The following is a 144,179-nucleotide window of genomic DNA, read 5'->3' on the forward strand; positions in this document are numbered from 1 at the left end:
CTATGATATAATATTGTAAATCTATTTTTTCTGCAACTTAATTTGAACATCAGTAACTGATGTTTAATCATTTTCATTTATATTTTTTTAAATTTATTTACATCCTAGGAGGGAATCGTAATTTCTTCATAGAGCATTGTTGGGTGAAATGCATAATATCGATGTCCTTATGCTGTAATTCATTTGTCAACAAACAAGTTATGTTATGTTAAATATCTTAATAAAAGAGAAAATTATATAATCAATGAAAGTCAATTTCTTTCCTAGCAGTCGGAGGTTGGTTTCATTCGTTTGCGTTAGATGCCTACCATGTAAAACAATTTTTTTTAGCCTGTTTTAAGTCATCGCCAACTGTTGAGTCTTCCTGTTTCTCAAAAAAAAATAAAAAAAATAAAACAAGGTTACAAAAGACTGTTTGTGTGGAAACACAAACTCAAAATCGGCCCCCGAAGTGGTCCACCCAGGCAGGCATCAATATTTTAACAAAGAACATCCGAATGAAATTAGGCTATATCAAAGACAAATGAGAGATAAGAATGGAGAAAGAAGGTTAACAGATCTTGTGTAGTGCCCCAACTGTCCAGCAGATCAAAGGAGAGGTGAAAGTGAATGTAAAGTTAGATGTGAACCTGGCCTAACTAGTTCCCCTTTCAGACCTTGTGGTCTATAGGGCAGATGATGTAAAGTTCATCTGTTTTTGTGGCCTACGGTTAAAGAGGGTGTCATGTAGCCAGCACAACGACCAACCGCCTTTACTTTTCCCCAACTAATGTCAGGTACCCATTAGAGCTGAGTGGACTCAGAGGCGCCCAAAGATTCCAAAGTTAAAAATCCCAATCTTTACCAGGATTCGAACCCTGGCCCCCGGTTCGGAAGCCAAGCGCTTTACCGCTCAGCCACCGCGCCTAACTGATGTCTTATAATTGATCTAATTTTTTTTGAAAAGGCTCAATCACTTATTCGAATCCTCAAAAAAAAAAAAATAAAAAAAAAAAAAATAAAAATTCCGCAATATAAGGAAATATTTCGTAAAATGAAGTTTATAAGATTGCTATTCGTTTTTAATTTGGTCTATGTTATAATACATACTAATTAGCTTTTTCTCTTTAAAAAAAAAACTTGCATAACTGATTTTAAAAATTAGATTTTTCGCTTTCAGAAAAAAAAAGTAGCCGTTGCATCAGAACTTTCAATGGTCTAAAATATTGTGATATCCGATTTTCAATACCTTTTCTAGTTTACGAGATCTAAACGGGACAGACGGACAGACATTTCACACAAAACTAATAGCGTCTTTTCCCCTTTCGGGGGCCGCTAAAAATTAACAAAACTAGCAATACAACTCCTTTTCGAAATCCAGCGAACTTCAGTTTACAACAAGAGTTTAACATGTTGCTCATCATTTGTTTCACAAAGCTGTTGCGCTTCATGGGTTTGTATTTTATTTACCATATTTATAATTAGATTCAAATAGAAATGTAATTGCGGTCTAAATTTTAATAAGATGTTGCCTGTCATCATAACTCACAAGGTGAATAGTGGATAAATCTGTTCTTTATTCTATATTACTTATGAAGCCATTGCAGCGTCCAACCACTGATGGTTCCCTATATGTCTTCATAACGAGACAATTTTGAAATACTATTTCATTACTAACAAAAAAAGAAGTCTTTTTGTGTCACAGATATGTTCTAAAAAATTTTAATTTTATTTTTAATCAATTTTCAAACAATGTCATCAAAGCTTTTTTAAAGAAAGCTATTCATTTTCTAAGATAACTCTAACTCTTTTTTTTTTAATATTGTTTAAATAGTAGATTTTTATAATTGTTCATGAATAATCTTAAATTATTTTTGGATATTGCTATATGTTCGTGAAGCCGACTTGATTTCATAACCTTATTTGAAAATGCCATCATTCAAAGTAGAACATTGGAATACATTTTATCTTTTGGCAATTCATTAAAACTAGTATTTATCATGTTACATTTTAGTGAGTTTTCGTTACATTTTGTGAAGTTTTTTTAGTTAAAAAAAGGTAAAATATTCTATTTGAATGTTAGGTTGGACGTTTTTTTTTAAATTAACATTTACATATCAATATATTAAAATATGTAGATAAAATAAACTATAATCTAAAAGTCGTATTACCTTGTTTATTTAATCATGAACGTTTACGCGAGAAAGATCTAAGGACAATAGAAACCCTCCGATTACAGCAACGGTGTAAGAATTTAAAAATAGAAAATGGGATTCTCGAACTCAATTTCTAACGTTGTTTCTGTTCTTAAATTAGAAGCAAGCTAACTCTAATTTATCTAAATTTAGTTGCCAGCTTTAATTTTGAAGTTTTTTTTTAATTTCTTTTGTTTCAGTGCACCTTTAGTTTCTTCTTTCCCCCTTTAAACCTAGCGCCTCCTTACCGCCCCCTATCGCCCCTTTGGTTCCCAGCATCCCCCCAGAGGGCTCTAGCATCCCCGTTACAGACGACTGTTATACATCTACAAAAAAAAAAAAAAACAACAACATTTAATATGTTTTCATTTCAACAATTCAGAAAAATACATCATCGTACCTATGTCACTTAATTAACATTTGAAGCGCGAAAGTGGTTGTCGCCTTATAACGATAGAGAGGTTTCAATTAGCTCGAGGGACACACACATTGGATACCCAAAGAAAATCCATTTTAGGAGACAGGCCTAGAAAACGTTAAGAAAACTGAAGTAGCCCCTAGGTGGACAACGGCCATCTCTGCATATGATGTCAAAGAAAATATGCAGGTCGCAAGTTGTCGCAACTGGGCTAGCGTGGTCATTCGTCCTATTTATTTTTTCTATAGGTAACTTAACTATTTCAACCACGTTGGGTGCGCCTGGGTCACAACCAACGACCCCCCCCCCCTCTCTTAATAGTTTACGATTTACACTGAAAGCGAAGGCAAGCCAACATGGTGTGACCTACTTTCCATTGTCCAGCTAATCAAAACAACTCTTATTGGTTAGTAACTTTTCAAAACAATGGGCGTGGCTTAAGTTTGACAACAATGGCCGTGAGGACTTGATTCTTCCGAACCGTCTTTGCAAAAAACAAAACAAAACAAAAATGGTTCTGAGGCATAAAAATCTGGATCTCTATAAAATCTAAATCATCTGCTTCTCGTTTGTCATTCTGTGCAAGTAGCCAAGTGAGAGTGTAACTAGATCTAGGATTAAAAAAAAAAAGGATTATTTCATTACTTCAATCAGAAATGGCATCTTCACCCATGCCCATGGATTCCTTGACCATTGATGAAATCTGGAAAGACTTTCGTAACAACGGTGTCACCGTAGAGATGGACGAGTTCGATTGGATACAATTTAACTCTCGTCGGAGATTTATCAATTCGAGCGAGGAACCCATCACAGAGGAGGATATAGAATTCCAAGAGGAGTTGGACAAGGTAGGTGACACCTCTGCTTTTGATAGTGTTTTTTTTTTTTTTTGTAGATACGTTCTCTTAGATTTATTTATTAAAATGTTATAGGTGTACTAGACCTAGATTCTACATGTCATGTATTTAGGGCTTACAACTCGCTTTTAGATTGTCTTGATTTCCTAGATACTACTTAATACTAGTAACTAGATATAAGTATCAGTATGTTCTAGAATCTAGATGATCTAGAATGACTAGAATCTAGATGATCTAGAATCTAGATCTTGTTGGCTAGAAGACCTCAAGCTTCTTCTTATTCTATACTAGATATATATAAACTATATTATTTTAAATATAAAAACGGTTGACTTGATAAGCTAGTGACCTAGTGTCTTTCACTTCTCTAACTTACTTTCAAAACTTTAAACCGATGGTATTGATCTGCTCTAGATTCAGATCTTTAAATAAATTTATTTCTAATATATTCTTTTTATAATTTAGTTTAATTATCTAGAATCTAGACCGAGATTTGGATCTAGAATATCTAGATCTAGACGTTAGATATAATCTAGATCTCAGTGAGAGTGTCTTGTTTTTTGTTGGTAGACTAAATTTAAATATAAAATCTTCAGTTCACGTTATTTTAAAATAATGATAATATTTAATTTTACTAATTGGATTGCAAAGAAAAAAAAGTCTCTCCAGACGTAAAATGCTTGATTCCTTTGATAGGCTACATATATAAAATCGAATTTGTTTTTCTTTTAATAATTAAAAAAAAAATCCTTTTCGAGAACCAGATGTACATCTATATTTTCTAAGTGAATCTGTGTGTGTGTGTGGTAATACTAGTTTTAGTAGTGTAATACTTTATAATATAAAATCTCTCTCTCTCTCTCTTGCTATTTTCCTTTTGGTCTTCATCTGCGTCTTCTATCTTATAGATATCAGACGTTACTTGAAGATAATTACGTCCTACGCATTTCACATTAATGAAATTTAATGTGACTTGTCAATCTTGTCATGCTTGTTAATGATTAGTGATATTGAACTCTGCTTTTTTTTTTCCGGCTCTCTAATGTCTTTAAAGGGAAGAAGGAGCACTTGTAGTTCGAATGTGTCCTAGCATATGGAATAAGAAATGTGCCTCTACTTTTTATCTCTCTGAGTATTTAGTTAGGTTTTATTTTTATTTGTAAATTATGGTTTAGTTAGTCTTTTGCGTATTATTGCTACTTTATTTTTTAGTCTTATTTCCCAAAGTCTCTAAATTTAGTGATTTTACTAATGGTACTCTAATGAAATGTGAATATTTGCTTGTCACTTTGTTATAAATCTCACTTTTCTATTTTGCGTTTCCTTATTTAGTTGTTTTTTTTTTTGTTTAATTAAGGGGTCCCAAAAAGGAAAAAGAAAAATATTCTAATATTGGCCTAGCTAAATAAATTATTAGCATTTTAGTTTTATGTTCTTGTTTAATTTATAACAAAAAATATTTTAATCAACCACAATGTTTTGTTTGATGTTTTAATAATTTCATCAATATGGGTATTACATGATAATTTTCATTTATTATTTTCTTTTTTTTTTTTGTTACTCCTAATAACTGGCATTTTTGTCTTAACGAAAGACATGCATCCGTTTGATTCCCATTTCTGTTATTCTTCTAATTCTTGAGCCCTAGGGGTTTGAAGTCCTGTCTAGATCTTTTAAGAGTTCAGTAGGGTTTGGGGGTCAACATACTTAACAAGGTTTTTGTGGCGATCCAGATATCAAAATCTTTGGTAGAATTTAGGTCATTGGTTAATATGCATGACGCGTAGGACCTAATCATCTTCTTTTTTGAAGTAACGTCTGTATTATTTAAGTTAAGAAGATAATATATCGTTGTTACCACTGGATATTTTCTGTCTATAGGTTCTTTAATAATTTTTTTGTTTCCGCCAATGAGAATTCTATCCTAAATGCAAAACTTGGCTACATAATTCTTTATCCTTCCGTCAGTAATTACTGTTTTCTAAATCCATATTTACTCGTTACATTCTATTTAAATACTAGCTTTCTACACCTGGAATAAAAAAAAAAAGTGTAGTCTAAAAAAAAAACGTTGTGCGCATGCACATATTAAACAGGAAATCGAGACTTTACAGTTTTTTTAATGTGATGTTTTATTTTCTTCTATTCAGATTCGATTGTCACTGAGACGCCGGAAACCTCTGGGAAACAAAAAGCATTGCGTCTTCTGCAAAAACAACAAGGAAGACGTGAAGGTATATGCGACCCACCTTCTGAAACACGCCAACGGAGATGTCATTTGTCCGATCCTGAAAAAGTGAGTTTCCTACATTTTATTTCTTTTGCAAACCATACCCCACCCCCTCTTTTTCTGTGTCTCCTTTTCTATTATATGCCTTCATCTTAGCACTGCATTGAAGAAAAAGCAAAGGAATAAATCGATGTTGATTACAAGGGTCTCCATATCTCATAGCTCAGGGCCCTGTCAAGTGTAAATCCATCCAGATTTACGTACAAAAATAAAATGTCATTGAGTGCTCATAAGATTGTCATTGTTGATAGTTTGTATTTCATAGTTTCTGATATTTGTGTTGAAGATATTTCAACCCGTCTGGGTGGATCCCTTTAGGGTAAACATCTTAAATTGTATGAAAACACAAACTTACATTGTAAGGTTATTTTTGTTTTATTTTTTCTAAAGTTGTAACAGCCTGAATGTAAATGTTTTCATCTTTTTTTTTAGATACACCTGCCCAATGTGCTCTGCGACAGGGACCAAAGCCCACACGGTCAAGTACTGCCCTCTCAACGATGGTCTTGGCACAGTGGACTACATTGTGAAAACTCCCATTGGGAGAAAAAGATTCTAATGCAACCTAACAGTGTAAATTGGCCACTGTCAGTCATTAAGTGATATTATTTGTTTAAATGTATAGGATCAAATTGTATATACAATATAGACTGATTTGATAGTCTGCCTTGATATATTATTTATACATTACCTCAAAGCATTTAAAAAAAATGTTCTCAAATTGTTTTAAATATACACTTGAACCAACTTATGTAGACATAAATTATAAATGTTATTTAAATCTTTTTATTTAAGGTAGATTTTACTATTTTCTTCCCCATTCAATTAAAAAAATTGCTAATTAAAACTTTATTCATTGCACATCATTAATTCTCCCCTGCTAATAATAGTGTAATTGATCTCATGATTTACTGATACAACTACATAGATCTATCTATGGTACTTTCTAATAAATATTTTCTTAAAATAAAAAGAACTTGTCTTTCTTTTTTAAATAGCTGTCTTGTACCTATTTTATTATGTGTTATATATTTTATTACATGTTTTATATGATGAAATGACTTCTCTGAACAATGGGATATAATTGGTATTTACATCTGGTCTGTGAACATAAAAACAAATCAAATAAAACCCCAGAAGGGTGCTAGCAGTGTGACCAAACCAAGGTTTATGGAGGAGATGGACATCAAGGGGATAAAAAAAAAAGTACAAATTAATGACAGGTTTAATTGGGAATATTTAACAAAAATTTGAGTAGAGATTAGGGTCGGGGGGGGGGATACACCATGTGACATCACATGCACCATTGTAACGCCTCTGCAAAAATACACTTTCTACAATTACCGGTACATCGGGACATTATTAGTAACAACCGTATGGTACTGGTATGTTAAGACAATTATAAAAACAACTGTAATGATAGAATTTCATTAAGAAATTTTGTCTAAGTACCGATACCTGTACTTTTAACCTACTAAACTTGCAAGAACAAGAAATATAGGCCAGCTGGTATATTAACAACTTTATCAAAAGAAACTACAATACCGGTATTCACAAATTCCATTAAGAAACCGGTACTTTTAACTTTTTAACTAGCAAGAAAAAGAAACATAGGCCTATCAGTATATTAACAACTCTAACGTATTAAAATAAACTACAATACCGGTACGGTATACGCAAGGTAGAGTAAATGACTAAATGAAATGCCACAGGAGAGAAGATTTAATTAGCAATTACAATAACACACGAAATTGTTAACTTACTAAATATAGTTGCCGGTACGTAGCTTATTAAAACACTCAGAAAAACACAAAGATAAAGTATGTTTCTTCTTCCCTGGTACCGGTAACCGCAGTTTGAATAATATACCTGTATATATTTTAAAGACCAACTGAAGAGGCTTTGGGGTCTGCCTTATTGATCATTATGGCAATTCGTTGTGATCACAACAGAAACATTCATATAAAAAGAACAGACACAACAGAAAGAGTTCATTGAGTGACTACAGACGTCTTGATTATTTTCATGTTTCCTAGTCAAAGAGTAGCGCTGATATAGTCGGACCGAATACCATGAACGAATAAGGTTTTGTACCGCTACCGGTACCGTTCTTTCGTAGCCTTGATTGATAAGAAGTCGCCCACTTCGCGATGACTTGAGGTAGTTATGACGTAGTAATGTTGTTTTTCAAGATTTTTTTCCGATTTAGTTGAGGCTTCTTTTGTTTAAAAAGTTCGTTTAAATATGGTAGTGTAGTGCGTGTGGTTTTTGATGCTCTTTTTATAAGCGGCGCAACACCTTATTACAACAAGTTATTACATATGATAGCAAATGTTGCATCGTCGAACAGTCAAAATTATTCAAGATCTTCTTATTCAGTTTAAGATGTTAGGTTTGCATATGAAAAAAGCTGATAAGCTATTTTCTTTGCCAGAGTTTTGAGGCGGACTTTCCATGAAAGCTTGTTGTCAACAATGACGCCTAGATGTTTGTATGACTCCACTTGTTGTATGGGTAAGTTATTTATCTGCAGTTACCTTAAGCCTATTTGATTATCTTTTTTTTGATTGTTTGTTTTGTACCGGTAGCTGATGAAGTCCTTTTGGCCCAAACGTCCTTTGTTTTACTTGGTCCCGCAGGGTCACATACATAGATACTGTACCGGGTACTTATAAAGCTGGCCCAAAATCAATAGAAATTCTCTTCATGGCTCAAGAGTTTGGACAAGAAGTAAAAGAAAGATCACTTTTTTATTTCTGCAAATGGGACTAGAGATACCTACGAAAAAAAGGGGGTGAAATTAAATTAATCTTTTGCGCAAATGTTATTGGAATATAGGCTACCTGGTACACCCTCCCTTGGGTTTTACAATTAATAGTTAATTGTACTGTAGTTGAAACATGTAAAATATTAATACTTTAAAAAAAGCCTATCTAAGAGGAAGAATTGTACATTTATAGCCATATCTATCAATACTGTAAGATTTATTTCCCTTAATCAATATAATTGTTATAATATAATTAATTGTTTAATATTTCTATTGATTCATGTTTTGTAATGGACAAAGTTTCAACTTGATCCAAGAATAGGAAGTGGGAGAAATATCGTATACAAAATTTGTATTAGACAGACAGACAGAGTTGATACAAGCTTTGAAACATGTGTATTTTTATGTAAAAAAATGTCTTATATATTTAGCTTTAAGACAAACGGTTAGCTTTCAGATTATATAAAGCAGCCTCTGCACCAAAACTTTGCGAGCTACAATATATCGTGAAATCAGATTTTCAATATCTTTTCTAGTTTTTGATATCTAAACAGACGGACGAAAGGACAGACACAATACACACAGCTAATAATGACCTTTCCCCTTTCAGGGGCTGCTTCAAAGCGAAAAAAAAAAAAAAAAGAGAGTACCGAACGTCATTTCACGATACGATACGCAAGAGAGACCAATGGCGTTTCTGTTATATTCAATAACATTTCGGTTAGTGCTAAGAGCCCAATACCCTAGATGTGGACGCCGCTGTAGAGTGTGCCTTCTACTACCGTAGTTTGCATAGAAAACTGACGACTGTATTATAAACGATAGAATGCTGATCAGGGAGAGGCCGAATCGTATCACAGTGGCTCGTGCAGATTGGCTCGTGCTCAACTCGTCTGCCCCGCCTACCTGTCAAGTAGTTATCGAGAGAAGACTTAAACTTGCACAGGTTCTGTTGCTTTAGAGCCAAGTCAGTAGCGAAATCGAATAGCGCGAGCGGTGAGTAGCTGGTAAAGGGTGAGGGTGGTCAGAAGCTGTTTTTTTTTCTTATGTGGGTATTAGGTCTAGTAAAATAAGTTGGAATTGCAACATAAAACAAAAGATCAAGCTTCTACTTACAATGGTAAATTTAAACGTGAGTCTTTCGAAAACAGTCAGAATGAGACGATTTGTGGAGTAACTTTCATGTTGCGGACATTACCAAATTGAGAACACCCACCCCAAGTTTTACTGTTAATCTTAGTATATATAGCAAAATACCACTGACTGATTAAGAGATCTCATCAACTGACCTACGGATTCACGTGAAATTTCGTACATAGGCTCCTTTCATATCATAGGCGCTCACTAAGAACAGGTTTTGACAGATTCGCAACCTGACCACCGCAATTCGCGAAAAAAATGCAAGCTTTTAATATATTTTCGGTTTTACCTAAAGGCAGCAGTATATATATATATATATATATATATATATATATATACATCATGGGCGTAGCCAGGGGGGGGTTTTTGGGGTTCAAACCCCCCCCGAAATGAAATCCCCCCCCCGAAGGGGGAGGAGTCGGAATTTAGTGACTGATTTTTTGCTTTGATTTTGTTTATTTTAGTTGAGATTTTAATACTAAACCATCACTTGCCCCAGCACAACCAAAGGGGTTTTGAGTTTAAAACCCCCTACTAGGGGGGTTCGAGTTTAAAAACCCCTACCAGGGGGGTTCGAGTTTAAAACCCCTACCAGAGGGTTTCGAGTTTAAAAAACCCTACCAGGGGTTTTGACTTTTAAACCCTCTACGTTGGGTTTTTGCAGTTAACTAACCCTCTACTACAAAAGAAAACAAAAAAAAAATGCAAAAGAAAATCCCCTAATTCCAAGAGCACAGTTAAGGAAGATTTTGATTTTAAAACCCCATCTAAAATTTACGATAAACCCCCTCTTCAATATAAAAAAAGCTAATTACGCACTCAAAATGTTATGAGCGTAGCTAAATGGGTTTTGACTCAGTTTTGAGTTTAAACCCCACTTCAGCGGGGTTTGAAGGTAAAAAATACCTCTTTAATAATAAAAAAAAAGCAAATTATACACTCAAAATGTTATGAGTGTAGTCAAAGGGGTTTTGAGTTTAAACTCCCCTCCAGTGGAGTTTGAAGCTAAAAAGTACCTCTACAATATAAATAAAAGCAAATTACTCTCTCTAAAATCTATGAGCGTAGCCAAAGGGGTTTTGAGTTTAACACCCCGCCAGGGGGGTTTGAAGCTAAAAAATACATCTTCATTGTAAGAAAAAAAGTAAATTACGCACTCAAAATGCTATGAGCGTTGCCAAAAGGGGTTTTGGGTTTAAGCCCCCATTCAGAGGGGTTAGATGCTAAAAATACCTCTTCAATATAAAAAAAAAGCAAATTACACACTAAAATTATTTGAGCGTAGCCAATCCAATCGGGGATTTTGAGTTTAAACCCCTCTTCTACAGATGGCCTTTTTTAAAAGTTTAAAACCCCTCCAGATGGTTTCGAGTTTAAGATCCCCCTACAGAGCATTTTGAAATGGAAAACCCCCAACAGATTATTTTGAAGATAAAACTTCTCTTTTCGATATAAAATCTAAAGCAAAATACAGTCACTTAATTCCAAGAGCGTATTCAAGAGAGGTTACACATTTTTACCAGTGGCCGGGCTCCATTAATAAAGTGCAGTGAAAAGCCATCTGCCGAAATTGAAAAACACTAAATATGGCTCAACAAAGATGGCTAAGACAGATTTTAGGAGTCAGTTATAGAGATCGGGTCTAAATCAAGGAAATCCTATGCCGAACTGGGAGTTGACCCCTTAGTAAGATTGTGAGAGAGCGACGCATGAGGTTTGCGGGACATGTTCTCCAACAAAATGAATTACGCATAAGAAGAGTTGCAATGATATCCTAGTACAACTTGACGCCACTCATTCATGGAGGTCCTCATGGCAGGTGGGAAGAGGCTTCAGACATTACCAGTGACAGATTTTTATGGAAACAGCTGGACGTCAAATGCTCCGAACGGCGCGGGAGGATCTAAGTCAGTAAGAATATCACATTAGGTTTTTGAAATAAAACTTTTTAATAGCAGGAAAAAAATCCCCCCCAACCCCCCCCCCCCGAAAAAAAGTCCTGGCTACGCCCATGATACACATCATAAATAGAAACAGCATACAAATTCCGTATTTTTTAAAGCACTTCCTTTCATTTTTCCCAAGTCAACTTATTTTTATACGCCTTACGTCACTTCCTCTTCCTTTTAAATGTGGTCTAAACATGGAACTATACTAATGGAACAACAGCTCCTAGTTTTTACTAGGGGAGTGCCGTCGCGCATCATTTTCACGCATGGTGCAATATGGAGAAATTCAGGAGGATGCAAAAGAAGAAATTTACTCCTCCAGTCACTTGGACTGACCTTCAATGAGAGTAAAACTTTCCTACGCTTTATTTTATTAGATCTCTAAAAACTTCATCCATTTTCTCACAATGTTTTGTGATTTATAAAATTTTCCTGAATAAGGGATCGTCACAAAAGTTATTTTTTTAAGGCCACCCCATTAAAATAGCTGTTTTCAGTACTTTCACATTTGGGTATTTTACAGAAAATCTGGATTTTTTTTTATGTCCATTAAATCATTATCATCTGTCCCGCGTAACTAAATCCTCCACTTTTCCCGGTCACCAATGTTCTTAACAAGAGAGAGAGGCTGGTCCATTATTTGCGTAGTCCAGCCAGCTTTTCTTCTGACAAACCTTTTTTCGTTTATTCTCTTAAAGGATATTTTTTTTAAAGTTAGTCTTACAAAATACAATTCCAAACCAACTCATGCAGTTATCGTCTTTTCACAGTATTGAGGAGTCATCCTTTTTGCCAGCCAGAGTGTTAATTGGCAAAAGTAAAAAATTCATTATTTTATTTTTTTTAGTAAATATTCACAACTATATCTTTTATATAATAATATATTTTTTTAATAATAATATCTTTTATATAGACATGCTTTAATAGATCTAATAAATGATTAACGCGGCCCTACCAATATGGGTATATTAATACTTAAATCTGGGTATTTTAAATTTCGAATGCGCATTTTTGAAAAACCGAACTTATCTATAGATCTCTTATATCTAGAATAATCTACATCTACAACACCCAGACAACACCCAGACTTAGACTATATGGTTAACGCGGCCCTACCAATATGGGTATATTAATACTTAAATCTGGGTATTTTAAATTTCGAATGCGCATTTTTAAAAAACCGAACTTATCTATAGATCTCTTATATCTAGAATAATCTACATCTACAACACCCAGACTTAGACTATATGGTTCTAGATCTATTTAAAAGATATTTTTAAAAAAATAACTCAACAGATCTAATAAAGTCATGATTTCCACTCTATTTTCTCTAGATCTAGACCATACATGAGGTCAATATGAATGTTTATAGATCTAGTCTACGTCTAGATCTATCGATCATGACTATAGTTGACTATAGACTATAGTCTATAGACTGTATTATACTGTAACTGTATTACTAGTATTATATTAGTGTATAGTGACGGTAATTATAGTCACTATAATCAATAGTGTATTGCCTGTAGATCTAGTACCTGTACTAATATTAGTAGATGTAGATTTATAATAATAATACTTTTTAATAGTAGAAAGTAGATTTATAATCTATCAATTCTATCTAATCTAGATCTAAATCTAGACTTCACTTTCACATCACATGATTATTGATACAGACAGTGAATGAAACGAATGCAGTGATTATATTATAGTTTATACTGACTTATAGCTCTACCAGTTGATTATCATCATCTGAGGTCATCTCGAATAATAATCTAGACTAGTATGTCAATGTCTCTATTAAAATAATTAATATCATCAGCCATATATCATTTTAAATATTAAAATAGTAGACATAGATTTCTATATTATAAATAGATAGATTAGATCTATAAAATATAATTTTACAAACTTAGAAATGATTGATTTTATTTTTAATTGATCAGCCTTCTAGACTAGATCTAGCATCTCTAGCTAGACTCTAACCTGTAGTTTGTAGATCTTGGAATTGGATCGAAATTCACCTTCCTAAATTGTCTCTAAAGTCTGTAGCTGATTTGAGAGGCCCAACGAGGCAAGAGTCTATTACTATTAGTACTCTGTCTCTTGATCTATCTAGTAGGCCTACTTGGCTAGTGCATTAGCCTTAGCCATAGTGTAGTCAAATCTTGACAACTAGTCTTCTAGATCTAAGCTTCTAGAATAATTAGATCTAGATCCAGTTTAGATTTAGAATATAAAAGTATTTTACTAGCTAAAATACTAAATCTACTGATCTAAATTCTAGATAGATATATTGATCCAGTTTAGATTTGGAATATAAAAATATTTACTAGCTAAAATTCTAAATCTACTGATCTATACTTAATATTTTAGATATTATATGACATCTACAAAAATTATTATTAAGATATAATTATAGAATCTAGACTAGTTATTTATGTACATAAAATATATAAATAAAAGATAAAATTTATGCAGGCCTAGATCCCATAAATTTATAATTGATCCAGATCTATCAGTAAAGTTACCTTCGATGGGAAGTTTTACCCAATCTAATCTATACAAGACAATTTATAATCCATGCCTCGCCTACACCCCATACATTAAATAATAGTTCCCATTCCATGCCATGCCCAGACCCATGAGTTCATGAAATAATAAATGATGTGGTGTCAAGTTGGATCTATCCCCAGAAATTCAGCACTTTAATATAAAACTCTCATATCTAGTTAATTATTTGCTATGACACTCTGATCAACTTGGACTTGTGTGATACATATATGTTTCTTATCAGATTTAATGAATGAAGTTTTGGTGCATTTTAAGGCTACAAAAGTATCATCAGGTGCATTCTAACCATTGGTATTTTTCCTGGCAACATTTCTATTCTAGTCTGTGATAATTTATAAATTTAAAAAAATGTTTGTAATGTTTCAGTTATTAACAAGTAGAACCATGCCAACCAGTTCTGATGATGTACCAGAATGGCTCAAGGATCATACTTATACTATTTCTACTCTCTGGGCAGACATTAATAATATTGGCATCCATTCAATATTTATTGTAAGTACTACTATACAATTTTTATTTTAGTTATCTAAAAGATGTTTTATGAAGTGTGATTTTCATGGTCAAGCAACATCCAAATATCGGGGATGGAATTTAACATTTTTCTCTAGTTTTTTTTTTTATAACACTCTTAAGCAAATTCATCTTTCATGAATGCCTAATATACTTGGCTGTTGTGCTGGCCATTCCTTTACAATAAACTGTTAGATGAAATTAGGCAAAATTATGTCTGATAATTTGTATGTTTGATACAACAATGTATTCAATTTAATAATATTATTTTTTAATTGTAATGTTTTCAAAAGAAATTAGCCATTATGCCTAATTGTATAATTACAGTTATGTTTGGAAATGCAAGAAAAAGGCATGCATTCCTGACAAGTCAATGATTGGTTGCACCTCTTAAAGGTAAGGTACTGCAATTTTTCCCTATGCACTTTTCTCATAAGCTGAAGTACTTGTATTTTTGAAAAACTAGTTTTCCATGAAAATGTAAATCATAATATATGTTATAGTTGCTTTTAGATGAGTGCAATGTCCATCAAATTAACTGAATATCTGCCTTCACCTTTAGTAATAATTCATAACTATTAAGGTCAGGGCCATGTCTACACATTAACACAGTAGCTCCTTTTAGGTACAGACTATTTTTAGAATAGCAAAATTATATAATTATACTTAATAACATATATACGTTTAGCATGGTCAACACATGTCACACATATTTTTATTTTTTTAAAATCCTTTTATTTATTTTTATAACTAGATAACTTTCTGTTATGAGAAAAGATGAGATTCTTGGACTCCTGCATAGCACCACCAGAAAGGAAAATCCCATCATGTTGCAAAATAAAAGTCTTGGACCAATTTTAATTTAAGATATATATATTATACTGTAAGCTCTATACATATTTATGTATATCCTGTCATTCAGCCAACAGGTTTGGATTTAGTATTTCTTTAAATCTGTTTGATATTGTACTTGAAAACTATTAATCTGAGCCCCATTAAAACAATAGGGAGTGCAGTGAATGAGTGGTAAAGCACTTGGCTTCTGAACTGAGGGTTCCTGGGTTCAATTAAGACTGGGATTTTCAATTTCAGAATTCAAAAGGCTAGGGATACATGGCAATAGTAAGGAATAAGTAAAGGCAGTTTGGGGATCCATGGCTGAATGGTTAAGTCATGGGTTTGAATCTCTGTGAAGACTCGGATTAAATTTTTTTTTAGATTTTTGGGTGCCCCTGAGTCCACCTAACTCTAATGGGTAGCTGACTTTTGTTTTGGAAAGTAAAGATGGTTGGTTGTTGTGCTGGCCACATGATGCACTGGCCAAAGAATCAAATGACCTTAACATCATCGGCCCTATAGATTGTGACGTCTGAAATGGGATTTTTTTTTCAAAAGGTGGTTGGTTGTTGTGCTGGGTACATGACACCCTCGCTAACCATGGGGCACAGAAACTGATAAACTTTATATCATCTGCCCCATAGATTGCAAGATATGTAAGGGAAATTTTACTTTTTTAAAATTAAAATAAGAATCTATCAAAAGTAAACATAAAATATGGTGCATTCTCCTTAAAACTAAAGCCTGGTGCGAAGGTTTAAAATGTTGGCAAAAAAAAGCAACATCATATATATTCTTAATTCCCTTTGCAAAACTTACTGAGAAGAACATGCATGTTGTTCCCTCATAATTTTCTTGACAGAGGAAATCTTGTTTATATTAGATTTGAATTAAGCAAATTAAGAAAAAAATTATAATCATTATTTCAAATGGTTGTATCTAAACCTTATGAATTATTTTTCCGTTATAAGTATATTGAGATTAATGGATAATCATGAAATTGTTAAATAATTGCTGCTATCATTCCATTGACTAAAGAACCATAATTTTTTTTTTTTTTAAATTAATTTCAAAATGATTTTTTTCAAGCATAGAGTTCACATAGATCTTGAGCGAATTTTTTTTTTTTATTTGACTAATGCTTCAATTTTATTGTATCATATTAGTTGTTAATTTTTATTACCCAGAACATTTAAAAAATGAGTACACTATTTTCATGTAATAATGTAACTTGGTATTCACACAATGCTCAAAATACACCATAATCTTTAGGCCATACAGATTTGTATAAATTAACTTGTTTAAATACATTGTAAATGTATATTGTTTGGATAAGAATAAAGTTTTTCTGTAGACAATTATTGTTCAAGATTTGTTGATGCTCCTGCTTAATCAATTATATATACAGGTCATTAGTTTTAACACGTCTGATAATAAATGACAGTACAAGTTAGTGAATGAAAATTTGTCATTATTTCAGCTGCTTTAGTCCTACATCAATGTGAGGTACCAGTACTTTGATTGTGTCATATAACAATTTAAAGCAACATTTTGAAATGAATAGTCTGTAGAATTGACAGTAAATACATTTAAGTGATGGGCTGTGATCTGCTTGAATTGGGAGCTGATCATGTATTGAATTTGTGTTTTTGATCTTTACTTCAAGTAAATGTTAATGAGCAATTAATTTTTAATGAATAAATAATTTAAAAATAAATACAAAAGAACCATAAACATCTACTTTAGTTTAATAATTTTTTTTCATCAGAACAGAATTTCCAACTTGGCATTCTTAAAATAAAATATAATTTATTTAGAGTAGAGTCAGAACACAAAATCATAGTTTTAAAATATTAAGTAAATTAAGCTAAGCTGTGACCTCTTATAAACATTTGTATATAGACTATACACAATTTAATTATTATTTTTCATCAAATAGCAGGAACTACTACATGTACTTATGCCTATTTGACAATAAAAAACCATAGTCAATGAAATAGTAATACTAGTAAATGAGATAAAAGTAAATTTAATATCATCAATGCTATTGAAGCCACACTTGTTTTTTTTTTATCTTGTTTGGTGGACTGCAATTAAAGTTGCTATTAATTTCACTGATCGTCTTAGCTGAAATGCCAGTGTCGTCTCTTTGAATCCTAAGCTTATTTTCTTGGTAACTGGAAGTCCAGATATTTGGAGTTTCATTTTAAGCACCTATACTTTCCGAAATGGCATTCCGATAGGCTAAACCATTTGCCTAACATGTCATATGCACGTAAAGAGGTAACACAGAAATGCTTAGGCGCCAACTTACTTTAACTGACATAGAATAAGAGAGCACCTGGTTGCATACAGCTTCAGAACGAGACAGCAGGAGGTCACTTACAAAGGTGTGGTATACACCAATGAAAATTAATTGCCGAGGGTAGATGGCAAAAAAAAAAACAACTGATTCTACCACAGGTGGACAATGGTTATGCCTGTGCTCAGTGTGGCATAATATGTAGGTCACAGCTGGGGCTGAGTAGCCTCTGGAAACAGCATTCCTCATAAGTCTTAGGAATCAAAGACAAGCCTATCATTTTTGTAGCATAGTTTGTAGCTTCTGTAAATGCTTGAAATGCCGACACAAGTCCTCTGTGAGTTTGATGGATTATAAACATCTTACTTCTTTGCCTCATATTAAATGGTCCTTCTCTCTGTTCCTCTAGGTACTTGCATTTATCTAAATATCATTGATATATCGTAACATGTCATCAAAATAAAAGCTAGAATCTCTGCAACTCGTTTACAAGTCAGAAGTCATCAATAACACTTGCCATTTAAAAAATAACAATTTAGATTTGTCAAATCAGTGACTGATTATTCGATTCATTTAGGCCTATAAATTTTTTATTTGAATATAGCCTATAATGATCCTTTACACTTTGTGACTTTACTAGTATACTTTGGAGTAGACTTGTTGAGCTAAAGTCGGAAGTACACATTGAGTTTTACTGTGATCTACTAGATTACTAGATCTAGATGTAGATCTATATATATTTATATTATATTATATTATATAGAAGTAGAGAGAGTATCTCATCAATAGTATCTGTCATATCGTGATCAGTAGGCGGCTGCAGGTTTATAGATCTATTCCATGACAAAAACCCTGGCTAGATTTAGATCTACTGGTCTAGACATCTAGATCTAACTAGAATTAAACTAGAAAACTGAATTAGAGAAGTAGCTTTCTGGATCTAGAACCAGAATCTAGATCTATATTATTAATATTATATCTAGTTGCGTCGAACGCTTAATTTTTGGTTGTTGTTTTTAATAAATGCACATAAAATACATTGTATTTTGGCAATAAAAATACCCAGTTGGTAGTCCAGTAATTCTAATAATTAATTAATGAATGACTATCAGTATTTGTTTTAGATCTATCAGATTCATATGACTATGACTTATTATTTATACTTATTTTGTATCACTCGTCCAAGAAAATCTAGCTCTAGATCTATTTCATTTTAGATTAGGCTATAGTTGTTTTGTTTTTTTTGTCATTTTATTTAGGCTACAATATTACCGAGATGAACTTTTTCTTTGTTTCCCACGAGACGTGTATGCCTATAGCCTAGTCCTTTCGATAATAATAATAATAAAAACGATTAGAAATGCGTAGCTTGGAGTGTCAAAACTGTATTAGGCCTCCTATTTTTATTTTTATTTCGTGCAATTTAGTATATCATAACAAATACGCATTTAGAGGAACGGTAGACAGGTCTCCATCCAGATTTAGTGTAAATAAACCAAACACAGAAACACTGAAAGATTGTATTTTCGGAATTTAGATTCTATTTTTTTGAAAAAATGTGGCATTTTATAGGGTGGTCGAAAAAAATAACTTTTGTGACGATCTCTTATTCGGGAAAATTGTATCTATTATATCAGATAGTCAGAAAATGGATGAAGTTTTTACACATCTAATCAAATAGAGCGTACGAAAGTTTTACACCCATTGCAAGGGACTGACGGAGTAAATCTCTTCTTTGACATCATCATGGATTTCTCCACATTGCACCATGCGCAAAAATGATGCGCGACGGCACTTCGACTCTCTTTGGCTTTGTAAAAAAACTCGAAGCTGGTGTTCCATTAGTATAGTTCCATGGTCTAAATAAAAAAAATACTCATAATAGCATCAAAAAGATAGATCTAGAGTCCATTTCCTTAGAGAGAGAGAGAGAGCAAGGAATGATAGCCTACTTTATAGCAGTGTTGTTTTTTTTTACATTCAAAAGGAGTGAAGTAAACGATTACAATTAAATATAACCAAATTGATATTTCCTTTTATTTACAGGACACAATGCCAAAATTAATGTAGTGTTGGGAATGGGTCATTAGATTGGGATCTTCGACAAATGCATTTTTTGTTTCTTCTTCCTGAAACTGAACATATAATCATCATAAAGAAATATTTGCGGTGTCTAATACCGTTATTGCTTACCTCAGGATTAAAGGATGGGGGAAAAAAGAAAATAAAAAATAAAACTAATTAAAGTAAAAACTAACTAAAGTAAAGTAAAACTAACTAAAGTAAAGTAAAACTAACTAAAGTAAAGTAAAACTAACTAAAGTAAAGTAAAACTAACTAAAGTAAAGTAAAACTAATTAAAGTAAAGTAAAACTAACTAAAGTAAAGTAAAACTAACTAAAGTAAAGTAAAACTAACTAAAAAAAAGTAAAACTAACTAACTAAAAAAAAGTATAGCTAACTCAAAAAAAGTAAAACTACTTAAATATATTTAAAGTAAAACTATTAGGCCAATAATAAAATATGCATCCTCCGTTTGGGACCCCTCAACTCAAAAAAACATTAAGAAACTGGAAGAGACACAAAATAGAGCAGTCAGATTCATAACAAACGAATATTCACATTTGACTAGAGTAACACCTTTAGTAAAATCACTCAATTTAATAAGCCTTCAGGACAGAAGACTCAAAAGTAAAGTAGCAATTATACATAAAACACTGAACCATAATCTTCAAATACAAAATTTAATAAAATACTCTGAAAGACACAAAGATTAAGGCACATTCCTCGTCCCATATGCTAATACAAATTTGTACAAATACTCCTTCTTCCCTAGTGCTATTAGAGCATGGAATGGGTTGCCTGAGCTAGCCAGGAAAACCAGTGACTTGGCAGAATTTAAGTCATTGGTTAATATGCATGGCGCGTAACACGTAATCATCTTCTGTATTATATAAGATAAGATAAGAAGATAACTTAAGAAAAGTAAAACTAACTAAAGGTGCTATACAAAAGTTGAAAAGTGTATGGGAAAGGGTAAATCAATCGGATGCATTTCAAAAGTTAGAGGCTTGTCATTCTAACAACTCAAAGGGTCGAAAACATTGAAATGAGGTGTGTGGGAGGATCGAAGAGCAAGTAACTCTTTTTTTGTTGTTGTGGGCGGAAGCGTACAAATGTTATCAGAATTCACGAGCTAAAAGCATGTGTGTGTTTTGGAGGGTTGAGTGGGTAAGTTATAAAGCTGATCGTCCCAAATCAAAAGTCAGAGAAATTACGATACGTAAAGTGAAAAAAAAAGGAGGGGGGGGGGTTTAGAGAAAGAGAGAGAGAGAGAAAAGGAACGAAAAAGAGAGAGAGAGAGAGATAAGGAAGGAGAAAGAGAGAGAGAGAGAGATAAGGAAGGAGAGAGAGAGAGAGAGAGAGATAAGGAAGGAGAAAGAGAGAGAGAGAGAGCGATAGGGAAGGAGAAAGTGTGGGCTATTTCATTGCATTGTAACAGATAGATTAATTCGTGGGTTATAACAGTGGCGTACCTAAGGGGGGAGAATTATAAGATCCCCCGGGCCCCCACCTGGGGGGGGGGCAAATGGGTGTCCGAAATTTATTTGTAAATACATAAATTAATATATTTAATTGACAAATAGTGTCAACGGGTGTCTTTTTTTTTTTCCAACATTTATGGATTAAATTTATAACAAAGACTAAACCTAGACCTAGGTTTATCAGTACGTTGACTTTGTTGACATTTTAAAAATATTTTTTCCAACAGTTTTTTTTTTAAAGTTAGTCTTACATTTTAAACTTTGTTGCCACGAATAAAACTGCATGGTATACAGCGAATTCCAGGTATCACAGGATTCAGGGGAGGGGAGGTAGAGATGATTCTCCGCTCATTGCTTCCCTAAATATCCGGTGCCTAAATTTCCAGACACCGCCCCGCCTGCGCTCCCTTAAATCCGGTCCTTAGGTCTACATATTAAGCGCCAAAACGTCTCGTCGCCAAAACGGCGTCGCCAAAATGTCCAGCATCATTCTCGCGGGTAGATGTTGAACTTAGTCGTAAAAATTACGTCTACACTCTACACACTAAGAAAAGATTAGGAAATTAGGTCAGCTAAAGGTGCTAAAATGCCTCGAAATGTTGTAAACCTTGAAGCGAATGTAGAAACTTTGGTCGACACAATTCAGTTAAACCCATAATAAAATAATAGTAATAATAAAATGATAATAATAATAATGATAATACAGGTTTGTAAAAATCTTTTACTTATTTCGGATGTTCCTTCAGAGTTGAAGATAATTACTTCCTAGTCCAAACCTCCCGCAGGACGACGGGGGATTGGAGCGGGCAGGGTTTGAACCCGGGACCATCGATAAGTCCGAACGACAGTCCAGCGCGCAAACCGCACGACCATGCAGATGGCACGATGCCATTGGGCTGTGTAGAAAAATAGGAAAACCTGGTTTTGTTTTTTTTTTCGATTATTTGTTTATTCGTGTGTGTTTAAAAAAAATGGTGTCAGGAAAATTGAAACAATTGTTACTAAATTTAACGGTTTGTCATTTTTTGTTCAAATTTTCAAAAACCTAAATAGGTATATCATAGTGTGATAGTGATTGGTTAACGGTAGAGGTGGCGGGGTTATTTAGAACACCAACATTTGTACCGCCACACCCCGCCTCCTATAAAAGGACGACCCGCCCCCCTTCCAGCCAGCACATCTTGAAGGGTGAAGATTAAAGGGAAGACGGCGCTTTCATGTATCGCCAACCATCCCCGATCTGACATGCTGTTGGTTTATGGTTGGGAGGGGGGGGGTGGTGTTGATTGTTAACGTTTACCACCCCACCCTAAACTCTTCCATTTTACATGTACTAATTATTTATAAGTTAATACATTTTTTTAAATGGTGGCGACATGATATAGCCTATAATACAAATCTTTGACGTATCAACGATTAATCTAAAATATTTAGATTAGTAACTAATTATTTACACAAATTGCGTAATTAATCAATTAAAAATCGACAGACCTCCTTTGGGGGAATGGGGAGGTGAACTGATGAGAGGGAATCACATCTAGCGCCCTTCCCATTAATCTTCCTAATATCAGGAGCCTTTTTTTTTCACGCATTCTCATGAGTGTCCTTTTTACTGTATTGTCAGCTTTTAAAAACTCATTATAGTTATGATTTCTGATATCACCCCCAATAGATCATAGATAATTCAAATTATCTAAAAAAAAAAAAAAAGGTTAATATTAAAAAGTGCCAATTTTTCTGCCTTGTGTAGAAAGTTTGAAAAAGTGCCTAATTTACCGGTGGCCGGTTTTCCGGGTGGCCTCATTTCCAGCCACCGAGGCACTGGTCGGCTGCAAAGTCTTGCACTGGCTCGTAAATAGTTGACTACGCAAACCCAGTTAGAATTTCGTTAATATGATACCACATAAATTATTTTGTTGTTCTTCAGAGTAAAACAAAAATTATAAACCGTTCGATTTAACTGGTTTTATACAAGCATTATTAAAAACACACACATTTAAAAAAAATCGTTTTCCTACATCTACCCGCGAGAAAATCATCTCCCTTTAGGGGGGGTTGCGTGGAGGGGGGGAGGGCCATGGGCATTGTGTGGAGGGGAAGGGCCATGGGCATTGTGTGAAAGGGGGAGGGCCATGGGCATTGTGTTCACATCTACCCGCGAGAAAATCATCTCCCTTTGGGGGGGGGGGGTTGCGTGGAGGGGAAGGGCCATGGGCATTGTGTGGAGGGGAAGGGCCATGGGCATTGTGCTGGTTACTTAGGGGTTTCAACGAGATCAATTGTCGTTATCGCTGTAACGTTAGATCTCGATTTATATATGTTAATAAACTAATAATAGTATTTATTTATTATTAATATAACAGTAGTTATATCAAAATATAATTAGTTCTCTATATATATATCAATAACAAAAAACGGGTTATCCTTTTTAGAAGATCTATTGTGTGAGTGTAAATGTGTGTTCAAAATTGCCATATCATTTTTTGGGGAAAATTGGTCTCTTATTAATATGTATCTCCTAATAGCAGAGGAAAATCTGTAAAGTTCTTACTATGGGGATAACCTTTACAGTTCTTAACTACTAAAACAATGAATCAGGCTCCCTTACACAGGCGGCTACATGAAAAGAAATGAGGTCTTATACTTGTTGATCATCAGCATTAACAATTGTAACGCTACGCCACTGAGAATAGTATGTTTTTAAAAAGATAAGTAGCCAACAAATTTTGTGTTTAATTCCAATTAATGGCGAACCTTACTTCAGGAGGTCTAGAGTGAAGCTTCTTTCATAATTATCAATAATCCAGTTATAATTATCAATAATCCAGTTATAATTATCAATAATCCAGTTATAATTATCAATAATCCAGTTATAATTAATCAATAATCCAGTTATAATTATCAATAATCCAGTTATAATTATCAATAATCCAGTTATAATTATCAATAATCCAGTTATAATTATCAATAATCCAGTAAAAGCGTCTTGACGTTCAATGAGCAACAAAGGCCCAACAGCGGCTTCAAAAAAAAAAACAACAAAAAACAACATGTCGTCCTTATTCTAGTTTTGTGACCGCGTTTGTGACCGGCACTCAAATTGTACGTTTAATTTGCCCGAATTCGACTAAATCTAGGCAACCCTCTCACCAGGGGCGTAGCTAGGAATGCTCCATCGTTTGGGGGCCCGGGGGACTTGACCTCTTTCGGGGGGGGGGGCTGCATTTGAGTAATATTTAATTTTTCAAATTCTCCGCCTCCTCCCCCACCCTAGCTACGCCACTGCCTCTCACAGTGACTCTGAATGAAACCCGGTGAAACTTTACACGGACATTTTACCGCAACGTTTGTTTTGTTCACCAACCAACGCTCAGTAATTGCTTTCTTCTTCCTGAAACAGGGGGACTGAATATTGACGGGGAGAGGGAAGAGGCTGGTATCTAAAAAAGGTGGGGTAACACTAAATTACTAGGCATGGACACGGGGCTCCACTCTTTTCAAAAGGATGACATCCAAAATATATTGCTGGTCATTTGGTTTCAGGTTCCTCTCTAGACATAGGCTACAGAGATGGCTACATGGTTTTCAAATAGGGTTAGAAAGTGGTTGATATAAAATGTGTTCGGCATTATTGTGAAAAAAAAAATACTTAAAAAATTGCAAAGCACTGTGGCCTTTTCAGACAGTCAACGCGATGGCGGCTCTTCGGGTGTCAAATCAACTATTTTACTTCTATATTTACCTACACAAGTTTGAAGATATAAACTCTTCAATCCAGAAAGGTACAGCTGGAAAGTACTAAACTAAGAAATGCAAACAAACAGAACAATGAATCTTGAGAAAAAAACAAACAAACAGAATGATTATAAAGTGGTTTAATCTTTAACATGAATATAAATCCAGATTTGCTAGGGTGGGTTGAAACACTTCTTAAACTAAACAATTAATACCCCACGGATCACAGCTGACCTTTTATTTGTAATTCGTATTGTAAGTAGGCCTACACGTATTTTCTTTTATTAGGGCTATTTATTTGAAAAAAATATATTTATATATTCTTTCATACCTCTTTTATCTTATAATTTAAAGACATTCGTTTAAAAGATAAATTAATTAGGTCTTACGCGTATGAAGCAATTGTCTTTTTTATTGAAGTAATGTCTGTAATCTAAAAGATAAGATTCATATCATGAATAAAGGTATTCGTGCAAAATAATAAGATCTAGAGACTTAAACTCTGCAATTGCAAAGTCATTGTTTTCCCACCGGTTTTTCTGTCAGATTCAGGAAAACCATTCTTCTAGATCTACTTTTATTAATATTGTGTGTGTGTGTGTGTGTAAATTGATTCCCATTTTTATTATCTTTATTGAAATCATATATAGATTCTACTGTATACAACACATTAATAATAGCAAAGATTTAATTTTTAAAACGCAGTTAACAAGCGTTATGTAGGCTCATGAGAGGAAAAATATACATCTAATCTACCTAGATCTGTATCTGAATAGATATCTAGATCTAAAACTAGATTAGTGACTAGTAGTAGATCTACTAGACTAGATTCTAGATATATATATATAGATCTAGACCTAATACTAGATGGTCTTTGATCTGTTGGCTAGAATGTGTCAATTTTGACGGAAGTACACCAGATTTTGTTCAAAGCGACCCTTCCTCCAAAGCTGGAGAGCTCATTCCACTTTAAAGAGTTATCAACCGCTTTTAACTTGACTGAACTGTCTGAACCGTGACAGGTAAACTAGACGTAATACTGACTAATACATAGTAATAGTGATAGGAGGAGTCTAGCAGTCTCAAAGCACTTCAGTTACAGACTGAGACTTTACTCAAGCCCGGACTCAAGGAACTATTGAACCTCGGATTTAGATATCTAGATGGCTTTTCTTAGCGAAGATGTTCGCAAACTTCTTCATAATAGATTTATTGTTGTTATTGGTGATTCCAGTGAGTAATTTTAAATTTAACATTTTGTTTACTTTTTATGTAACTTTAAACTTATAGATCTAGATCTAGTTTAAACACTATAGTTATGGTTATGGCATGGCGTAGCCGTATTCGCCAAATCGGGTAGTCTAGCTAGAAAATATCAAAATTGACAAAATGATTAACTTTAAAACTGTCTTTAATTAGTTTAATGTCAATGTAATAATAGCAATGATTTATTATTTATTTTGATATTGATTAGACTAAATGTCATTAGTGATTAGAGTATTTAGAGACTTATCTTATACAATTGAATTGACTTATCACTTATGTGTGTTATAGTCAAAAAATTCTGTTAGATTAGATTATCATTATTAAATATCTAAACATTAATAAATTATTAATCATTATAATTATTTAGATCTACTTAAACTTTAAAACTTGTTAAAGTTAAAGTCTTAATTTTCAAAGTTAAACTTTTGGTACGCCATGGTCATGGACATGGTACCGTAAGTATCATATTAATATTATAAGTTACTATTAGATCTAGATCTAGAACTAGTATAAAAAATTAATATATAGATTCTAGATTAGTAGGCCTACAATACTAAATCTTGATCTAGACTTAGAATTAGATCTATATTCTACAACTTACTACAAGTAACAAAGTAGGCTACTAAATCTAGATCCTAGATTGGACACTAAGTAGATCTAGCGTAGATCAGAATCTAAAATCAAAGTAGACCTATTAACTAATATTTATTTGATTTTGGAATTTTAGATATCTTCATTCTAGATTATTCTAGATGTACTAGAATCTAAATTCTAGATGATATATCATCCAACCTATAAAGTATATCATATTCATATGCTTTATCATGACTTTATGTACAAACTATTTTTTAAAATCTATTATATGGCTCCTTTTGTCTCGAAAGGCAATGGATGCGCCCAAATGAGTCACTGGTTTTGGCTTAATCTTGAGACGGGGCAGAATCTGGTGTGGCTAATCAAGCCAATTCTAGAACGGCAGACTTTGCCACAATTCGTACATGTGTATGCCTCTGATTTAGGGCTAGCAGACAGGGCAGCTTTCTTTTTATCCCTCTTGATTAAAGCCGCTTCAATTCTTTTGTTCTCAGCAAGGGTTGTCCCAGCACGCACAGTCTGTCTCCATGCACTCCGGTCTTTGGCTATGTTTTCCCACATACTTTCGCTGATGCCTGAGGCTCTCATGTCTCGCTTGCAGACATCTCTATATGTTAGTCTTGGGCGGCCCTTGGGTCTGACTCCTTCCACAAGCTCAGCTTATAAGATATCTTTCGGGATTCTGCCATCTGGCATGCGGGTGACATGTCCGAGCCAGCGTAATCTTCTTTGTGTCAGGAGAGCATACATGCTGTTCATATTGGCCAATCTTAAAACTTCCTGATTGGAGACATGGTCCCTCCAAGAGATGCCCATTATGCGTCTCAGGCAGCGCAAGTGGAAACTATTCAATCTGTGCTCTTGGTACATGTATGTTGACCAGCTCTCACTGCCATAAAGGAGAGTGCTCACAACACAGGCGTTGTAGACTAGGATTTTGGTCGCTGTGGTCAATTTACCATTTTCCCAGACGCGCTTGGAGAGTTTTGCCAATGCTGTGGTAGCTTTTCCTATCCTTTTTGTCAGCTCGATGTCTAAGTCTAGGTTACTGACAATTGTTGAACCCAAGTAGGTAAATTCCTGCACCACTGAAAGGGTGTGGTTCCCAATTTGTATTATAGGTATTTCTGCGACGTCTTGTGCCAGGATTTCGGTCTTGGAGAGACTTATAGTAAGGCTAAACTCTTGACAAGCAGCTGCTAAGGCGTTCACTAGCTTCTGTAGACCTCCTTGTGAGTGAGATACGAGTGCCGCGTCATCGGCAAACAGCAGCTCCCTTATCAATATACGACGCCTTTTCGTTTTGGCTTTAAGACGTGCCAGGTTAAAGAGCCTTCCATCGGATCTGCTATGGATGTATATTCCGTCTTCCAGGGATTTAAAAGCACTGGATAGTACGACTGAGAAGAAGATGCCAAATAGTGTAGGGGCCAGTACACATCCTTGTTTGACACCGCTCTTAATGGAGAATGGCCTGGAGGAAGAACTTTCAAACTGAACGGTGCCCTGCATATTTTCGTGAAAAGCTGACACTAGTTTTCTTAACTTATTTGGGCAGCCGATTCTCTCTAGTACAGCAAACAGACCGCTTCTGCTAACAAGGTCAAAGGCCTTGGTCAAATCAATAAATGCTATGAAGAGGGGCTGCTTTTGTTCTCTGCTCTTCTCCTGTAGCTGCCGAAGAGAGAAAATCATATCTGTTGTAGATCTACCTGCCCTAAAGCCACACTGCGACTCTGGATAAACACGATCTGCCAGGATCTGTAATCGCTTTAGTAATACTCTAGCAAAAGCCTTTCCGACTATGCTAAGCAGTGAGATGCCTCTGTAATTGTTACAATCAGAGCGGTCGCCTTTATTTTTATAAATTGTAACAATGTTGGAGTCTTTCAATTCCTGGGGGACCATTCCTTGTTCCCAGCACAAGCTTAGCAGTTCATGGAGTGGTTTGATTAGGGCATGTTTTCCAGCCTGAATTACTTCAGCAGGAATGCCATCTCCTCCGGGTGTTTTCCCATGTGCAAGCATGTCAATGGCAATGCTCAGCTCCTTTACTGAGGGCGTTCCGTCTAATTCCGTCAAAACTGGAAGTGATGGGAAGTTGGAAACAGCATTTGGTGAGATGGCGTTTTCAATCTGGTAGAGTTCTGCATAGTGTTCAACCCATCGTTCCATTTGCAGCGCACGATCGCTGATGATTGAGCCATCTTTTGACTTGAGCGGAGCACACTTGCTGGTGTGAGGTCCAAAGGCTTTTCTCATGCCCTCATATAGTCCTCTTATGTTACCACAGTCGGCACAAGATTGAATATCTTCGCATAGCTCCTGCCAGTATTTGTTAGCACATTGTCTCGCTACTCTTTGGGCATTGTTACGTGCAGCTCTGAGCCTTTTTAAGTTGCTTGGGGTGGGATCCTTCTTGTAGATTAGCATGGCTGCTCTCTTGTTCGTAGTGGCAGTTTCCATTTCTGGTAGACTAGCTTCAAACCAGTCTTCGCTTTTCTTGGTTTTGTTTCCAAAGACCAGTGATGATGTTTGGTAGATTGTATCACGCATAAACGTCCAGCTTTTTTCTACCTCAGTCACAGAGAAGTTTTTAAAAGCTTCCTCTAATTTGTTCTCAAATTCGGTGCAAAGATCAGGATTTTTTGTGCTAGTAGTATTCAGGCGTGATTTTCTTTTTCCCTGTGATGTGTGGATCTTAGTTGGCAGCAGTCTTGTCCGGCAGGACACTAAAGTATGATCAGTATCACAATCCGCGCTTTGGTAGCTACGTGTCAGCAGTATATTTCCAATGTCCTTTTTTCGTGTCAGTATCATATCCAGCTGGTGCCAGTGCCCAGACCTAGGGTGCCTCCATGAGACACAGTGCTGTGGTTTTGTTCTGAAGTATGTGTTGGTAATGCAGAGCTTATGGTATGTGCAGAATTCAAGCAGTCTTTGTCCGTTCTCATTCATCTTTCCGATTCCAAAAAGCCCAAGACAGTCTGGCCAGGTAGTGTGATCTGATCCTACTCTGGCATTGAAGTCACCTAGAAGGATCATATGTTCTTTTTGAGGAATGTTTGCAATGGCTTCTTTTTTTTTTTTAAATCTAGATCTAGATATATACTATATAGATTTATGACTATATTTATTTAATATTAATCTTACATCTAGATTCTAAATCTAAACAAAAAAACAATTTATACAATTAACAATTTATAACAAACGAATATTTACATTTGAATAGAGTAACACCATTAGTTTAGTACAGTAAAGTAAAGTAGCAATAATAAATAAGACACAGATCCATAGCTTACAAAACAAAACATAAATCTAGAATAATCTAGATTGACTATTTATTACTAATAATCAAGTTCAGCTAACTTAGTCTAGTCTAACTAAAGTCTATATCAGTATATCCAGCTATAAAATGATTTTATCTTTGAGGAATATAGATCTATAATTTTCTATATATAATATGATATTGATGTTGAATCCTACCATACAGATTTAGAGTTAGAGATATTAAAATTAAACTATAATATATATCTAAATCTAGATTTATAGATTAGAACCATGTAGAATAATGTAGATCTAATAATAGTTTATATACTAGATATGATGGATTTTAGGATTCTAGTCAGGAATCGGAAAGTAATTAAAGTAAATAAAAAAAAAAAATTGATTGTACAATATTGCCCAATACAGCAAAAAGAAACATGAGAGAAGTGAATGGAAAAGATGAATGAATAAAACCTTGTTAAATCTAGACACATTCTCTACATAAATCAGAAAGAATTCAACTTTCTTTCTATACTGATAACTTATTATTAACCAACAGTGGCTCTTTTGACAAATGGGATACTTGATTAAAAACATTACTAAGCCATCTAAGCAGATCAACATATTTCCAGGGAAATGAATGTAATGTTCAGAATCTGTTTTATTTTGTTTTTCACTTTACTCTACAACATTTCGCCTAGACTAACTTACAGCTTGTTATGTTGGTTTTATGATTTTGTGTTCCTTGATGTTGCTTCTTAGTATTCTGTCTGATACTAATTAGACTTTATTTTATATAGATACAATTTATTTTTTTCTAGTACAGAGAGGTATATACAAAGATATAGTTTTGTTACTGAATGGAAACAGATATCTAACTGAACAGGAGTTGAAAAACAAGGTCAGTTTTATTTTAAAAAACATCTTATTGAACCTGAATATCTTGAAACATTGGTTAGTTCAAACTATTGAACCTGCATATTCATCATATCTGTATCTTATTAAACACATGTGGAGGCTGTGGTAAATTTAGTTTGCCTTGGCCTATGCACACATTTTTTCATGTGATTGCAGAACTCTGCTGGGAGGAAAAATAAACTAGCCAATTGCTACTGTATAAAGCTATTTTTGTGGTCATTCTGGTAGTGGCTAAAGCAGAAAAAAAAAAAAATTGCTGGAAAACACCATTTCAAGAGTTTCAATCTAAGAGTTTTTGCAGCTTCAGAAGGAAGGGAAAAGATGACATTGGCCAACAGAATGAGCTCTGGAAAAAGAGATGAACACCCTATTTAGAAGAGACAGGATGATGATAGTGAGGCAACAGCGAGGCAACAAGAATCCTCTAGAATGTTCCACAAGCCAGATCTGTAAAACATAACAGATACTATTTTATGTCAAGCTTTCAAACTGCATTCTACATAGATTGCTCAGGACATTCAAACTAGCTGAGAAAATCTCACCAGAATGTAACTTTCACCAGACAATGAGCAGCAAGGCTGCTAAACCTAACAAGAGTCTGCAGGAGTGTAGTGGAATATGTGACTTCTCAGAGAGTCTGGTAGAAAGTGGCATTAACCATAGACTTTCGTCTCCAGCCCTTATAGGTACCAGAGACCGACGTGGTGTGTTAGAGTCGTGCCAATCCAATGGTCATCAAGTTTTCGGAATTAGGATGGCTAACTTGGACCAATGGTCTCCTTAAAACTCGCTCACCTAATCTTCTCTATCCTGCAACCTGAGGGCAAGGGAGAAGGGAAGCGGAACCACATAATCAGGCTTGATCATCGTCCAATGCCATGGTGGACAAGAACGATTTGAATGGCGGTGGGCGTTAGGAGTGTCAACCCAAAGTGATGTATATGGACACCAAATTTTAATGTCCCTGGACCAGTGCATGTGTGTTTAGGCGTTAGGGGCGTAACTTGGGATGTGTGTTTGCAGCTTATAATGGGTGGTCTGATCTAAAATCTGTGTAATAGGATACTTGTACAATGCTAAACTAGTGGTTAAAGGGGCGGGGGGTATTCTACACTGGTCATTTTAGTATTGCAAGGGGACTGTAATATGCTAAACTAGTGGTTAAGGGGGGTTAGTTCCATACTGGTCAGTTCAGTGTTGAGGAGGACATATTTCATCACAAGGAGATTCCTGAAGTAGGTCATAAAATAGATTAGCTACTCTCCTAGTGAAACTGGCTGATGACTTCAGCACACTGTAAACAAAAAATTAAGAAAATGAAAAGATACTTTTGAACCAAACTTATGCAGCTAGCACACATGTTTCCAAAAGAATAGATCCCTGGCAGATTAATTAGCATCATGCTCCCTCAGCCTTTGGAGGTGTAACCATTGTACCTTCAGTGAAGCCATTTTGGCTTATCGCTATTGTTTGTTTTTCTTTGCTTACAAAACTACATCTAAATATAACATTGATATGATTCTTTTACCATGGTAATTGTGTCCATTTTGTATTTCCTTTTCCCTGTTTCCGGGGCCATATTTTGTTTGTTTAACAATAAAATACAAAATCACCATTCTGTTGCTATATCAGAAGTCTTAGAGCTGCTGTCTAGAAGCCATCAACAATTACTAACCATTAACATAGAACTTGAACTGACTGTTGGAAAAAGAATATGAATTAGAAAGAATTAAATGTCAATCACTTACTTTACGTAGAATACCATCACCATTATAAGCAGTTACAGTCTGTCCTTAAAACACTGAACACTAGAAATATCTTTGGTCTAGAGTTGCCCCAACTTAGCTTTATTTTATTATGAACTTTATCAGTACTTACAATAGCTTTTTATTCCTCTTAAGTTATTTTTGTGTATGATCTAGGGTGAGTACAATTTTCTGAATGATGAGCTCATCGAAGGTGGGCGTAAGGGTGAGATGTGCAATGGAATAAACTATACAGAAGTGAGACAGTATCAAACAGACAATCACTTGGTGCGCTTCTACTTCATCACACGCTGCTACAGCAACTACCTGGAGAGTATACTGAGTGACCTACAGAAAGACCCACTGCCTGACATACTTATTATCAACTCTTGTCTTTGGGATATAACCAGGTATCTTATTTATTCTTTACATTATAAAAGCTGATTGATTATGAGACTGTTTGTTAGATTGTAGATATTATTTTAGCACCATGTTAGATTGTGGATATTACTTTAGCGTACATTGCATCCCCAGTTCTCTTGTTTGTTTGTATTAAATTACGCTTAGTGGGAATCGTGGTCGAGAGGCTAAGTACGCTTGAACTTGGCTTGTCTTGGCTACCTATGAAGGGGTCTCGAGGCTTGTGTTTGCTGAGCGCCTAAAGGCAGCACAGAAAACCTCTCAAATACCCCCTCTCCCCACTAGTCCACAAATGAGATTGGACCATAGCGCTCTGAGCATGCTATAAGCTATAGCTATAAGCTATATAAAAACTATACTGAATACTTAATTAATTTATACTAAATGTTTTTTTATTTTTAAATAATTTAAGTTTGCATCTGTTTATACAACATCATTTTGGAAAAAGATTTTTATAACATCATTAAGGAAGAAGATTTTTATATCATTTTTTTTCACTGAAAGAAACATTGTGTTGTGTCATCTCGCCACCAAGGCTTCAAGAAAACTGAGTTTGTGAAGCCAAGATGTGTGGGATGGGCTGTGTGACTGAGTGGCCTAAAAAAACAAACCCACTTAGCTATTTAACTGAGGGAATTCGTTTTTAAATATAATCATCTTCTCTTTTGAAGTAATGTCTGTAATTAATAAGAAATCCCTAACCAGAGCAGGAAATTTTGATTTGAGATTTATCTTGAGATGAGTTGTGTTTGCAGCACAGTAACCTTCTCCCAGATACCTCCTCCCCCCATGTTGACCAAAGAGAAGCATTGAACATGCTATGGGAGTATAGAAGATGCTCTACAAAGCAATCATAATATTGTTATAACCCTGCCATGCACACCGCTATTCAAGATAGTGCAGAAGGTGCGCACTGCTAGAAACCAGACTGAGATGGATGTTGACATTAGGGAGAAGAATGATTTCTGCCCAAGTCGAAAGCTTGAGCTAGAGTTGTGCTAACAGATGTTGTTATAATGTATTTGTGATGTCCTGTAAATAAACATCATTGCCTCGTTGAGTTGCCTTCCTTAAGTTATTTCAATATTGTAAATATATATATAGGGGCATGATGGCTGAGTGGTTAAGCACTTGGCTTCCGAACCTGGGGTCCTGGGTTCAAATCTAAAAGACTGGCATTATGAATTTCACAATTTTTAGGGGGGCCCTGAGTCCACCCAACTCTAATAGGTACCTGACTTTAGTTGGGTAAAGTAAAGGCAGTTGGCCATTGTACTGACCACATGACACCCTGCTCATAAACCCTGGTCCATAGAAACAGTGGTTCAGGTGACCTAAACATCTTCTGCCCCATAGATTCATAGATTGCAAGGTCTGAAAGGGAAACTATATATACTGTATTATATGATAATGAACTAATCATTATGATCATATGAGTGCTTCATAAAAACAAATTGTTTCTTAGGTATGGTCGAGATGCCATCAATGAGTACAAAGATAACCTGGAAAAGGTTTTTCAGAGATTTGCAGAATGTCTTCCAAAACATTGCCTGGTTCTCTGGAACACAACCTTACCAATATCTCCTAGTGCCAGAGGAGGATTTCTTGTACCTGAAATAGAATTTATGACTAGTACACTGCGCTTGGACATCATTGAGGCCAACTATTTCGCTCAAAGTGTGAGTAAACTTTCTAATATAATTAATTATCCTATATAAGCAGCTTTCTATGAATCGATTGTATTATACCTACTTTAGTCTACCTGTATAATAATATTTCTTGACAAACTTATTATATTTAGTAGGTGGGATGATCTACTTTTTCTATGACACCCTCATAGCCTGAGAGTGTATCATCCTATATAAAGTCGACTCTTCAGATTAAATTCATTTGTTGGCAGCCTGGTAGACCCATAATTGGCTTTGAATGTGTCTCCACAATTTGAAATTCTATTATGGCAGTCTTACTTTTAACTCTACATTTAATGTGTGTAAGTCTGGATGTTGATTTGAGGAGTTTCTTTCTTTTTAATAGCTTGAAGATTCTGTATGGGAGAATGTGACTTGTTTGTTTTCAACAGTAATGAGTGAGTTCCATTCGTTGCTTAGACTATGAGAGCCAATACTGCCGATTAAAAATTTTTCCTCAATGGAGTCATTTGACCTTCTGACTTCATTATACTTACAGGCTTTGATCTGCACACCGATGAGAAATGATCTTTTTTTATGGAAACCTTGCTGCAATAGCTACAACTCACATTTCCTTTTGTTCTTCTAAAGCTATTGGTTGCTTAATTCACAACTTGTACCCCGCTTTCTTCATTCATGAGCTTAAGCTGCCATTCAGTTGCCTCAGCTGCCCGACATATATTTTCTGCCTTTTTAATGTCTAGATCTGCTTCTCTCAAAAGTCTTGCTCGTCTGTTCTCATTCTTAATGCCATCAACTATCTATCATTTATTAGGGAGTCTTTTAGCTGTCAAATGAATCTTCTTCGTGTTGAGATCGCTGGAAAAAAAACGTCTTTCAATGTCTTTTATTTCTTGGTAGACAGTACTTCTCGAACTTATTAAGAATGCAGTGAAGTGTATGGAAGGACTTGCTAATCTCACATTCATTACACTCATTATCTGTCCTTTGGGAAGTGTTATAGACTTGGCCGATCACATGCAATAATGTCAGACTGTACTTCTCTGCTTTTTGTATCCAGTCCACTTGCTATTGCATAGATCTGAAAGGATTGCTTGAACCTTTTCCCATTCTCTGCTACGTTACCATTTAATTCCAGCGGTTGTGGCGGGTGGAGTCGGTCCGTCTGGCACCATGTAATAGACACACTAATGCAACAAGAGTCTTAACACATTGATTTTATTAGTCACTTGTTCGTCTCATCACTCCAGCATCTTGTTCTCTATCTGACCCACTTTTACACACAGTCCTGACTTATGCACTTTCCATACTGTTCACTCAACCATGTACACTGAAGGTCAACTGGTCGTTTCATACACAGGCACACACATTGCACTACCGACCATTCAAAACACATACACTTTTTACTATCACAAAGTAAAATTTAAAATTATCTGTGGTTATCAAAAATATGAGTTCTTGGAGCATTAAAGCTGTTAACCTTCCAAGACCCAGTTTTGTAAATTTGTTAATTAGGTTATTTTCACAAGAATTGACCTCTGATTTGCGTTGCTGTGTCAATCTTTTCTTCATAAATCTTGCCAATGGATTCTATATAAAAGACATTCATTGGGTGATCTAAAAAGTGAGGAGACATAATTATGCATGTATGAAAAATGAGCTACTAGGTTTTACTAGTGAGTAGACAAATTAGTTAATGTGGCAAAGCAGGTCTGAAAATACCAGTTTTTTTTTATTCCACAGATTGCAATGAAGCATGGCCATGATGTCTTAGACCTTCATTTTTACCTCCGCCACCACCTGCACAGACGAGTCCGTGATGGCATACACTGGGACATGTTAGCACATCGTTATATCACCAATCTCATTCTGACTCACATCTGCTCTGCTTGGCATCTGCCCATGCAAAGTAGGAGACCTGTATTGTTTGAGGATTTGAGAAGTTTCATAGACACCAAGAGAGAGAGACACCCCAGCCCAAAGAAACAAAACCATGGTTACTTTCAATTTGGAAGCAGTGAAACGAACAACTTCCACAGTTCTTCAGCTAGAAAAATGTCTCATCTAGAGCCGCATTATGATTTGAACATGGGCTCTTACACTTGGCAACCTTATAGTCAGGATCCCAGAGGGGGTAGAGTCATGAGAGAGCATCATTACCGTCACCAGCCTTACAGACACCGACACAACTCTCACTATTACAATTATTAAAAAAAAAAAAAAAGTAGTTTCCCTTTCAGACCTTGTGGACTATAGGGCAGATGATGTAAAGGTCATCTGATTCTGTGGCCTACGGTTAACGGGGGTGTCATGTGGCCATACAACGACCAACCGCCTTTACTTTTCCCCAACTAATGTCAGGTTACCAATAGAGCTGGGTAGACTCAGAGGCGCCCAAGAGTCCCAAGGATTCGAACCTGGTACCCCCGGTTCAGAAGCCAAGCACTTTACCGCTCAGCCACCTCACCTCCATTACAATTATTAAAAGACAAAATAATGTCATGACATCTCTCTTCTTTCTTACAACTCTTGACAAAATATCCCTGACGGTCTGATGTAATGTTTTTTAATTTGCTTTTTGCGGCAATCTCCCAGTCTCTTTTTTTTTTAATGTTAAGTATATTCTTGACTTTCGCATCATCTGCCCTTAAAACTCAAGGTCTGAAAGAGATACTTTCATACTTGCCGGTACCTTTTTACTTTTATTCTTGTCAACTTAGTTCAGGATCTTAGTCACTAAAAGTTTTAAAAAACAATTTATACATTACGGTACCCTAAATATTATAACAATAATAGCATGCTTTTTTCTAATTAATTAATTTACTCTGAAGAACACCAGGTGATCCCTTTTTCATTGAGAACCAAGTTAAAAAAAATGGTACTTAGTCCAAAAAAATTTTTGCGACTTATCCAATTACATGGTAAAAATGAAGTGCACATCCTGTTTTGCACAATTAGTTTGTACTTGACTTTGTATATTTATTATTTAAATGTTCCAAAAATCAGTTATTATTGAAAGTTAAATAAGAAAAGTACTCTTGGTACTAAATGAAAAAGTGCCGGTACCTCGAAACAGGGACATTAAGAAAATTCCGTTTTGCAAGAACTATGAGAATCTTAATGAGCCATCAAATCAAAGCACCAATGAGAAGACCTCTGTTTCTTATAAAAAGGCTAGGAGATATATTTATCCATTTTATATACAGTATTACTTTGCTAAATCTAAAAAAAAATATGGCAAGCTCCTGCCTTTACCCGGATAAGCATTACTGGTATGGATTAGTTCTTGAAACAATTATAATCCAGCAGTGCAAGCTCAATGTATCTTTTTTTTTAACTTAAAATTTATCTTCAGTGTCTTTTAGAAAACTTTCAGGAAGAAAGATAATTATTAATTTCAAGACTTTTCAATGTGTGTTGTACCTGATGATTGTTCTTTTATCTAGTCAACTCTTTAAAATCTGACTAAAACCTTGTGTGGCAGTTTTTGGCCTTGTGTTAATTATGTGCCTCCTCCAAGCCATTACAGTATTATATTTATGTTTTGATTCTGCTCATTTAATATCTGGTCATTAACATTTGATTTGTACAACTGCTGATTAATTTTTCTACATAGATGTTAAATATGAATATCATTTTTGTTGCATGTTTGATTCTTGACTTCTGTTTCACATTTTGACTGTTTGTCCTGATTCAATTCTTTTTGAGTCGGAATTCTTCCTTTGGTTTTAATTAGGCATGAAAAAAATGAGACATCTTTGTGTAATTTTCTCCTTCTTCCTAGGTCCAACAATTTTTTTTTGAGAAAAAAAAATTTTGATATTTCTTTACATTTTTTCATAAATCATTTAAACAAATCTAATAAGTTTGAAAAGATACAACTTTACAAGCACCATGCATATCAGCTGTTGATGTCTAATTATTATGTGTATGATTTTGCCAGAGGCTATGGATATAGTGTTTGTTTAATATTGTTTTGATTTTGCTAACCAATTTTTCTTTTCAAGGGCTTCTCCGCTCCTATACTTGTTTTTAATACATTTATGACTTGGTTATTGATTTGCCTTGTACACTCAATTCTTCCAAAGAAGTCAGTGAGTGTGTTTACTTTGTGTGCATTCACAAACTGAATGTACTTGAGGTTTGAGCTGAGACACAAGTCTGACATTTTTTTTGTTTTTTTTTTACTTTCACATTCCATGCAAGTTTTGATTTGTAATGCCTGTGATTATGGCGACTTTGCTCCTGTAATACTTAAATAATGATGATCTGTTCAATCCAAATGTTGCTAAATTAAAGCCTATTTAAATGTCACATGACTTTTGTTTTCTTTAAGCATAATGTAGAATTTATGGAAAGATTTGATGTAAGATTTGTATAGATTGAGTACAGGTATCTGTATATTTCTTGATACTGTTTACTACTTATCAAAATAAAAAAAACTGAAAATAAAATTTGTTACTTAAGACAAAACACATTAATTTGTAACATATTATTTTATTATTTTCACAAAATTCAACTAACAATATGTACAGCTAAATGAATTATAACAAAAATATAATTTTCTTTACTGCCACATACATTTATTTTTACCCATGGAACTACACAGAAAAATAATTCCTCCCATGTTGAAACACAAGTACTGGTATAATTAGAAACAAAAAAACAATTCTTCCTTTATACAGCTGACAACAACCTTTGTATGGTGATTTTTTAAAAATATAAAAATATACTCTATAAAATTACGAGACTGTGCCAAATGTTTCTAAATGTCTATTTATTTAACTATTTAATAAAGACAGCAGAAATATCTGCTATGTCTTATAAAGATTATCTAGACCAAATTAAATATTAAAAAAAATAATTCAAGCTAGAGTTTTCCCAGTGTGGACAATTTGTTACTACCGTAATTACTTTTCCAGATATACATCAACCAGTCAATTTTCCAGGAAAATTATTAGAGCCATTTTCAAGAAACTATGTTCTTTGCTTCTGGACTTGTTTTTCCAATGAAGAATTTGCAAGTTTAAAGGAATAGTAATAAAAGAAGGATTACTTTACTTGTATGGTCTTTTTTTTTTAATGCAGGGGAAACAATCCAATTTAAATTATTCATAAATACTATTTGGCAAAAATATTCTTTGCTGTATCCTAAACCCTTATTTAGACAAAAGTAATATTATTTAAAGTGTTTTAAAGCTAGTGAAGAAATAAGGTTGATCAGGAAGTTTCTGAGTAAAATTCATATTTTCAATACAATAAGCTGGTGTATAACCTTTATGTGACCAATAAAAAGGGGGAAAAAAAAAGTACCAGTACTGTGTAGACAGCACAATAGGCAGACATTATGACCATTCTATTCCAAGACATCCTAATATCCTGAGTAGGTATGCAGTCTCTGACAGCCAGCACTATTCCTAGTTTCTAAATTTGTAATACCGGTACTGTACCTATATATGAACACACATGCATATATGAAAGCATTAAATAAATTGGAATTTAAAAAAAAAAAAAAAAAAAAAAAAAAAAAAAGGCATGTAAATGAAGTGTTTAACATTATTTATTATTTAAAAAATCTTGTGAAAAAAAGTTTTAATGCTTTAATTCATTTCATGTTAATATTAATTGTTGCCCTGTATTTGTGTCATGACTAGATTATAGTGTTAATAAATCAGACAAATGTAGCTGTCAACAAACATAAGCCCCAACAAACTCTTTCATTTAGTGATGATAACTGACAAGCGTCAGATAGCTGGACTAAATGTATTCCCATCTCATGCTAGCATGTAGCAATGCTTTTAAAAGGACAGAAGGCTCAATGTTTTTTGTTTTTTTTTTAAGATTTTATGTTTGATCTAATCAAAATATCCATTGGATCAAGGTGCTAGGAATTCATGGTGAGCATTCAATGACTTATAGACGCAATCTGATCTTGTACTTCATCCAGGGACAGCAAGCTGTGAAATACAAACAATAGCTTCATTTCTATTTTGAATATTAAACAAAAAAGTACATACCAGTATTAGTATTAATACTATAAATAAAAAAACAACGCTGATTTAAACATACCTTCTTTCTATTGCTGAATATCTGAAAATATTAAGAGGGACATTGTTTTAATAATTTAGTGCTATGATATAAAAATTGAAAATGTTAGAAAAATGTTACTGGTCCTGGTAATTTACAAATAATAATCGTAATACACGCACACTAGATATCTGTACTGCTCAATGTCCAGCATGTGGGCCCTTGTGATATTTGTTGGATTGTCTGATCAAGGTGCTATTAATCCAAAAATTTCTGTTGCTTGGACACCTATAGATGTATTGTCCAATGACGGCTCAACTGATACAGGTGATGCTGGTTTTAAAGAAAATGATACTGACCCAAAAAGACAAGACAGATACCAGTATTGCAACGAAGAAGATACCAGTAAGCAACAAGGATTGCGTGCTGTGGTTTCATCTTGAGACAACATGATGAACAAAAACCATATATAGTTGTACCTGTACCATTCAATCTTCACAAACAGTCACTTATCTTCAATCTCATTTAGTTTATCATATATCATGAATAATTTCAATAAAGCCATCAACATCATTTGAAGTCATGTATTAAATTACCAGCTGATTTAAAATTAAAGTTGATTTTTATTTTAGATAGGATGAAGTTTGAATTGGGTGCAGTTCTTTATAGCCATTAGGTGGCAGTATTTCTAGAAGATAAACTATGCATAAACTTTGATAAAGACAGAGGCAAGAATATTTTTGTTATACTTTTTGATGGGCATCAAAAACAAACTATAATTTGCATGAACAAATATTTCTGCAGACATTTAAAAACCTCGTAATGACTTGAACAAATTTCAAGTCTTCCATTGATATTGTTCTTTTTTTGATAGACATCCAGAAAGATGTTGGGAAGCACTGGTCATGTGGGAAAACAAAAATATAAAATTCTACATGGAAATAATTTTTTTTTTCTTTCTCCATGGCCAAAAGCTCCAAGAATGTTATTTCATAAAGTAACATAATGGTTTATTTTTACAAATTTAAATAGAATTCATTTTTATTTAAATAACAATTGTAACTTAAATACTTACTGGAATTCCAGTTGTGATCGAAGAAGATCCATTTTTCTCATTGTCTGCAAAAAAAAAAAAGAAGAAAAAGAAATCATTTTGAAGAATTATACCATACTCAAAGATTTATCTTTAGAAATACCTTTTAATTAACTTACATATAAAAAAAAACAACAGTTGAACAAGGTACTAAGTACTTCTAGGGACTGAACAAACCACTTGGTTATCACCAGACATATGGCTAATGGAGGACATGTCCTCTATTCATTACTATTATTACCGGTATGGGTATAAAAATAACAACTGCTAACTGAAAAATCAAACTTCATTACTATTATTACCGGTACGGGTATAAAAATAACAACTGCTAACTGAAAAATCAAACTATCTACTTAGATGTTTCACTTGATTTGTTTTAAGAGTTCTGTAACAAACAAATTAAAGCATGTAAAAAAACAGAAATGGAAAAGTGGTTTGAGTGCTGGGACAAGTCCCAAAAAGCCAGCGGAGTCTGGGAGAGCATAAGGTGCACTGACCACACTTTCCCGTGCTGGAGGCTGTCCAGGCTTGAGTAAGCTATTAAAGCACAGTGCAGGACAGGCCACTGTCCTGTTGGCTCATATTTCTCACGGCTGTGGCCAAATTTCGATTCACGGTGCCCCCACTGCAGGGAAAAAGAGGAAACCATGCCTCATATTCTGTTTGACTGCCCCAGACTTGCTAATCTCTGTCTCGACAGGTCTGGGAAACCAAAAATTCTCGACCTGTATGGTGACATGTATGCTCTACGCAATACAGCAGGGTTTCTGTCCAGGCAGGGCTTTTGCAAGAGAGAATCTGAGCCTCTCAAGCCCTCACTCAAATGGAGTTTGATGATGATGAACTGAAAAAACAAACTATATACTTGGATGTTTCACTTGATTGGTTATAAGAGTTGTGTAACAAACAAATTAAAGCATGTCTTAAGTAGCTTGTTAGGGGTTGAAAAAATACATATATATGGTTAACCTTCATCTAGCTATTTTGGTACAAGCATAAGGCCCAACATAACGATGCTTGTAAACTTTTCATCATTTTCTTGCCACCAGTGATTGAGCCCAACTTCAAAGTCATTCCATATGATATTATGATATAACAATATCAATAACAGTGCCAATGACTAGCATAATTTGATATTTGGTTGGAGCTTGGCATTAGCTTATACTATCTGGCATTATATAAAGTGGTGAGAAACAAACAAACAATGCTGTGACTTACTTCATAAGAATTCTGGATACAGTTTTCTTGTGATGCAAAGTTCTTAGCTGCTTGGGCTAAAAACTGAAGATGATTAAAAAAAATAATGATTAAACAAAAAAATATCAGCTAGTATTTGTCACAATAAATTAAAACTAAAGAAAACCCACAAGAGTCTGTAAACTCTAGAGGTAAATTAGTGTTGAATGACAACTAGTGACTTTTTAAATTAAAGCTTATTTTTCCAATTGGACATTAAGCTTTCCATGTCCAGAAATTCAGAATTGTAGAACGGGAAATAAATTGTCTATGACAGTTCAAAGTGTGTATACATTTTTTTGACGCACCCAGTATATTACAATGAAGTAGCATATAATTCTATTTTCTCTGAAGGTCATGGTAAAGTTTACAATACACAACTTTCATGATAATCATGTAGCACATAATGAGAGAAACATTTTTTTGTGAAACTTTCCAGGGAAGTGCTTGTGATAATAATTATGTTAGCTACCCGGTACCAGAACATACAAATCAAGCTAAGACAATCATCAAATCTGGAAAAATATAGATTTATTAAAGTTACATTTCTGAAGATAAGAGAAACTGACATGTTTTAATCAAGTCAGTATTCAGAGCCTCTGTAAAGACAGTTTCTTCTCATGTTTGTTTGACTTTCAACAAAATAAATGTCATATATGGCATGTTTCGATTGCTCATTTAATCCATCATAAAGACTGCAAACTTCCCTCATCTTTTGAGATGCTAGATTACTCAAAGAACTAACCAATGAGCTAGCACCAGTGTTCAAAATACTTTTTCAGGCATCTCTTAACCAGGGCAGAGTACCAAGGGACTGGAAAGAAGCTAATGTCACTCCCCCTATTTAAAAAAGCACAAAAATCTGACCCAGGAAACTACAGACCAGTATCACATGTAAGATCCTAGAACACATAATTTGTAAACCACTTAGATAAACATAATGTCCTTACTCCATACCAACATGGCTTTAGGAAATATAGATCATGTGAAACACAACTAATAAGACTATTTAATGATTTTTCAAAAGGTATAGATAACAGTGAGCAAATAGATGCTATCTTACTAGATTTTTCCAAAGCTTTTGACAAAGTTCACCACCATAGTTTGCTTAAATTTTTTTAAATATTTTGGCATTGATGGTCTATTGCATCAGTGGATTAAAGATTTTCTGATAAGGAGAGAACAAACTGGAATAATAAATGGCTCTAAATCAATACCAATAACAGTAAACTCAGGCGTACCTCACGGAACAGTCTTAGGTCTACTACTATTTTTTAATTTACATAAATGATTTACCTAATTGCATTAGTTCAGGAACAAAAGTCAGATTATTCGCAGACGATTGCATAATATATAGAGCAATAAAAAAAAACACAAGATACAGAAATTTTACAAATAGAATTAGATGAATTACAGAAATTTGAATCCAATTGGAGCATGTCTTTCCACCCAGAAAAATGTCAGTTATTAAGAGTAACAAACAAAAAAACTAAAGTGTAACAACATGCAGATGGTATGATGTGTTGTTATGCCGGGGATTTTACTTGAATTCAATAGTTAACAAAAATGACGATCTAGAATCACAATTGACGATTCTTTGATAAAACAAAACTCCGGAACTTTATTTAAATACAACGTAAGTACCGTTTATGTACAAATTACAAATCAATGAGCATGAAACATATTACAAAGGCTTTTCAAACAGAGCTCTTAGAAACGTGACTGTCTACTAACCAATTATTTTATCGACTGGCATTACTTTCTTACTCCCGCCAATTCTCTGGCGCTAACTCTTTTTTAAAAAAATGTCTTTGTTTAATTTCAAATCAACCAATAGATTTCAAACATACTAATCACGTCCCTTGGGTAAATCCTGACGTGCTGTCAAGTGTCTAAATTTGAGGGGTAAATCCCGAGGCTCATGTCGAGGGCTTATATTTCTTTCAAGTGTGAAATGTACACACAATTCTATAATGTAATCTGTGACATATTACCCCCCCCTCCATTTAGCATTTGTATGGTAATAGAAATGCTCATATGTATTAAAATTATTTAAATATACACAAAATACCATACATGAAATTATAGAAAAATGGTTGAGGTAAAACATATGACAAAATAAAGTCAACTTGGAGATAACAACAATAATAAAAAAAAATGTAAATGCAGTGAATAAAATTATTGATGACTTTGAACACCTGTCTCACTATTCAAGTGGTTATGAAAATGAGACAATGCTTGTCATGAACAATATCAAAAGTTGTATAAAGCATAATACTTGGATAAATTAAATCTTGAATTGAATAGGTTACTTCTCTTCATGGTGCCTTATGATGAAATTAAAATATGACAATACAAAACTGATATACTACACCTGTGGAAGAAAAATATATATACAATTATGTTAAGAATTAAATACATCTGGAAAGTGTGTCAGCGAAGACATTCTCACGTCCAGGAATTGTCTTGACCTCAAATTGGTAGTCTGTGAGTTGTAGACTCCAACGAGTTAAACGACTGTTCGCTAACTTCTTTGAGTTCAGAAATGCTAGTGGTGCATGATCAGTTAGGAGTGTGAAATGAGCACCTAGTAGATATCTGGAGAACTTGGCTATGGCCCATACAATGGCTAGACATTCACGTTCGATGGTTGAGTATCTGGTTTGAGCTGGTGACAACTTCCTGCTGATGAAAAATACTGGGTGCAAAGTCACTTGGCATTTCTGTGAAGTGTCTTGGTATTTCTGCATTAGGCATGCACCTATAGCTGAAGATGAAGCATCTGTGGTGAGGTAAAATTGCTTCTCTGGATTCGGAAGTTTGAGAATAGTGTCTCTTGAGAATTCAGCTTTAATGTTCTCAATAGTGGTATGTAACTTTGTAGACCATGGAATCTTCGTTGGTTGTCCTTTCTTAGTGAGTTCAATCAATGGAGCTATGAGTGCTGTGTAACCTGGTATGAAATGTCTGTAGAAATTACACAGACCCAAAATACTTCTCACTTGCTTTTTACTGGTGGGGACTTTGATGTCTAGTATGCGTTGAATAATGTTCTCTTGAGGTCTCAGCGAATTGTAGCTGACTTTATAACCCAGGAAGGATATTTCTGACATGGCTAGTTCTACCTTACTAGGCTTTATGGTAAAACCATGTTGTTTCAGTATGCTGAAGACTTCTTGTAGTCCTTTGATATGTTCGTTCCATGTCTTATGGAATATGCAAATGTCATCTATATATGACACTGTGTCAGCGATTGCCTAGTATGCTGTGAATGGCTCTATTAAAGGTGCTGCTGGCGTTGACTAGACCAAATGGCATGAAGTTGAAATGGAATAGTCCATAAGCTGTGGTGAATGCCGTAAACTGTTTGCATTCTTGTCTGACTGGTATTTGGTAATAACCTCTGGATAGGTCTATTTTGGTGAAGAACTTTGCCTCTGAAAATTTGGTCATAAGATCTTCAGGATTTGGCATAGGATATGAGTCGAGTTGGGTTATTTTATTCAACTGTCTGAAGTCGACACACATTCTTGGAGTTGTCGTTTGCTTCCGTTAGACAAGAACTATTGGTGCAGCATATGGAGAGTTGGAATGTTCAATGATTCCTTGCTCTAATAGTTGGTTAATTTCTTGTTTAAGAAAGTCTCTGTAGTGTACTGGTAATGGATAAGGTCTTGCTTTTGTAGGCTTGGAATCAGTAAGTATTATATTGTGTTCCGCAATTGACGTTTTGCCTGGAACATCTGTAAATATGTCTGAATTTTCTTTGAGAATGGTAGTCAGTTCTTTCTGCTTTTGCGGTGCTCATTGAATTGAGTTTGATGTCTTGCCAAAATTCAGTTTGTTTGGTAGTTGTTTGTGGCATATTGATGTCGTCAAATTCAGACGTGTCATTTTCATCTTCTTCTGGTATGACTGCAAGATATGATATGGCTCTTTCATTTTGTTCTGGGCTTGTGGTACCTTCTTCAAAGTTCAACAATGGACATTTGGGAATTGGAGGTGGACTTATGACCGGTAGGGATGGGCTTGATGTAACTGGGGGTGTCCATGTTGAATGTTCTTGATTGTTGCTGGCTACTGGACTAGTAACTGGTTCTGTTGCATTCTGCATAACTTGAGTAACTGAGGTAGCCGTGTGATTATTTTGGCTAACTTGTTCAGGTGCCAAATGTTCTTGTTGTCTGGACATGGATCTTGTCATTACTGCCAAACATTTTTGACCTTGCTCTATGGCATTTGTCCATTCAGTAAGTTCTTGAGGAGTGCATTCTTTAACTCCTTCTATGTTTCCAATGATTAGGTCCACTGGTAGATTGGGTGTTACTAATGCTTTTGTTTGACCACTGAAGAATGGTGTAGTAACATAAATGATGGCTTCAGGTAACTTGCTGACAGTTCCGTTGAAGGCAGTGGCTTGGACGTGGTTGCCTGTGAAATGGTTTGCGTGTACGAAGCGTTCATGTACTAATGTGGACGTGCTTCCGGTGTCACGAAGAACTTCCACCTTCTTGTCTCCTACAAAGCCTGGATAAAATTTGAGACCGTTGGACTTTGCAATGACTGTCATAGTTGAATGCTCATTGCAATAGCTTCTGTTTGGCATATATTGTGGTCTGGAGTCCTGTGAATGACTTCTGTAGCGAGGTTTGTTATCTGGTTTATTATTTCCAGGTGTTTTGTTGAGATTGTATTGCTCTCTATTGCTGTATCTTTGAGTTGGTGATGTGGGTCTATCAAAATTTAGATTTTTGGAGACTGCCTGTTTTTTCCAACATTCATGAGTTTGGTGACCCTTTTTATGGCAAAATGAACATTCTGTGGTTCTGCTGCGGCATTGAGACGTAAAATGCCCTAGTTTATGAAATTTGTTGCATTTAACTTTGTCATCTGACTTATATCTTGCATTTTTGTCTTGAGCAAAGCAGATAAAATTTTCTTCAACAGATGGTTTGACTGACTTGTTTGGATAGGCTGCTTTATATTGTCTGATGATCTTGGTTAATGTCTGTATATCAGTAGGATTTCTCTCTATAATGTAGGATTGAATATCTTCTGAGTGAGCATGGGTAATGTTGTCGATAATAATATGTTGACGAAGAGCTTGGTAACTTTCTTCTATTTTTGCCATGGATACCCATCTATCAAACCACATTGACATATTAGCTACAAAAATTTGAGGATCATCATTTTGCTGTGGCCTTTCATTATAGAATTTCTTTCTATAGTTGGCTGAAGTTGCTCCGTATTGGCGCAGTAGAGCTTCCTTGATATCAGAGTAAGTGCTGCGTTCATTGATGGACAGTTGTGAGCAAATGTTGACAGCTTTGCCAGTCAAAAGGGTGAGGAGTGAGCTCGACCAATGTGCTTCAGGTAGACCGGATGTTGTAGCTATTTCTTCAAATCTTATGAGATACGAGTCCATATTGTCAATGTTTTCGCTGAAAGCCGATATTTTGTTCATTAATCTGTATTTGTCAAACATATTTGAGTGACCTTGAATTGGAATGCTTTCTTTATTTTCATTCTTTTGTTTTTCGAATTCCATTTTTTCTTTTTCATGTTGCCTTTGTTTTTCAGCGTCTTGCCTTTGTTTTTCAGATTCTTGCTCTTGATATTCTTTTTCTTCCTGTCGATGAACCCATTCATCTGGTTTAGGTACTTGTTTTTCTTTAGCTATGTCAAATAATTCTAACCATCTTTGTGTTCTTGTCTTTGGAGACATGTTGAAAAATATACCAACTTGGAATGTAGAAATATAGTAACGTTTTGAATATAACAAATCAATGTTAGTTATGCCGTAACTGGCTATGAAGTAGAACTTTGTTTTACAGTAGAAGTACTACTGGAGTCGTTGTGTTCTAGAACCGGAAGCCTTATTTAATTTTTTTGTTAGTTTCTTGTATTGGAGCAAAATGTTCAATATCTGGATTTTGGCTTTATCTCAGATATAATAATAATATAGATCTAGTGACAAAGTTCTTGAAGCCTCAATTTGCTAATAAATTCTTGACAGTAGACTTGTAGTTACTGGAGTCGTATGATTGAATATATAGATCTATTGAGCCGAGTACTTTTTACTGGTTTAACAGTTGGTTAAATCTGGTCTTCTGTTTGCTTTGTGCTGCACAAATGATTATTTACTGGTCTTCTTTATAATGCCAGTTATTTGATTTACTGGTCTTTTTTATAATGCCAGTTATTTGATTTACTGGTCTTTTATATTGCCAGTTATTTGCTTTACTGGTCTTTTATATTGCCAGTTATTATGTATATTGGTCTTATTCCTTTTGCCAATTACATGTAATAATGGATTTCGTGAGTTAGACGTAACTCTAACGAAAATCTTTATAAAAGAATTATCGATAACCAACTGACCTGTTAAACACAGAAATTCTGTCCTCCGTTAAATAAGAATGAAGTTCCTTTGAAGAGTTTTAGAAATTGGTCCTAGATCTTGAATAAATTTCGTTAAAAGTTGTCCATGAACTTTTATTAGTTGGAGAGTGCCAGATGTAACAACATGCAGATGGTATGATGTGTTGTTATGCCGGGGATTTTACTTGAATTCAATAGTTAACAAAAATGACGATCTAGAATCACAATTGACGATTCTTTGATAAAACAAAACTCCGGAACTTTATTTAAATACAACGTAAGTACCGTTTATGTACAAATTACAAATCAATGAGCATGAAACATATTACAAAGGCTTTTCAAACAGAGCTCTTAGAAACGTGACTGTCTACTAACCAATTATTTTATCGACTGGCGTTACTTTCTTACTCCCGCCAATTCTCTGGCGCTAACTCTTTTTTAAAAAAATGTCTTTGTTTAATTTCAAATCAACCAATAGATTTCAAACATACTAATCACGTCCCTTGGGTAAATCCTGACGTGCTGTCAAGTGTCTAAATTTGAGGGGTAAATCCCGAGGCTCATGTCGAGGGCTTATATTTCTTTCAAGTGTGAAATGTACACACAATTCTATAATGTAATCTGTGACATAAAGCAAATTAATTCCACTTATCTTATTCATGGTAAACCAGTAACACTGACTAAAAACGCAAAATACCTAGGTGTCATGGAATCCCCATATTGATGAAACTATCAAAAAAATCAAACAAAGCATAAGGGTTTATTTAAAGAAATTTCTATAAATCAAACAAGAACATAAAACTAAAATGTTATTTAACCTTGGTTAGGCCAATAATATAATATGCATCCTCTGTTTGGGACCCCTCAACTCAAGAAAACATTAAGAAAGTGGAACAGACACAAAATAGAGTAGTGAGATTCCTAACAAACAAATATTCATATTTTACTAGAGTAACACCTTTAGTAAAATCATTAAATTTAGAAAGCCTTCAGGACAGAAGACTCAAAAGTAAAGTAGCAATTATACATAAAACACTGAACAGTGAACCATCATTCATAATCTTCAAATACAAAATAAAATCTAATAAAATACTCAGAAAGACACAAAGATAAAGGCACATTCCTCATCCCATACGCTAGGAGAAATTTGTACAAATACTCCTTCTTCCCTAGTGCTATTAGAGCATGGAATGGGTTGCCTGAGCTTGCAAGGAAAACCAGTGACTTAGCAGAATTTAGGTCATTGATTAACATACATTACTAAATGCATGACTCGTATGACGTAATCATCTTCTTTTCTGAAGTAACGTCTGTATTATATAAAATAAGATATTTAAATATATGTCATAAGACATGAACAAGACCTGACTAGATCTAGCTACTCTAGTCTAGACTCTCTAGAATATTATAGATTATAGATCTAGATCTACTGAGTCTAGATTCTAGATAGTAGATTCTAGTGTATCTTATGTATGACTTATTAGTCTTATGATTATCTAGTTAATTTTGATCTAGATATACTCATTGTACTGAAAGTTACAAGTATGAAACTTTGAATGAAATTAGATCTAATTTAAAAAAAAAGTAACTGATGATTCATAATCTATTCTAATTTCCATAGTCACAGTAATGACTATAAGTATAGATCTAGAATGTCTAGACTCTAGATCAGAATCAGATCTAAATCTAATCAATTTAGAGTCTAGAGTTACCGTTGCAAGTTAGTTAGATCTACTCAGAGTTAGTCACTATGAGTCATAATCAATCATCAATGAATGATATTATTTGATAATGATAGTTAATAGTTATGATTTTTAATTGATTTTATTTTTACACTTGTGACTTGTCACTTTACTCACTGACTTTGTCTTTAGTCATATTTAATTCATTATTTATTTTAGTGACATAGTCACTATGACATAGTCATATAATAATAATCATATATATAAATCATATAGATCTAGACTCTATTAATTATAGACTCTAATATAGATTCTATAAATAAATAAAATTAAAGATCTAGATTGTAGATCTACAATCTACATTCTTTCTACATCTATCTAGATCTATAAGTATAGATCTAGAATGTCTAGACTCTAGATCAGAATCAGATCTAAATCTAATCAATTTAGTCTAGAGTTACCGTTGCAGTTAGTTAGATCTACTCAGAGTTAATCACTATGAGTCATAATCAATCATCAATGAATGATATTATTTGATAATGATAGTTAATAGTTATGATTTTTAATTGATTTTATTTTTACACTTGTGACTTGTCACTTTACTCACTGACTTTGTCTTTAGTCATATTTAATTCATTATTTATTTTAGTGACATAGTCACTATGACATAGTCATATAATAATAATCATATATATAAATCATATAGATCTAGACTCTATTAATTATAGACTCTAATATAGATTCTATAAATAAATAAAATTAAAGATCTAGATTGTAGATCTACAATCTACATTCTTTCTACATCTATCTAGATCTATAAGTATACATCTAGAATGTCTAGACTCTAGATCAGAATCAGATCTAAATCTAATCAATTTAGTCTAGAGTTACCGTTGCAGTTAGTTAGATCTACTCAGAGTTAATCACTATGAGTCATAATCAATCATCAATGAATGATATTATTTGATAATGATAGTTAATAGTTATGATTTTTAATTGATTTTATTTTTACACTTGTGACTTGTCACTTTACTCACTGACTTTGTCTTTAGTCATATTTAATTCATTATTTATTTTAGTGACATAGTCACTATGACATAGTCATATAATAATAATCATATATATAAATCATATAGATCTAGACTCTATTAATTATAGACTCTAATATAGATTCTATAAATAAATAAAATTAAAGATCTAGATTGTAGATCTACAATCTACATTCTTTCTACAATCTATCTAGATCTATCTAATCTAGATTCAATCTAGAATAGATTCTAGGTCACAGATGAGTAGATCTATTACACGGAGATGGTGATTATCTCGACAAGACATGCCTCATTTGATTTAGATCCTCTAATGACTTGTCTGGCTAGTGAACCAATATCATTTATATTTGATGTGACCTTTTCGTTCAGACGAATTTTAGTTTCTTGGTTCCAATTATTAGAATGTCGATTGGTCGCCATCTTCTAGAAATGTAAACAAAAACATAAAAAGTTATCACTAACATATATTAGGAAAAGTTGCAAAATCACCCACCTATATAGTGTTATTGGTTGGCTCAAATTAGAATAGAATCTTAGTTCTTCTTACTTCAAACCATGACAGATGGGTTGTACCTTGTAGATCTACCTTATTCGAGTTGGAGAGATCAAGTAATATATTTAAACCACATTGTAATTAGATCTAGAAGTTGTGACAAAGGATAAATAATAATTTAATATGATTAAATTAAAGGACTAAATAAACGAAAGATCTAGATTAGTAATGCCCAAAATACGTCCCGTGGGCCAGACGTACTTCCACCCGGCTCGCAGAAACGTCGTCACAATATGTAGAAAATCCCCCCTCCCTCGCCAAAAAAAAATAATAATTTTCAAAATGTATCTTTACCTACGTTAGAGCCCTTGCTTTTTTTTTTTTTTTTTAATGGATTATACTACCAAAGCATTTAACGTTTGTGCGTTCATGAAATAGGACTATAGAATCTATTAGGAAAAGTGAACGGATCTTTACTTTTTTTTTTTTTTGTAGAACATGATACCATTGCTAGCCAAAATGTTTTGTTTTTTTAAAGAAAGAGTGGCTGTTTTAAAAAATAACAAGAACAACAAGATATAAACAGAACTTACGCCATTTTTTGAAGTGTAAAGAGAAAATTCAAATCTCCCAATACTTCACTGTAAGTACTAGATCATCGCGGGTTTGAAGTAAAATAGTTTAGGTCAATTTATGTTATGATTACATCTAAAAGTATGTTAATAGCACCAAATTAAATTTAAAAAATGACTATAGCAGTGCACTGGCGGATCCAGGGGGGGGGGCGGTAGGGGCGATCGCCCCCCCCCACTCGGCCGACCCCCCCCCCCCGAAGGGGGGGGGCGGACGAACTTTAGTATAGGATTCACACAATTTGTATACGAATTTATTACTTATGTTAAAAATATATAGTAATTATTTATATTTCAACCTATTTTTAGATTATTTCGCCCCCCCCCTCTAGTATGTTGGCCGATTTGGTGGGGTCGCGATGGTATCAATCCCGCCCCCCCCCTTAACTTTCGAGTGGGGGGGGGGCGGTCCAATTTATTGGTAGAAATCACAGCCTGCTAACAAAATCAATTAAATATCTATATCCTTGTAACTTGTTATTGATATTTTAACCGATCTTTATATTATGTCGTTCCCTGTTTGCCGATTGGTGGGGGGAGGGGACGAATACCTCTTCTGCCCTTCCCACCTAAACCCTTTGAGGGGGGGGGCGGTCCGTTTTTATTGAGAAATCATAGTTTGTGAACAAAATTAGTTGAATTAATATATAAATTTTATATTATGTCGCTCCCTTTCTGGTATTTTGGCCGATTCGGTGGGGTGAGGGGGGGGGGGGCGATTGCATGTACTGCCCACCCCACTCTAGCCCTCTGAGTGCTGGGGGGGCGGTCCTATTTTTGTGGAGAATCATAGTTTGTGAATACAATTAGTTGAATATCTATATAATATAAACTACGTATTGATATGTGACCCATTGTAAATATGTCGTACCACACTCTAATCTCAAATTGTATCATTAGAAAATTTAAATGAAAAAGGGTTGTACCAGGTGGGAGGGGCGATACATGCAATCGCATTTCCCCCATCGGACAAATCAATACTTTTTCTTTTTGTATTATAGTTAAGAAATTACAAAATTAAAAAAATCTGTCACTAATATAATTTATATATACTATAAATTAAATTCTTATATCGAGTCGCCCCATACCTATTCTTTAATGCCAAATGCAATCTTTAGCAGAAATTAGTAAAGGAGCGAGGATTAATCGTTTACACTCTACCGCCATTCCCATTTCCAGACAGAGTTTTTGTAATTTCACATGAAGTTATCATAAGTATTTTAAGAAAGACTTTGCATTGGAAAAGTTAGAATTCAAACGAAATTTTTCAGTATAAGAGTCATGATAGAGATGAGTTCTAAACTCAAATAACGTTTTCATAGTCGCCTTTTCCCAACCTTTACTCAATCTGATATTTTTCTAGCTAAATAAATTTGGGACTATAACTCACAATTTATACCAGAGTTTTCGTGAATACTATTTATCGAATAAGTTTTTTTTCGGCGGCGATCCTCAAAGCAAAAATCTAAATACGTGGGGTATCCTATCTTTTCAAGGAACAAATCGGTTTTATTTGCAATGTATTATGGGTCTATAAATTCAAATTAGAATGTTTTTCAAGTACAACATTATTCGAAAGGTCGTTTTTTAATAGTATGAATAATGAGCTTCAGGTCAGGTGAATGCGTTTCTGCAGTGAAGAATGCAAGAAAACGCTTTTGGCGTCGGGGCTTCGCCCCGAACTCCATTTATGAGTAATGAGTTGTAGATGTCAGGAGAATACGTTTCTGCAGAGAAGAATGCAAGAAAACGCTTTTGGCGAACTTCATTTATGGGTAATGAGTTGTAGATGTCAGGAGAATGCGTTTCTGCAATGAAGAATGCAAGAAAACGCTTTAGGCGTCGGGGCTTCGCCCCGAACTCCATTGATGAATAATGAGCTGTACTTGTCAGGAGAATGCGTTTCTGCAGTAAAAAAAGCAAGAAAACGCTTATGGCGTAGGGGCTTCGCCCCGAACTCCATTGATGAATAATGAGCTGTACTTGTCAGGAGAATGCGTTTCTGCAGTGAAAAAAGCAAGAAAACGCTTCGCCCCGAACTTCACCAGAGAACCTTATAGCGCTGCCCCAGTTGTTTTGGTTTTCGCCGAAGGTTGAGAAATGCTGCTTTTTTTATTCTCATATTTATATATATATATATATATATACATATATATGTGTGTGCGTGTGTGTGTGCGTGTGTGTGTGTGTGTGTGCGTGTGTGTGTGTGTGTGTGTGCGCGCGCGCTGTATGCACGTTTATGCGTAGGGTTAGGGTTTACTGGGCGTTAGGGTTAGGGTTTGGAAAAAAATCGCCCCCCCCACTCCAAAGTTCTGGATCCGCTAGTGTAGCAGTGCTAGTTTAACCTTGGTTAGGCCAATAATAGAATATGCATCCTCCGTTTGGGACCCCTCAACTCAAGAAAACATTAAAAAACTGGAACAGACACAAAATAGAACAGTGAGATTCATAACAAACGAATATTCACATTTGACTAGAGTAACACCTTTAGTAAAATCACTAAATTTAGAAAGCCTTCAGGACATAAGGCTCAAAAGTAAAGTAGCAATTATACATAAAACACTGAACCATAATCTTCAAATACAAAAACAAAATTTAACAAGATTACAAAGACAGTTTGTGTGGAAACACAGGTTCTAAATCGTCCCCCGAAGAGGTCCACCCAGGCAGTCTTCAATATTTTCAGAAAGAACATCCAAATGAAATTATATCAAAGACAATTGAGAGATAAGAATGGAGAAAGAAGGTTGACAGATCTTGTGTAGTGCCCCAACGGTACAGCAGATCAAAGGATAGGTGCAAGTGAATGCAAAGTTAGATGTGAACCTAGCCTAACTAGTTCCCCTTTCAGACCTTGTGGTCTATAGGGCAGATGATGTAAAGTTCATCTGTTTTTGTGGCCTACGGTTAACGAGGGTGTCATGTAGCCAGCACAACGACCAACCGCCTTTACTTTTCCCCAACTAATATCAGGTACCAATTGGAGCTGGGTGGACTCAGAGGCGCCTAAGGATTCCGAAGTTGAAAATCCCAGTCTTCACCAGGATTCGAATCCGGGGCCCCCGGTTCAGAAGCCAAGCGCTTCACCGCTCAGCTACCGCGCCTCTCCTGGCCTAACTGAAGTCTTATAATTGATGTAATTGTTTTGAAAAGGCCCAATCTCTTATTCGAATGCTCAAAAAAACAAAAAAAAAAAAATTTCGCAATAAAAAAAAAGTTTACGAAAATGGAGTTTATAAGATTACTATTTGTTTTAATTTAGGTCTAACTTATAATGCATACTAATTAGCTTTTTCTCTTTAAAAAACTGCTTGCATAACTGATTTTAAAAATTAGATTTTTCGCTTTCAGAAAAAAAAAAGTAGCCGTTGCATAAGAACTTTGAATGGTCTAAAATATTGTGATGTCGGATTTTCAATATCTTTTCTAGTTTACGAGATCTAAACGGGACGGACGGACAGACGGACAGACATTTCGCACAAAACTAATAGCGTCTTTTCCCCTTTCGGGGGCCGCTAATAAAATACTATGAAAGACACAAAGATAAAGGCACATTCCTCGTCCCATATGCTAGGACAAATTTGTACAAATACTCATTCTTCCCTAGTGCTACTAGAGCATGGAATGGGCTGTCTGAGCTAGCCAGGAAAACCAGTGACTTGGCAGAATTTAATCAATGGTTAATATGCATGACTAAATGCATGACGAGTAGGACGTAATCATCTTCTTTTTTGAATTAACGTGTGTATTATATAAGATAAGATTATATAAGATTCATTAATTTGTTGATTTATTGATCACAGGCTAAGCTTTAGACTCGATCTTCAGTTATCCATTTGTCTGTTGAACCGTTGGGGCACCACGTCTGATTTGTCAACCATTTTTCTCCATTCCTCTATGTCTTTAGCCTTGAATAGATACTCTTTCAATGACTGGCCTGTCTTTTCTTTAATATTGTCTACCTGTCGCTTTCTCTGTCTGCCTCTTCTTCTTTTTCCTGGTACTGATCCCCGAAAGAAGATATGTTTGTTGTTTGTAATAGGATATGTTTGTTTGTTTGTAATAGGATATGTTTGTTGTTTGTAATATGTTTTACATGTTTCGGTTGTTCCTACAGAAGTGAATATAATTTACTACCTAGTCCAAACCTCCCGCAGACTTACGGGAAATGGGAGCGGGCAGGGTTTGAATCCGGGACCATCGATGAGTACGAACGACAGTCCAGCGCGCCAACCACCCAACCAGGCAGCCATGTTGCTAGCACTGAGGATTGTGACATGGCCATTAAGCTTTACAATTTTAGCATAAAGCCATGGTCCCTGCCAGTACTGAGTCTCGTGTCTTATCTAGTTCACAATCAATCTTGCCTTTTTGTCTATGAAAACTCTCAAGGGACATTACCTCAAACTTACACCACTTACATGAATACAAAATTACAACGACGATTCCTTGAGTTACCTACTTTTGTGACTTGGCGTGTTCTGCTATGAAAGTGTGGTGACTTCTTTGATATCGATCGAGTCTTGAGAAATAATCTATAGTAAGCTATAAAGAACATTGAATAAGATTAATAAATAATATTATAGACATTACCTGCTAGTTTTGTATTGGGAGGGGGGAGTGGGTGGGACAGGTCGTGTGTAATATAGAATCACAAAGTTTACCACTTGCAATGGGGAAAAAAAGAAGCGTAGTGTAGTGACTTCTTTGATAAACAAACATTGCCTTGTAGTGTGTTGGTGGCTGTGTGTTGTGTGCATGTGCTGGGATTATTAGGTTCTGAGAAAGGGAAAGTGCCTCTAGTGCTAGCATCTATGTATCGACTGAGAGAGGATACAAAGAGTGACTGTCACGTGCTGGAGTTTACCAAGAGGCATGACGGGAGACAGACTAGAGCTGATGCCTTAAGAGACCGGTGAGTTTCATGTGTGCGTGTCTGTGTGTGTGTGCGTGTGTGCAAGGGAGATAGAGAGAGGGAGAGAGAAAGAGAGAGAGAGAGAGATAAATAGAAAGAGAGAGAAAGAAACAGAGAGAGAGAAAGGAAGAAAGAAAGACAGAGATAGATAGGTAGAATTGTTTAACTCTTACCTTGCTTTCTAAAACATAATGTAACTTTCGTAATCAGTGTTCGGAACTTTTTTTTTTTAGTTGAAGATTTTCATACACCGAGGCAGGGCCGGATTTAAGGAAAGGCAGGTGGGTCGACATCTCCGGGGACTCCACAAGAAAGGGTCCACCGCAAAAGAGATAAAAATATTTCCGAATTTTGACGGGTCAGAAACCTTTTTTATCACATTTTTGCGGCTGCCAAAAAACTGAGATGAAGACGTGTACTCTTCTAGTATGCTCGGAATAAGAAAATACAGCTCCGGGTTTACGGCAGTGCGTCTACCAAGAGCATTGACCTCCAGAAACTAAAATGTTTACACTTTTTAAAATTAAAATATGCATATTAAATAATTTTTTAAAAAGGAAAGTGAGATAAAATTTACAAGAGCTTTATTTCTTTCTTCTAAAATAGAACATGCTTTTAGATACACTTTCCATAAGTGGATCGTAATTAAAGCTTTCGAAAAATTGTCAGGGCCCCCACAAAAATCCTGCCCTGGGGGCCTCTACATACCTAAATCAGGCCCTGCATGGATGAAGGTAAAATTAACAGGAGCCAACCTGTTGGTGTATCCGGTGTAAAGAATATGGACGTGTTGATAAGTTAACTATTTTTTGTGCACTGTAGGAGCAAACTTGAAGCTATTTCGTCTGTAGCACAAAGTGCTTTGTACTATTTAGTTGGCAATGGGGAACTTTCAGTACGACGTCCTTTGACATTATTCTGTTGATTAATTTCAACATCTTTATAATCATTTTTTTTTTCAAAGTTTTTCATTAGGTTCCATTGTATATTGTCACCCCATTTCTTATTATCGCCCTGTCTTCTTTGTCTTTGTAATGTAAACGAGAGAGCTTATAAAGTGAAAGTGTGTACAAAGGGCGGATTACTGTGATCAACCTTAAGTGTGAAAGTCTTTAATAAAGTTGTTCTCTCTTGAGTGACGAGATTGATATTGAACTTCTTTTGTTTTTGTTTTTTTTACTGCTAAAGGTTGTCTTTTTTTTTACAGCTAAAGGTTGTCTTTTTTTTTTACTGCTAAAGGTTGTCTTTTTTTTTACAGCTAAAGGTTGTCTTTTTTTTTTACTGCTAAAGGTTGTCTTTTTTTTTACTGCTAAAGGTTGTCTTTTTTTTTTACTGCTAAAGGTTGTCTTTTTTTTACTGCTAAAGGTTGTCTTTTTTTTTACTGCTAAAGGATGTCTTTTTTTTTACTGCTAAAGGTTGTCTTTTTTTTTTACTGCTAAATGTTGTCTTTTTTTTTTTACTGCTAAAGGTTGTCTTTTTTTTACTGCTAAAGGTTGTCTTTTTTTTTTACTGCTAAAGGTTGTCTTTTTTTTTTACTGCTAAAGGTTGTCTTTTTTTTTTACTGCTAAAGGTTGTCCTTTTTTTTTACTGCTAAAGGTTGTCTTTTTTTTTACTGCTAAAGGATGTCTTTTTTTTTACTGCTAAAGGTTGTCTTTTTTTTTTACTGCTAAATGTTGTCTTTTTTTTTTACTGCTAAAGGTTGTCTTTTTTTTACTGCTAAAGGTTGTCTTTTTTTTTTACTGCTAAAGGTTGTCTTTTTTTTTTACTGCTAAAGGTTGTCTTTTTTTTTTACTGCTAAAGGTTGTCCTTTTTTTTACTGCTAAAGGTTGTCTTTTTTTTTACTGCTAAAGGTTGTCTTTTTTTTTACTGCTAAAGGTTGTCTTTTTTTTTACTGCTAAAGGTTGTCTTTTTTTTACTGCTAAAGGTTGTCTTTTTTTACTGCTAAAGGTTGTCTTTTTTTTTTACTGCTAAAGGTTGTTTTTTTTTTTACTGCTAAAGGTTGTCTTTTTTTTTACTGCTAAAGGTTGTCTTTTTTTTTTACTGCTAAAGGTTGTCTTTTTTTTACTGCTAAAGGTTGTCTTTTTTTACTGCTAAAGGTTGTCTTATTTTTAATGCTAAAGGTTGTCTTTTTTTTACTGCTAAAGGTTGTCTTTTTTTTTTACTGCTAAAGGTTGTCTTTTTTTTTACTGCTAAAGGTTGTCTTTTTTTTTACTGCTAAAGGTTGTCTTTTTTTTTACTGCTAAAGGTTGTCTTTTTTTTACTGCTAAAGGTTGTCTTTTTTTACTGCTAAAGGTTGTCTTTTTTTTTTACTGCTAAAGGTTGTTTTTTTTTTTACTGCTAAAGGTTGTCTTTTTTTTTACTGCTAAAGGTTGTCTTTTTTTTTTACTGCTAAAGGTTGTCTTTTTTTTTTACTGCTAAAGGTTGTCTTTTTTTACTGCTAAAGGTTGTCTTATTTTTAATGCTAAAGGTTGTCTTTTTTTTACTGCTAAAGGTTGTCTTTTTTTTTTACTGCTAAAGGTTGTCTTTTTTTTTTACTGCTAAAGGTTGTCTTGCCTTTTTTACTGCTAAAGGTTGTCTTTTTTTTTACTGCTAAAAGTTGTCTTTTTTTTTTTTACTGCTAAAGGTGTCTTTTTTTTTACTGCTAAAGGTTGTCTTTTTTTTTTACTGCTAAAGGTTGTCTTTTTTGGTGAGCTAAAAGTTGCTCCACGGAAACGCTTTAAAGAACATCTTAGGCACCAACTTGGCTTAGCTGACATAGAAGAGAGCACATTGTTGCATGCGGCCTCAGAACGAGGAAGCTGGAGGTCACTCACAAAGGCTGCGGGATACACATTTGAGACCAAAAGAAGAAAAAAATCTTAATCGACCACCGGCGGACAATGGTTATGCTTACCCTGGATGTGGCAAAATATGTAGGTCACAGCTGGGGCTGCGTTGCCACGGGAAATACCGCATTCCTCATTTATCTTCAGACTCGAAGACAAGCCTTTTTATTATTATTTTTATTATTGTACTAGTTATATTTTAACACTTTTAGAGTTTCGCTTACCAAATAATTGTACTTCAGTGTCGATCAATTTTATGCCTGTATAAAGAATGTAATTCACTCATAAAGAAAAGCTGTTGGGGTTAAGTTTGAACCCGCGACGTTCACTATCCCAAAGAGAGGTAGAGCACAGTTAAGTAGTAGCCTTTAGAAAAACGAGAGGTCGCGAGTTTGAATCCCAGTGAAGTCTTTGACGTTATTGGCTGGGAAAGTCAAGGAGGTTGGCCATTGTGCTGGCCAAATTGACTCTCTCGTTAGCCTTCGGCCATAAAAACAGATGACCATCACATGCTCTTTTACAACCTCTGCTGTAATTGAAAAATAATCTCAAGGGAGTTTATCCCTCTGTTGTTGTGAATAGACTTGCTCTGCTCTCTCCTTTATTTTTTTTTATAGCTTTGCATATTTAGATGCCTTCTCTGAGAAAAAGAGCGCAAATTAGCTTAGTTAAAAAGGATTTTATACGGTTCCGTTAGGTTGTCACTGCCGGAAGTGGTAATGTACATAAGCATTTCACTACCTATACAATTATTCTATACGGCATGCGTCTCAAATAGCCTTTGACAACAAGTCTCACTCCTGACCTTCAAGAGTGGCTCAAACAGTGAGTCCGGCGGAACTATTTTTGCTAACAGGAAAAAAAGGCGAAGGCGAGTAACTGGCGCCTAAATCAGTAAGCTCGTTCGCCTTGGCTACCCATCTAGTAGAAGGAAAACTCAAACCAGTACCCTTAGGCAGCTTGGAGTTCCCAGAGCTACAGCCTGGTAGAGCCTGCGACGCCGCTGACCCCAAACTGTATCGGAACGTTCCTTTGGATACATCCATGAGATGATCGCGTGCAAAACCGTACCAGAAATTGCCTGATCCTATCTGTCTGCCACCATTCGTCCTTTCTGTCTGCCTAAGTAGCCTACATGTTATAAACTTATTGCAAACTGGACACCATTGCTACCAAGGTAAAAAAACAAATGTCCGAACCAAGATGGGTTGAATAAGACTGCATGGTTAATAACTAATATTCAACATTGTCCTGTTGCAGCTCGATAATAATGATGCATAAACTGCACGTCAATTTTTTTTTGGCTATATTTTTCTATACTTACGACACATTTTGTCAAGTAAGGGACATAATCGGGGTTCGTATTACTGAGTTTCAATTTATGTAGGTTACTGTTCCTTTTTAATTAGTAAGCCACGGAATGTACCGGTATTCTGAATGTATGCCTACACTGTTCATGTCTTTGACTACTGGCAATATTTTAGAGATATCGAGTTACACTAAACTTACCCACTTGTGCTATTCATAGTAAAAAGATCCTCCTGGATATGTGTATAATTTTCATATTTTTGAGTACCAGTTTTAAACCAGCTAACAAAATATATAAGATTTCCTCAAAGCAAGATATCGAAGGGCAGCAAACAAACTATACATAAAATAAATAATTTACAAATAGAAAATCTAAAACCAAATTAAGATACTCGGAATGACATAATGGTAGAGGCACATTCATAGTTCCATATGCTAGGACCGGGGTCGGCAACCTGCGGCTCGCGAGCCACATGCGGCTCTTTGAATGTGAAGCTGCGGCTCTTTAGTTCCATACGCAAATATTATTTATTTTATCGAAACATTTTTTTAAAAAAAGTTCTGAATCTTTTAACAAAGATTAAACGCTGATTCGATCTCTCAGCCACTTGTACTCGCTTTTCACCACACCCCTCCCCCATTGCACGCGTAGTCACTGTTGTCAGTCCGTCGGAAGCTCTCGAATGACGCCGTCGTCGGATGTTTCTATGTAGGTTTTAATTCGTTTTGACGCAAGACGAAATGGCATCTTAACCACATGCCATGGCTGTGACGTATAGTTTGTTCTTTCAAGTAAATGAGTTAGAAGCGAAGTATCTCCTCACAGTTACAAGCAATCTACAAGTAATGCTATTCTGCCAAGCTTTGCGTACCAATAAAAATTGCACATAAACGCATACCATCTACAGATGAGTATGTCAAAGACTGCTTCCTACGTGCATCTGAAGAACTGTTTCGTGTTTTAAAAAACAAAACAGAAATCTTGAAAAAAAAAATCAAACATTTGCCACTATCCGCTGAAGGTGGAAGGTATTCAACTTTCTTCTGCCTTATCACTTGCTATTGATTATTCTTGCTACATAAAGACACGGCACAAGTTTCCCATTTTGTCAGGTATATGTCTTCCCAAAGTCCAAAAGAAGAACTTCTAGGATTGCTACCGCTCTCATGACAAACTAAAGGGAACGATAGAGGGAAAGCTAAGCGAAAATACCTTGAATACAATAAGATCGATTTAGATAAAATCTTTTCAATAGCAACTGATAGAGCCAGAAGTATGACAGGAAAAAAGGGACAACAACGATTCGTCGGAGCGAAATAAACCAAGAAATTCTTACGTTTCACTGAATAATGCACCAAGAAGAGCTTTGTGCCCAAAACGATTCCGACCGAAATAGGTGAGGGCATGAATCTGATAATAAAGATTGTTAACAGCATCTTGTGAAAAGCATTCTACCACTTAAACTTAAACGAAATGGAGACTCAGTATTCCGACCTCCTTCTTCCCCAAAAAAGTGTTATGACTTTCCAAAGGTAAGGTGATGAAACGTTTTGCTTTGTGCTTGAATGAAATACAAATACATTTATTTCTAACTGAAAAAGGCATTTATGACACCGAATTAGAGAACGAAAAGTTGCAAAAATTTTACTTTATGATTGATTTAATGGAGAAATTAAATGAGCTGAATATAAAACTGCAAGGAAAGGGAAACCCAGCCTATGTTTTGGTATAAGAATTGGTTTGTTTTGAAGAAAAATTAATTCTTTTTGCCGAAGATATTCAGAGCGGTCAATTACTTCCTTTTAATGTTAAAAGTAGTATCGCGATAAAATCAGTGCAACTTTTGACACACATTACTTCAGCACAGTTATAAAAAAAAATCAAAGATGAATTTCTTGACAGATTTGAGCAACAAAACTATTCTAGCATTCCTAGTACACCATCTCAACACAAATAGTAACGAAATCACCATTGATCCATTTGGAATTGGATCTCGAGAAATGTAATTGATCGATTTAAAAAGTAAAGTTTTGTGGGGTGGAAAATTTACAGAGTTGAAAAGCAAGTTGGAAGTGTTGGAGGTCCAGAAATGTACGTAACCCAACAAAAGTGAACAGCTTTAAAAGGAATGCCGCGAGTTGATTCGGCGCATGGAGTAATTCTTTTAGCTTGCTACAGTGAGGTGAACCGACATATTCGTGCAAGCCTTTGTTCTCTTGCATGAATAGAATTAAAAATAAAGTAAGAAGCCAACTAACAAATGAAAATTTAGAGTCCTGTTTGAAACTAAAAGCTATAAGTTATGAGCCAAAATGTATTCCAACTTTCTAAAACCAAACCAAACCATTGCATTTGTTTCCTCAATTGTTTGTTATTGAAGTACAAGTTAGTGTTGTAATTCAATGTTTAACCTCTTTAGTAGTTATCGAATTAAAAAATAATTATCTAATTATGCCATATATATATTATCTAATTTGTTGTGAAAAAAACACTACTTATATAAATTAGTTTTTTTTTCATTTAAAAAAATTCATTGTGTGAGATTTATAGCTGGCAAGAAAAAACTTTGTGGCTCTTTAAAAACTTCGAAATTTTGTAAATTGTCATTTTTGGCTCTTCCAACTCTAAAGGTTGCCGACCCCTATGCTAGGAGAAAGTTGTACAAATGCTCCTTCCTCCCGTGTGCCATTAGAGAATGGACTGGGGTTGCCTGAATCAGGCAGGAAAACCAACGACTTAGCAGAGATTATGTCATTTATTAACATGCATGACTAGATAGACACACGAAATGAGTAGAACATAGATATCTTCTTGTTTGGAGTCAAGTCTGTAATCTATAAAGATAAATGTTGATATTGTATGATTTTTAAATCTCTTCTTGTCTTAGCAATGTGCCCCCCCCCTCCCCTTTTTTTTTATACATTTTCTTTTTTTTTTTAAAGTTACACTACATCACTAGAGGTTCTCAGTCTCCTTACCTCTTTCTCTCCTAAGCGACGATATCATCGTTGATTTGACCTCATTAAATTAAATTTATGTTTGATCTTATACACTTTACTTTGTGTTATATATATATATATATATATATATATATATATATTAAAAAACATGCATTCCCCTTTAATTCTTGACCAAATAAAACACTTTCTGATATCTAACGAAAAAGTTATTCAAGCTTAATCCTAGCAGGGTAGAACATTACTAATGAGCGAATTGAAGAATTCTGAAGGAACGTGGAAAATAATTACGGAGAGAAAGAGTTAAACCTCCAGGCTGTCATTTCTCACGGGGACTTTCTCTTGAATACACGTGACCTATCAGACCATGCATAAAGCAGTATCAATTTCACAACTGCTTAAGTGCTGTTATTAAAATACGGTTAAATAATAGCCTCTCCCACCACGTGTGTGCGTCACAGCGTGTGCAGTGAATCGCTACACACACGGCACAGGGCTATTATTTACATTTAATACCGTTTTTTAAATTGACATTTAGGGCCTAAAAGGTCAGACCAGTCAGACCTAATTTAAATCAAAGCGGATGCGGCAACTTGTGGTAATTAAAAAAAAAAAAGGCGTGGAGCGAAAATGGGAACAGTCTGTCCAGGGTCGATAATGATTGGTCCAGCGTAACTCATTGAACCAGTGACTGCGTGTGTGTGTGTGTATGTGCGGGTGTCATTGTGTGTGTGTGCTGACTACCCTGTGTTCAGTCCAGGTAAAAATGTAGTACCGATGGTAGAAAACAAGTCAAGCCCAAATGTTTATACCTGGCTGTACACAGAGAGAAAGGTGGACCTGTGCTATTGCCATGCCTAGCGAGTCAGCTTGTGTGCACACACCAGTGCTGCCGTGTCATCGGTGACATTACGAGGGACGCATCTATTGTGTTAAATCACATAAAACAATTAATAACGCGCTCCAGTTGTTCTCACCGGGATGTTACTGTTTGGATTTCCTGAGAGAATATGCGATACTTTCTTTAGTAAGTAGACTTCGTTGATATCTAAATGTCTTAGATCTCAGGATCTGTTTTTATAATACTTTAGTTACTAATGTGACACTTATACAAGTAGGAAAACAATATACATAATTGTTTACATTTAGTAACTTAGTGAGTGTAGTAGTGTATACAGTATTCTATAAACTAAGAGACACTTATGACAGAAGTCTAAAAAAGTAAAGAAAACACTGAACCATAATTTACTAATACAAAAAAAAAAAAACACCTAATAAAATACTCAGAAAGAGACACAAAGATAAAGGCACATTTCTAATTCCATATGCTAGGACAAATTTGCATATTGCTTTTTTTTTATATCTCTAATTAGAGCATGGGATGGGTTTTATTAAACAGCCAGAAAAATTACATCTTATCTTCTTATCTTATATCATATATACGTTACTTAAAAAAAAAAGATGATTACGTCCTACGCGTCATGCGTTGAGTGATGCATAGTGACCAATGACTTAAATTCTGCCAAGTCACTGGTTTTCCTGGCTAGCTCAGGCAACCCATTTCATGCTCTAGTAGTACTAGGGAAGAAGGAGTATTTGTACAAGTTTGTCCTAGCATATGGGATGAGGAATGTGTCTTTATCATTTGTTTTTCTTTCACCTCTAGATTTACCCATGAACACTCGTAGTTCGTAATTATCTTATTTTATCGAAGAAAGTCTTTAAATGATAAAATAAGTCATACTAATTCTATGTATTGATGTCCAGATGGTGTCCACTCTATTCATACAACAAAGTCTACGCAGGGGCGTAGCTAGGAATTTTCCATCGTTTGGGGGCCCGGGGGGGCTTGACCTCTTTGAGGGTCTTCTGATTTTTTGCGTAATTATTAATTTTTTATGTAAAAAACACTCATTTGGGGGCCCCCCTCATGTGGGTGCCCGGGGGGGATTTTCAAATTCTCCCCCCTCCTCCCCCACTCTAGCTACGCCACTGAGTCTACGTTATCAGTTCAATTATTGATCCCCCATAAACTGTCACTTTTGAGCGTGCAATATAATTATAAGGTCAACCAATGATCAAATCGAATTTCATCAAAACTCTAATTACTTCATTAATTTCACCCTGTCGTAAACCTCTGAAATATTCCCCTCTCCAAAGTGAAACCTAGACGCTTTGATATGAGTGTCACCTGGTCTAGATCTTCTCTGCTAGTAGAGCTAGTCTACACCTTACTGTGAAGCCATTCTTCAAGTGAGAGTGTGACTGCTAGTTTCAAAAGAAATGAAAAAGAGCTTATTGATTGATTAAATCATTTTACATACCGTACTTTAATGTACTTTTAATAGCTTGTCTCTCTCTCTTCCTTCCTCACGCGCACACACTCTCTCTCTCTCTCTCTCGCTCTCTCTTTCACTTAAAATTACACTTATCTAAATTGGTTTTCAAAGTATGAATGAACAAACATTAAAATTTAAAAGGAATTCTTTTAAGACGAAGATATAGCTACTTAAATCTAGGTGCCGTTGCAATCCAGTGCGTTTTATTACACAGGCAGGGCCGGATTTACCAATAGGTAACGTAAGCTAAATCTCAGGGTCACCATGAAATATGTAGCACGGATATTTAATATGTTCACTTATCAAGGGCCCCATATCCCAGAAAGCTTAGGGTCTAAATCAGACACTGTACACATATTTTTTTATTACTGAACTAATTTCAATTTGGTTAAATTGTGCTTAGTCTTTTTATTGCTTAATTTCATTAACACCAAGTCGAACCTGAAATCGAACTTTTGATCGAATGAACCGAATCCGAACTTAAATATAATTGAAACGAACCGGACTTGAAGTCTGCAAGATGTGTTCGATTCCCATCTCGAATATAAATATTGGCCTACAAGGGTTTCAACTAGTTAGCTTTTGTACCTTTCGTTTGTTCCTTCATTCGACTTGCCATTAACATAGACCACTTCATCTTGACTATCACAGTAACATTGCCAGTCAAGAGAAGTATATTTACTATCAAATTTTAAACTTCTAGATGTAGAACTTAGAGTCAGGACATAACTTATTACGTAATGGAGTGAGTTAGTTCAATTGTAATGAACCGTTGTGACCTTTGCCATCAAGACTAGAGTAGCAAGTCTATACGTCTTTCAGCACTGCACACAATGCGTGTCTCTCCCGTGTTGCGACTATTATAAAATTAACGGTTACTACCGGATGTGTGTGTGCGTGTGCGTGTGGAGGGAATCCAATGTAAGCTTAAGATGTTGTTGTTTTATTTTTCTCTCAAGTGAGAAGTTGATGTTGAAATAAAACAAATGTAGACAACAACAAACAAAGACTTCCTCTACGCCTAACAGTTTGTAGTCATTTTATTTGAATTGGATTCGTTTAATGTTCGCCATTTCGCACTAAACTATGTAAGCCGAGAGGACCGGAAAGAGCTGGGAAGCCATAAAAATACTAGCAAGTTATAGTCCAGTATTTATAACGAAAGTTTATAACAAATTATGTAAATGAGAGCCCCAACTCATTTGTTAAAAGTTGGCATAAGTAATCTAGAGTTCTCTCCCCCTCCCCCCTTTTCTCGAGATCCCTGTCCAGTGTCTTTTTGTCTTTCCTGAACCCATGAGGAGATTGCAAGCTGATAAGAGATGTTCTTTTTTTTTAGAAAAGTGACATTCTTACTATTACTGTTACATAATAGTTTCCAGGTGGTTATGCGCTTGTTTCTGAATCCAGGCGTCTCGAATTCGAAACCACAAGTCTAGCTAACTCTAAATGGTACTTGACGTTAGTTGGGGATTGTAAAGGTGGTTGTGCTGGCCACATGGCATCATCGTCAACCGTCGGCCACAGAAACAGACGACATTTACGTCATTTACATTAACAGCTTAGTTAACTACTTTTTGTATTTTAGTTGGTCGATTTCTACCATTAACGTGAAATATAATTTAATATTGTATCAGGTACGATTCACTTTATTTAAATTTCAGTCAGCTAATAAACAACAGGAATATTTTTGTTTTGTTTTCTCTACATACTAATATCGTGGTCTCTACCATATACACGGTATAACACTTGTTATATAGATCGACCTTTCCAATACAAGCTTGTGAAAGCTCTTTTTTTTTTCTTTACATAAACATTTGCTAGTGTTGAGTGATGTTTTACTAAGGCGACAGATAAGATATTGTAAACACTAGGCTGGTCCACAAATATGCAAATGAAGTAGATTTGAACAAGTAACAGAGACTTACACACTCAGCCAACAAACACTACACTGTTCTTATTGTAGCGCTCTATTTTTACAAAGATTATATTTATTCACTCTGTCTGTCTGTCTGTCTGTCTGGGAGGATTCTATGACAAGTTGCATTTCTCACTTCCCATTCTCGGATCAAGTTGACATTTTGCACACATATTCATAGTTGTAGACGATACGGGAATCAACTGAAAAATAAACCTACTAGTTAAGCAATTAGTGGTAATTAATTTAGTTTGTTTTATACAGAAAAAGGGGAGAAAAACCATGCTGTAATGAGAGGTATAGCAGTGCTCTCCCTTAAAAGCTATATTTTAAAAAAAAAATTAAAATTATATTTTGCTTGTCTATTATAACAAAGTCTCCAAAGCCAGTCGAACACGTTTGTCTAGGGGCCTTCATTGTTTTGGTTTTGGGATTTCTGGTTGCTTCTCCAAGTTAGATGATAATAATAATAATCTTTATTTTTATTCATATGGAAATTCGTCTTACAATTTTGTGCATTGCATCAAACAAAACATTATAACTATAGAAAGCAAAATATATACATTCACACTAGACTCACTCCAACGTTACATGTGAAATGTTTATATCGGATTGTTGAATTGTATTTAACATTATGCTAATTTTAGAAACCAAATAGTTATTGTGTCTGTTGGTCTTTGTTATTTCCTTTATCTGTTATCGTGTATCTCCCCTGCAACGGTAATATCATATAATCCTCCGCAAGAGTTGTTTATTTTTTTTCGAAAATCTTTTTATTTTTTTTTCATGAGTATTTTTCTCAAACAGTTGCCCAAATAAGTTTTTTTTTTGTTTTGTTTTTTTTAACCAAACACCTTACCAGCGCCATTTAAGATTTTATGAAGTTTATTTTTAATGTTTCAATTGACCTATCCAGGCAGTGATATGAGATATGCGAATTTGGATGTGTCTATAAATATATTTCCCCTTACTATATGGATACAGTGAAGAAACACAGCCCTGGAAGGCTAGAAGCAGAGTTACAAATCCGATTTCTTGGTCTTTGTTCAGAATTAGGTCAAAGGCTTAATGTGACATTCCCAATGCGTGGCTTTTTGTTTGAATACATTATTATGCATTTATTATTGCATAGACTAAATAACTTCAAACATTTTGATGTTTAATTCAATAGATGTGACGAATTTATGTCCTCACATCCCTCATAGGCCTATAACAATTCCCTAGTTCATACAAAAATTATAATCACAGAGTTATAATAATAGTGTCCATATGGGCAAATTAGTATTCAACAATTAGTATTCAGGGGGGCTCTGAAAATCCCGAAATTTAAAATCCCAGCTTCCGAAGTCACGTGCTTTACCAACCAGCCACCACTTTCAAAACAAACAAAAAATTATGAGGTTACTTTATTAGCCCAAATGTGTTTGAACTGCACCGCAATGGTATTTTTATTCTCAAACAATGTTCTTTTTCTATCGTCTTTCAAACGAGGTTTTAATATCTAGTCTTTTAATAGACACGAACCCGGACGATTATTTAAATTCTTGTAGTGATGTTGACTCACTATTCACTTTGGACTAACTTTACACCACCAGCTTCTACTGTTTCTATCACTTAGTGTGAATGTTGACTCACTATTGACTGTGGACTAACTTTACACCACCAGCTTCTAGTGTCTCTAGCACTTAGTGTGAAGTTGAACAAGGCGCAGATTAAGTTTCCTTCTCCGCCCTACACCCGGCGCCCTTATGCAGCCCTCTTTTATCTTTGTCTAATACCTTTCAAGGTAAACACACCTTTTTTTTTGGTTCACGACTTTGTAGAGCAATTACTGTAATTCGATAGTGTTTTACTTCTTTGAGTGACCTTGACTTAGTAGGAGACTATCAGTAACTCTAGGCACACACACACATACACACACCCACTAGCAAATAGTAGCCTATTATTATAAAAGAGTACTACACAAGTACAAGCAAATAATGTTATTATAAAAAAAAATTACTACACAAGTCAGTTTCCAAACAAAACTCTGCCTCTTGTTTCTTGCATTACCAGTATTGAAGATTGTACTTATACAGCCTACTTTTGTGAAACAATTGGTTTAAACTTTGCTTCCAAAGTAGTAAATTATTATATTCTTGTAATAAAAGAATGGGCCTTCTAAACCTTCTTGTAATACTGAATTGAGCATAGCTTCTTGCAATACTGAAATGGGTCTAGCTTCTTTCATGGAATTATTGAGCCTTAGATTCTTGTAATAATGAATTGTGCCTAGCTTTTTGTAATAAAGAATTGGGCCTTCTTTATTTGTAAAGCTTTCATTGATTTTTACATTTGGGCCTGGCTTTGTGCTATGTTGGATTAGGCTTAGCTAGTTTCATTATTTATTAGGGTTTGATTGGACCTAGAGTCACGTAGCATAAAGCAGCCGTTTCCTTAAGTTTATTTTTAGATTTCTGCAGTCTACAGCGCTAGGTCATGGTGACGAATTTCTAGGAACAGAAGCGTGTTTTCTTGGAACTGAAGCGGGCAAGAATTCCATGACGCTAAAAGGAACGAGGTGGATTGTTTTCAAATATAGTAAGAGGCAGATACAAAGTCTTTGAAAGACGGGGAGGATCAGTTGTAGTTATGAGATTAAACAACGAAAGGAAACTTGTTTAATTGAATTGTAGTGTACACTTTGTATATGTTATTCAAGTGATTCCTAGTTTCAGAATTAAAGCTTTGTATTTTATTGTTGAAGGCTCTTCGTTGTTTGAATTACTGGTTTACATTGGAATCTTCGGCTTAAAGATATTTGTTTGAGTGTTCAGTAATTGTTTAAAAATAGACATCTACACTAAATTTTTACATCAGAAACGCATTGCCTGATCAACACAATCTCATCGTGACATCAAGACATCATCACATCTAGCACTGAAATAGAGATGATCGTTGCAGCCATCTAGGTGTAATTGTCACGCTAAACTGCACATCGGGTCAGTAGACGTATACAATCAGGTCAAGGTCTGGTGTTGGATACCGAAACGTCTAAACGACTTTCGACACATACACAAATGTGCGGGTTAATTAGAAATAAACATTGCAAAGAACGTTCTCGAAAGATGGGTTCTGAATAAAATAATCATCTAGAAAAAGTTTTTTCGAAGATAAGACATTGGGGTCATTGGCCAGTAGTCATTGGACATTATTGACGGTTTATTATTGAGTTTTTTTTTTCAGTCAAGCTACTTCAGTGTTCATATGGTTTATATATATATATATATATGCAAGTATAGGTGTGTAAGTTTTTGTTCATTGTTGGATTATTTATTCTCTGTGAATCCTAGTCGGATTCATTTCAGCTCTGCGTTACTTCGGCATATTACTAAGAATCTTCAAGGTGTTTGCATGAAATGTAGCACAGTTACAACTTGAATAATAAATATCGCAAGTCTCAAAACTAAAATAAAACGCATGTCACAACAATCAGGGCTAGCTTTGTGACGTTGGCGTAATGTTGGGTGTCCAATCAGAATTTTCTTAATACATTTTTGCTGCAAATTCTAGGGAGTTAATTCAGGCCTTGGCGTACTTTCATGTCTTCTTCTAAATATTAAATAATCACGAGCTTAATATTAGCTGTAGTGCAGTTTTGATCTAGGTAGGTGGTTTTCTTTTAACTAGACGACAGTCACCACCAGCGGACAATGGCTTTATCTGCATGAGATGCGTGGAAATATGTAGGCCGAAACTGGATTTGTATATGTCACCACCTCAAAGTTAGTGTCATTGAGTGGATACCCCATTTTTATATTATGAATGGTATTCACAAGTCATGGTTTAATAAGTAAACACTTTAACCTTTAGTTGACCAGAGTTAAGGGCAGTTAGTTGGTGATAGTCAGAGACTTGATGGCAGTTAGTAGATACAGGCAGTAAAGAAGAGTCATTATGAGTGAGAGGTAGTAGAAGTCAGTTTTGTAAGCAGCCACTATGGAGTTATTATTATAAAGCACTTGAGACTTGTACCAGTTACTAAGTTATTACTTTATTCGCCAAGTTTTCTATAAAGGATTACTACTGATTATTCTTGAATTGTGTATCACATTCACTATGTGGTGTTGTTGTATATATTAAACGTATTATTTGTGTCTGCTACAAGTTGTGTCATTTCCTCATTTACGAAAGAGTCTGTGAATTTCTATGTGCGTCATTTATAAGACTCAGAACACGCACACAAGAGCCCAATGTCACCACCACGCCTACATCCATAACCCACACCAGTAATTTTATAGTGTCAGAAAATAATACGGCGACAGTATAGTATAGTGAATCACTGCACGCATCCTTAATTTTCGGAATCGAAGACATTGCCGTTATAATTAGACGACAGCCACGGTAGCAATTCACTTAAACTTACTTGGCTGCAGACAACAGTACTTAGTGTTAAAGACTTAGGTTGGAACCTTCCTAGATGGACCTCTGCTCATTTTTTTTTTATATCCCTTTTGATTCTCTTACTACGTTTGTAAAAGAGGTCAGGGCTAAATGTGTCAATAATACAAAGGCCAAAATAAAAAGCAACAATTTTTTTATGTCAAAGCTAAATAGGGCAAAAATATCTTAGGGGTCAAGGATAAACAGTGCAAAACTTTTTAAGTCAAGGCTAAATAGGACAATAATTTCGACACAAAGAGGAGAAAAAAAAAGGTGCTATTTTATTTCAAGTATGCGATGAGTCTTGTGTCTAGATATAGACTTTCGATGTTGTCCAAATTTTAAAAGACATGTAATATAGGACGTGATAGGTACGATAGACAACAGTCCCACAGACTTTATTTCCACAGTGTGTGCAAGAGTTACCTTTTGACATCAATTTCCCCTGAACCATATCTATCTATCTATCTATCTATCTATCTATCTATCTATCTATCTATCTATCTATCTATCAATCAATCAATCAATCAATCAATCAATCTGTCTGTCCGTCTGTCCGTCCATTTGCCTGTCTGTCTGTCTGTCTATTTATCTTTCTGCCTTTGTTGTCCCTCTGTTATCCTGTCTGTCTTATCGCCTGTCCACCTCTCTGCCTGTCTGTATAAAGTAAATTTAAGGACATTGTACTGACTACGTTACGAATCTCAATGGTGATTGATCATGATGTAGCCCATTTATTTCAACCCTCGTGTCGACATGACCGAATGTGACCGTCACACATGACATATCGCTGGGCTCAGAAGTAGCCCTCTGAGCCCTCTGACACTATTCTTGTTCATTGTTCTTTCCGCATGTCATTGAAATTGGAGAGGTTATTACTTCCAGACACTTCACCGCTAGGATATTCAACTTAGAAGATAATGATCTTTAGCAATAAGAAATTAACTATTACCGAGACAGTCTCACACAGAGTGTTGAGAGTTTCTGTTAGGTCTCCATTTATCTTTGATGCTGCGTGAACATATCCGAAGACTTGTTATTTATTTTCATTTTGGAAATCTGTGATTTAATTTTGATTCTGGCTTTACGTGAATATTTCTTTGAGAATTGTGATTGGTGTTGAAGTGCATTTTCTGTGAATTGTTTCGTTAATGGTGTCAATATGTTCCTGGCTGGTGCTGTCGTGGATACTTTGTGGTTCTTGTGGTTCATGGTGCTGTAATAATACATAGTGACTAGATCTAGTATTTGTTGAATGTGAATGTAATGGCTAATTTGACCAGATGGCAAGTGGTCAGTGCTGGAGTGACCGTACTGATTCAGACACTCGGTATGATTTCTGTCTCTCTCATTCCATTCGTTCTCTCCATCCTGCTATCACTCTATCTCACATTGTCCATACACACACACACTGCCCCTGAATGACCAACGACTGGACACCGGAACAATCAAGCTAAGTCAATAGGGCACACATATCTAAACTATCATCAGCAATGATGACTTAAATTTCATTCTCTGTAGGCCCACATATACATTACTTCAAGTTGTGTTTTTCCTTATTATTGTTATTCCTCCCTTTTAAATTTTTTTCTTTCATAAAATCTTTTGACAAAACTTATATCAACTCACTCTGTCTGTTTGTCTGTCTGTCTGTCTCCGACACTCAATCTCGAATCAAACTGAAATTTTGCACAAATAATTTCTTTGACCTTACAACACAAGAACCAATAAAAAAAAAATTAACCAATTTAGTTAACTAACTATTGGTAATAAATTAATTTGTTTGGTATCTCAAACAAGGGAAAGAAATAGTACTTGACTGAAGTGGTAGAATAAGCCGAATTAGTCCCTTTCCAAGGAGAGGTATTAGTACTCGACCGAAGTGGTGGTATAAGCTGAATTAGTCCCCTTTAGATTGTCGACTAAGGCTCATTACAAATTTAATTACATGACAGGTCCAAACTAATTAATACACTTAATATAGTTTTTTTTTTTAATTATATCTATTTTTGTATTTTGCTTGTTATACATTTGAAACTCAAATCCTTCTCACTTTTTGTATGCCATCCACGTGTGTGTGTTTCCCACGCCTTAAATGCAGGCGTGTTTACGGCGGACTGTTGATCCTCCCCTTGACCTAGAAGTGCCATCTCTAATTAAATATTGAATAAATTAATTTACACAGGCGTCACATTTCAATGAATAAATAAATAAAACAACTTGCTTGAACAAAACGGGTTTAACAAGTCACCTTTATAACTGCTGATAGTATAGTCACAGTATTGGGTAATAAAATGTAATGGTCACTGTTGACATGTTCGATATACTACATGTAGAATCAATACATATAGATACGTATAGTACATATAGATCTACATTACATATGCAGTGGCATAAGAAAATACTTTTTTTTAACGGGGCGTTGAAATACTGGAGAGGGCGGGTGGAAAAGGGGCGAGGGCGTTACGAGAAGAGAGCTAAAATTAGTTTGTTAGTGTCCCGTCCAACACTGCTATTCTTTCGCCTCAAAAAGCAAAAATGCAAATTCCAAAAATGTGGGGCATTTCATCACATCACCAGTTGCGTCCCCTGCAAAAGTTGTTCCAACAGTTTCCTAACCATTTTGTCTCCCTCGAGAGTGTAGCAACGAAAAAATGCTGTTAGATTTGTCAACATTTACTTGTAGATATATGCGTTTGAATTTGTGTCGTGACACGCCTCAGTGACGTCTGCGATGTAGAGGTGTGTCATGAAACGCCACAGTGACGTCTGCGATGTAGAGGTGTGTCATGACACTCTTGTTAAATAAAACAAGTATAGTTGTTGTTTTTAAAGGTCTCAAATGGTTACTGCAAACTGTTTAGAGTATCTCTTGAGCCACATGCTCTTGTCTACGAATATATGAAAATTAAAGGACGATGCTTTAGAAAATAAAGTTAAAAGAGATTTTATTAAAAACCAAATGTTCGATCCTCCTCAACCATTCGGCTAAGTAGCGCCTGTAAAATCGTAAATCTCCATCCCATCTGAACTTTGACATTCGTCGTAGGAGTGCGGTGACAGTTCGCGTAACAAAAAATCCCTCCATTTCAGCAGCGGTTCATAGCAGGATATCAAGAAAGTGACCGGTCCATTGTTTTACGTTGTCCAGCCAGCTTTTCTTTGGACGGGCCTTGCTTCATGCTCCCACCACTGGACCTTGAAGAATGACTTTTGATAGAGAATCATGTCTTACTATAGGACCGAACCAGATCAGATTTCGTCTCTTATCAGCATTGAGAGTTCGTTCTTTTTTGCCATCTTGTAAACGTTCAAACACATTAGAGTCTTCTTCTCCTGGTACCTGATAGTAAAAAAGTAAAGCTCCCCTTTCAGACCTTGTGGTCTATAGGGCACTTGATGTAAAGGTCGTCTGATTCTGTGGCCCACGGCTAACGAGGGTGTCATGTGGCCAGCACAACGACCAACCGCATTTACTTTTCCCCAACTAACGTCTCAAAGGCGCCCAAAGATCCCGAAATTAAAAATCCCAATCTTCACCAGGATTCGAACCCGGAACCTTCGGTACGGAAGCCAAGCGCTTTACCGCTCAGCCACCGCGCCCAGCATTTTTTGTGTAGCATTTACTCTCAAAGTGAATTCCTCTTTTAGACTTAGCGTTCAGTGTCCAACATTCACAACCATGAAGGATTGCACCAGTGAAGAGTACAGCTTTAATTTTACTTGGAAGAAGAGGTTACTTTCCACATTTCCCCCAGTTTGCTCATGGCAGCTCTGTCAAATTTAAACAAGGCTTTATCTCTTGTAATGATCGTCCGTCTCTTGATATGTTTGACCCCATGCATTTAAATCTTATCTTCTTATCTTATATAATACAGACGCTACTTCAAAAAAGAAGATGATTACGTCCTACGAGTCATTCATTCAGTCATGCATGTTAACCAATGACTTAAATTATGCCAAGTCAACTTAAATAGGTCCACTTCTAATGTTTGGCTATTCAACTGCATGCCCGTAAATAAATAGTGCATTATAGAAGTGAAATATTGATTTTACTAGTTCCGTTTTTCGTCACTAACTACGTAGTGTTAAATGTTCATTTGTTTCAGCCAATAAAATTATCTTAACTTAAAGATTTTGGCGAAACTTTTTCTACAACACGTATAAGTGGAGCAATGTATGAAAGATACACACATTTGTTATTCCTTGTTGACACAATAAATGTGCACAGTTAAGTTTGAACAGGGAACTGTTTTGTTTTGAGAGACATCTCGTGACTTTTCTTTCTAAAAGCAAATACTAAATATAACAAAGATTTGCCATTAGATAAACACAGGGAGAAACGTCCAATAGTTCTAAGATTAGAATGGCATTGATTGTATCAGTCGCTGCTCTTCTTCTATTTTAACTCTTCTCTCCTGATCGACGATACCATCGTTGGTTTTTTGACCTAAAAAAAATAAACATGTTTAATTTTATAAACTTGACTTTGTGTTGTATAAAAAAGAGCATGCATTTCTCTTTAGTTCTATACCAACTAAAACACTTTCTGATAACAAACGAAGAAGTTATTGAAGCCCAATCATAACAGGGTATGAAATAGTAATGAGCAAAATGAAGAATTCCTTCGAAACGTGGAAAAATAATGAAGGAGAGAAAGAGTTAAATGCGTTTGTTGCTTTTCGTAAATATGTGTTCACGTGATAGATGTGAGGACTTTGTTAACTCATTTACTGCATCAAAAAAACAGACATGGTTTTTAACTCAAGCGTCTTTCTAACACAGATCAGTAGACAAATAAACTGTACTTTGAGTTTTTCTAGTTCTTCATTAATTATTAGGTATAATATCTGGATATATTTGCTACAGTATCTCGTTGTATTTGGTACAGTATCTGGCTATATTTGGAGCAGTATCTAGCTATATTCGGTACAGAATTTGGCTATATTCGGTACAGTATCTAGCTATATTTGGTGAAGTATCTGGCTATGTTTGGTATAGTATCTGGCTATTATCGGTACTGTATCTGGCTATATTTGATACAGTAGAGACCAAAAGGAAAATAACTTTTGTCTGTGGTAAAAAAATGTGGCATGTCCTGTGTATAATTTGACAATTTCATTTATTCATATGCTAAAATGAGGCATTTGTTCCATGTTACAACAAGGGTGTTAGTTGCAGTTTTCCCCAACTATTGTCAGGTACCCATCAGAGCTGGGTGGACTCGGAGGCGCTCTAAAGATCCCGAAATAGAAACTCTCAGTGCTCACCAGGATTTGAACCTGGGATCCCCAGTTCGGAAGCCAAGCTTTTTACTACTTAGCCACTGCGCTTCCAATAGTAGACAAAAGGAGTGAACAAAAAAAAAAAAAAAGAAGCCACAAAATATAACATAATTCAGGGCACGAACCCCTTCCCTCCCGTTCCAACCGGATTCACCTCATGGCGTAAGAACAAAGGATTAAAAACGTATCCGTTCGATTCTTTCAAGATTTTAAGTCAAAAAAAATATCACGATACTTAATTCTAACATTTTTTTTTACAACACTTAAGTCACTTAGTCTGCAGGTTTCTTGTATGGTTGGATTTTGCAATACATTTTTTTTTCAACCACTTCAGCTCATCCAATCATCATCAAATTTTGCATACAAGCTCATCCTCCATGACAACACACGAATCAATGAAAAAAAAATCAACCAATAAGTTTATCTATTAGTTGTAATTAATAAATTGTGCTTTTATTTGGAAAGTGCGCTAAGCTAAATGGAGATAAGTCATGGAGTCATGGGTGGTATGTAAACATTGCCACCGAACACCTGTGTGAATTCTCTGGATGAATGGTAAGGACTAAGTGGGACACGTAAGCTCAATGCTGGGGGGAGGGGGGCACAAGCCCTCTGGCTGGCTGTTACTTCAGGGCCGGCCTTAGATTATTGGAGGCCCTTGGCGAAGTGATTTTGGTGTCCCCAAATGAAGCAGAAAAATTAAATATAAACAGCGAAGCACAAAATTGAGCAATTTATTTAAAACCAAAAAGTTCTCCAAACCCTAACAATTGGCTCACGTTTTGCTATTTCTTCTAAAAAAAATTGTTTGAGTCCCTGTCGACGCTCCCACCCACCGGAGGCCCTAGGCGGGGCTACTTAGTTCGCCTGTGTCTGAGGCAGGCCCTGGTTACGTTGTTAGAGGAGCAAGAGGATTCTTGAACATAGTATTAAATAGATTAATCTTAGACTTTGTGACTGAAATACACCACAGGTCGAAAATGATTGTAAAAGTGTAAGACTATAAAAAAGCGATAATAAAATATAGTAAAATAATTATAAAAAAAACCCGCTTATATATAAACGCACTAAAAAGAAGAAAATAAAAGCGTTCAGTGTGTTAACGTGATATTCACACCCAACGCTTTTAATTTTTTAAATTATTTTATTTTTTTAAAAAAAGGTTGAAACCTAATCAATTCATAAACTTTGCAATCTATTCATAAACTTTGTAATCGATTTATAAACTTTGTAATCAATTTATAAACTTTGTAATGAACACGTAAACTTTCCAATCTATTCATATTCCTTAACGCCTTTATATAGCAGACACAGCTGACGTATATAGAAGCCTTATACTTCGGTTTAAAATTAAATATATGACAATGCATAAGAGCAGTAAGACTGGAAGTCAACTGTCAAGCCAGGTATCTACCATATAACAGTAGAACAAATATAGCAGTAGAACAAATACAATCACTTTTGTTTAGTGAATCAACATGACTTCTTAAAACATAAAGCATTAGGAGGGGAACGTCTTCGTCTATTTTACATAAATCTTGTACTTTGTAATCTTCATGTTCTATTGTATCCATATCCAAAAGTTTTAGGTCTTTCCAGTTCCACTATCTGTCTATGTGCATGTGTGTAAAAGCATGTACTGACTCCAGCTCTCTAAAAAAATAACGTGTTTGATATGAGCATAAAGATAAGACTTAGGACTTACATTTGAGGATTAAAATTGTATGTAACTTTGACATTGCGCACAAAAAAACAAATAATAATTTATCATGTCAGCCCCTCTTCCCCTTCTTCCTTTCTCTCCTCTACAATAATAAGTTCCAGTTCTGTCAAGTGTTGACAATTGAATCCTTTGTTGCCCACAAACAGCCATAATTTAATCCAAAGTGTCTTATCCTAGCAAATCTGGTATTCGTGTTTGAAGATTTATTTTGTTACCCGATTCATTTGTCTTACAGGAATCGTAAGAATATTCTAATTTAATAAGCTGATAGTCTATGTTTCCAAGGAGAGACTATGTCCATGTCAAGGTCAATTTCTATGCTCTTGTCCAGTCTATGTCCTTGTCTACTTTCATGTACAGTCTATATCCATGTCAAGTCAATGTCTACGTTTTGTTCAGTCTATGTTCTTGCCTAGTCTGTATCCAGTCTCTGTCCATGTCAAGTCAATGTCTACGTCTTTGTTTAGTCTCTGTCATCGACTACGGTCAAGTCAATTCTACGTTTTTGTTTAGTTTCTGTCATCGACTACGGTCAAGTCAATTCTACGTTTTTGTTTAGTTTCTGTCATCGACTACGGTCAAGTCAATTCTACGTTTTTGTTTAGTTTCTGTCATTGTCTACGGCCATGTACAGTCTCTGTCTATGTCAAGTCAATGTCAACGTCCTTGTCCAGTCTATGTCCTTGTCTATGTCCATTAGGCTACCACTCTGTCAATGTTTTTTTTTCGTCTTGGTTGTGATTAGGATGATGGTAGTGAGCGCGTGTCTGTGTGTGTGTGTGTGCTCTGGGCTCCAAATATAATAACAATACGTTAAACATACTTCAATTTCAAGAGTACACTTTCGGAAAAGTAAAAGTTGCCGACATATTTTTTAGTGTAATGTAATTTTTTGTGTGTAAGCAATAGGGGAAATCGGATTTTCCGTGACAGACTTCAAGACAGATACGATTACGTATTGCTTTACAGAGAATGTCCAGTGATACAGAGATACTACGAAGACACAGCGTTAATACTACGGGGACACAGCGTTAATACTACGGGGACACAGCGTTAATACTACGGGGACACAGCGTTGATACTTCGAAGACACAGAGTTAATACCACGGAGATACAGAGTTAATACTACGCAGACACAGTATGAATACTAAGGAGACACAGCATTAATACTACGGAGACACACAGCCGATACTACGGAGACACAGACGATATTGCGGAGACGCAGAGACAATACTACGGAGACACAGAGCTAATACCACGGAGACATAGAGTTGATACTACGGAGACACAGAGTTGTCACAAAAGAATGGCTTGCTTCCTCCTCCCCGCTCCTCCCCTCCCCCCCTCCAAAATAAAATATAGTTTGATGTTGATGTCTAAGAGTAGCTGTGACTACTGTTAAAAGTTGCTAGATAAGATAGAACTAAATTCGTTCATAATTAAACACATCCTGACATTGTAGAAGCGACTTCCAATAACTATAAATGTTTAGAATGTATTCTAGGCCTGTTAGGACCTCCTCGACAGGAGCGTACACCACGAAGTAATCATTTCACTTTCTCCTTCCAGCAATCACCTGACCAGATCGTTAAGGTTATCGCACGCCGTATTCGCCATAGCTTGCTGTGTCCTGTACATATGGGTCAACAGCAACATCCAGCCAAGGTTCATCATCAGGGTGGACACAGACCCGTCCATCTACGAGCTGACCAGAGTGGTCAGGGAGCAGCAGCAGATGATAGACTACTTGTCCAAGCATCCGAAGATAGTCTTTCGATGTCCGGACGATGAGCCTACAATAAAATACCCAAAGTAAGTGTCTCCATTAATGAAACTGTCTTTAATTTTGCATGTGTTGCCATCTATATTATCTATATAATTCTCAGACATGCTAACATTAATCAATAAAGCCTAATTGCGCTGTTAAATCGTGTGCATACCATAGGGCTTGTATACATATAAAATACTGAAATGGTGGGCTCATAGAGGTATGGCTGATTGGCTGGTTTAGTATTAGGAAGAGGTTGTCAGTACCGCAGAGTGCGACTGGAAACTCATTAGCGAAATTCTCTGCCCATGTAGAAATACATGAACATGAAATACATGAACGAATAAAACCACAAACAGCACACTTCTGAAGACATTGCGCCCACCCTATGAAGCTATAAACCAGCGGTAGCGTAACTAACACTCTGTATGGCTGTGCGAAACAGCTAAAACAAAAGATGAACTTATTTTTCCTTCACCCGGACCGTAAAAAGTTTACAGTCTAGCTGCAAGAAGCTGGCTAGTGGAAGACAACTGAGGAATGACTGTAGGTTATAAAACCTAAAGAAATCTTGATATTTTAGACAAAGAAATATTCGTAAAACTCTCTGCTGCGGGACATTGGTGATGGTATAGTGTTAAAGTATATTTTAGTTTGTAATGGAAATAAAAGCTAGGCTAATAGACCTCATTCACCAATCGTAAACAAACAACATGTAGCCTCGTGGTTCTCTATATCTTCTATACAAATTATGTAATCCATAAAGGCTGTCACGTAATACGTATTTTTCATTGATTTATCAATATTATGACGTGGCTAAATGTGTTTATTTACGATTGGTGAATGAGGTCCATTGATTTTCGAACACACAATCAAGCGAGGTGGAACTACTGCCATAAATGGCACCCAGCTTAGCACTGGGGAAGTGCAACATATGCTTAAATACACATTCACAGCACACGACTAACTGGTCAATCTCTACTGGTCAGTGTAGGCATTAAGAACGGCCAGTACACACACACAATAACACCTGGTCAGTCAAACAGTCATCGATATCATAACAATTTTCTGAATCGACACAGTAGAAAAAAAATATGTCCAGGTGCTAAGAGTAAAAAGATTGAACCCCCCCCCCCCTCCTGTTTGTCTTTATTTGTTGCAAACATCGCAATACTTTTAAATATGTAAAAATTCTAATTAAAAACTAGTTCTCTGCAAATGGTTACAATGCAATCTTATTGGTAAATACAATTTAGGTGTGCGTCCAACAGACCCTAAGGGGTATCCTACGAGTTTATGTGTTAATTAAACTCCATTCGTGGCTTTGTTTTGTTTACTATATGAATTACACCGAAAGTCTACGCACTAATGTATTTTGCTCTTTGTCCATCAGACAGGCAACAGATGACCTGACATCAATCGTGCTGGACACGACTGACGGATGCGGAGACACTCCCGCCGACGCTGTCATGATCGTCCACACAGCGGCGGACCACTTTGACCGCAGGGGTCGCTTCAGGCGGACGTATTCCAACTTCACAAACACAAGTCCGTACAGAATTAAAGTGAGTGTCCTCAGCGGACATAGTAAGCAAATAGCAAACATAGTAGGCAAATAGAGCGACATTGTAGGCAAATAGCGGAGATAGTAGACAAATAGCAGAGATAGTAGGCAAATATGACAGGAGACAAATAGTGGACATAATAGGCAAACACGACAAAGTAGACAAATAGCAGATGCAGTAGGCAAATATGACATAGTAGACAAATAGCGGACATAGTAGGTAAGTAGCGGAGATAGTTAGCAAATATGGCATAGTCATGTGTGTGTGTACTGGCCGCTCTTAATGCCTACACTGACCAGTAGAGATTGACCAGTTAGTCGTGTGCTGTGAATGTGTATTTAAGCATATGTTGCACTTCCCCAGTGCTAATAGCGGACATAGTAGGCAAATAGCGGAGATAGTAGGCAAATAGCGGAGATAGTAGACAAATAGCGGACATAGTAGGCAAAAAGCGGAGATAGTAGACGAATAGCAGACATAGTAGGCAAATAGCGGAGATAGTAGACGAATAGCGGACATAGTAGGCAAATAGCGGAGATAGTAAGCGAATATGACATAGAAGACAAATAGCGGACATTGTAGACAAATAGCGGAGATTGTAGACAAATAGGTGACCTACTATAGTGCTCTGGTTGTTGCTGTGAGCTTGAAGAAAGGGGGTGGTGGATTAAAGATTGGAAATACAAATCTCTTGGCCTGATAAACAATGAATGTAGAAATGATCCTTAGCTCCTCTATGTATAGCACCCAAGTCTCACGCCATACAGAAAGGTTGTGCCAATCACAAAGACTTGGAAATTTTGACGGAGTGATCTATTCCAACACTCTTTGTTTGAAGGAATTAAACGGAGGTAGGTATCACTAACAGAGACCACATGACGAATGAAGAGACCAGTAACAGGATCAATACAACCATTGGAACCCCACTATGACCTGCTAACCACTGTCAACAATAGTAAACTCAAACTCTATGGCCACATCGTAAGGTGCTCAGGGCTCGCAAAGACCTTCCTTCAGGGAACAGTACCAGGAAGAAGAAGAAGAGGCAAACAGAGGAAGAGATTACATTAAAGAAATGGAGAAAGACTATTGACAGATCCTGTGTGGTGCCCCATCGGTTCAACAGACTAAGGGATAGGTGAAAATAAACGCATGTTAGGGTTAGAAGACGAACTCCCACAAACAAAAAACCCAGTCGATATCAATGTCAATTTTAGTGTATGCACTATATCTACTTTAGTCAATGAAATATACCAACTTAAGTGTATGGATTTTATCGACTTAATGGGTTTCTTATTCCCTCTAGTTACAGAACTGACCCACTTTTAGAGTGCCATGGTGCTTTAAAACAATATCCTAGTTTATATAAGAAAAACTATTTAAGTAATACACCTGTAAACTACCAGAGAAGTGATATCAGGTATGCAGATATCAGGTATGCAGAAAGCAGAAATATGATATTCATCTATCAATACTACGTGACATGTAAGGACTTAGGTAGCAGGTAGCTTAGATAGCGATTTCAGCTCTGACAAAATAATCTTTTTCGTAGCTCTCACTAAGAACTATTTGTTATTGTTGAAAATCTATTTATTACCAAAACTTTTCTTTCTAGATCTAATTCCAGACTCCGTGTTGATAATTTAGTTTGCTTGCTTACAGCGCTCTACCAGCGCTCTTTGCTGTCTTAAAGGGGAAATGTGCTGATACAACAGTCTACCTTTTTTTTTTTTTTGTCTGCAAAAGTCTAGTCCTGGCTCTTAAGTCAGACTGTACAACAATTTGCATGACCTATGTCTAGTATCTGTAGACAAAACTTAGTCACTAAGACATATGTTCCCATAAACTGGTTATATCTTAATACCCCTAATGTCCCAAGCGTGATCAGGTTACAATAAAATCACACTTGAAAGTAAAAAATTTTGCTGCGATAGTCGGAATATGTTAATAAGCCCATTGATATAATGATAAACCCATTATGAGTCTTTCATCCATGTCAAGATACTTTTTTTAAAGTTTATGCATGCGCCATTCGATGTCTGATTACCCTCAACTTGTTCTTGTTTTAAAACGGCGACTAAACAAAAACAGGGTACGGGCGGATAACTCACTCGCCAACCCCAAATTCCGCCTCTGGAAGGGGTATGAGAAGGTGCTAGGAGGATTCAGCACCCTTCGCCTCAGCGTGGTGCCTCCGTGGAACTAGATAGGCTAAGAACGAGAAGCGAACAAGGCCCCGGCAGATGAATCTATGTGAGCTTTTTTTTTCTCACTCCGGGAGGGGATGGACCAAAATCAGCAAAACAGTCCAAAAAGTCTGCCACAAAGGGGGCCGACATCAGAGACCCGTGGCTGGAGTGGCTGTCCCTGCACGGAACGTGGCAGTTACAGTATAGGAATATGAGATTTCCCCCCCCTCCCACGGTAAGCGCTGCCCTCGGCCACTTATAGCGAGTGGACCTAGGACCGAGGCGCGCCGTGTACGCGGTACGGTTCCCTAATTCGGTCCATGGGCGTTATTGCTGGGGGCCCTCAGACAGGACTTGGGGTGAAGAGCTCCGGATCCAAGTCTGTTCGTTGGATAAAAGCCTTTTCAACAATCAATGGGGTACAGGACTTTAACCAAGGTGCTAGGAACAGCCTAGAGAATCTTGGGACAAAAAATAAAAAACCCCACTTAAAACAGAATTGTGTCTACATAAATACACAGAGCCCACAAATCACTGCAGAAATCTAGTCCTGGCTGTAAAGTCTGACTGTTCTGCAGAAATGTAGTCCTGGCTGTAAAGTCTGACTGTTCTGCAGAAATGTAGTCCTGGCTGTAAAGTCTGACTGTTCTGCAGAAATGTAGTCCTGGCTGTAAAGTCTGACTGTTCTGCAGAAATGTAGTCCTGGCTGTAAAGTCTGACTGTTCTGCAGAAATGTAGTCCTGGCTGTAAAGTCTGACTGTACAGTAAAAGTCTAGTCCTGGCTGTAAAGTCTGACTGTTCTGCAGAAATGTAGTCCTGGCTGTAAAGTCTGACTGTACAGTAAAAGTCTAGTCCTGGCTGTAAAGTCTGACTGTACAGTAAAAGTCTAGTCCTGGCTGTAAAGTCTGACTGTTCTGCAGAAATCTAGTCCTGGCTGTAAAGTCTGACTGTTCTGCAGAAATGTAGTCCTGGCTGTAAAGTCTGACTGTTCTGCAGAAATGTAGTCCTGGCTGTAAAGTCTGACTGTTCTGCAGAAATGTAGTCCTGGCTGTAAAGTCTGACTGTACAGTAAAAGTCTAGTCCTGGCTGTAAAGTCTGACTGTACAGTAAAAGTCTAGTCCTGGCTGTAAAGTCTGACTGTACAGTAAAAGTCTAGTCCTGGCTGTAAAGTCTGACTGTTCTGCAGAAATGTAGTCCTGGCTGTAAAGTCTGACTGTTCTGCAGAAATGTAGTCCTGGCTGTAAAGTCTGACTGTACAGTAAAAGTCTAGTCCTGGCTGTAAAGTCTGACTGTACAGTAAAAGTCTAGTCCTGGCTGTAAAGTCTGACTGTACAGTAAAAGTCTAGTCCTGGCTGTAAGGTCTGACTGTTCTGCAGAAATCTAGTCCTGGCTGTAAAGTCTGACTGTTCTGCAGAAATGTAGTCCTGGCTGTAAAGTCTGACTGTTCTGCAGAAATGTAGTCCCGGCTGTAAAATCTGACTGTACAGTAAAAGTCTAGTCCTGGCTGTAAAGTCTGACTGTACAATAAAAGTCTAGTCCTGGCTGTAAAGTCTGACTGTTCTGCAGAAATCTAGTCCTGGCTGTAAAGTCTGACTGTACAGTAAAAGTCTAGTCCTGACTGTAAAGTCTGACTGTACAGTAAAAGTCTAGTCCTGGCTGTAAAGTCTGACTGTTCTGCAGAAATCTAGTCCTGGCTGTAAAGTCTGACTGTACAGTAAAAGTCTAGTCCTGGCTGTAAAGTCTGACTGTACAGTAAAAGTTTAGTCCTGGCTGTAAAGTCTGACTGTACAGTAAAAATCTAGTCCTGGCTGTAAAGTCTGACTGTACAGTAAAAGTCTAGTCCTGGCTGTAAAGTCTGACTGTACTGCAGAAATCTAGTCCTGGCTGTAAAGTCTGACTGTACTGCAGAAATCTAGTCCTGGCTGTAAAGTCTGACTGTACTGCAGAAATCTAGTCCTGGCTGTAAAGTCTGACTGTACAGTAAAAATCTAGTCCTGGCTGTAAAGTCTGACTGTACAGTAAAAGTCTAGTCCTGGCTGTAAAGTCTGACTGTACAGTAAAAGTCTAGTCCTGGCTGTAAAGTCTGACTGTACTGCAGAAATCTAGTCCTGGCTGTAAAGTCTGACTGTACAGTAAAAGTCTAGTCCTGGCTGTAAAGTCTGACTGTACAGTAAAAGTCTAGTCCTGGCTGTAAAGTCTGACTGTACTGCAGAAATCTAGTCCTGGCTGTAAAGTCTGACTGTACAGTAAAAGTCTAGTCCTGGCTGTAAAGTCTGACTGTACAGTAAAAGTCTAGTCCTGGCTGTAAAGTCTGACTGTACAGTAAAAGTCTAGTCCTGGCTGTAAAGTCTGACTGTACTGCAGAAATCTAGTCCTGGCTGTAAAGTCTGACTGTACAGTAAAAGTCTAGTCCTGGCTGTAAAGTCTGACTGTACAGTAAAAGTCTAGTCCTGGCTGTAAAGTCTGACTGTACAGTAAAAGTTTAGTCCTGGCTGTAAAGTCTGACTGTACTGCAAAAATCTAGTCCTGGCTGTAAAGTCTGACTGTACTGCAGAAATGTAGTCCTGGCTGTAAAGTCTGACTGTACAGTAAAAGTTTAGTCCTGGCTGTAAAGTCTGACTGTACAGTAAAAGTCTAGTCCTGGCTGTAAAGTCTGACTGTACTGCAAAAATCTAGTCTTGGCTGTAAAGTCTGACTGTACTGCAGAAATCTAGTCCTGGCTGTAAAGTCTGACTGTACAGTAAAAGTCTAGTCCTGGCTGTAAAGTCTGACTGTACTGCAAAAATCTAGTCTTGGCTGTAAAGTCTGACTGTACTGCAGAAATCTAGTCCTGGCTGTAAAGTCTGACTGTACAACAGTTCGCCTGACCTATGACATACTTACAAAAAGTGAAAGCCTATAGCACTAGAAACTCTTTATTTCTTTGTTCAATCTCAGGAATCACTGGGTCAAAAAAAAAAAAAGGTCGAAGTCAACTCTATAGGACCAAACCTGAATATTGAGTAGTGGCTGGGTTAGAGAGGGAAGACTGCAGTCTAATTTATGATCTTTGAAAGTAAACGTCGATCTCTTTACTTACCTGTCTACGTAAAGAACCCGTGCATGAATGAAACTAATACATTATCGGGGGAGGGGGGGGGGTTATCGCCTTCTTGTCTTTTTGTAATTGAAGAGTTCTCATAGTCACAAAGTGTCCGGGTACTTTAGAACTTTAACTTGGGTGCTTGTGTAAACGTAACAAAGAAGCATCCACTCTTATACAGATCAGATAATACCAATGCAGAAAACATTGACATAGCCTTTGTTACAGCTAGATAAGTAATGTGATACTTTCATTAAGTAAACAATGCATTGAGAGACTGATTAGGAGTTTGGGACGTGGTCAATTGCTCTGCTCTAAGCTGAAGGATGTGTGGCTGACTTGTATCAACTATCAAAGGGGGCTCCTTGAATCCCGGCTCGAGCTGAGAGTTCAAAGGCAGCAAGGAAACCGTTCCCAAAAGAGATGAGACCATAAAGCACTGAGCTTGCGCTATTGGTGGAAAGCGTGGTCGAGAGGCTAAGTGCGCTTGAACTTGGCTTGGCTTGGCTACCTAGAAGGGGGCTCGAGGTTCGACACCCGAGTTGTGTTTACTGAGCGCCTTAAGGCAGCACGGAAAACCAACTCCTAGATTTTCCCTCCCCCCTACTGGTCCACAACTGAGATTGGACCAAAACGCTCTGAGCATGCTATAAGCATGAAAGTAGCGCTATATAAAAGCTATAAATATATATATATATACTAAAGTAATACAAACAAAAAGGAACCCAAACTGTTCTCATGAGGATGTAGTGATCATTGTAGGAACAAGAGAGAGGTTCCCTCAGAGGTGTTCAGCTTTCATGAAACAATACAGAAATACGAAAGTCCAAAATGAAACACAAGTTTGATTCAGGCTTTATAAAACTGGGTGTCTTACAGGGGAGTCTTACACGACTTTAAGCTTTTTCTCGTTTACTGTAAAGCGACATTTTTGTTTGTGTAAAGACTCGAGGAAGTTATAATCATTAAGGATGTGAATGAATGTGTTTAATTATAGAGGGTATGCCTGCCTGGTCTAGTGGTATGCGCTTTGATCTGTCGTTCGATGATTCTCCGTGTTCCCGGGTTCAAATCCTGCCCGCCTCAATCCACCCGACTTGGCTTGGATGAAAAAATCGTTAAATCTAAAGTAACATTCAAAACCAAACCAAGTGAACTGAATGCTGTATGTGGACATTCAGTAAATGTATTCCGAAAGAGACAGCTAGAGATCCCATTCTAAGACTGTTTGACATGCATTTGAGACCAAAAGTAGACACGAAGACACGAGCAAAGAAAACTTAAAGCAATGGCCGGTCAATTTTTTTTGAAGGGACACAATATGTAGGTCACCTGTGGGTCTGTGTAGTCACGTGGAATTATTCCCCTCTTCTTTAATTGTACGGCTGAAAACCAAAAGGCTTATTCAAACCTTCCATCCACATTTGGTCAGAAATAAAATAAAGCAAATTTTGTCTACAAATATGTTTTAAGGTAACATTTATTAGATAAAAAAAAATAAGCCTCCGCTCACGTTAAATTAATATAATTTACATAACTACTAGGCCTATTTTTATTAAGTATATTAAAAAAAATAATTTTGTTCTCATAGTCTGAAATCCGAAATTTAAAACAATATATTTATTTTCTTTTTGGACAGGTAGTGTTTTTGATTGGTCAAGTAGAATCTGCGGAGTTGTCTCTGAAATTGGAACGAGAGAACATGGAGTTTGGGGACACAGTGCTGGGAGTATTCCTGGATACCTACCATAATCTGACATTGAAGGTGAAGATCTTGATACAACTTTTTATTGCTATCGTCACACATCTTCACGCCTCATGTCCGAATGTCGGGCCTCATGTTCAAATGTCGGGCCTCATGTTCAAATGTCGGGCCTCATGTTCAAATGTTGGGCCTCATGTTCAAATGTCGGGTCTCAAAATCAAATGTCGGGCCTCATGTTCGAATGTCGGGCCTCATGTTCGAATGTCGGGCCTCATGTTCGAATCTCGGGCCTCATGTTCAAATGTCGGGCCTCGTGTTCAGATGTCGGGCCTCATGTTCAAATGTCGGGCCTCGTGTTCAAATGTCGGGCCTCATGTTCAAATGTTGGGCCTCATGTTCAAATGTCGGGTCTCAAAATCAAATGTCGGGCCTCATGTTCGAATGTCGGGCCTCATGTTCGAATGTCGGGCCTCATGTTCGAATCTCGGGCCTCATGTTCAAATGTCGGGCCTCGTGTTCAAATGTCGGGCCTCATGTTCAAATGTCGGGCCTCGTGTTCAAATGTCGGGCCTCGTGTTCAAATGTCGGGCCTCGTGTTCAAATGTCGGGCCTCATGTTCAAATGTCGGGCCTCGTGTTCAAATGTCGGGCCTCGTGTTCAAATGTCGGGCCTCATGTTCGAATGTCGGGCCTCATGTTCGAATGTCGGGCCTCGTGTTCGAATGTCGGGCCTCATGTTCAAATGTCGGGCCTCGTGTTCAAATGTCGGGCCTCGTGTTCAAATGTCGGGCCTCGTGTTCAAATGTCGGGCCTCGTGTTCAAATGTCGGGCCTCATGTTCAAATGTCGGTATATCTAGAAGAGATTTCGTGTTTCTAGAATTTTCTTCAGATCATTTAGAATTAGATCCATTTGTTTAGAAATGAGAAGGCAATGTTGGCATTGTGTTGACCACATGATCACACGGACGCCGCCTTTATTAGATATTATCCACACGTGAATACCATCTCCAGCTATGTTCTTATAGCAAGAAAAAAATCACAATATAAAGAAAATGTAGAACTTGATATTCCAGATTCCTGGTTCTTCCTGAATAGATCCCACACTCCAAACTTTAAATGTTAACATTTGTTAACTAATAATTAACAGACTTTAAAGAAATGAGATTGTTATATTACATTCAGGCACTTGCTGTCTTTTGTAGCAGTCCTTAGCTGGTCTGTTCATAGAAGAATTTGGTTGTTGAAAACTCACTGGAAAGACAAGTTGCAATAATGAAATCTTACAAGAAATATAAAAAATGAGAGTTTATAGACCATCATCAGCTTCACAAAGAGGAAATTTATTTTAAAAAAAAGCAACTTTTCACACTACCTCCATTCAAATCAGAACGTGGTGGAGGGTGGGTAGAGGGCGGAACCTGTACACTGATCTCAAAAACGGCTCTAAAGATTTATCTAGACATTTAACAGTTGATGTGTATGACTGAGAAAGGGGAAATGCATTAGTTTGACAGTTATATTTTTTTAAAATAAAAAATAAAGAAAATTAAAATTTGTCTTTTAAGATGTAGGCATAGATCTAGATTCAACATTGGTTTTGAAAGGACTACCGCATTCTTGAAGTGACTATCGATTTTGGCAATTTCCGAATGCAAGACTTTTCTGATTTAATGTTCAGGAACATTTGCGCATCGTCTTCTAAGTCTAGATCTAAAGGCTTATCATTGAAATATTATAAAGTGTGCTAGATCTAGACATTTGCTTAACCAGGATTCTTTCTCGGAGACAAGGGCGGAGGGGCGGGATAAGAAAATGTTCCATTGTTTTATAATACATCGCAGTTATGCTAGGACAAATTTGTACAGATACTCCTTCTTCCCTAGTGCTATTAGAGCATGGAATGGGTGGCCTGAGCTAGCCAGGAAAACCAGTGACTTGGCAGAATTTAGGTCATTGGTTAATATGCGTGACTAAATGCGTGACGCGTAGGACGTAATCATCTTCTTTTTTGAAGTAACGTCTGTACTATATAAGATAAGATCATCATCCCATTAAGGAGGTCTCTGGTCTTTTAAAAAAAAAAATATTTTTAACTGTTTTTCTTGTTCAAGTTACTTTTAATCTTTTCATTGTAACTTTCTGACCTCCAGGCTGTCATGGGATATCGCTGGCTGAACACTACTTGCAAAGACGTCAAAATGGTTATTAAAATGGACGATGACGTTTTTCTGGACGTCCGGAAGTTCTTTAACACTTACTGGAATAAACTCAGCAACAGTGTCAAAACCAACTCCATCCACTGCCAGGTCTGGGAGCACGCGGTGGTTGGGAGGACCGGCAAATGGAAGGTGGAGCGCGGGCTGTTTCCCAACTCCAGCTACCCGTTCCCTTACTGCGCCGGCTTCTTCGCCATCGTCACCCCGGACCTCATCAAGCAGATGTACTCTTATGGAAAGAAGATTGACTTCTTCTGGATTGACGATGTCTTCCTCTACGGCATGGTCCCCGCGGCCATCAGGGGCGTCCACTTCAACCAGGTGGGCAGAAAGAAACGGCTGATCACGGACAGCTACATGGACTACAGCTCGTGTGTCAAGAAAAGAGGTCACGAGGGGTGCCCGTTTTGGGCCGTGCTGACAGATGGAAGGGATCAGTTTGACGCTGAGTATTCAAGTTTGTTTCAACCTAAGCGCCTAGTCCCACTGAACAATACAGAGACCAAAAATAGTTCCAAAGTCGTCAAAGATCAGCCCAAGCCAGTTATGCACGGAGTGATTCACATCGATAACAAAAAGCCCTAGTTTACACTAGAAGGTTTTTGAATAGTCATGTATTATTATTGCAGCAATACTTTTTATATAATGATTAGCATTAAAAGCATTAAAATTGATGCTAGATGCTATGAACTATGCACTAGTCTATATCTTATCTTTTTTTTTTTGTTTGAGACATGACATTGGCAAAGCAATAATAAAAACATAATGTTTCCCGGAGCATCAAGAGCAGAGTGTTTTGAATTTGGCATTTATTTCCTTATTGAGATAATTTAAAGCTCTCAAAGTAATTTATAACTTACAAGGTAATTATTAGCTTACGAGGTAATTTATAGCTAACATAGACACTGTGATGTTTAGTAGTTTGATTTCTTTTATGTGCCTTGAGTATAATGCTTGAGCAGTAATCAATGAAAATATTGAGATCTCGGTTGTTTTAAATGCTGGTCAGAGTGTGTGCTTTTGTGTGTGTCCGAGTGTTGAAATGGGCTGGAGGCTGATGTTTTATGTTATTTTTATATGTCCATCTCTGCACATATTTCAAAATGTTTATAGACATTATAAAATTGATATTTTATTGACAAGTTTATTTATTGGAGTATATTGGTACAGGTTAATTAGGGAAGTATCTGGCTCTTTGGGTTGATGTTTTCACCTGATGGAAATGAGCAGTTGAAAATGTGAACAGATGTATATGTAGGCCTATTGACTTTTAAAATGGTCGTTTTGACATGGATGCATGTATAGGCCTGGTGTTTATTTTATGGGATATACTTGTTATATGTTTGTGTTTTTCATTTTACATAATAGAGAAAACTCTTGCACCCCCCTCCCCTAACTTTCTCTATATCCCGACATCACTCAGCTTCTCTCTACATCCACATTTCTCTCTACATCCATATTTCTCTCTACATCCACATTTCTCTTAGCATCCATATTTCTTTTTACATACACATTTCTTTTTGCATCCATATTTCTCTCAGCATCCACATTTCTTTCTACATTCGGATTTCTTTTTGCTTCCACATTTTTCTCTACATTCGCATTTCTTTTTGCATCCACATTTCTCTCTACATTCACATTTCTTTCTGCATCCACATTTCTCTTAGCTTCTATATTTCTTTCTACATTCGGATTTCTTTTTGCTTCCACATTTTTCTCTACATTCGCATTTCTTTTTGCATCCACATTTCTCTCTACATTCACATTTCTTTCTGCATCCACATTTCTGTTAGCATCCACATTTCTTTCTACATTCGGATTTCTTTTTGCTTCCACATTTTTCTCTACATTCGCATTTCTTTTTGCATCCACATTTCTCTCTACATTCACATTTCTTTCTGCATCCACATTTCTCTTAGCATCCACATTTACTTATTGCACATTCTCTCTATCTCCTTAGTTCTCTCTTTATCTATGTCCCCCTTTACCTCTCTGGATTCCCGCGTGCCTCCAATTCTCTATTGTGGGTAGCGTGGTCGAGAGGCTAAGTACGCTTGAACTTTGCTTGGCTACCTATGAAGAGGGCCCGAGGCTCGACACCCGACTCGAGCAGAGTTGTTGTTTACCGAGCGCCTAAAGGCAGCACGGAAAACCTTCTCCCAGATACCCCCCTCCCCCACACTGGACCACAAATAAGATTAGACCATAGCGCTCTGAGCATGCTATATAAAAGCTATAATTAATTATTAGCCGTAAATGTATTGATTAAAACTACCGTTAATTATATATGGGTTAAAAAGTTGTGTTCTTTTTAAAATAATTTTGTCTGTGTGTTTAGGAAGTTTGTGTTTTAAGCATGTATGTTTAACCAAAGGGCTGTGTGTGTGTGTATTAGTGTGCGAATGTATATACAATATTGTATACATTTACGCATTGTGTTTATTGCTACAAGCCTCCACTACTATGATGTTTAATATTGACTCAGATGTTGTTTAGCACATTCAATAAATAATATATTAACTTTAGTTTGTTGAGTTCAAATTGTGTGGTGTTTTGGTGGATAGAGCGATTAGTTATTGCATTTCAGTTTTGATCTGCATGAGTACTTCGGTACATATCTATGGGCTATTGACATCTCTTTGGAGATTGTTGGTATTGGTCACACAATACCCCTGCTACGTGTACGCATATGGCCTAATTCCCCCCCCCCCACACACACATACTTACTAAGACTGAGATAATTTAAAGGTTATGAAGAAAGCAAATATGACATCTCATAGTTTGTATATATTGTAGTCGAAGATGAGCACATTTCTTATGAGCTCGTAGATGGAGTTCAATCCTCGTTTTAACTAGCTGGCCACATACATGGCAAGGGTCTGATTTGGTCTGATGCAGGAATTCATTTCTTCTTTCTTATCTACTTTTTTTCTTTTGAGATCTGCGTTCTGATGAGTTACCTCCTTGCCTCCCATCACTCATGACTTCACGCCATGAGGACCAATCGAGGGCTAGCTACTCCCAGCCGTGAATGTCAATCTCACACTCTTTGAGGGAGCTCTTGGGGGTGTCTTTGTAGTTTGTAGCACTTGTGTTGACCCACTCCCCCCCCCCCAGAGAGCGCTTTCTCGCACTCAGCTCCCCATTAAAAATGTCGTTTGTGGAGGCGATTTTCAGGCATAGCGACTACATCTGCCGCCCATCATGTTTGGGATTATTTTGCTGTTGTGACAGCTCCGTAAGATTGCAGTTATTTCTGTTCTATGGTCAAGCAAATTCTCCTGAGAAATCTTTCTTAGACATCGGAGGTGGCTAAAGCTAGCCGCGCTTTTGAGCGCATTCAGGCGAGAGTGTGACAGAGTAAATCGCTCGAAATGCCGACAAAAATGAGCAGTGGTTCTCTCAACCTTTCTGTACGGATCTGAGGCCTGGACGTTTTACAGAAAGCAACTAAGGCTCCTTTTCTTTCATTAAAGGTGCCTACGCTCCATCAAGTGCCGATGGTCCTCAGGATGCGGGCGTAGATAGCGTAACAGAGCCCCCCCTTCCCCAGAAAACGCATATTAAAGACCAGCTCAGGCGTCATCTTGCCTTAACTGACGTAAATGTGAACGCCTAGTAGCACATGGGCTCTGAAATAGAAGGATGGAGCTCTGTTACAATGACCACGGGTTACGCATTTGAGAACTTTGTAATTGCAAACGTAACTGACGTCACTGAATTTGTGTTTCCAAAGCTTTTTTTTTCTTCTAAATTATGGTTAACACAAAAATTATGAATGTGTCATGACCAGGAACGAATCACAACAATTTCATTGAAAGACATTTAAAAACAACTTTGAGAAGATATACACGCAACATATCGTGGCGCTCGGGTGGAAACGGTCGCTAGAGGAGACGATTAAGCCAATATTGAAGCGAGTCATAACCCCCGTTGGGACTCCTTAGGACAGAGTTCATTGCACTGGCGGGGATGGAAGAAAGCCCTAACAAACAAGCCACTTTCCATATTCAAGGAGCCGTTTGTTTGTGGCGGACACCCGCATGGCTGATGTTGTGCAGTGAAGGATTATGGGATACTAGCCATAAATAATAGGGATGTAACAAATGTACATTTGCTTGGCGTTTTCCCAGACAGAACAGTTTGTTCAGAAAAGAAGATGGAAGCAAGCCTCAAAGGGGCGAGAGTTTCAAGACTCTGCGAGTCAATCCTTGGGACAAAGACAATGAAGAAGAATTAGGAATAAATATTATAAAGATCTTATATATATATATCCACCTTTTAAAATACATAATTTATCAACAAACTCTTTTAAATCTATATTATAGTATATTCTGTACATCAAATATACCAAGAAAGCTTGCTTTATTTCTTTGTTATCCGCCATGGATGGTAGCAAAGAAATAGCCATTTTGTATTAGATAAAATAATACGGAACTAGAAGTTTGATAAAGAAATAAGGACATTTTACACAAGTTTCTGACGATAACCGTAAGCTAAAGTGACGCAATCAAAAACGAAAAAATCTCAAGGCATTTTTTTTTACTCATAAAAATGGCGGAAGTTAAACTCCGCACTAGACTAGATCTAGATGATAGGCATACTAGATCTAGATCTTATAACTAATTGGTCTCTATTGAATAATTCTATCTCTGAATTTCTGTCATTAAGAACTAAATAAGCAATTTTTTTTTGGGGAGGGGGGGAGGGTTTCTCGTCATATTTTTTTTCAAGATATTGATTCAATGAGGCCTCAAAGTGATGCCAGAGTATAATACTACACATTATCTAAATTGTCTAAAATACAAATAAACAACGAAGACTTCCGCTTTTTGACAGGAATAGACCGATATCGTTTGCGCATGCGTAATTAAAAAATAGCATCCAATTGCTGGATTTGATGAGAAAGAAACATGGCGTAATGTCATTACGTACTTCCTCAAAGTTGTTACAGTAACAACCCACGTGATTGAAGTACTTCAACTGCAAGAAGCAACATCAAATAGGAAGAGAGCAGCATGGTTAGCCATGCCGGAAAACATTAATTTAAATTTTCTTCAGACTTTCATTCTGCTAAACGTGGAAGAAGCGATTTCAGATCTGGAAGCAGAGTATGTCGATGGTGCACCGGCCAAGAAAGTCTTCGTTCACATGCTTCTTAAGCATGAGACAAAGATTGATCAGTACCTACTGGGAGACATTGAGCAGGCGGTCTATTTGGCCCTCGATATCAAAGTCATGCAGGGCAAACTCTTTGTCAACAACGCTGGCAAGTACGAGAGAAACTACGCTTAATGTAAGTTGGTTGCATTCTAGTCTAGATTTATGGTAAGATTCATCGTTATATTACTAGATCTAGATCTAGGCAGTGCCTGAGGCTAGAGGCTATACAGATGCATGGTAGACTTAGATCCACACCTGTAGATTAAATAATATTACAATAGGTATGGAAGAGATTATTGCCATTTTTAACAATAAAGAAACAGATTTAGATCTAGATGTAATGATATTATGAAACCCATGTGATTACTTTAGATAATGGAAAACATGTATAATCTAGATCTAGATTTAAAATGAGGCGACTTTAGACTCAGAGGGTAGCGAGTGGGGCGATCACCACAGGCACCGCGCCTTATGGGTGTCTCGCGATAAAGAGAATCTTTTATCACCATCAGCCCAACGTGCAAATATTCGTGGCCCTGATTAAACACTCTCCCCGGGCTCAGAAGTCCATATCTCAGGAAGAGTTATTGAGTTCGTTACTGGCAATGCAGCTGGAACTGATTTCATTTCCATGTCCATGATGTTGGATCAAGTGCTTGCAGTGATATTCCGTTCCGTTTCTTTGTGTCCTTTTCTTCTATTTCCAAATTCCAACTACACATTTTGCGAAACAGAATTTTCTAGCTTGTTAGTTATCAAGTCTCAATACAGAAGAAGACCTGATACAGATAACATTCGTTGTGCTCTAGCAATAGCTGCCATGTTCGAGAGGCTAAGTACGCTTGAACTTGGCTACCTATGAAGAGGGTTCGAGGTTCGACACCCGACTCGAGCAGGGTCTAAGCGCCTAAAGGTAGCACAGAAAAACCTTCTCCCAGATACCCCTCCCCCCTGGTCCACAAATGAGACTGGACCATAGCGCTCTGAGCATGCTATAAGCAAGAAAGTAGCGCTTTATAAAAGCTATAATTTATTTCTGTCTGGTGAAACAAAACAAGCTCAACATTCGCACCAACGTCGTTAAAGCTTAGTAGTAATATATTTTATTCTAGTCTGGACTCATTTACTTTTGTCCGTACTCCGACATGCTTTTCAAAATGTTGTATATAAGTAAAACTTATAATAATACTTGAATATGATGGATACGCAATAGAAAAGTAAATTAAAAGAGCGTCAATGATAATATCTCATTCATTTGTTATTTGATTATTCGATGAAAGTTGTATTTGGTACCGTCTTCGACTCTTAAGATTAAGGATGAGTGCTGTGCTAAACATGGCCACACAAATCCAGTTATTTTTCCACATCTGATGCAGACAAAGCCGTTGTCCGCTGGAAGGGGGGGGTCTATTTAAGTTGGCTACTTATGCAGACGTTTATTTTTTTTACATAAGATGACAGACACTTGTTCAATTTCTGACAATGAAACGATATCACGCATATCAGATCTATACATTATGAATACGATTGTATAACATAGTGGGAATGGTATCAAAAGTAAACTAAGTCACGAATCATTGATACAAAGTCTAGATTGGACTCTAGATCTAGATTGCTAGGGCAAATTTGAAGAGACATAGCTAGGATTTTTTCAAGTGTCAACAAGCTTAACTGACAGCATTGGATGTAGGCCTATAGTCTGTATGGTTTATAGTTAAAATTAAACATTTTGTTTCTTTAAAATCAAATCTTCAATTCAAAACTAATCTAGATTTTGAAACTTTACTATTGATCTAAATGTAGGCCGACTATCTAATAATTAAAAAGAAATGCTTGAATCTAGTTACATGCAAGAACCCCATGAAACGTTTTTAAAACTACAAATACTTTAGAATCTACTTGGCCAAAACGTTGTGTAGTTACTGTTATATATGCTCGCAGGCCTGTCACATTGGTACTGCCACTGACCCAGCCAAACAGAGTGACCTACACCAAGGCAAGCACAAGGTCAGCAATATGTTGAGCAAAGGTGACGTCCCCAAGGGTGTCAGTTGTACTGACCCGTGTTCTCCAAGTGACCTGGCTAAAGTTCAACATACTGTCTGCACCTCTACTTCTGAGGCCTGGGCTACTCTCTACAAGTTTTATCTCATGTACGCCAAGATTGATTTCGCCCAGTGGTGAGTTTTTATTTTTAGCAATGGCGACTCTTTTCTTATAATGTTTAAAAAAAAAACATCTTAGTGCTAGCTTTATTTCTGTGAAGGTGTGTATGTAAGTGTGTGTTTTTTTGGTTGTAGTGAAATGTCTCTTTGTCAGCAAATACTGCTCAACTCGACACAACCAACTCAAGAACTTGAAAACTCGGGCGCAAGTAACGTATTTGCGTGAAGGTGTGTATGTAAGTGTGTATTTTTTGGTTGTACTTATGACTCAATATTTTCTTCTGTTTCCACTCTTATGTTCAGGCAGGTGACCACTTTCACACTCACGGATATTTGGCTGCAGTCTAAGAAGAAATTGCTGTCCAGGTTGAGATTGTGTTTTCAAGAATGTTTGGAAGAAACTTGCATTAAGAGAACAATCAAATCTGCTGACTGGTGTCCAGCTCATTTCACGGTAGGGCGCTCTGATTAGATTATTACTATACCTATATTGTTGATTTAAGCCTTTGTCTTAAATATTTTTTTTTTCACTTTGAAGCCGATGTGAGCATATTTGTTAATTACATTTACCACTGTTGTAGCTAAAGGTGGCATGGCGAAAGCTCAGCATACTGTCTGCACTGCTACCTATGTCAGCTTTTCTTTAGTTAGAATCGTTATAGTGGCTATTTATTATAACGTCACCGATAGCCCATGGCCAAAGGATAAAATATACGTTAACATTTTTTAATTATTTTCAAAATTAAGGTCGCTAATTAAAGAGTGCCTAATTATCCGGTGCCTAATTTTTCACATTGTCAAAAAGTGCCTAATTATCCGGTGCCTAAATTTCCGGGTGTCTAAAATTCCGGGTGCCTAAAATTCCGGGTGTCTAAATTTCCGGGTGCCTAAAATTCCGGGTGCCTAAAATTCCGGGTGTGTAAATTTCCTGGTGCCTAAATATCCGTAAATATGCGGTGCCTAAATATCCGGTGCCTATATTTCCTAACTTCGTTTGTAATGCAGTCTTGCCACCGTATGTCCATGATGGAGCGCAAGCATCAGGTAGCCTTAGTTTCTTTCTGTATAGTGTCTATGTCTCAGATCCATAGAGAAGCTATTTATAATTAAGTTGAAATCCAAGTGATTTCTTTTTATAAATCTTTTTTTTTGTTTGTTATTGTATGTTTCTGTTTCATTTCTTTATTTTACTTTAGTCTCCTAGACAGTGATGTTAGCTCTGTGAGACTTGGGAAAACTTGGCTGCAGTCTAAGCAGAAATTGTTGCTGACTGATGTCCAGGTATAGGTCGTGTCTCAAAGAATTGCTCTGAAGGAGATAACATGCTGAATACTTGACTGCATTGCTAGAATGAGTGATTTTTCACTAATTAAACTTTTAAATCTAAAATATATATGTTCAAAATGTTCTTTAATTATTTGAATTATAATATAGTCTTTAAATATGGAGAATGCTCTTTTGTTTTCATCTGTTTAAACGATTATTAAAATGTTAAACCAACATTTTTTTCTTCTGTTATTTTGTACAACCTTTTAAAAAGTATCTTAAAAGTTACATGTATGTCATAAAGGGTTCTGAGGATGAAACGTCTCTATATCAGCAACCTCTGCTCAACTCGACACAACCAACTGAAGAACTCGGGCGCATGTAACGAAATTGATTCGGATAGATTCACAGCCAATACTTTACAATTGGCAACAGGAAACACTGATTTTACTAATGCTTTACAGTACATAAGTGGTTAAGCGCTTGGCTACCGAACTTGGGGTCCTGGGTTGAAATCTAGTTGAATACTGGCATTTTGGATTTCGAGATTGTCAGGGCTCTAATGGTTACCTGACCTTAGGTGGCCAGAGAAACATATGACCTTAACATCATCTGCCCTATAGATCGTTAGGTCTGAAAGGGGAATCTTACTTGCTGTACATAATGTAACTGATGTACTAAAATAACTAAACTATACTATGATTCTAGAAAAAATCATAACGTTAAAATCCGTCCAGACAGGGTCAAAACATCTAGGAGAAGTAAGCCTCCACATTAAAACCTTTACTGCCCTGCAGCTATTCTCTGCTGCAAAGGATTACCATAAACTGGTTGAATAAGTCTAAATAATTTCATACTTCATATTGAACCTACCGTTTATGAATTTATGTTTGAAATTTAAGTTATATTGTGAATATTGTGTATTTATAATGTGTGTTCAATCTTTTACATGATTTTCACTTCTGGATTAAAGTTGATCCACTATATAAAAAGGATTTCTATTATTGCACCCAAATAAATATCTCAAGCCAGACGATGAAGTTTGGGTCATGGGACAAAGTTCTAAAAATACAAAGATGTATTATCACCATATTTCCATCGTTCTTTTTCGTCTATTTATTTCAAAACTTTTTTTTCTACATTGCCATTTTGTTATCAATATCTTCTTATTTCTAATTTTGTATTGGAGGGTTCCGATATGTAGTCATATATCTGAGATAAACTGCGCAGTGGTTTCCAGAGAGGTTCTGATATGTAGTCCTATATCTGAGATAAACTGCGCAGTGGTTTCCAGAGGGTTCTGATATGTAGTCCTATATCTGAGATCAACTACGAAGTGGTTTCCAGAGGGTTCTGATATGTAGTCCTATATCTGAGATCAACTGCGCTGTGGTTTCCAGAGGGTTCTGATATGTAGTCCTGTATCTGAGATAAACTGCGCTGTGGTTTCCAGAGGGTTCTGATATGTAGTCCTATATCTGAGATAAACTGCGCTATGGTTTCCAGAGGGTTCTGATATGTAGTCCTATATCTGAGATAAACTGAGCAGTGGTTTCCAGAGAGGTTCTGATATGTAGCCCTATATCTGAGATCAACTGCGCAGTGGTTTCCAGATAAGACAGCTCAGCTCTCCCAGCTTTACATGTAGTTTTTTACAAAGCTTATATCAACTCTGTTTGTTGGTTTGTCTGGTAAAAAGTGTTAACACGTGATTTTCCTAAACCCATTCTCGGATCAAGTGGGAACATCGCACAATTATTCATTGACAAGGACGAGACATGAATCAATTTAAAAAGGTAACCAATTACACAGTTAATTTCTTATAATTATTTATTTTTTAATAGCAACAAGGGAAACTAATACTTCAGTATTCAAATATATGGCTACATTTGTTGGGTTTAGTCTCATTAAATAATTGTTAACGTCATTTCTCCCACAACCATCCTACGATCAATTTGATACTTTCACCAATTATTTATTGTACAAACAAAACATTTTGCTTGGTATCGAATAAGGGAAATACCTTGTGCATAATTGGTAGAAATAGATTTAAGGACGGAGTTCTCTCCCTTTATATAAGCATTGTTTTGTTTTGATTTTCAAAATTTTCAATATCCTGCTTTCTCTTCTTTAGATGTGTTTTGGGGCCTCGTAACTTGTTCGGGCCTCTCGACAGAGTATGAACTTTTGAAGGTCATAGTCACCATTCTCTGATGACAATCTACAAGGTCAAAGTTCACTTGTCCCAATTTTTAGCCTCCGTAACTTGTGTTCTTTCATTCTGTTGTGTCCGATTTTGAGGCGAAAGATCAAATGTTAGTCGCGTCGGATTAGTAATAGGCGTCGTTTTTCTTAATTATGAAGTCACCAAAACTTTGGTGCACTTATATTAAGAATTACTTGATGTACTATTACAGGTATCTAGTGAAATATTCATGAGTCCAAAACTAATTTCAATCTCATGTTGGTAGTGAAAAAATTTATTAAAAAAAAACATCATTTTACTTGATTGCTTACCATACGGACCCACAGGGTGTCACATAAGTTTGCGTAAAATGTTTTGTGTGTGTTGGCTTTCACAAGTCGTGTTTTTGTTTAATTGGATAAGAAGAATCAATTCTACAAGAATGGACTTCGATGATGTTCAATACATTCAATAAATAAAATATATAACTTAATTTTTTTTTCAATTGAGTGTTTATTAGAATAAAGCTAGTTTCTGGAACACACCCTACAGTCTATTGGTCTTTACCTATCCTTTAGTCTGTTGAATTGTTGGGGTACCACACAAGATTTGTCGACCGTCTTTTTCCATTCCTCTCTGTCTTTTGCCATGGATAGAACCTCTTTCAATGGCAGGCCAGCCCATTCTATTATGTTATTTTTCCATCGCTTTCTCTGTCTTTTTTCTTTTTCCTGGTACTGTTCCCTGAAGGAAGGTCTTTGCGAGCCCTGAAGACCTCGTAATATGTCCATTGAGCTTTAGTTTGCATTTATTTACAGTAGTTAGCGGACAATCGTGGGGTCCAATCGCTGTAATAACCCTGTCTCTTCATTTGTGATGCGGTCTTTGAATGTGATACCAAAGATCTTACTGTAGCATCTGCAGAACTAGAGAGAAGGATCCTAGCATCTCAAGATGCTTCAGAAAGATGAGATTTCGTTCTTTTCGAGAGTAATAGTGGTGGAATTCTAGCAGTCAATGCAATCATATTTATAATATCTAAATGTCTTAGGCCACAAAAAATTATGTATGGTGATCTAATAGAAGGCAGGAAAGCCTTAAGGAAGGGTCCTGGATTGCAAATGCTATACATACCAGAAGTAGAAAGAAGGGTGAAAGTAAAAGCAGCGTCTGGTGATTACAGATGTCCAACCTGTGGCCGCAGCTGTATGTCAAGAATTGGCCTCTTCAGTCTCATGAGAATTAGCTTAAGGGAAGAATGTAGTCACTAAATACCTCAACCACTAGAATAAGTTTTGATTTTGTCAGCAAGTTTTTGGATCATTGTTTGAAAGTCTGCCAGCAGCTTAGCCTTAGACGTGACAGCATAACCAGCCTAAAATTCAGTAATAAATATTTCTATATCAACATATTTCTGTGCCATAACAATTCAGTATTATCCATAATTAATGCTGTAATTGAAAGGAACTATTATATTTATGATACATCCATTGCAAAAGCCCAGGAAAGAAACCCTGCTGTTTTGCGTAGGCATACATGCCACCATACAGGTCGAGAATTTGTGGTTTCCCAGAACTGTCGATACGGAGATCAGCAAGTCTGTGGCAGTCATGCGACATTAGCTTGTTTGAATAATAAATGCAGTAAATATTATCTCCAGTCATGTACAACATTGCTTTAATGACATCTTATGAGTAGTTTGGAACTAAGCAAGAAGAGTAAAAATTATTCCGCTTAACTTTTTTATTCATTGTTTAAGAATTTGTAAACATTTACATGAAATTTCGCATTCGTATATTTTCAATTTATATTTCTTTTAAGTGGCAAAATACAAATATCAATCATTTGAGCTTGCTCATGGTCTGTACTCAAGTATTTAACAGCATCAGTGGCTAATCAACCCTTCTTTAAAACATGACCTCAACTTGGACATCAGTCACTATTCATTTCTTCTTTCTCTACAGAGCTGCCCTGGAGACAAAGGTAAAAAGAAAATAATGGTTGAGTTTAAAAAAAGGCTCGCAATGAGATTTGTTAAATATTTATTAGAAAAAGTTAATTCATGTTAAAAAAACTCCAAACACAACTAGACAGAAGTAAGCTTGGCATGCACGAGATTCAAGAGCGTAGCCTGGCACTCAACAGTAGCAGTGCTGACAGAATGTTGAACTTTGACCAAGTCACCCTTAATGGTCAATAGTTGGTGATTGATAAAGAAATCAAATGTAAGACGTGTAATTTAAAAAAGATGTTTTAAAAAAAAGACTAAGACTAAGACTGCTTTATTAATCCTTACGGAAATTTGTTGTGATTACAAGGACTCGTTTCTCACATAAAGACAACACAACAGAAACATACACATAAATACAACAGATACAACATAAAGAGTTCATTCAGTGACTATACACAGGTATCTTGGTGCTTTTCATGTTCCCTGATCAATGAGTCGCGGTGATAGAATCTGACCGAGTGAGGTACGAACAAGTTTTTGTACCGCTCCGTTCTTGTTGATTGACAGCAGTCGCCCACTTCGCGACGACCTGGCGTAGTTCTGATGGAGCGGGTGGCCGTTGTCTTCCAAGATTTTTTAGATTTTTCTTAGGCACTTTTGTTCAAAAAGTTCCTTTAAATGTGGTAATGTTGTGAGTGTAACTTTTTATGCTTTTTTAATGATGTTTTCTAGACGTCGCTACTGTTTAGATGAGGCGTTGCCTTGCCAACAAGTTATTCCTTATGTTGCAGATTTTGTATAGTCGCGCGGTAAAAAGTTTCAAGGATCTTCTTTTTTAGTTTAAAGCTCTTGAGTTTGTATCGAAAAAAAGAAAAGAGTCTCTGGGCTGTTTTCTTTGTCGTCAGAGTTCCAAGGTGGTCTTCCATGAAAGCTTGTTGTTGATGATAATGCCTAGATATTTATATGCCTTTACTTGTTCTATAGATGTTGTATTTATTTGCAGTTCACGTATAGTTTATTTTTTTATTTTATCTATTATAAGTTCTTTAGTTTTTGTGACATTCAGTTCTAGAGAGTTGTCAGTGCACCAGTTTGTAAACTCTACTATCGAGCTTCCATACTGAGTTTCGTCTCCTGAAATAAGACCGACTATGGCAGTATCATCAGCGAATTTAATGAGTTTAACTGAGTCATAGATGCTTCTTATATCATTAGTGTAAAGAGTGTACAGTACAGGAGAAAGTACACAACCTTGTGATGCACCCGTACATAGTACTCGAGTTGACGATTTGGTGTTGTTGACTTTAACATACCATTAATGGTCAATAGTTGGTAATTGATAGAGAAATCAAATGTAAGACGTAATTTAAAAAATTTCAATCATCAGTAAAAAATTTCAATCATCAGTAATATTCTGTTAAGAGCTCCCTACCGTGAAACTAGATGGACACCACTCATCAAACTAGATGGACACCACTCATCAAACTAGATTTCTCTCTTAACGAAGGTTTCTGCAAGCAATTGTTAACACACAACAGAGACAGAAGAGTCCCAAACAATTTCCTCTTAGACGCTAGCCAAATTTTTTAGGAGTGTCCAAGTGCTCACCTGCCTGAAGACGAAATTTAAAAACAAACAAAAAATTGAGTAAAGAGTACACATACACACACACACTCATACACACACATACATACACACATACACACACACACACACACACACTCATACACACACATACACGCACACATACTCATACAATAAAGCGAGCACTGAGATTTGTTAAAGCGTTGTAAGAAAAAGAGTTTCCATTGCTAAAATAAAACTCACCACTGGATGAAATCTTGGCAAATAGGAGATAAAAACTGGTAGAGTGTAGCCCAGGCCTCAGCGATAGCAGTGCAGACAATCTGTTGAACTTTAGCCAAGTCACTTGTAGGACAGAAGCCAGCAGAACTGACATCCATGGGGTCATCATTGCGAACCATACATCTGACCTTGAACTTGCTAGGCTGTGGGTCACTCAGTTTGGCTGGGTCAGTGTGGTAGACCTGAAAATAAATACATTGGTAATTTCACAACCTTTTGTACACAGATTTTATAATACTTTGTAATACAAATTAAAAAAAAACAACTTTTCAATAGATCTATTTCACGAGATTTAAAGATATTTTAGATATTTCGTTCTTTAAGATAATTGGACTACAACATCTAGATCCACATATAGGTAGATCAATAACCATGACACTTGTTTTTCTAGAGCTAAATTAGTTTTGGAATGTTATTTTTATAAAGCTTATATCGACTGTGTCTAGTTAAACCTTTTGTACACGCTATTTCTCCGGCACCCAATCTCAAGCTGAAATGTTGGACAATTATTTCTTTTATCCGACAACACAAGAATCAATTTACAAAATTAACCAATTAGTTAATTAACTATTGATAATTAATTATTTTGTTTGGTATATCGAGCAAGGGAAAGAAACCGTACTTGACAGAAGTGGTCGTATAAGCTTTGTAGGTCACCACTCTATTAGAGTGTTTTGCACGTCGGCTTGAGGAGGCGTGAGCCACGAGCTCGAACTCAAGGTCGTAACCTTTTTTTTCTTCTTTGTAAATGCTTTAAAAAAAAAACAATTGCGGTAAAATCCACCCAGGTATCACTTCCTCCCCCATTAGAGCTGGGTGGACTCCGAGGCGTCCAAAGATCCCGAAATGAAAAATCCCAGTCTTCACCAGAATTCGAACCCGGGACCCTCGGAAGCCAGCACTTTATCGCTTAGATCTTACACTTACATCAGATCTGCTTCTTCTTCTTATATAATACAGACGTTACTTCAAAAAAAAAAAAGGTGATTAGGTCCTACGGTTTACGCATTTAGTCATGAATATTAACCAATGACCTAAATTCAGCTGAGTCATTGATTTTTCTGGCTAGCTCAGCCAACCAATTCAATGCTCCAATAGCACTAGGGAAAAGGAGCATTTGTACAAATTTGTCCTAGCATATGGAACGAGGAAAGTGCCTTTATCTTTGTGTCTTTCTGAGTATTTTTAATAGATTTTGTTTCAGTATTTGAAGGTTATGTTTCACTGTTTTAAGTATAACTGCTACTTTACTTTTGAGTCTTCTATCCTAAGGCTTTCTAAATTTAGTGATTTTACTAAAGGTGAAACTATACTAGTCAAATGGGACTATTCGTTTGTTAGGAATCTCAATGCTCTAGTTTCTAGATCTACTTACGCTTACATCATATCTAGATCTACTTACACATACATCATATCTAGATCTACTTACACTTACATCAGATCTAGATCTACTTACACTTACATCATATCTAGATCTACTTACACATACGTCATATCTAGATCTACTTACACTTACATCAGATCTAGATCTATTTACACTTACATCATATCTAGATCTACTTACACTTACATCAGATCTAGATCTATTACACTTACATTTTTACAAAACAAACATTTTACATCAGATCTAGATCTAGACCTACTTACTGTTACATCAGATCTAGATCTACTTACACAAACATCAGATCTAGATCTACTTACAGAAACGTTAGATCTAGGTCTACTCACACTTACATCAGATCTAGAACTACTTATACTTACCTCAGATCTCAATGTTGTTTCTCTCGAAACGTCCGTACTCATTCAGACGGAGACTGTTCTGAACAATCTTGATATGCAGTGCCCTAATGACCGATGCCTCGATATCGCCTAGGCAGAACTCGTCCAGTCGTGTTTCATATTTCAAGATGAAGTGCGATGAGATGTTTTTGACCGATGAGCCGTAATGATGGTCTTTCTCCAGTTCATCTATCACATCTACAATTTTGTCCAAAACAAATCGGTTGAGAAAATCAACGCTTAGCGGCATGATCAACCATGTTACTTCCTGACTAACTAGACTGAAGGAGTCCGGTGACGTAGGGTGTTATTTTGAATAAATTTAAATGGAAGTACAAAATTTAATGGCGTCATAATTGTCTATTTAAAAAAAAAACTCCGTTTTTTAAAGCTATTATTTATTTCCTTAATTGTACATGAGTAAACTGTATAGACCACAAAAGAGGCAAGATGGCCCATAAAAGAGGCACATAAAGCCCAAAAAAGAGGCAAAGAAAAGAGGCCTAAGGCCCAAGGATTCCTATGATGATAAAGCTAAAACTGAATAGCGCAAATTCTGAGGTTTCCTTATAAAAAAAAAACAACAACTGTATAGTCCTATTTCTGAGCGTACCGGAAGAAAGCTTATGTTGTTTTCTTTTGTTTTAGATAATGGGGTGCCCCTACCCCTCCCTACCCCTCAAACGCTTTAAAGGCCAGCTCAGGCTCCAGATTGCTTTAATTGACACAGAAGAGAGCACCAAGCAGCAGGTAGCTTATGAACGAGACAGATGGAAATGTCTTACTCAGGCCGCGGGAGACACATTTGAGACCAAAAGGAAATCTACAGCCGATTACAGACGTAGACAGTGAAAATAGAACCTAAACCGACTTTTAGCAGTCAACACTTATGTCTGCGCTGGGTGTTGGAAAATATGTAGATCTAGGTTCCAGCTAGGACTGCATAGCCAGGTGAAATACAGCACTCATTCTTAATCTTCGGAATGGAAGACAAACCTTATCTTTATTATTTGGCATCACTTAGCTCTTGTTTAGCTGATATTTCTTGCATTTTTTTTGCATGGTATCAGTATGCTGAAATGAAAGATGTTCGTTTGCCTAGAGGGCATATTATTAATGTTTATAAAGCATGAAATAATTCAAGGTAATAGACTTAACACAGACAAATATCTACATTTCAGTAGTCTACTCTAGGTCTAAATAATGTATTGTCTTCGATTACGAAGATTAAAGATGAATGCCCTAAATCTTATCTTATATAATACAGACGTTGCTTCAAAAAAGAAGATAATTACATCCTACGCGTCATGCATTTAGTCATGCATATTAACCAATGAACTAACTTCTGCCAAGTCATTGGTTTTCCTGGCTAGCTCAGGCAACCCATTCCATGCTCTAATAGCACTAGGGAAGAGAGAGCATTTGTACAAATTTGTCCTAGCATGTGGGACGAGGAATGTGCCTTTATCTCTGTGTAAACACCAACCGCCATCTTGTCAAGAGAGCTTAACACGTGACCACATAGACTTAATTTAAGCCATCTGCAGCCTGCATATTTCGCCACATCTAAGAAAGACATAGCTGTTGTCTGATGAGGGTCTATTTTATCTTTGGTCCTCTGCACTTGTCTTCGACCAACACTTTTCTTTGAGACTCAATTGTGTTTCTTGTGACTTTTATTGGAGTTCTTTCATAGGCCATCTGCTATCATCTGTTTTTCACTATGCCAGTGAGTACAAAATAGCTCCTGAGTCGATCTTTACAGTTCTTTAGAGTAGAACTTCCAGTTATGTCATCCTCCTGTAGTCTCGACAAATTAAAAAAAAAAATCGTACGGTTCTGGATAGGTGCCCGACCCAGCGAAGCAGTAGGGACTCTCCACACTCCGCTACTTATTTGTAAAGTAGTCTTGCAAGTGTATGCACAGTATGGAGCGTAGGATCCTTTGATTGAAGCGTTCAAGGAGCCTTGGATGCCTCGTATAGAGCACCCAGGTCTCAGAGTCATACGGAAGTGTTTTGAGAACTACTGCGTTATAGACATTGAAGTTTGTTGATAGACAAAGTGAACTATTCTCGAGTCTAACATACTATGTGTTCATTAGCTATAGATCTAGACTAGTAGAATTTAGTCTCTCTTTGTGTAAATGGTCAATGGTTACCATCGGAAACTTTTTCTAAAGGTAAACAGAATTTTAAAAAAATCATTTGGTCTAGATCTAAAGTCTAGATTATATTGATCTGTGCAGATCGAAATGCCGACACCAAAAGCAGAAATTACCAAACTTCATATTTTTTCTCTATTATCTCCTTTATGAATGGTTCGCATATTTATATTAGAGCGTTGAACATTTCTGTTTTGGATGTGTATTCTATTTATTTAGAACTCATAACACGGAACTGTCTGTAGTCATATTTCAACAAAACAACAATGTGAACATCCCAGCATGCCTACTTTCAATAATTATATTGACCACGAATACGATTATAACAATGCGTTGTTAAAGTTGAAATCACTTTTAAATATATTAGAAATGCTGATTTTTTTTTGTTGCAAGTTTTCTACAGTAAAACAAATGTAACCACGCTCCGTAAAAACTTTGAAACATACTTAAAATATTTTATCTTAATCATTTATGACAAACCTTTAGTGATTCAATGTACAATTTGTAGTGCACTAAACAAGACATTGACTGAGCATATCATCCATATCGTCTAATTCATGTGCTTATATTAACTCACGCTGTCTGTCTGTCTGTCTGGTACAATTTTTTTGTAGAAGTTTTTTTTCATTATCGTATCTAGTTGAAATTTTGCAGAATTATTCATAGTCGATGACAATACATGAATCAATAAAAAAAAATTAACGAAATGCTTCCTCATCCCAAGACAGCAGAGGGTTAGGGGGGATTGCTGAAAGTTTTTCTAATGGGGTTCGGAGAGTAGCCCCGAGTTCAGTCGTTTTCTTGGTTTCTTAGCCTCAGAAATGTTTACCAAGCGTCAAACACACTTTTTCGTTGACTTGTTCACAAGAAAGAAGAGGGCAGGTTTACGTATTAACATGTGAGTACCAGGGATATGGAAGTGTTTAGCTGCAGTCACATCTGCGGAAATACATTATTCTGATGTCTAGATCGAAATATTTAACACACATGATAAGACACACTCCTAGATACACAAAAGTAAAATACCCTCGAAGTCTGCTGCCTTTATTGTAGCACAGTATGTATCATTTGTGCTGTATATAACGTCTTGTCTTGGACTTTTACAAAAAAAGTTATTAATAGAAGTATGTACAATAGCAGCAACAAAGTGGAGAAACATTGTTTGAGGGGAGACGTTGGCCACTGAAAGTGCTTTCAATTGCTTCGTTTTAAAACTTAAGTTTTAACGTCAGTTATACTTCTTAGGCTCCTAATTTATATATCTATATATCTGATAGTTTGGGGTTTTGGCACATCGGCACACTATAAGCCATGTCCTGCCCATAATCCCTCAACGGCGACTTCTCCTTTATGGCCCAAGCGCTATACGTTAGACGACTAAAGGATTAAAACTAAGGTCCATTCATAACTCAAAATATGTACAAATGTATAACATTTAATACAAATCTGTTGTAAATATGTATCTATTTACAATAAGTAGTTTTCTAGGTTATTTATGTCACCATCTTCTGAAGACAATCAGAATATAATTGATATTAACACATTAAGATATAATTTAGAAATAGACTTTTGTACAAACTGATGAAGAAGAAAAAAAATGATTTGACAAAACATTTTTATTAAATGGTCTAATAATTACATAATACTTTGTAACACATGACCTCAACCAAGACAGCAGCCACCAACAATTTCTTCAAAGTTTTTACAAACCACAGATCAATTTCTTTAACACGTGACCTCAGCCTGGGCAGCAGTCGACAACACTTTCCTCCTAGTCTGCATTCAATCTCACAGCACAACATCACTGTCCTGAAGAGAAAACAGGGAAATTTGAAAAATTCTTACAAAAAACAAACAAACGAAAAAAACAAAGCTTACATTAAGCTTAGTTGTATCGGTAAGTTAGGATCAGTCGTGTAATTACATTTTTAATAGATCTAGACTGACAATTATAAATCTGAGCGATTAGATATAGTTTTATCATTTTTTTGTTTAGCGCATTCATGCTTTTAGCTTTCTTTAATACACTATGATCCAATCACTTGCCTGGACCAATTAGGAAATAGGAAAAGGGGAGACAGAAAGAAGGGGGTATCTAATCAATGTTACTGTGATCGCTTTTTAAATGTATTAATATAAACAAAAAGTTGAGTTTGAGTTTTGGCCCATCGGCACAATTTAGGCAATGTCGGGCCCAAAGTCCTTCAAGGATTACTCTCCCTTTATATCGTAAGGGCTAAACACTGTGCCAGAAAATCGTTTATGAAAACAAAAGGTTTTATAATTATCTATTGTTTGCATCAAACTTTAAAGCGGCGACCTACAAAGTATAAAGGGGACTTATTCAACTTATACCACAGCATCACTTAAGTACACTTTATTTCTATAGTTCGATATAAAACAAAATAACTAATTACCAATAGTTAATTAATTAATTGGTTATTTTTTTAATAATATTTATTCTTGTATTGTCAGGTAAAAAAAATAATTGTGCAAAATTTCAGCTTGATTCGAGATCGGATGTTGGAGAACTAACGTGTAAACATTTATTAACCAGACTGTCAGGCAGAGTGCGTTTATATAAGCTATGTAGTCAGAGTCAGTTCATAGAAGCTTTGTAGTCAGAGTCAGTTCCTAGAAGCTTTGTAGTCAGAGTCAGTTCCTAGAAGCTTTGTAGTCATAGTCAGTTCCTAGAAGCTTTGTAGTCAGAGTCAGTTCATAGAAGCTTTGCAGTCAGAGTCAGTTCATAGAAGCTTTGTAGTCAGAGTCAGTTCATAGAAGCTTTGTAGTCAGAGTCAGTTCATAGAAGCTTTGTAGTCAGAGTCAGTTCATAGAAGCTTTGTAGTCAGAGTCAGTTCATAGAAGCTTTGTAGTCAGAGTCAGTTCCTAGAAGCTTTGTAGTCAGAGTCAGTTCATAGAAGCTTTGTAGTCAGAGTCAGTTCATAGAAGCTTTGTAGTCAGAGTCAGTTCCTAGAAGCTTTGTAGTCATAGTCAGTCCATAGAAGCTTTGTTGTCAGAGTCAGTTCATAGAAGCTTTGTTGTCAGAGTCAGTTTATATAAGCTTTGTTGTCAGAGTCAGTTCCTAGAAGCTTTGTAGTCAGAGTCAGTTCATAGAAGCTTTGTAGTCAGAGTCAGTTCATAGAAGCTTTGCAGTCAGAGTCAGTTCATAGAAGCTTTGTAGTCAGAGTCAGTTCCTAGAAGCTTTGTAGTCAGAGTCAGTTCCTAGAAGCTTTGTAGTCAGAGTCAGTTCATAGAAGCTTTGCAGTCAGAGTGAGTTTATATAAGCTTTGTAGTCAGAGTCAGTTCCTAGAAGCTTTGTAGTCAGAGTCAGTTCATAGAAGCTTTGTAGTCAGAGTCAGTTCATAGAAGCTTTGTAGTCAGAGTCAGTTAATAGAAGCTTTGTAGTCAGAGTCAGTTTATATAAGCTTTGTAGTCAGAGTCAGTTCATAGAAGCTTTGTAGTCAGAGTCAGTTCATAGAAGCTTTGTAGTCAGAGTCAGTTCATAGAAGCTTTGTAGTCAGAGTCAGTTCATAGAAGCTTTGTAGTCAGAGTCAGTTCATAGAAGCTTTGTAGTCAGAGTCAGTTCATAGAAGCTATGTAGTCAGAGTCAGTTCATAGAAGCTTTGTAGTCAGAGTCAGTTCCTAGAAGCTTTGTAGTCATAGTCAGTCCATAGAAGCTTTGTTGTCAGAGTCAGTTTATATAAGCTTTGTAGTCATAGTCAGTCCATAGAAGCTTTGTAGTCATAGTCAGTCCATAGAAGCTTTGTTGTCAGAGTCAGTTCATAGAAGCTTTGTTGTCAGAGTCAGTTTATATAAGCTTTGTTGTCAGAGTCATTTCCTAGAAGCTTTGTAGTCAGAGTCAGTTCATAGAAGCTTTGTAGTCAGAGTCAGTTCATAGAAGCTTTGTAGTCAGAGTCAGTTCCTAGAAGCTTTGTAGTCAGAGTCAGTTCATAGAAGCTTTGTTGTCAGAGTCAGTTCCTAGAAGCTTTGTAGTCAGAGTCAGTTCATAGAAGCTTTGTAGTCAGAGTCAGTTCATAGAAGCTTTGTAGTCAGAGTCAGTTCATAGAAGCTTTGTAGTCAGAGTCAGTTCATAGAAGCTTTGCAGTCAGAGTCAGTTTATATAAGCTTTGTAGTCAGAGTCAGTTCATAGAAGCTTTGTAGTCAGAGTCAGTTCATAGAAGCTTTGTAGTCAGAGTCAGTTCATAGAAGCTTTGTAGTCAGAGTCAGTTCCTAGAAGCTTTGTAGTCAGAGTCAGTTCATAGAAGCTTTGCAGTCAGAGTCAGTTCATAGAAGCTTTGTAGTCAGAGTCAGTTCATAGAAGCTTTGTAGTCAGAGTCAGTCCATAGAAGCTTTGTAGTCAGAGTCAGTTCATAGAAGCTTTGTAGTCAGAGTCAGTTCCTAGAAGCTTTGTAGTCAGAGTCAGTTCCTAGAAGCTTTGTAGTCAGAGTCAGTTCATAGAAGCTTTGCAGTCAGAGTGAGTTTATATAAGCTTTGTAGTCAGAGTCAGTTCATAGAAGCTTTGTAGTCAGAGTCAGTTCATAGAAGCTTTGTAGTCAGAGTCAGTTCATAGAAGCTTTGTAAAATAAAAAACGAAATATTATAGTCACGTGTATAAAATGCAAGCATCGAGATATGTTGTCAGATTTCATCGCATTTCTTTTCAACATTTTCAAACGCTTAAAATAGAACTCACCACAAAAACAAACTCGACAAATATGTGATTCAACTTGTGGAGTGAAGACCACGGGTCAGAAACATTAATGCAATAGTTCATTGTTAAATAAAAAAAAGAAATAAAAAGGTGTCGCATAAGTAATAACATGTTAACAGGTTCTTACCGTGAAACTAGTCGGACACAAGTCATCAAACTAGATTGTTCTCTTTACTAAAGGTTTCTTCAAAACATTCTTCAACACATGAGCTCAACCTGGACAACAGAATTCCAAACAATTTCTTGAGTGACAAAGTGCTCACCTGCCTGAAGACCAAAATTAAAACAAAAATATTGAGTTCAAAAGTACAAACACACATAACATACAAAGTGGCGAATTATCATAAAACATGCACTAAAATGATACTCACCAATGGACAAAAGCAAGCTTGACATGCATGAGATCCAACATGTTGTAGAGTGCAGTCCAGGCCTCAGAAGTAGCAGTGTAGACAGTATGTTGAACCTTAGCCAGGTCACCTGTAGAACAACAGTCAGCGTCACTGCCATCCTTAAGGACATCACCCTTGCACAACATACTGCTTGCCCTGTACCTTCCATGGTGTTGGTCACTATGCCTGGCTGGGTCAATAACAATAAGGTAGACCTGCTAATAAACATAGGCCCTAATGATAACTACACGAGGTCTTGTACAAGTAGATTCTATAATATTTTGCAATACACAAGTAAAAACAGGACTTTACATAGATTTATGTTACAAGATTTAAAGATATTTTTTTAAAAAGATTCTTAGATCGCTGCATCTAGATCAAGAAGTAGAATTATATTCCAGAGTATTCCAGACATTTATTTTTATTTCGTTTAATTGGGGGTAAATAAAAATGATTATTTTTATTAGATTCTAGAATCTTTTTTAAAAGTAAAAAGCATCATTTTTTACTATCAAAAATTTCTATTAACATTTTATATAAAATATTTTTCTACAAATTTTTAAATATTGCGACCATTTAGTGAAAAAAAAAAAACAACGAAAAAAGAATCATCGTCATCTGTCCGCTGACGACACCAAAACCCTCCACCTTTACCGGTCAGCAGCTGCTCTTAACAGGATATTGAGAGAGAAAGGCCGGTCCATTCTCGTTGTCCAGCATTGGCACTAGCCTTTCATTGGACCACCCTTGCGCCGTGCTCCTTCAACTGAAGAATGGCTTTTTATTATGAGTCATGTCAATTTGAACGAATCAGCTGAGCCTTCGTCTCTTTACAATACTGTATTAATATCTAGTGTAATAAAACGTTTGCCTTTTTTCGTACATTTTCACGTTTAAATTTTGAATTAATCCTAACCATTTCATAGTGAGCCCCCAAAGCTTTAAGGAAAGGCGGTTGCCCAAAACAGTTTGTAAGTCATACTTCTGTTTTTTTATGTATCAGACTATTCTAGGGTACAATAAACGTCTTCCGAAAGAATGAAGGGTCAGAATGTAATACAGATTTATTATGTACATACACACACGCACGCACACACACACAAACACACGCACACACATATTAGGCCTACTTTTGCCATTTGGGGAGGGGGGGGGAATCAGAGAGAGTGTAAATCTAGAAAACAATTTTACCCCATTATTTAAGTTATTGAAAAATAACTTGTCTTCCATAAATGATTAATCTATTAGTATAGATCTAGATCTAGATATAGTAGTTAGAGTCTAGATCTAGATCTCAGGTTCTGTAAAATCTGTACTATTAAAGTTGATCTATTTTAGAATCTAGTCTAGATCTACAGTCTAGATCTAGATTTGAATGTAAAATTTATCTCGCCGAAGACCTAGTCTAGATCTAGAATATATGATATTGAATTAGCTGCACATCTCGAAGTCTAGATGTGGATCTAGAGAATCTATATAACTATAAATCTAGCCTCAAATCTACTTACGTTAAAATCCAAGTCTAACATTTGACAAACTTGCCCAATTCATTTTTAAGGACTTTGTTTTCTGAGACCTTTTTATCCAGTGCTTCAATGACCTCGGTCTCAGCTTCTATTGGGCTGAAGTGTCCTAGAATCTTTATCTTATAGTGCATGCGTAGAAGATGTAAAGTAATGTCTATCGTGGTTGAACCATCTGGGTGTTCCTGGGCCAGTTCCTCCAGGGCCTGTTCAATATTTTCAAAGACAAATTTCTTAAGAAAAATATAGTCTTGATCTGTAAGTTTGACCATGCTTCTCACTTGATGTTTCTGCTTGAATCCCGAAATTGAAACGTCACGATGACGTGGGTTGCTATTGCAACGAATTTTAGGAAGCACATAATTCGATTACGTCATTTATTTTTCAGGAACACCAATGGTCGATTTAGGAGATGTTACTAATAAAAAAATTACAACCTGTCAAGGGCGATAAATTAAACTACACTGTTGCCAACCAAATTTTTTTTTCCCACTAGTTCACTCCATGGCATTAGATCTTCGTACCAACTCTCCTTTATTAGTGCTACTATCTGAGAGTAGGTTTCCGTGTTGCCTTTAGGCAATCAGCAGACACAGCTCAGCTCAAGTTGGGACTCGAACTCAGTACCCCTTTATTGGTAACCAAGCGGTTTTGTCATTCAGCCACACATCCCACTTTGTTGCGTTTGGTCCGTAATCTTCGGCAGGACTCTTTTTTTTCTTTTGCATTGTTGTTGATACTTGGTCGTTTGTTTGTAGCCTCAATCGTGGCCTCCGTGACCCCGTGGCTATGTCGAAGGTGCCGCCTCAATCCAGCTAATACAACTAAACCGATGTAAGTTTATTACATTCTTAACTCTTTCTCTCCTAACTGACGATACCAACGTTCATTCCACCAGAATGTGGTAAATAATTACGGAGAGAAAGAGTTAAAGTGCAACTTGAAATAAAAACATGAACAGGCTTCTTGTAAAACAAAACTGAATGTAGCAACTATTTTTAATAGACACAAATTGAACTAGATATAAAATTAGTGACATAACAATAATTATAAAACAAACAGAGGCGCAGCTAGGGTGAGGGGAGAGGAGGGGGGAGAATTTGAAAATCCCCCCCAGGCACCCACTTGAGGGGGGCCCCCAAATGATTTTTTTTTACATGAAATATTAAATATTACGCAAAAAAGCAGTGGCCCCCAAAGAGCTTAAGCCCCCCGGCCCCCAAATGATGGAGAATTCATATCATCTCCCTGGCAACAAACGTCCATCTTAAAAGAAATGGACATTTAGATTTAACGACAAATTAAGATTAGTTAGAACAAAAAAAAAAAAAACGAGAATAGAAATCATAGATATGTATACATGTTTGAAAATATATAATAAAATGAACATATAGAATGTGGCTTAGACGATCTGCGCCAAAACGTCCGCGCGCCAAAAAAACAAACAAACAAAAACAACGGCTGCACCAAAACGGCTACGTGGAAACATCCTGCTTCGATTCACAGTTATTAATCAATAAATACTTTTAAAAATTGCTCTTGTATATCCTCTTTCATACTCCAGCTAGCTCAGTTCTCTCTGTCCTCTCTCTTATGTGGACACTACAGAGGAGCTGGTTCTGGGAGGTTTATCTTATCTTATCGTATAAGAGACAGACGTTACTTCAAAAAAAGAAGATCATTACGAACTACGCGTCATGCATCTAGTCATTCATGTTAACCAATGACTTGCTCAGGCAGCCCATTCCATGCTCCAATAACACTAGGGAAGAAGGAGTTTTTGTACTAATAAGTCCTAGCACATGGAACGAGGAATGTGCCTTTATCTTTGTTTCTATCTGAGTATTTTATTAGTTTTTTTTTTTGTGTATTTGAAGATTATGGTTGAGTGTTTTATGTATAATTGCTACTTCACTTTGCTGCCTGAAGACTGGAACTCTAACCCCTTACCATGCAGTCAAACAGTTTAAACCAATCAAACTTCATATTTAGAACGGGATGCCAAGAAAAGGGTAGTGTATATTTAGTGTCGTGATATATGGGCAAGTGTTTACAGTAATCTTAAGCACCTTTAAAAAAAAAACCACTGTATTTCTTTATCTGTTTACCTTACCTCTTATTTCTGTTTTTGAAGGGCATCACTAAATTATAAGATAAGATGACCATCAATGATCTAATATCGATTAAACTATGCTGAAATAAGAGACACTTTTAAAAAAAACGTCACGTGATGAAAGTCAAGTTTTAGAAACACGCGACATTCCAGGAAGTTGTTATTCTCCGTTTCTATTCTAAAATCTAGAAAATATGTTTTGGCTGTTTGACTTTGTTTATTTGCAATTCGATGCATATATTTTTGTTATATTCTAGAGAACATGTAGTAGGCTTGATTGGACATTTTCCTACATGGCTGAAAAACTATAACCACAAATCTTTTCGGTGTATCCGGTGAATAGAATAAAGGAAGTGTTGATAAGATATGTTTTTTAAAGGTATTTGATAATGTTTGTACACTTTTAAGGAATGCAGTATCAAAGTGTTCAAGCTCTTCAGTTTGTAAGATAAAATCATTTCACTAGGGAGTAATCATTAGATTTTCCTTCTATGACTTGCAAACTTATTTAAAACAAATGGGCAATAAACTAGAGGTAAAAAAGAGATTTGATACGAAGAGAAGCTTCTAAGCATTGAGATATTGTTAAATTAGGGCTCAGAATTTTTAAAATTTAGTTGTTAACAGAGCAATTCACTTTAGCGTCCTCGACGTTAATGAGCGTATCGTCAAAATCTCAATAAAAAGACAATACCTGATCATTTTTATGTGTAGTAGTGCAGTGGCGGATCCAAAACATATGATTTAAAACAAATGGGCAATAAACTAGAGGTAAAAAAGAGATTTGATACGAAGAGAAGCTTCTAAGCATTGAGATATTGTTAAATTAGGGCTCAGAATTTTTAAAATTTAGTTGTTAACAGAGCAATTCACATTAGCGTCCTCGACGTTAATGAGCGTATCGTCAAAATCTCAATAAAAAGACATATACATATATATATATATATGAGAATTTTAAAAAAGCAGCATTTCTCAACCTTTGGTGAAAAACAAAACAACTGGGGCGTCGCTATAAGGTTTTCAAGTGGGGTTCGGACGACAAAAGCGTTTTCTTGCTTTTTTCACTTCAGTATTCTCCTGACATTTACAACTCATTATTCATCAATGGAGTTCGGGGCGAAGCCCCGCCGCCAAAAGCGTTTTCTTGCATTCTTCACTGTAGAAACGCATTCTCCTGACATCTACAACTCATTATTTATCAAATGAGTTCGGGGCGAAGCCCCGACGACAAAAGCGTTTTCTTGCTTTTTTCACTGCAGAAAAGTATTCTCCTGACATTTACAGCTCATTATTCTTCAGTGGAGTTCGGGGCGAAGCACCGCCGCCAAAAGCGTTTTCTTGCATTCTTCACTGTAGAAACGCATTCTCCTGACATCTACAACTCATTATTTATCAATGGAGTTCGGGGCAAAGCCCCGACGAGAAAAGCGTTTTCTTGCTTTTTTCACTGCAGAAAAGTATTCTCCTGACATTTACAGCTCATTATTCATCAGTGGAGTTCGGGGCGAAGCCCCGCCGCCAAAAGCGTTTTCTTGCATTCTTCACTGTAGAAACGCATTCTCCTGACATCTACAACTCATTATTTATCAATGCAGTTCGGGGCGAAGCCCCGACGCCAAAAGTGTTTTATTGCATTATTCATTGCAGTAACGCATTCTCCTGACATCTACAACTCATTATTTATCAATGGAGTTTGGGGCGAAGCCCCGCCGCCAAAAGCGTTTTGTTGCATTCTTCATTGCAGTAACGCATTCTCCTGACATCTACAGCTCATTATTCATCAATGGACTTCGGGGCGAAGCCCCGCCGCCAAAAGAGTTTTCTTGCATACTTCACAGAAGAAACGTATTCTCCTGACCTAAAACTCATTATTCATACTATTAAAAAAGGACCTTTTGAATTATGTTGTACTTGAAAAATATTCTAATATGAATTTATAGGCCCTTAATACATTGCAAAAAATCCGATTTGTTCCTTGAAAAGATAAGATACCCCACATATTTAGATTTTGGCTTTGAGGATCGCCGCCGAAAAACAATTATTCGATAAATAATATTCAATAAAATCAAAGTATAAATTGTGAGTTATAGTCCCAAATTTATTTAACTAGAAAAATATCAGATTGAGTAAAGGTTAGAAAAAGGCGACTATGAAAAAATGATTTGGGTTTAGAACTCATCTCAATCGTGACTCTTATACTGAAAAATTTCGTTTGAATTCTAATTTTTTGAATGCAAAGTCTTTCTTAAAATAGTTATGATAAATTCATGTGAAATTACATAAACTCTGTCTGGAAATGGGAGGGGCGGTAGAGTGAAAACGATTAATCCTCGCTCCTTTAATAATTTCTGCTAAAGATTGCATTTGGCATTAAAGAATAGGGGTGTGGCGACTCGATATAAGTATTTAATTTATAGTATATATAAATTATATTAGTGACAGATGTTTTTGTTTTGTAATTTCCTAATTGTAATACAAAAAAGAAAAAGTATTGGTTTGTCCGATGGGGGAAAGGCTATTGCATAAATCGCCCCTCCAATCTGGTACAACCCTTTTTCATTTAAATTTTACTAATGATAAAATTTGAGTTTAGAGTGTGGTACGACATAATATACAATGAGTCCACATATCAATAAGTAGTTTATATTATATAGATATTCAACTAATTTTGTTCACAAACTATGATTCTCCACAAAAATAGGACCGCCCCCCCCCCCCACTCAGAGGGCTAGAGTGGGAAGGGCAGTACATGCAATTTCCCCCTCCCCCAACCTCACCGAAACGGTCAAGATACAAGAAGGCGAGCGACATAATATAAATCTATATATTAATTCAACTAATTTTGTTCACAAACTATGATTTCTCCATTAAAGTAGGACCGCCCCCCCCCTCAAAAGGTTTAGGTGGGAAGGGCAGTAGAGATAAATTGGCAAACAGGGAACGACATAATACAAAGATCGGTTAAAATATCAATAACAAGTTTTAATCACATAGATATTTAATTGATTCTGTTAGCAAGCTGTGATTTCTACAAAGAAATTGGACCGCCCCCCCCCCACTCGAAAGTTTATGGGGGGGCGGGATTGATACCATCGCCCCCTCCCGACCCCACCAAATCGGCCAACATACCAGAGGGGGGGGCGAAATAATCTAAAAATAGGTTGAAATATAAATAATTAGTATATATTATTAACATAAGTAATGAATTCGTATACAAATTGTGTGAATTCTATACTAAAATTCGTCCGCCCCCCCCTTCGGGGGTGGGGGGTCGGCCGAGTGGGGGGGGGCGATCGCCCCTACCGCCCCCCCCCCTGGATCCGCCAGTGTAGTAGTGTTAGTTTAGTTATTGAACAAGTAAAATAAAAAGAAATAAAAAAAAATAATAATAAAAATACTATTTAAGATATAGAACTCCTCATTTACAGCCACATATCTCAATACTTTATGATTTATTTCCCCTTTCGATGTCATTGAATTTAATTACCACTATTTAATTAACTGATTGTTTAATCTTTTGATTGATTCGTGTATTGTAAAGAACAATGAATAATTGCGAAACGTTTTAACTTCGTCACTGAATGGGAAGTGGGAGAAATAATGTGCTTATATTATATGATATTAGGACACTGTTTATATTATATGATATTAGGACACTGTTTATATTATATGATATTAGGACACTGTTTATATTATATGATATTAGGTCACTGTTTATATTATATGATATTAGGTCACTGTTTATATTATATGATATTAGGTCACTGTTTATATTATATGATATTAGGTCACTGTTTATATTATATGATATTAGGTCACTGTTTATATTATATGATATTAGGTCACTGTTTATATTATATGATATTAGGTCACTGTTTATATTATATGATATTAGGTCACTGTTTATATTATATGATATTAGGTCACTGTTTATATTATATGATATTAGGTCACTGTTTATATTATATGATATTAGGTCACTGTTTATATTATATGATATTAGGTCACTGTTTATATTATATGATATTAGGTCACTGTTTATATTATATGATATTAGGTCACTGTTTATATTATATGATATTAGGTCACTGTTTATATTATATGATATTAGGTCACTGTTTATATTATATGATATTAGGTCATTGTTGTTTATTTTTGAAAGCAAAAGGATTTGACGGAAATAAAAGGATAGTCTTCTATTTCTACTTTGATAAACAAAGTCTCCGTTATTATTATTATTAATTAATGTCTACAGTATGTTCATGTTACTATCTATCTGTGACAATAGAACAAATAACATGTTCACAATTGGTACCAGACAGACGGACAGATTTGTTCGAAGTTTTGTAAAAGTTCAAAAAATTGGAGTGGAAACAAATAGTTATAGAAGATGTTGCCAAGACGGAACTAGAGACACGTGACTAGAAATTAGTGAGTTATATCAACAACAAAAAAAAGTTGGAATTTGTCAATTTATTGAAGGTCTACATTTAGAGTGAATTTTGAAGAAAGAAATTGAATATATACAGAGTGTCATGTCAAGAAAAGACTGGACTGTTTGATGGTCTTCTTTTCTTAGACTCACATTAACTCTCTCTCTCCTAACTGACGATACCAACGTTGATTCCACTAGAATGTGGTAAATAATTACGGAGAGAAAGAGTTAAGTTGAGTGCTTATTTTATGACTTCGTTCAAGCAGAATCAAGCAGAGGCTAACGAGTTCTGGACTTTCTCTTCAAGCTTTCATGTTTTAAATGCAGATTCCTAGCTGGGGCGTTGACCTATACGCTGAACGAGGTCATTCTGTAGTTGTCACTATGGAAGGACGGATACGGTACCCACTAGTTGGCTCACGCACTATTATGACTTAATTAAAAGGGAGAAAGACAGAGAGAGAGAGAGAGAGAGAGAGAGAGAGAGAGAGAAAGAGAGAGGTAAAAATAATGGAATAAAATTAAATTTAGTCTCAGAAGTATGAAATTCCGTGCACTTTATGTGATCGTATTAAAGTCAGTGGCGTATCTAGGGTAGGGGGATGGGGGTGAATTTGAACCCCCCCCCCCCGGCCCCCACTTGAGGGCGGTCCCCAAATGCGTGTTCGAATTTCTTTTTTACATTAAATAAAAAATATTACGCCATTATCTCGTATCATGATGTCGAATGTCAAAATGCAGGGGCCCCTAAAGAGGCCCCCCCTCCCCGCACACACGGGCTCCCAAATTATGGCAAATTCCTAGCTACGCCACTGATCAAAGTATAGGATTGTTTTCCATATTTGTCTTAGAAACCCCTTGTTTATTTAAAGAGCTAATTCTAGCTGTGTAGAATAAACAAAAATATGACAGAGTCTGAAAGAGGTTATGAGTGAGACAAATATATAAAATATTAACCATTAAACATTGTAATTATAAGTAGGTCTAATAGCACAAGATCTGGGTTATTTCAAAAGTATGTTATAACTTATATTTTTTCAAGAGAAATATTGGAGAATAACTGTAATAAAGTAATGAAAAAAAAAAGAAGAAATTTAAAAGAACGGCCTTCAAATCTCATGCCAGTTTACTTGTAAATTAAAATCTAACTTCTGCTGAGTTGTCATTTTCATGTCGGAGTATTCAGATGACCTTATATCTGAGATCAATTGCACGGTGGTCTCTAGATGAGTTGGTTGTCCATATAGCATGTCTTCTAAACAGACGTTACTGTAGATTTTGTGTGGTGAATACATGGCAACATAAGATAAGATAAGATAAGAAAGTGCTTCTCGACCCCAGGCACTATTGCTCAACATCTTAACATTCTTTTTCTTCACGGAATATTGGGGAGGTGCAGGGGGTGCGTGAAGTAGAAAGTGTAAAATCCCCCCCCCCTCTCTTTTTACAGTTTGTATTGACAAATCATTCCCAGAAGTCTTTGCCTGTTAGATTGTCTTCAAACTAAATGGCTACATTCTAATGTGTTCACGAACAAATGTAGCCTACGATACAGAACTTCAGAGACGAAATCTAGAAGTCGTAAAGTGCGCTAGGAGAGCTACATAAGGTCAGCAGACTAACACACAGGTCACCAATTACTATAAAACATTGTCACTGAAAAACTCGCTACATAAGGTCAGCAGACTAACACACAGGTCAGCAGACTAACACACAGGTCAGCAGACGAACACACAGGTCAGCAGACTAACACACAGGTCAGCAGACTAACACACAGGTCAGCAGACGAACACACAGGTCAGCAGACTAACACACAGGTCACCAATTATTATAAAACATTGTCACTGAAAAACTCGCTACATAAGGTCAGCAGACTAACACACAGGTCAGCAGACTAACACACAGGTCACCAATTACTATAAAACATTGTCACTGAAAAACTCGCTACATAAGGTCAGCAGACTAACACACAGGTCAGCAGACTAACACACAGGTCACCAATTACTATAAAACATTGTCACTGAAAAACTCGCTACATAAGGTCAGCAGACTAACACACAGGTCAGCAGACTAACACACAGGTCACCAATTACTATAAAACATTGTCACTGAAAAACTCGCTACACAACTTATATTTTACAGATATGATTCTTAGCTTTTATTTTATATCAGAATTCACATCGTAGAAAGGGAAATAACTGTTTGGTATTCTGTATCAAGCCTTAAGGCCCCTGAAGCAATTGTCAGTAATTTTTAGCTTCTCTATCCGATCTGTACTAAGCAACATTATAGATCTCGTTCTGAGCGCAACAAGAGTGCTAGTCCATGTAACCTCCCACGACCGGATACATTTTTTACCTTGTTGGTATTTTGGCATCAAGGTTTCGCTAAAACTTTGCAGTTAGGATTTTTATATTTTTGTGAAATGAACCCAAATCATAGGCGTAGCCAGGAGTGAGGGGGTGAGGTTGAACCCCACCCCCGAAATGAGGGGGGAGGGAATCGGAATTTAGTGACTGATTATTTGCTTTGATTCTGTTTATTTACCAGAGATTCTAATACTAGAGCATCACTTGGCTTTCAATACCGGAAATAGTGCTCTCTCTCTCTCTCTCCCTGTATCTGCCGCTCTTACTCTCTTTCCCTTTTCCCCTCTGTCTCTCTTTCTTTCCTTTTTCTTTTTTTTTTCTGTTATCTTTCTCTCCCAGTTTTTTTCCTACTCTCCCCCTCTTTTTAAACAGCACTTAACGACACAAACACACACACACTAAACTGCAAGTTATTTTTTTAAACTGTCTTGCCAGATTTTCACTTCTGAAACCAAAATATGACATTAAATAATACAAAAAATCCGCCAGACAAAACGTCATTAGACCAGCTTGATTTTTATTTCCACTTCACATTGAAATTTAATGCGATAATTCAACTTCTTCCTGGCCACCTCCCCACTGAAATGATGTCACTGGATCCATCTGGCGTGTCTTAACGTCAATAAACCAACAGAAGTTTCAAATCCGTAGCACACAAAAAAAAAATCTTGCAAGAGAACAAATTTTTTTTTTCTCTTTCTGGACATGCGTTCTGTACATTTAATGAAAAAGAAAGGTCAAAGCTTCTGTGGCTTTTGCATGTTATTGAATGTCGGGGATTGATGACGCAGTCAGGCATGCAGCGGCTGAATCACGTGACATAATGGAGTGAGTGCCATTTGCGTTGGTTTCACTTCCAGAGAGCTGGAGTTGGTAGTATAGAGTAGGACATAGGTATATGTGTATATGATAGGACAGTGATGCCCACCCGAATTCAATCTGAGGGCAAATTTAATTTCCGACACTCGTGTCGCGGGCCGCATGACCGAAAAGGTATAAAATACGAAAAGAAATTGGCTTAAACCAATTGTAGTGATGGGAACTAAACTATTTTTTTTTAGTTAAACTAAAACTAAGTTTGAACTAAAAAAAAGTAATTAAACTTTTAGTTAATCACAAATTGAAAAAATTAGTTAAACTAAACTAAGAAACTTTAGTTAAACTTTTACTAACTATTTTGACCTTTTTTAAGGACGAAACAGCCAAACATGAAAAATATAAAGCACAACCAATCTCTTTAGCAAAATGTAATAAACATTTATTTGTGCACATGAAAAAAGATTTAAATGTCTTTATGGGATAGATGTAGATCTTAATAGAATCACTAGAATTAGAATGATACTATTATAGAAAGAAATTAGAAGTTACATATTAAATTGTCCAAGTTCTAATATAAGTTACCTTTAGAAGTAATGATAAAACTGCACTCTAACTAACTCGACCTAGATTCTAGAATATTCTGGATCTAATATCTTCTACAAACGAAATGATCAGAAATATAATCTGGATCTAGAATTAGATCTAGCTACTAGACCTAGATCAGATAATTAATATTTTAATCTAAAAATAATCTTAGAAATACTAGTTACTACTACTACTACTATATCTAAAATCTAGATAGAGTCTAGTAGATATCTTAGTAACTCAAGATCTAGAGATTTTAGATTATTATAATTATGATTATAACTAGATATAGGTATTTATGTCTGTATAGGCCTACTCTATAGTAGTTAATACTAGATCAAGTCTAATATAGATCTAGTTAGTAGATATAAGTATAATTATAATAGAAGTAGATGTAGATCTAGTCTAGAACTCTAGATTTAGTTAATTTAGTATTAGATCTAGTATAGTGACGACTATTATTAGTTAGATACAGTTAGTATTATAGTCATTATATATCTATCATCTATGCATCTTAGGTCTTAGTATAATAAATAATCTAGATATAATATATCTAGATCTAATAATCAAATCTAGACTCTAATTCTAGAATAGTACAATCTCTAAACTAATAGATCTAGTCTAGTCTAATAAAGTAAAGTAATATAGATTTCAATTAATAGATCTATATTATTGACTTATAATTTTAAATTTACATCTAGATCTAAGACTACTAAGAGTTAGACTCTACTTAAGACTAAGAGACTAAAATAATTAAATATAGACTATTATGACTATAGATCTAATAATAGTAATAGACTAATCTAGTAAAAAATTTTAAAATAAAAAGAGAAAGAGTCGACATTTCTTTTAAATCTATAGTAAAGCAAAATTCTTTGTTTGCAGCTATACAGGAACACACTGGTGTTTAAAAAAAGCAACAAAATGTAGATCAATAGAAGCAAGGAATTATCAGGATTTATCAAGCAGCGAAACTTGCTAGAAATATAATGAACACGTTTATTTTTCTTGCCTTTCAAATACATTGAATTGGCGGGAATAGCGACCATTATAGGGTAAAGGTCAAAAGGCTTTCTAGTGACCTGTGCACCCTCTAGTTATTTCTCCTCTCTATTATTTATTACATATATTCTCCAAATTACATAGATCTAAATATTTATTGGTATGTCTGTTAAAAAAGTTTGTAAAATTTGTAATTAAACTTTTTAGTTTGTAACTAAAAAAAATTAATTAAACTAGGATTTTAACTAAACTTTTTTTTTTAATTAAACTTTGGCCTTAACTAATTTTTTTTAGTTAAACTAAAAGTTAGCAACTTTTTAGTTAACTTTTGCCCATCACTAACCAATTGTAATAGAAACCTCTGGATCTAGGACTTACTGTAGTAACTGTACTTACAATAATTAATGGGCTACCTGAATGATACCTTTTTTTTGTTACGCGTAAAAAAAATGGTTTCATTTCTCTACTTAAAATGTGAGCGAAATTATACCTAGCTAGCCAACGACTCAAGTCTCTTTTAGGTAAATAATCCCATCGAACCTTTAATTTTTAGTTTTTTTCTTCGCGGCTCAAATATTTGTTTTATAATGCCGTTTATATGCTGTTTAAAAAAAATTAAACAGCCACACTTTCCTTACAAATCAAATATGTTGGCTTATGTTTATGTTTTATGTTCCAAAAAAAAAATAAATTAAATAAATAAAGATCCGTTCACTTTTCCTGGTAGATTCTAACATTCAACTTGTAGTTTCTTCAACTTACCTATTTTAAAAACGTACAAATGTCAAAGGTCATGGTACCAATCCATAAGATGGCCCGTAGGAAGGACACATTTTTAATTTTTTTTAGGGGCCAGAAAAAAAGAGGGGGGGGGGAGGATTTTCTACTCTTTGTGCCGGATCTGGCCCGCGGGCATCATATGGGAATACATTCAGCGTGGAAAAAGTCGTTGAAAAGAAATGTCTGGCCTCAAGCTTAAAATTTCTAATTGTTTTATTTTCTATGTCTAGCAGCTATCTGCATATGTGAGGGTACGCTCCAGGGGGGGGGGGAGACAGAAGAGGAAAAGAAACGGACATACAGAGAAAGAGAAAGAAGAGGAAAAAAAAAGAGTCCAAGAACGAAGATTTAAACCCAATCAATAATGGCGATGTCTTCGATTCCGAAGATTAAGGAGGAGTGCAATTTTTCATGACTTCGACCTATTCTGACCTGTATTTTTTTTATATACGTAATGCTGACGAAGCCGTTGTCAAATTGTAGTTTTTAGTATTACATTAAATAAAAATTACTGTCTGATACAGGCGTCAAATACGTCCATTTCTCACAAAAAAATCGGTCATTTTTCCTGGCCATGTGACAGCAGACAATCTAGATTAGTTTATATTTAGAAAGTGAACAAGGCGATGGACTTTAAACCTAACCAGTATTTGTGACAGCATACTCTTAATTATCTGGACAAGTCTAGAATCCGCTGTATCGACTTTCTCCACATACTGAGATGTTGACATCACCGTTCTAGGTCTCAATATCGCGTAGAGCGTTAATATGTATCGGAAAGTCTCGGTAATTTCCGTTAAAGCCCGACAGCTATCGGAAGGTGTGGAAGACTTAAAAAGGTGTTTCGTTAGTTTTCAAATAAAAAGTCGAAAGAGAAAGAGAGAGAGAGAAAGAGAGAGAGAGAGAGAGAGAGAGAGGCTGCTAGAATAAATAAATGTTTATCTTGCTTCCTTATCATCCTGAGGTCCATTAAGTCATGTGACTGAAGAGAAAAAATGGATAGCCGTCCAAGAGCGTGTCTTGCGTCATCAACTCTAGTTCAAGACATTGACATAGCTCTAGCGCTAATACCCAAGGGACTGCACAGCATCGACGTCATTTAGAATTGGCTTCATTTCTTGCTGGGTTGGGTAAGTAGGACTTGAGCTGGTAGAACATGACTATTTCTTGGTGGGCTGGTATAACATGACTATTTCTTGGTGGGCTGGGAGAACACGACTATTTCTTGGTGGGCTGGTAGAACATGATTATTTCTTGGTGGGCTGGTAGAACATGACTATTTCTTGGTGGGCTGGTAGAACATGACTATTTCTTGGTGGGCTGCTAGAACATGACTATTTCTTGGTGGGCTGGTAGAACATGACTATTTCTTGGTGGGCTGGTAGAACACGATTATTTCTTGGTGGGCTGGTGGAACACGACTATTTCTTGGTGGGCTGGTAGAACATGACTATTTCTTGGTGGGCTGGTATAACATGACTATTTCTTGGTGGGCTGGTAGAACATGACTATTTCTTGGTGGGCTGGTAGAACATGACTATTTCTTGGTGGGCTGCTAGAACATGACTATTTCTTGCTGGGCTGGTAGAACATGACTATTTCTTGGTGGGCTGGTAGAACATGACTATTTCTTGGTGGGCTGGTAGAACATGACTATTTCTTGGTGGGCTGGAAGAACATGACTATTTCTTGGTGGGCATGTAGAACATGACTATTTCTTGGTGGGCTGGTAGAACATGACTATTTCTTGGTGGGCATGTAGAACATGACTATTTCTTGGTGGGCTGGTAGAACATGACTATTTCTTGGTGGGCTGGTAGAACATGTCTATTTCTTGGTGGGCTGGTAGAACATGTCTATTTCTTGGTGGGCTGGTAGAACATGTCTATTTCTTGGTGGGCTGGTAGAACATGACTATTTCTTGGTGGGCTGGTAGAACATTTATGTAGCATTCTGTTATATTTGGAGAGTTTCGGATATTTCTAAATTTTTTTAAAGAAGAGTGCATGGACTATGCTTCTTTTTTTTTCCGAAGGCCAAAATTTTTTTTCGGCACTAGATACAATTTTCCTAGAACTGGAAGAACAAAGTAGTCACTAGTTGTGAACATTTAGATATTTCCGTTCAATTTATTGCAATGAGGAAGGTGATGGTCCTATAGATGTCTAGACTGCTTTATATGATCTTAAAACAATATTTTAAGTTTGTGAGACATGATTGCAATTAAACTAATTACATGTATTAATGCTTCAGTCATCTAATTATTATTAATAACATAAACTTCTAAAAACATCAACATCTAACTCTGACATTTCAATAAGTGTCGCTATCTAGTTGGTTGTCATTTTTACTAATAGTGGATATTTAACGCATAAATGAAATGAATTGCATCTTTGTCCATGTTCTGTCTCAAAGCTTAGGTTTTGGACCTTAAAGCTAAGAAAGCTAAAAAAAATTAACATCGACAAAACAAAACAATTATTAAACTTTTTTGTACAGCAACCATCGACAGTCTAATTAACTTTGCCATCACCTGCTGGTATGGCAATGTGAGCAGGTCAGGCAGGCGCGAGTGGGAGGACCTATTCTCTGCTCAACATTAAAATTTACCAACAGTAGGCAGATGTTTGCGCTACTGGGTGGGCTCAATCTGTGCACCTCGGTATGGTAACCAAGGGGCTAGAGTCACCTAAGTAACCAGACAACTTAATATACTAACTCAACTAAATGAAAACAAGATAACAAACTTTAGTTTACGATAAATAAAACAAAAAGAAACTTTATTTACATACAAAAATAAATCAATAATAAAAAATAATATATACACTAACACTACAACTGAACTCAGCAACTAACTAAAACCCTCTAAATCTACACTACTACAAACACCCACAAACTAAACAAACCAACTATCTAACACAAACTGATCAAACCAACTAATGAACTACAGTATACTATCTAACTAAAGCACTACAACTACTACACTAGAATAGATCTACAGAAACAATAACAAAACTATCAATAGCAGAAACAAAATAACACTAGATTCCCTAGAATTAGAATAGATCTACAACAGCAGTTATAAGCAGCAGCTATTTCAGCAGAGCAGAGTAATTGCAGCAGCTAAAAGCAGTAATAATAGTCTGCAAAACATAAATGCAAAACTATATTATATTCTATTAGGACTAATGGACGCCGCCATCTTTAATACAGCATGTTGCCAACTATTATGACAAATAGTCCAAGTAGAAAATAAAATAACTACCTTACACATAGTGTGACATAGATCAAGTAAAAAAATAAATAGTTACAAACTTACAGGCCGTCCCAGGTACAGAATAATAAAATAATTAGACGACAGACCACAAAGATCTTCGGCTGTCACACAGACATACTATACTGACCACTGGTCAACTGTACACTGAACTGTTTTAAGACAGCATGTAGTACATCCCTTTCTATACTATCCAGCACTAATCTATATAAATATGCGGAAGTACAATTATAAAATCTGACACTAACCTATAAAAATAAAATATATAAAAATAGATCTAACCTATACAACAAAAATACATATAAAACTAGCTCTGGGAGAGCAAGCTCACAGTAATACTTCACTGGCACAAAGAATTAGACTAAATAGACTAATTTACAAAAGCATCGCATATCACTCGAATATGAAGAGCTTTTTCATGAAAGATGCCTTTCCAAAACACTCTCGACTCTTAAGGACAACCTGCACCCATTAAACCACTGTTACATCATATCTGAAAGAAAAGGTCGTCTCCGTTCCATTAGGACTAAAACAGAAAGATTTTGAAAACTCCTTTATCCCACTTTCGGTCAGAGTGTTACAAAATCAGCTGTCGTCATCGAGAAGTACACAGAAGTCAAATTCACAAAGCGCTGGTTGTGAATGTGTATGTGTTTCGTGTGTGAATGTTGTTCTAATTTTTCATCTATACTGTTATGGTACAGTAGTCTAGCTACGTTGATATTGTCAATTGTAGTCAAACTGAATTTCCATTTGATTGGATCAATAAAATTATCTTATCTTAACATCTTAACATTTCTTATCTTAATGAAATGTTGTCAAAAGTTTGAGAAACATCGTTACAACTAAGACTTTATAGTTCTAGCTCACCATGTCTACAGACTCAACTTGCTTGACATATTGGAAGTTCGGTGAACTCTAAAAGTCAAACCTTTTCTTGATCAATGATTAATCTTAATTACTGCAGAATTTGGTCACATAAACTTTCAGACTGGCAAGACTTTGATACAAAAATTTAAAAAAAAAAATTCTCCTTTCAGACCTTGCGATCTTTAGAGCAGATGATGTAAAAGGTCACCTGTTTCTGTGGCCCACGGTTAACGAGGGTGTCATCTGGCCAGCAGAACGACCAACCGCCTTTACTTTCTAATGTCAGGTACTCATTAGAGATGGGAAGACTCAGAGGCGCCCAAAGATCTCGAAATTAAAAATCTACACAAGGATTCGAACCCGGAGCCTTGGTTCGGAAGCCAATGATATAAAATTCATAAACAAAAAAATGTCACGAGCAGAGAAATCTTGCCAGTATGTTATGGAGTGTGTGTATGTGTTTCTATGGTGACGGTGGGAAGAGATTAACTATACATTGTGAATAATAAGATAAGCGAGTGAGAGCTGTGGTTAAACGTGCTGTACGGTGCTCTAGATGGATTACTGATACATACATGATGGAACTATGATGCTAAGGGCTATGAAGACAATATCAAAGCATAAACACAGCGTAATACATGTAATGACAGCATTTCTTTAGACTTGGTGTCAAGTTTATCAAAGGGTTAGGGGGGATTGGGGGGACGGGTGGAAGGGAAAGGAAGTCAATGACAAACCGGAAGCGTCCGCCTCGTGCCGTCCACGCCACTAATGTTTTGCCCTCCGCTCACACCCCCTCTCCCTTGTCAATACTGTGGTGGACAGCAGGCACTGATTGACTAGAAGGATAAGTTGGCAGACGTCCCGTTGGTGTCCAGACAACTGCAGACAAACTCAGGGCCAAAGGGGGGGCCCCTGCTTTGATGTATTGTGACTCAGCTTTAAGAAACGACACGCACGCTTGATGTCATCTACACTTGTTGACAACTTTGATTGTGGTTTTCACTGACCGGAACATGGATACTTTCGGAATGTTAGAAACAACATTTGTGTTTTTGTGTGATCAGTTTTGAGTTTAAGACCTTCTTGACCGGAAGTATCAAGATTTTAACACAATAACAGGAGCGTGTTCTGGAAGCATCATCTCTCTTCAGTCTATTGACAATATTTTCTTTAGAGAAATAAGATAAGTGATTATTAAAGGAATAGAACTGATCACTAAGAGAGAATGAAGTTATTATTCAAATAAGAGAAATTCTGAGATAAAAGGCCTAAATTTTGAGATAGACGAATTGATATATTCAAAAAAGAGAAGTTCTGAGATAACAGGCCCTAAACTAAATATTGAAACAGTAGGAGACATAAAATGAATCGTTTGTGATATTTGTCTCTAGCTTCTAGTAAAAGTGTATTTTTTAACAGCATTAATATTGTATTCTTCCTATGTGATTGACAAGGAAAGGTTCATGCAAGACTTCTAGATGGTGGGAAACAAAACAACAAAGAGTGGCCCAGTGACGAGAAGATAAAAGGTTTCTTCTCTATGACGTTGTTCTTGTGTATATGGAATAACGTAAACACGACTTGACTGAGTCTATAGAAACGTTACTGTTACGTCTGTAGGCTAGACTGGAAGCAGTGGATTTGGTGAGACTTGTCTGGTCATGGATATTTATAAATGTATGTATGAGATCATAACCAGCTCAACCGTGGTGATGTCACCAGAGGCGTATCCAAGCTACAACGTCACCACGTTTAGGAACCAGGGCTCCAGGTCAGAGTCTGTGAGCTACGGGAACAGAATGGGGCTTTCAGTGAATAGGTGAGTACGTAAGCGACAAGTACTGTGTTTGTAGACGGTCGTTGACTGGTAGCACCAAACTGCTGGTAGACAACTAAACCGCTGAAGGCGTGTTCTATCTTAACTTATAAAACTTGAAATAACTTAAATAACTTCTTTGTGCATGTCATTGTGTGCTATTATTCTTACAATTTAGACAAATTTATCTTGAGAAAAAATGAAATAAATGTAGTAGACATTGGTAAGCATATAAAAAAGTATTCTAACAAAAAAAATCCAACTCACTACACAAACACGTCTGTTCAGTCTGGCGTTCTGGGGTGATCTGTGGCCAACCAAGACAGCTGACGACAATGCCGTTTAGATTGCATCATTCGCACTGCATAGCTAACCTCTTCCTACCGTCACCATAGAAACACATATACACAATCCATAGCATAGGGATAAGATTATAAAATGTACTTCTGTGTGTTTGACTGTGTGTCTAGATCTCCTAAATAAATTGCAACACTTTGCCCTGTTTTTGGTTTCAGATAAATTTAAGAATAAGGAACAATAACTACAATACATTTCTCCGAATTATGTTGTTACTGCCCCTTTTAAAATTATTTTTACTATGATCTATTTATATTGTGTTGCTTTTTCAAAAAAAAATTTCGTTGTACTTGTTTTCATCCCAATTGTTTCTATATGTATAATATAAATTTGAACAAATTTAATGACATCTCTTATTATATTTGTGAACCTTTTTAAGCTTTCTTGGATTAGTAAGATAGAGAATAATTAAATTAAATATAAATTACATCTAGTATAATGAATATGTCTTTGTGGTAAATGATTATGATAAAGGTACACATATGACAAATGAAAACCTATTCTTAGACAAAACAGATTGTACCATATTAACAATATGAATTATTGTGATATCAACCGAAGGGATGATGTCACTTACAAATATGGAACACATATTGCTAATAACACTGGAAGTAAATATACCATCCGAGTAAATAATTGATACCTTTTAGCAAAGCTAAGAATAGCTCTTAAAAATCCAGATCTTCCTACCTATTTTCCCCGAAATATTTGAAAATTAAAATTTATATGAAGATATATGAAAAAAGTATGAATGTATGGGAGTCAGTCGTAGGCCTACATTTAGATTTTATTTCAGTATTGTCTTGTGGACTTTCCTTTTCAACGTATTAATAGCGAGTCCTTATATGCCTGGTTAAAGAATGCAGTTTGCCTTTTTAGTGTGCAAATGAACTTGTGCAAACAATGAAAATTAAATAGGCTTAATTAAGTTAACGTATCTGTCCAATGTTTTCTCTGAAGAGGCAGAATGCAGATAAAATATCAGACAGCCAGACTAATGAAAACAATAAACAGACAAACCAAAAAACAAACAAACAAGAGACAGACAAACAACAAAGATTCTCGGAAAGCCTTCAGCATTGACCCTGCCACCTGGGAGACGGAAGCTCATGATAGAGCATGATGGCGTCACGGTGTGAAAACTGGCGCAGAAATTGCCGAGGACAAGAGAACAACGTTGGCAGATGAGAAGCGCCAGAGAAAAAAATAAAAGCAACAGACACAAGCTCCAGCCGGAATATCAGGCCCAGTTTACAGCCGAACATTCCGGCTCACCAGCCAAACGAGAAGGCACAAAACCACAAAGATTGGACTATTACAGACAGCCAGACTACTGAAACTAATAAATAGACATACAACAAACAGACAAACAACAAACAATAGATGTCGCAATAAAAACACTAAAGTACATAGAAAATAAAATCAAACCAAAAGATCCATAACATCCCATCAGTCAAATGTTTTCCTTATAATTTTATGATGGCAACATATATATTTTGCATGCCTACATTTTGTTTCAAAGATATGTACATCATATTCCTATATTCTGTCTAAATCTCACAGTCTGATAATAAATGTCTTTTTTGTTTCATTAATTCTATGATTGAATTTCTACTCAACTAAAGTGCTCTCCGTTAACTTTGGTGCATTTCTCTTCCCGTGACGCTGTTTGTTGTCTATTCTCAGCTGATCTAATTCCCTTTTCATGTTTTAGACCCAGACAATGCAACTAGATACAGAACTAGAGTCGACAAGAGCCATAACTATTGATGCATGTATGGAGAAACGGATCAATACCTGTTTTTTTTTTTTTTTGTATGTCTTAACGGGAAGGATTTTAAGCCAAAGAAAAGAGTGTGACGTTAGATACAGATCTATGTCTTGTTCTTGATGTTCATGTACATTGAAGTTTTAAACTGTACTGAACTTGAACTGAACTTAGAGAGAAAGATCTAGATACTTGGCCTAGCATTAGAAATATGAACATTGTTTTTACGTGAATGACTTTGTACTACCCCTTTAATATAGTCACGGTGGTCACGGTTTGTATGTAATTTTAGGCTTTAATTTTTTTTTAATTTCTAGTTGTATTTTGCATTTCGCTATATTCCTGGCTTAGTTGTGGCTTGGACGGCTGCCTGGTTGTGCGCACTAGACTTTCGTTCGTTTGTCTCGATAGTCCAGGGCTCATACCCTGTCTGCCGCCATCCCCCATCGTCCTGCGGGAGGTTTGGACTAGGAAGTAAACTATCTTCAACTCTGAAGGAACATCCGAAACATGTACACCATTTTACAAACATTTACGTCTCTAAATTACACCCCCTACGCACACACGCACACACACACACAAGAGAGGTACTGAAGAATATAAGACTAGGTAGCTTTGGGTTATACATCTACATGCCAACAGGGTCAGACCAATTTAATTTTTTTTTTGTAGACGTGTATGCATACACAGTCCTTTAAGATCAATGTAGTGATTATTTCTGAACAGCACATGCAGCAAGGGGAACCCTAATGTTTGACTTGAAAACGTTGAAGATTATAGCGGAGTAATGAGTCCACTGTGTACTACGTTGGAATCACATGTCCACATGTTTTATGTTCTTCTAACACAGTGTTGGTAGCAAGGTCCTAAGATCATGAGCAGACTGATAAAGAAAAGGTCGCTTCGGCTGAGGCGTCTCGAGTTCGAATCCCGGTGAAGACTGGGATTTTGAACGTTGTCTTTATTAGTGCGCCCCTGAGTTCACCCCATTCTAATAGGTACCTGACATACGTTAGGTAAAGTATAGGAGGTTGGTTGCTATGTGCACCACATAACACCATTGTTAACCGTTGGTCATAGAAAAAAGATGAGCTTTTCAACACCTGCCACCATTGGATATCAAAGTCTGAAAAGGTGCCTACACTTCTTAGATATCAAGGATGGTTTTAGACTGAATGTCCAGTCAAGCGATTCAAATATATAAAGCAGTCTGCTCAATGACAACTACGAGATGGGTGACCAGCGCCACTTGTATACAAAGCTGTTTTAGACGTTAAAGAGAAAAAAAATAAATACCACGTTTATATCAGTGTTTTAGTAAGTTGGACATTTTACGGGATTTTCCCGTGCTGTGACTATGTATTTCACAATTTTATTTCTTTCATCTGTTGTGAGTTGTTAAGTAACATGAATCGTAAAAAATATATTGCTTTGTGATTGGTACATCTGGTAGATGTAATCTGAAAACAGTCTTGTGAAATAGTCCATTTTGTCACTCGACCGTCGAGTTTAGCTGCAAGATAAGACTTTTTCAAAGAGTTCTAAGGTTCATTTCATCGTCCTGACGTAATCTGAAAACTACCATCAATGTATGCACACCTTCAGCTGTAAGTTTATTATTGTTTTTTTTTTTTTTTTTGCCCTACGGTGAAAACCGAATTATGTGTCAAGGACTTATCTGCTCTTCGCCAATTCAAAGTTTTGTCAATGATCTATGTCGTAGAACGGAGGCGTAGTGGCTGAATGGCAAATCATTTAACTTCTTAACCTGAGATTCCAGGGTTCGAATCCTGATGAACACTGGAATATTTAATTTCGGGATCTTAAGGGCTCAGTAAGCTTTTCCGTTTGCAGGTAATTTTTATTTTGTTTCGTTGGCAACATTGAAATTAACATTGTTTAGTTTATCGTGAAAATCGCCAAATAGTCATCTTATAAGAACTACAAACAAGTCAAAACAAAGATTCCCTAATTTGGAATTTTTCTTGAATTTAAATCGATAAATACAAATAATAACTAACTAGTAACTCCTTCCACTCATCGTCTATATCTTGACCTAAACAGAATGCACTGTTTCTGTGGCAACAAATTAAAAATCAAATTTCTATGTACCAATAAAAATGCTCTCTTGTTATTTTTTCGTTATTTTCCATTATTTCACAAATGTAACTAATACCCACTTTTGAGAATACCATCAAATTTTTATAATACCAAAAAAAAAAAAAAAGACACGAGCTGTGTAATTGTTGATTGTAAAACTTAATTGCACTGTCCCTAAAGTCATGTACATGTTGAAGGCCTGGTCAACCAGAAAGAAATACCATCAAAGAAACAGAACATCAGAGAGCAAGGGAAGTAACTGGAGTTAATGGGAAATAGGCTCACTCTAGTGAAAAATTCAATACAAACGCAAATTTAGTATGATGTTAAGACTAAGATTTTCTGCTCCCTGGTATAGCTAGTGCTGAAAGTTTGAGAGATGGGTTAAGGAGTTCGGGCGTCTGAGTTTTATGTTATCGATCTCCAAGTATTGATCAGATTACGTGTTTCTTCTCTTACAATACATCGATAATAAATATTTGTAAAGCTTCACTGAAAACTGAACTCTCTTATCTCGTACCAACATGTCACAAATAGAAATAGTAAATTAGAGTTCCAGTCTGGTGGTTTGTTGGTTGGTCTGTGAGCGTGTGTGTGTATGTGTGTGTGTGTGTAAGATGTTTAGAGAAAAGATGTGGGGGGATGGGGGCGGCCCCCCAAAAAAGTGAAACTAAGTCGAAATAATTTTCTGAGGAAGAAATAAACTAGACTGGTAGCTAAATTTAGAATTAGGCTGGTAAACCAGGCTGGCAGCTAGACTGTTAGCTAAACTGTTGGCTACACAGTTAGCTAGATTGGTAGCTAAACTGGTAGCTAGACTCGTACTGCGAAGCTAGACTGGTAACTACAATCGTACTGCGAAGCTAGACTGATAACTACAATCGTACTGCGAAGCTAGACTGGTAGCTTATCCCGTGGATGCTAGTTTCATTCTTTGTATTTAAAAAGACGAATGCTATTATGCTATATTTGTTTCCTACCTGTAGTCTCCGACTATGCAAAAACCAGACACCAACCACAATGATCCCGAGTTCGACTACTTCACGTTATAAATGTTCATTTCTGAAAAGTTCCAATGTTGTAACAAAACAAAACTAAGTCTTCAAATACGAAGCTAAAGGAAACAGTTCAAATAGACATGGCCTGCAGAGTGTCACTCTATTTATAGCACTTCGTCAAGACATTCAATTGAAACAATTGGACATCTTTTATTGGAACAACTGGACTTCTCTTATTGGAACAACTGGACTTCTCTTATTGAAACAACTGGACTTCACTTATTGAAACAACTGGACTTCTCTTATTGAAATAACTGGACTTCTCTTATCACGTGACGAAAAATACGCACGCTGCTCCGAACTTTCTAGCCTACATATTTTTTAAAAGGAAACATTGTCTTTGGAAATATAAATAACCTTAAAAGAAATATTTTTTTGTTCTATTGTTCAAATTTTATGTTTGTTTTAAACATTTCATTTCATTTGAAATCAAGTTTCTTTTTTTATTCTACAATTACAAAATGTAACATTACAGAACGTACATCTATGTAAGAGATGGATATTTTTAGCGGCCCCAGAAAGGGGGAAAAGATTCTATTAGTTTTGTCTGGTCTCTCTGTCCGTCTGTCTGTCCGTCCGTCTCGTTTAGATCTCGTAAACTAGAAAAGATATTGAAAATACGACATCATCATATTTTAGACCTTTCAAGGTTCTGATGCAACGGCGATTTTTTTCTTTTCTGAAAGCGAAAAAATTAATTTTTAAAATCAACTATCCAAGCAGTTTTCTTTTTTTTTTTAAATACACCATTTTTACAACTATTCACTATTAATAGTAACAAACACGGGAGGCTATTTACTAAGGGAGCTGACAATTACCATATGTTTAACACATTTAGGAAAATCTATTGCTAAGTTATGTATGTTCTGTCATATTAATCATTACATTTACAAAAATGTTTACTTTTATTTTTAAGAGAAAAAAATCTATTTAATATAAGTGGAACATAATTTAAAACAACAATTAAGACTAAGACTAAGACTGCTTTATTGATCCTTACGAGAATTTGTTATGATTACAAGGACTCGTATTATCGCGTGAACTGCAGCACCTTGCACAGACACACAAGACACTTAACTAAAGGAATTTTTTGTCACGGACATTTTTTTATCCTTCTGACTTTGAATAAGAGATTGAACCTTTACAAATAATTTAGATAATTATTCTATGACATTAGTTAGGCCAGCTTCACATCTAGCTTCACCTTCACTTAAACTATACCTTGGTCTGCTGGACCGTTGGGGCACAACACAAGATCTGTCAACCTTCTTCTCCATTCCTCTCTGTCATTTGTCTTTGATATAATTTAATTATGATACTCTTTCTGAAAATATTAAAAACCTGCCTTTTTTACCTGCCTGAATGGACTACTTCGGGGGCCGATTTTGAGTTAGTGTTTCCACACAAACTCTCTATGTAACCTTGTTTTTTTTTTTGTTCTGTTACATTTAAATGTAGGGAATTATGGTCGTAAGTTAGAATTAAATGATTCAATGTGTCGCTGTCACAAGTCACAGTGTGAATTAGAGAGTTATGTCTAAATTTTGTTTGTTTTAATGTATTCTAGGTATTGAGAAACTGACCATGCTTAGCACGACGGATATGAGATTATGGTCAACAGGTTCTCATGCAGAGTAGTTTACTGATTGATATTATTGATCTACTTTCTATATATTATACATATGGTGAGTTGATATGCAAATCTTGTTTACCAAGTATGAGTTGTTTCTTTCTTTACGAGACTGAGCTGTTAGAACAAAGTACATAGTGCCACACCGTATGATGTAGGTGAAAAAGATCACCCCCAAGCAACAGATATAGAGGCAGTTTGTGACAGTTGCCTTGTGCTAACTAATAAAACAAATAAGCTTATATATTTCCAATAAAGAGATAAAATAAACAG

The 144,179-nt window shown here is 36.1% G+C and overlaps 8 protein-coding genes and 1 long non-coding RNA gene across 22 annotated transcripts in view; 6 read left to right on the top strand and 3 right to left on the bottom strand.

The window, feature by feature from the left end:
- Positions 1-3,235: 3,235 nt before the first annotated feature.
- On the top strand, positions 3,236-5,786 carry LOC129924612 (nanos homolog 2-like). Its single transcript, XM_056020673.1, has 2 exons — positions 3,236-3,440; positions 5,600-5,786. The coding sequence occupies exons 1-2, from the start codon at positions 3,249-3,251 to the stop codon at positions 5,747-5,749; spliced, it is 342 nt and encodes a 113-aa protein (XP_055876648.1). The 5' UTR covers positions 3,236-3,248; the 3' UTR covers positions 5,750-5,786.
- A 6,008-nt stretch (positions 5,787-11,794) lies between these two features.
- LOC129924615 (uncharacterized) lies at positions 11,795-17,263 on the top strand. 7 transcript variants are annotated; one of them, XR_008776622.1, is made up of 5 exons: positions 12,703-12,947; positions 13,223-13,375; positions 14,533-14,658; positions 15,004-15,072; positions 15,431-17,263. It is a non-coding gene; the product is annotated as an uncharacterized LOC129924615 (long non-coding RNA). The 7 variants fall into 7 exon arrangements; XR_008776623.1 differs by lacking the exon at positions 12,703-12,947 and adding an exon at positions 12,970-13,081; XR_008776626.1 differs by lacking the exons at positions 12,703-12,947; positions 13,223-13,375 and adding an exon at positions 11,795-12,412 and having other exon boundaries at positions 15,431-17,262.
- Positions 17,264-26,027: 8,764 nt separating this feature from the next.
- LOC106079079 (PC-esterase domain-containing protein 1A-like) lies at positions 26,028-39,268 on the top strand. Its single transcript, XM_056020702.1, has 5 exons — positions 26,028-26,328; positions 31,044-31,123; positions 33,063-33,295; positions 34,771-34,984; positions 36,698-39,268. The coding sequence occupies exons 1-5, from the start codon at positions 26,259-26,261 to the stop codon at positions 37,163-37,165; spliced, it is 1,065 nt and encodes a 354-aa protein (XP_055876677.1). The 5' UTR covers positions 26,028-26,258; the 3' UTR covers positions 37,166-39,268.
- A 408-nt stretch (positions 39,269-39,676) lies between these two features.
- Positions 39,677-58,113, bottom strand: LOC106079078 (BLOC-1-related complex subunit 7-like). 3 transcript variants are annotated; one of them, XM_056020712.1, is made up of 5 exons: positions 52,708-52,896; positions 43,293-43,355; positions 42,057-42,100; positions 41,024-41,044; positions 39,677-40,911 (listed from the first exon to the last, which is right to left on the bottom strand). In XM_056020712.1, exons 1-5 carry the CDS (start codon positions 52,837-52,839, stop codon positions 40,860-40,862), a joined length of 312 nt encoding a protein of 103 aa, XP_055876687.1. In that variant the 5' UTR covers positions 52,840-52,896; the 3' UTR covers positions 39,677-40,859. The 3 variants fall into 3 exon arrangements, 1 of the variants encoding a protein (XP_055876687.1); XR_008776632.1 differs by lacking the exons at positions 39,677-40,911; positions 41,024-41,044; positions 52,708-52,896 and adding exons at positions 52,913-53,001; positions 58,003-58,113 and having other exon boundaries at positions 42,058-42,100; XR_008776631.1 differs by lacking the exons at positions 39,677-40,911; positions 41,024-41,044; positions 52,708-52,896 and adding an exon at positions 52,913-53,189 and having other exon boundaries at positions 42,058-42,100.
- Positions 58,114-58,260: 147 nt separating this feature from the next.
- On the top strand, positions 58,261-96,287 carry LOC106065384 (beta-1,3-galactosyltransferase 5-like). Of its 3 annotated transcripts, none has more exons than XM_056020729.1 (5): positions 58,261-58,459; positions 82,807-83,049; positions 84,399-84,570; positions 91,481-91,606; positions 93,697-96,287. In XM_056020729.1, exons 1-5 carry the CDS (start codon positions 58,359-58,361, stop codon positions 94,345-94,347), a joined length of 1,293 nt encoding a protein of 430 aa, XP_055876704.1. In that variant the 5' UTR covers positions 58,261-58,358; the 3' UTR covers positions 94,348-96,287. The 3 variants fall into 3 exon arrangements, with proteins under 3 accessions (XP_055876704.1, XP_055876713.1, XP_055876709.1); XM_056020738.1 differs by lacking the exon at positions 58,261-58,459 and adding an exon at positions 66,203-66,577; XM_056020734.1 differs by lacking the exon at positions 58,261-58,459 and adding an exon at positions 75,277-75,559.
- Positions 96,288-98,658: 2,371 nt separating this feature from the next.
- On the top strand, positions 98,659-102,592 carry LOC129924621 (uncharacterized). 2 transcript variants are annotated; one of them, XM_056020751.1, is made up of 4 exons: positions 98,659-99,058; positions 100,867-101,105; positions 101,394-101,544; positions 102,287-102,592. In XM_056020751.1, exons 1-4 carry the CDS (start codon positions 98,876-98,878, stop codon positions 102,299-102,301), a joined length of 588 nt encoding a protein of 195 aa, XP_055876726.1. In that variant the 5' UTR covers positions 98,659-98,875; the 3' UTR covers positions 102,302-102,592. The 2 variants fall into 2 exon arrangements, with proteins under 2 accessions (XP_055876726.1, XP_055876722.1); XM_056020747.1 differs by having other exon boundaries at positions 98,660-99,058; positions 102,295-102,592.
- Positions 102,593-106,264: 3,672 nt separating this feature from the next.
- On the bottom strand, positions 106,265-110,446 carry LOC106065388 (uncharacterized). Its single transcript, XM_056020763.1, has 4 exons — positions 110,120-110,446; positions 108,320-108,540; positions 107,925-108,104; positions 106,265-106,512 (listed from the first exon to the last, which is right to left on the bottom strand). Exons 1-3 carry the CDS (start codon positions 110,159-110,161, stop codon positions 108,059-108,061), a joined length of 309 nt encoding a protein of 102 aa, XP_055876738.1. The 5' UTR covers positions 110,162-110,446; the 3' UTR covers positions 106,265-106,512; positions 107,925-108,058.
- A 3,453-nt stretch (positions 110,447-113,899) lies between these two features.
- Positions 113,900-119,253, bottom strand: LOC106065389 (tubulin alpha chain-like). Of its 2 annotated transcripts, none has more exons than XM_056020772.1 (4): positions 118,913-119,253; positions 117,384-117,622; positions 117,140-117,279; positions 113,900-114,110 (listed from the first exon to the last, which is right to left on the bottom strand). In XM_056020772.1, the coding sequence occupies exons 1-3, from the start codon at positions 118,931-118,933 to the stop codon at positions 117,165-117,167; spliced, it is 375 nt and encodes a 124-aa protein (XP_055876747.1). In that variant the 5' UTR covers positions 118,934-119,253; the 3' UTR covers positions 113,900-114,110; positions 117,140-117,164. The 2 variants fall into 2 exon arrangements, with proteins under 2 accessions (XP_055876747.1, XP_055876756.1); XM_056020781.1 differs by having other exon boundaries at positions 117,384-117,619; positions 118,913-119,251.
- Positions 119,254-136,025: 16,772 nt separating this feature from the next.
- LOC106055951 (parathyroid hormone 2 receptor-like) overlaps positions 136,026-144,179 on the top strand; it is a 122,467-nt gene continuing 114,313 nt past the window's right edge. For both annotated transcript variants that reach the window (XM_056020791.1, XM_056020797.1), the window contains exon 1: positions 136,026-136,996. In XM_056020791.1, the coding sequence (XP_055876766.1) occupies positions 136,839-136,996 (158 nt within the window). In that variant the 5' untranslated portion in view covers positions 136,026-136,838. The remainder of the gene's footprint in view (positions 136,997-144,179) is intronic.

Source organism: Biomphalaria glabrata, chromosome 1 (assembly GCF_947242115.1).
Source record: "Biomphalaria glabrata chromosome 1, xgBioGlab47.1, whole genome shotgun sequence".
In the NCBI taxonomy this organism is placed as follows: Eukaryota; Metazoa; Mollusca; class Gastropoda; family Planorbidae; genus Biomphalaria; species Biomphalaria glabrata.

Coding starts and splice junctions, on each gene's coding strand:
- LOC106065389 (XM_056020772.1), bottom strand. CDS start 118,933: ATGTTAGACTTGGATTTTAAC. Junction 117,623..118,912: donor TGTTAGACTTGGATTTTAAC/GTAAGTAGATTT, acceptor TATGTTTATTAG/CAGGTCTACCTTATTGTTAT. Junction 117,280..117,383: donor AAGCTTGCTTTTGTCCATTG/GTGAGTATCATT, acceptor TTTGGTCTTCAG/GCAGGTGAGCACTTTGTCAC.
- LOC106065384 (XM_056020729.1), top strand. CDS start 58,359: ATGTATCGACTGAGAGAGGATACAAAGAGTGACTGTCACGTGCTGGAG. Junction 58,460..82,806: donor GCTGATGCCTTAAGAGACCG/GTGAGTTTCATG, acceptor TTCTCCTTCCAG/CAATCACCTGACCAGATCGT. Junction 83,050..84,398: donor CCTACAATAAAATACCCAAA/GTAAGTGTCTCC, acceptor TTTGTCCATCAG/ACAGGCAACAGATGACCTGA.
- LOC129924621 (XM_056020747.1), top strand. CDS start 98,876: ATGTCGATGGTGCACCGGCCAAGAAAGTCTTCGTTCACATGCTTCTTA. Junction 99,059..100,866: donor CGAGAGAAACTACGCTTAAT/GTAAGTTGGTTG, acceptor ATATGCTCGCAG/GCCTGTCACATTGGTACTGC. Junction 101,545..102,294: donor GGTGTCCAGCTCATTTCACG/GTAGGGCGCTCT, acceptor TTAGTCTCCTAG/ACAGTGATGTTAGCTCTGTG.
- LOC106079078 (XM_056020712.1), bottom strand. CDS start 52,839: ATGGCGACCAATCGACATTCTAATAATTGGAACCAAGAAACTAAAATT. Junction 43,356..52,707: donor GAGGATCTAAATCAAATGAG/GCATGTCTTGTC, acceptor AATCATCTTCAG/TTTTTAGCCCAAGCAGCTAA. Junction 41,045..42,056: donor CGATCACAACTGGAATTCCA/GTAAGTATTTAA, acceptor TAATATTTTCAG/ATATTCAGCAATAGAAAGAA.
- LOC106065388 (XM_056020763.1), bottom strand. CDS start 110,161: ATGAGTACGGACGTTTCGAGAGAAACAACATTGAGATCTGAG. Junction 108,541..110,119: donor AAACAACATTGAGATCTGAG/GTAAGTATAAGT, acceptor ATTTATTTTCAG/GTCTACCACACTGACCCAGC. Junction 108,105..108,319: donor TGCCAAGATTTCATCCAGTG/GTGAGTTTTATT, acceptor TTTCGTCTTCAG/GCAGGTGAGCACTTGGACAC.
- LOC106079079 (XM_056020702.1), top strand. CDS start 26,259: ATGGCTTTTCTTAGCGAAGATGTTCGCAAACTTCTTCATAATAGATTT. Junction 26,329..31,043: donor TGTTGTTATTGGTGATTCCA/GTGAGTAATTTT, acceptor ATTTTTTTCTAG/TACAGAGAGGTATATACAAA. Junction 34,985..36,697: donor CCAACTATTTCGCTCAAAGT/GTGAGTAAACTT, acceptor TTTATTCCACAG/ATTGCAATGAAGCATGGCCA.
- LOC129924612 (XM_056020673.1), top strand. CDS start 3,249: ATGGCATCTTCACCCATGCCCATGGATTCCTTGACCATTGATGAAATC. Junction 3,441..5,599: donor TCCAAGAGGAGTTGGACAAG/GTAGGTGACACC, acceptor TCTTCTATTCAG/ATTCGATTGTCACTGAGACG.